This window comes from Scyliorhinus torazame, chromosome 9 (assembly GCF_047496885.1).
Source record: "Scyliorhinus torazame isolate Kashiwa2021f chromosome 9, sScyTor2.1, whole genome shotgun sequence".
NCBI classification, from domain to species: Eukaryota; Metazoa; Chordata; class Chondrichthyes; order Carcharhiniformes; family Scyliorhinidae; genus Scyliorhinus; species Scyliorhinus torazame.
In genome coordinates, this window is record NC_092715.1 from 268,722,444 (window position 1) to 268,866,622 (window position 144,179).

A 144,179-nucleotide genomic window follows, 5' to 3' on the forward strand; every position below is an offset into this window, starting at 1 on the left:
GGCCTGTAGCTGCCCCCCTCATCGCTGGGTGGTCGCTCCCGCACGTGACGGGGGTGTCGTCTCCCTGTTGCTCCAGGTCTCTCCATCTCCCGTGGTGTGCGAGGGGCATCCTGCGGGCGTCGCATGCTGGAGGGTCCGGGTCTCTCCGTCTCCCATGGTCTCCGAGGGGCATCCTGCGGGCGTCGCATGCTGGAGGGTGCGGGTCTCTCCGTCTCCCGTGGTGTGCGAGGGGCATCCTGCGGGCGTCGCATGCTGGAGGGTCCGGGTCTCTCCGTCTCCCGTGGTCTCCGAGGGGCATCCTGCGGGCGTCGCATGCTGGAGGGTGCGGGTCTCTCCGTCTCCCGTGGTCTCCGAAGGGCATCCTGCGGGCGTCGCATGCTGGAGGGTGCGGGTCACTCCGTCTCCCGTTGTCTCCGAGGGGCATCCTGCGGGCGGTGTGCATCTGCGGGGATGGGTGCCTGGACGTTTGGTCCTGCGATACACAATGAAGCATGCATGGTTAGACATCAGGCAGTAATCAGGTGATACGGGGAGGGGGATATAGGGGAGGGGGGATATGGGGACGGGCTGTTGGTGGCTCACTTGCTCGTGGGGCCCCGACCTCTGCATCAGCAACCTCCCGGTCCTCAGGTCCGCCAGCCAGTTCCAGGGCCCTTTCCTCGTGTACGGTCAGTGGCCTCTCATCAGCGGGCCCTCCTCCAGTCCTCACATGCTCCCTATTGTTGTGTGCGCGCTTCTCCTGTGGGGGGGGGGGTGGTGGCAGGGGTAAAAGGCAACAGTGTTAGGCAGGTATATGAATGCACGCCATCGGTTGCGCGTGCATTGCAGAGGTTAAGGTTAGGGCTGGATTCACTTGGGAATATGGGGGATATGGGGGAAGGGGGGATATGGGGGATATGGGGGAGGGGGGGATATGGGGGAGGGGGGATATGGGGGATATGGGGGAGGGGGGGATATGGGGGAGGGGGGATATGGGGGAGGGGGGATATGGGGATATGGGGGAGGGGGGAATATGGGGAGGGGGGATATGGGGGAGGGGGGATATGGGGGAGGGGGGGATATGGGGGATATGGGGGAGGGGGGGATATGGGGGAGGGGGGATATGGGGGATATGGGGGAGGGGGGATATGGGGGAGGGGGGATATGGGGGAGGGGGGATATGGGGAGGGGGGATATGGGGAGGGGGGATATGGGGGAGGGGGGGATATGGGGGAGGGGGGGATATGGGGGAGGGGGGGATATGGGGGAGGGGGGATATGGGGGATATGGGGGAGGGGGGGATATGGGGGAGGGGGGATATGGGGGATATGGAGGAGGGGGGGATATGGGGGAGGGGGGGATATGGGGGAGGGGGGATATGGGGGAGGGGGGGATATGGGGGAGGCTCACCCTGCCTGCTCTAACGAGGTCGTTCACCTTCTTGTGGCACTGGGTGCCTGTCCGTGGTGTTAGGGCCACAGCGGTGACGGCCTCTGCCACCTCCCTCCACAGACGCCGGCTGTGGCGTGGGGCAACTCTGCGGCCGTGCCCGGGATACAGGGCGTCCCTCCTCTGCTCCACCGCGTCCAGGAGCGCCTCCACATCGCGTGACTCGAACCTCGGGGCTGAGCGACGGCCAGCCATCAAGTCGGGTGTTGCGGTCGGCTGTTCCGGTTGGGTGGGGGGGAGCTGCGCGGCCTTATGAGCCATCACGCCGTGCAGCGCGTATGACGCTGCACAGCGTGAACCACTGCGCAAGCGCGGATCCCGTTACGTCGCTGCTAGCCCATTTCGGGCCGCAGACTATCGGCCCATTTTTATGACGTGACGCAAATGGGATTTGCGCCGTTTTTTGCGCCGATCGGCGGACTTTCCGCCGATAATGGAGAATTTCGCCCGTGAAGTTGGCTGAAGGAAGGACTCGAGCAGGGAATCTAAACTCCAGTGGGAAAACGGGAGCAGGCGGGGAGAGAGAGAGAGCTGAAGCAAGCATGAGTCTGGGATTGGAGGGTGGAAAGGGGGGTGTTTACCTGACTCACTGTCAGATACCACTGTCCCGGCAGCCACTGGGAGAAATCTCCCAATTTGTCAATAGCCCGTCCGCCAATGGGAGCCGGAGATTTGCCCCTGTCCCCAGTCCTGGTCTACAGCCCTGTGAAGGGGCTGATAATTCAAATACTTGACTGGGAATGCTGGAAGCTCAGGAAAACAAATATCCTGCTTCACTGCAGTTTGACCACCTTTTTCTCATTTTCTTCTTTATTTTTAAGTTCAGCAGACAGGTGCAATCAGTTTGTATTACATTTTACATGCTTTGCGAAAACTATTTCATTAAAACATTTACTTCGAGCTACAATAATCTAAATATATCTCAATCAACCAGCCTCACTAGCTTATTCCAGGATTCCAGGTGCATATTCCAGGATACCAACGTAAACATCAGGAAAACCCACCACTCACTTTGAGTTAGAATTAAATCAGTGCCATGGGAAAACTAACCTGAGAAGCAATTGAGCTAAAATTCACGTTGAAGGGATTGGTGCAAAACTCAAAAGTTTTTGTGAGGGCCACGACGGATCCAGCACGAGTTGAAGGATAGAAAGAAGTAACATTTATTTACAATAACATATATATACAACAGCAGCAGCAGCAACTCCCTTGCTGCTCACTCTCCTCTAGCCGGTTCCAAACTGGCCAGCTTTATTTATGCAGGGAATCTGCACATGATTTCTCCGCCCCCCCCCCCTCATTGGGGAAGCTCATACTCCCAAAGGATTGTGGGATTGCCATTAGTCCCCAACCAATGGTAAGCAGGCAGGTTATAACACTAGTGTTCCGAAACCCTGGACCAGGGCCTTCCGATCTCACTAATTCCTGAAGCCTTCTTTCAGAGCAGGGCATCCCCCACATCTTCTGTGGTACAGAGCCTTTCCCCCCTCCCTTCTCCCCTTCACCCTCCCCCCCCCCCCCCTCCATAAACTCACTCCAACCAACCCCCGGACCTCTTCCTGAGTGTGAATACTGGCAATCAGGCTACAGTTGTATAGAACCTTGGTAAGGCCGCACTTGGAATTTTGCGCACAGTTCTGGTTGCCACACTACCAGAAGGATGTGGAGGCTTTGGAGAGGGTGCAGAGGAGGTTTAACAGGATGTTGCCGGGTCTGGAGGGTGTTAGCTATGAGGAGAGGTTGAATAGACTCAGACTGTTTTCATTAGAATGACGGAGGTTGAGGGGTGACCTGATAGAGGTCTACAAGATTATGAGGGGAATGGATAGAGTGGATGGGCAGGCACTCTTTCCCAGGGTGGCGGGGTCAGTCACCAGGGGGCATGGGTTAAAGGTCCATGGGGCAAAGTTTAAAGGAGATGTGAAAGCAGGTTTTCTACGCAGAGGGTGGTGAGTGTCTGGAACGCGTTGCCAGGGGAGGTTGTGGAAGCAGATACATTAACAGCGTACAAAAGGCATCTGGACAAACACATGGATAGGACGGGTATAGAGGGATACAGCACAAGGAAGTGCTGAGGGTTTTGGCCAAAGGTGGTATCATGACCGGTACAGACTTGGACGATCGTAGGGCCTGTTCCTGTGCTGTATTGTTCTTTGTTCTTTGTTAACTCCTCCTTCAGGATTTAGAGAAGAGATCGGAAGGAGTAGGGCCCTGAGTCACTGAAAATATTGTTGAAGCACTGCAAAGACTTGGAGATCAGGTCAGGAGGATGAAAGTGGTCTTTGCAGGTGGGGGGTTGGGGTGGGGTGGGAAGGTGGACGGCTGACCAGGGAGGCTGGCACTTACCTTGGCTCCAGCACACTACTGCAAACTGGGTCCAATCCAACCATCAAACAGAAGGCAGCAACATGACGATTGACAATTCCGACAAGTCCAGTCACGAGGTACGGGGCAAGGTGCATTCTACTGGGCCAAGGTTTGCTGAAGTTTGGAGCTATAGCAATCATTTTCAAAGTCGCCTGTGTATTCTTAGTGTTTGCTCATGAGCAGCCTTGTAGCTGTACTTGGGCACTTTAAGAGAACGATAGCATGATGTCACTGGCCGTTTGCATGGGCAAGAGGGCAGCCTAACATCACTGTCGTGTTAACATCTTCTAAATGAAGCTCTACACATTGGTTATCTCCAAGGTCTGCAGATTTAATCCTGAATCCATCACATAAAACCTGGCGACAGGGTGGGCAAACAGCATTTGTAGGCACCCGGCCCCCCAAAAATGGACAAAAAGCGTTTGCACGCACCTGAAGAAATAATAAATAATTGGAATCGTCGCTACGTGAAAGCTGGCGATGGGGCAGCCAAACAACGGCTACAGACACCAGAGGAACCGAAATTCCGAAGGCAACAACCTGGACCCCACGTTCTGCACCCTCCCGCGACAACTCTATGTCAGTCGCTTTTTTTAGGTCGAGATCAGTTACACTTAAATAATCGTTCTTGGGTCGCCCCGTCTCTGATTCCGCAAACCAACCGATCTCGGAGCGGTTCTGATAACGCCGGCCTGAACTCGCAGAACTCGGCAAGTTTGCGCAACTAGCCCAGGAACTCCGTTAAAGGTTCGTCCTGGCATTGACAAGCCACGTGGAATCAAAAATGGGGAACAGTTAGCAACGGTTTCAGGTCGAAATGGTTACCCACCAGGGTAACGGGTTGCACAAACTGGCGGTTGCCCGGCGAGTTGAGAAAAGTTAAACTCTTGATAATGCTGTAATCTTCGCACCGCAAACCACGAGGTGGGCCACCGTCTGTCAACCTCGACTATGTTGCTGAGATTTTAAAAATATTTCATCCGTTCCATGTAGTGGGTCCAATCCCAGTCCCAGAGTCGAGCGCCTCAAGCTTTCCGATTGGCGGCATCTCTGCCACCTGAATGAAGGCCTCTCGAGGCCTAATCGAGGTGGGCCCAGTCTGGAGGAAATGGCGCCTCCTGCAGCTCCACTTAATCCTCATCGCCAGTGTAAAGTCTCATAAGCGATGCCTGTCGAGAAGTTCCGTTTTTTCTGGTTATTATACACTCTTCCTACTCCCCAAAGGGTCTCCCGCACCCGGCCTACACCCGGGCCGGGTATTTATATCCCAGCAGGCCTAGGAAAAGGGGGTTAGCTCCGCCCCCTCCCCATCTGGGTAAATCGTATTCAGGAGAGGCCACAGAAACTCAGAAGTTGCAGATCACGGCCTCCTGTCGGGTTATAACAGAAAGCTCTTTCAAAGAGCCAACATAGGCCCAATGGACCGAATGGCTTTCCTCTGAGCTGTGTGACTCTAAGATCTATATACTTAATTGATATCATCATGCTCAATGGCTACAGTACAAGATCCAACAAACGTTGTAGTTAAGTGGAGACAGGAAGACTCACCATCAACTCTGTCTGTCATGTATTCTCTGACGCAAGACAGAGTCAAAAACAATCAATGTATTAACATTAATATACGAACCATGAACCAGTTTGGATTTCTGAGCTTTGGATGTGCCTGTCCCTTTAACAAAATGGCCGCCCGGTCCTTGATGTCCGCCAGGGAATCAAAGCCAGATCCAAGTTTGTTTTCATTTTTTAATACAATCTCAGTATGGTTCGGGAATCCCTTTAATTATCCTGTGCCAAAAACGGTTCATTCTACATTTCCCGTCTGTACCTTGTGCCACTAAATGCTGCTCACTATTATTCCGAAAAGCTAAACGCAGTCAGAGACTTTCTGAAGTCAGTCAGAGTTGGGCCATTTGCAGCACAAAGCAGGCCGTTCGGCCCATCGTGCTGGTCCCTGCTGTTTGACAGAGCGTTCCAAATCACCCCACTCTCCTGCTCTTATAACCGGCAAATGTTTCTCTTATTGAGCATGTGGCCAATTCAGTTTGAACCACGTTGATGTGGCAAAATATATCCAGTCACATGTGCCACAATGTAAAGCAAGGCTGCACTGTGGGTCGGTTTAGCTCAGTTGGCTGGACAGCTGGTTCACGATGCAGAGCGAGGCCAACAGCGTGAGTTCAGTTCCCTGCACCGGCTGAGGTTAAACCTCGCCCCTCGGGTTAAATCACCACCAGTCAGCTCTCCCCCCTCAAAGGGGAAAAGAGCCTATGGTCATCTGGGACTATGGCAACTTTTCCTTTGTGATTCAGCCTGCGTCCTGGATTGGATTTGTTTATTGTCACGTGTACCGAGGTACAGTGAAAAGTATTTTTCTACGAGCAGCTCAACAGATCGTTAAGTACATGGGAAGAAAAGGGAATAAAAGAAAATACATAATAGGGCAACACAACATATACAATGTAACTACATAAGCACTGGGATTGGATGAAGCAGACAGGGTGTAGTGTTAATGTGGTCAGTCCATAAGAGGGTCATTTAGGAGTCTGGTGACAGTGGGGAAGAAGCTGTTTTTGAGTCTGTTCGTGCATGTTCTCAGACTTCTGTATCTCCTGCCCGATGGAAGAAGTTGGAAGAGTGTGTAAGCCGGGTGGTAGGGATCTTTGATTATACTGCCCGCTTTCCCCAGGCAGCGGGAGGTGTAGATGGAGTCAATGGATGGGAGGCAGGTTTGTGTGATGGACTGGGCTGTGTTCACGACTCTCTGAAGTTTCTTGCGGTCTTGGTCTGAGCAGTTGCCATACCAGGCTGTGATGCAGCCTGATAGGATGCTTTCTATGGTGCATCTGTAAAAGTTGGTAAGGGTTAATGTGGACATGCCGAATTTCCTTAGTTTCCTGAGGAAGTATAGGCGCTGTTGTGCTTTCTTGGTGGTAGCGTCGACGTGGGTGGATCAGGACAGATTTTTGAAGATGTGCATCCCGAGGAATTTGAAGCTGCTAACCATCTCCACCTCGGCCCCGTTGATGCTGACAGGGGTGTGTTCAGTACTTTGCTTCCTGAAGTCAATGACCAGCTCTTTAGTTTTGCTGGCATTGAGGGAGAGATTGTGGTCGCTACACCACTCCACTAGGTTCTCTATCTCCCTCCTGTATTCGGACTCATCGTTATTCGAGATCCGGCCCACGATGGTCGTATCGTCAGCGAACTTGTAGATGGAGGTGGAACCAAGTTTTGCCACGCAGTCGTGTGTGTACAGGGAGTAGAGTAGGGGGCTAAGTACGCAGCCTTGCGGGGCCCCGGTGTTGAGGACTATTGTGGAGGAGGTGTTGTTGTTCATTCTTACTGATTGTGGTCTGTTGGTCAGAAAATCGAGGATCCAGTTGCAGAGTGGGGAGCCAAGTCCTAGGTTTTGGAGCTTTGATATGAGCTTGGCTGGGATTATGGTGTTGAAGGCGGAGCTGTAGTCAATAAATAGGAGTCTAATGTAGGAGTCCTTGTTTTCGAGATGCTCTAGGGATGAGTGTAGGGCCAGGGAAATGGTGTCTGATGTGGACCGGTTGCAGCGGTATGCGAATTGCAGTGGATCAAGGCGTTCTGGAGTATGGAGGTGATGCGCTTCATGATCAACCTCTCGAAGCACTTCATTACGACTGAAGTCAGGGCCACTGGTCGGTAGTCATTGAGGCACGTTGCCTGGTTCTTCTTTGGTACCGGTATGATGGTGGTCTTCTTGAAGCAGTTGGGGACCTCAGAGTGGAGTAGGGACAGGTTAAAGATGTCCGCGAATACCTCTGCCAGCTGGTCCGCGCAGGCTCTGAGTGCACGACCAGGGATCCCGTCCGGGCCCGTCGCCTTCCGAGGGTTCACTTTCAGGAAGGCCAATCTGACGTCGGAAGCTGTGATGGTGGGTATGGGTGAATTATGGGCTGCTGGGGCACTCGACAGCGGATTGTTGCTTACCTGCTCGAACTGAGCATAGAATGCATTGAGTTCATCGGGGAGGGGTGCGCTGCTGCCAGAGATACTGCTCGGCTTCGCTTTGTAGCCCGTTATGTTGTTTAGTCCTTGTCACAACCGCCGAGAGTCTGTCTGTGACTCTAGCTTGGTTTGATATTCTCTCTTGGCATTCCGGATGGCTTTGCGGAGGTCGTACCTGGATTTCTTGTACAGGTCAGGGTCATCTGACTTGAACGCCTCAGATCTGTCCTTCAGTAGAGAGTCAATCTCGCGATTGAGCCATGGTTTCCGGTTGGGGAACGCACGTACTGCTTTCTTTGGCACGCAGTCGTCCACACATTTGCTGATGAAGTCTGTGACGGTGGTGGCATACTCATTTAAGTTGGTCGCTGAGTTCTTAAATATGGACCAGTCCACTGTCTCTAAGCAGTCAAGTAAGAGCTCTTCTGTCTCCTCGGACTAGCACTGCACAACCTTCTTAGCTGGATTCTCCCGCTTGAGTTTCTGCTTGTATGCCGGGAGAAGGAGCACCGTCTTATGGTCTGATTTCCCAAAGTGCGGTCGGGGGATGGAACGGTAGGCACCCTTGATTTTTGAGAGCAGTGGTCAAGAGTGTTGTCGCCCCTGGTGGGACAGGAGATGTGCTGGTGGAGTTTTGGCAGTACACTCTCGAGATTGGCCTCGTAGATGTTTATAACTGTGTACAGTTCGTCCAGCGCCTTCCTCACTTCTGCCTGGGGTGGGATGTAGATCGCTGTGGTAATGGCTGAAGTAAATTCACGTGGAAGATAATACGAGCGGCACTTCACGGTCAGGTATTCCAGGTCTGGGAGCAGTAGGTTGCCAGGGTCGCCACGACCAAGCACCAGCTTTCGACAACTGTGGAGAAATATGTTAAGTGCGGCACTCTGAGTCACACTCCAAAGTCTTGAGCACAAAAAATCCCGGTTGACAGTTCCAGTGCAGCACTGAGGGAGTGCCGCACTGTCAGAGGATCAGTACTGAGGGAGTGCCGCACTGTCAGAGGGTCAGTACTGAGGGAGTGCTACACTGTCAGAGGGTCAGTACTGAGGGAGTGCTGCACTGTCAGAGGATCAGTACTGAGGGAGTGCCGCACTGTCAGAGGGTCAGTACTGAGGGAGTGCTACACTGTCAGAGGGTCAGTACTGAGGGAGTGCTGCACTGTCAGAGGGTCAGTACTGAGAGAGTGCCGCACTGTCAGAGGGCCAGTACTGAGTGAGTGCTGCACTGTCAGAGGGTCAGTACTGACGGAGTACTGCACTGTCAGAGGGTCAGTACTGAGGGAGTACCGCACTGTCAGAGGGCCAGTACTGAGAGAGTGCCGCACTGTCAGAGGGCCAGTACTGAGGGAGTGCTGCACTGTCAGAGGGTCAGTACTGAGGGAGTGCTACACTGTCAGAGGGTCAGTACTGAGGAAGTGCTGCACTGTCAGAGGATCAGTACTGAGGGAGTGCTGCACTGTCAGAGGGCCAGTACTGAGGGAGTGCCGCACTGTCAGAGGGCCAGTACTGAGGGAGTGCTGCACTGTCAGAGGGTCAGTACTGAGGGAGTGCTACACTGTCAGAGGGTCAGTACTGAGGAAGTGCTGCACTGTCAGAGGGTCAGTACTGAGGGAGTGCTACACTGTCAGAGGGTCAGTACTGAGGGAGCGCTGCACTGTCAGAGGGTCAGTACTGAGGGAGTGCCGCACTGTCAGAGGGTCAGTACTGAGGGAGTGCCGCACTGTCAGAGAGTCAGTGCTGAGGGAGTGCTGCACTGTCAGAGGGTCAGTACTGAGGGAGTGCTACACTGTCAGAGGGTCAGTACTGAGGAAGTGCTGCACTGTCAGAGGGTCAGTACTGAGGGAGTGCTGCACTGTCAGAGGGTCAGTACTGAGGGAGTGCCGCACTGTCAGAGGGTCAGTACTGAGGGAGTGCCGCACTGTCAGAGTCAGTGCTGAGGGAGTGCTGCACTGTCAGAGGGTCAGTACTGAGGGAGTGATACACTGTCAGAGGGTCAGTACTGAGGGAGTGCTGCACTGTCAGAGGGTCAGTACTGAGCGAGTGCTGCACTGTCAGAGGGTCAGTGCTGAGGGAGTGCTACACTGTCAGAGAGTCAGTGCTGAGGGAGTGCTGCACTGTCAGAGGGTCAGTACTGAGGGAGTGCTACACTGTCAGAGGGTCAGTACTGAGGAAGTGCTGCACTGTCAGAGGGTCAGTACTGAGGGAGTGCTGCACTGTCAGAGGGTCAGTACTGAGGGAGTGCTTTCCTGTCAGAGGGTCAGTGCTGAGGGAGTGCTACACTGTCAGAGGGTCAGTGCTGAGGGAGTGCTGCACTGTCAGAGGGTCAGTACTGAGGAAGCGCTGCACTGTGAGAGGGTCAGTACTGAGGGAGTGCCGCACTGTCATTGGGTCAGTGCTGAGGGAGTGCTGCACTGTCAGAGAATCAGTACTGAGGGAGTGCTACACTGTCAGAGGGTCAGTACTGAGGGCGTGCCGCACTGTCAGAGGGTCAGTACTGAGGGAGTGCTGCACTGTCAGAGGGTCAGTGCTGAGGGAGTGCTGCACTGTCAGAGGGCCAGTACTGAGGGAATGTTGCACTGTCAGAGGGTCAGTACTGAGGGAGTGCTGCATTGTCAGAGGGTCAGTACTGAGTGAGCGCTGCACTGTCAGAGGGTCATTACTGAGGGAGTGCTGCATTGTCAGAGGGTCAGTACTGAGGGAGCGCTGCCCTGTCAGAGAGGGCCAGTACTGAGGGAGTGCCGCACTGTCAGAGGGCCAGTACTGAGGGAGTGCTGCACTGCCAGAGGGTCAGTACTGAGGGAGTGCTGCACTGTTAGAGGGTCAGTACTGAGGGATTGCTGCACTGTCAGAGGGCCAGTACTGAGGGAGTGTTGCATTGTCAGAGGGTCAGTACTGAGGGAGTGCTGCACTGCCAGAGGGTCAGTACTGAGGGAGTGCCGCAGTGTCAGAGGGTCAGTACTGAGGGAGTGCCACACTGTCAGAGGGTCAGTACTGAGGGAGTGCGGCACTGTCAGAGGGCCAGTACTGAGGGAGTGTCGCACTGTCAGAGGGTCAGTGCTGAGTGAGTGCTGCACTGTCAGAGGGTCAGTACTGATTAAGCGCTGCACTGTCAGAGGGTCATTACTGAGGGAGTGCTGCATTGTCAGAGGGTCAGTACTGAGGGAGCGCTGCCCTGTCAGAGAGGGCCAGTACTGAGGGAGTGCCGCACTGTCAGAGGGCCAGTACTGAGGGAGTGCTGCACTGCCAGAGGGTCAGTACTGAGGGAGTGCTGCACTGTCAGAGGGTCAGTACTGAGGGATTGCTGCACTGTCAGAGGGCCAGTACTGAGGGAGTGCTGCACTGTCAGAGCGTCAGTACTGAGGGAGTGCCGCACTGTCAGAGGGCCAGTACTGAGGGAGTGCTGCACTGCCAGAGGATCAGTACTGAGGGAGTGCTGCACTGTCAGAGGGTCAGTACTGAGGGATTGCTGCACTGTCAGAGGGTCAGTACTGAGGGAGTGCTGCACTGTCAGAGGGTCAGTACTGAGGGAGTGCTGCACTGTCAGAGGGTCAGTGCTGAGGGAGTGCTACACTGTCAGAGAGTCAGTGCTGAGGGAGTGCTGCACTGTCAGAGGGTCAGTACTGAGGGAGTGCTACACTGTCAGAGGGTCAGTACTGAGGAAATGCTGCACTGTCAGAGGGTCAGTACTGAGGGAGTGCTACACTGTCAGAGGGTCAGTACTGAGGGAGTGCTGCACTGTCAGAGGGTCAGTACTGAGGGAGTGCTTTACTGTCAGAGGGTCAGTGCTGAGGGAGTGCTACACTGTCAGAGGGTCAGTGCTGAGGGAGTGCTGCACTGTCAGAGGGTCAGTACTGAGGAAGCGCTGCACTGTGAGAGGGTCAGTACTGAGGGAGTGCCGCACTGTCATTGGGTCAGTGCTGAGGGAGTGCTGCACTGTCAGAGAATCAGTACTGAGGGAGTGCTACACTGTCAGAGGCTCAGTACTGAGGGCGTGCCGCACTGTCAGAGGGTCAGTACTGAGGGAGTGCTGCACTGTCAGAGGGTCAGTGCTGAGGGAGTGCTGCACTGTCAGAGGGCCAGTACTGAGGGAATGCTGCACTGTCAGAGGGTCAGTACTGAGGGAGTGCTGCATTGTCAGAGGGTCAGTACTGAGTGAGCGCTGCACTGTCAGAGGGTCATTACTGAGGGAGTGCTGCATTGTCAGAGGGTCAGTACTGAGGGAGCGCTGCCCTGTCAGAGAGGGCCAGTACTGAGGGAGTGCCGCACTGTCAGAGGGCCAGTACTGAGGGAGTGCTGCACTGCCAGAGGGTCAGTACTGAGGGAGTGCTGCACTGTTAGAGGGTCAATACTGAGGGATTGCTGCACTGTCAGAGGGCCAGTACTGAGGGAGTGCTGCACTGTCAGAGGGTCAGTACTGAGGGAGTGTTGCATTGTCAGAGGGTCAGTACTGAGGGAGTGCTGCACTGCCAGAGGGTCAGTACTGAGGGAGTGCCGCAGTGTCAGAGGGTCAGTACTGAGGGAGTGCCACACTGTCAGAGGGTCAGTACTGAGGGAGTGCGGCACTGTCAGAGGGCCAGTACTGAGGGAGTGTCGCACTGTCAGAGGGTCAGTGCTGAGTGAGTGCTGCACTGTCAGAGGGTCAGTACTGATTAAGCGCTGCACTGTCAGAGGGTCATTACTGAGGGAGTGCTGCATTGTCAGAGGGTCAGTACTGAGGGAGCGCTGCCCTGTCAGAGAGGGCCAGTACTGAGGGAGTGCCGCACTGTCAGAGGGCCAGTACTGAGGGAGTGCTGCACTGCCAGAGGGTCAGTACTGAGGGAGTGCTGCACTGTCAGAGGGTCAGTACTGAGGGATTGCTGCACTGTCAAAGGGCCAGTACTGAGGGAGTGCTGCACTGTCAGAGCGTCAGTACTGAGGGAGTGCCGCACTGTCAGAGGGCCAGTACTGAGGGAGTGCTGCACTGCCAGAGGATCAGTACTGAGGGAGTGCTGCACTGTCAGAGGGTCAGTACTGAGGGATTGCTGCACTGTCAGAGGGTCAGTACTGAGGGAGTGCTGCATTGTCAGAGGGTCAGTACTGAGGGAGTGCTGCACTGCCAGAATGTCAGTACTGAGGGAGTGTCGCACTGTCAGAGGGTCAGTGCTGAGTGAGTGCTGCACTGTCAGAGGGCCAGTACTGAGGGAGTGTCGCACTGTCAGAGGGTCAGTGCTGAGTGAGTGCTGCACTGTCAGAGGGCCAGTGCTGAGGGAGTGCTGCACCGACAGATGGTCAGTACTGAGGGAGTGCTGCACTGTCAGAGGGCCAGTACTGAGGGAGTGTCGCACTGTCAGAGGGTCAGTACAGAGCGAGTGCTGCACTGTCAGAGGGTCAGTACTGAGGGAGTGCTGCACTGTCAGAGGGCCAGTACTGAGGGAGTGCCGCACTGTCAGAGGGTCAGTACTGAGCCGGTGCTGCACTGTCAGAGGGTCAGTACTGAGGGAGTGCCGCACTGTCAGAGGGTCAGTACTGAGGGAGTGCCGCACTGTCAGAGAGTCAGTGCTGAGGGAGTGCTGCACTGTCAGAGGGTCAGTACTGAGGGAGTGCTACACTGTCAGAGGGTCAGTACTGAGGAAGTGCTGCACTGTCAGAGGGTCAGTACTGAGGGAGTGCTGCACTGTCAGAGGGTCAGTACTGAGGGAGTGCCGCACTGTCAGAGGGTCAGTACTGAGGGAGTGCCGCACTGTCAGAGTCAGTGCTGAGGGAGTGCTGCACTGTCAGAGGGTCAGTACTGAGGGAGTGATACACTGTCAGAGGGTCAGTACTGAGGGAGTGCTGCACTGTCAGAGGGTCAGTACTGAGGGAGTGCTGCACTGTCAGAGGGTCAGTGCTGAGGGAGTGCTACACTGTCAGAGAGTCAGTGCTGAGGGAGTGCTGCACTGTCAGAGGGTCAGTACTGAGGGAGTGCTACACTGTCAGAGGGTCAGTACTGAGGAAGTGCTGCACTGTCAGAGGGTCAGTACTGAGGGAGTGCTACACTGTCAGAGGGTCAGTACTGAGGGAGTGCTGCACTGTCAGAGGGTCAGTACTGAGGGAGTGCTTTACTGTCAGAGGGTCAGTGCTGAGGGAGTGCTACACTGTCAGAGGGTCAGTGCTGAGGGAGTGCTGCACTGTCAGAGGGTCAGTACTGAGGAAGCGCTGCACTGTGAGAGGGTCAGTACTGAGGGAGTGCCGCACTGTCATTGGGTCAGTGCTGAGGGAGTGCTGCACTGTCAGAGAATCAGTACTGAGGGAGTGCTACACTGTCAGAGGGTCAGTACTGAGGGCGTGCCGCACTGTCAGAGGGTCAGTACTGAGGGAGTGCTGCACTGTCAGAGGGTCAGTGCTGAGGGAGTGCTGCACTGTCAGAGGGCCAGTACTGAGGGAATGTTGCACTGTCAGAGGGTCAGTACTGAGGGAGTGCTGCATTGTCAGAGGGTCAGTACTGAGTGAGCGCTGCACTGTCAGAGGGTCATTACTGAGGGAGTGCTGCATTGTCAGAGGGTCAGTACTGAGGGAGCGCTGCCCTGTCAGAGAGGGCCAGTACTGAGGGAGTGCCGCACTGTCAGAGGGCCAGTACTGAGGGAGTGCTGCACTGCCAGAGGGTCAGTACTGAGGGAGTGCTGCACTGTTAGAGGGTCAGTACTGAGGGATTGCTGCACTGTCAGAGGGCCAGTACTGAGGGAGTGTTGCATTGTCAGAGGGTCAGTACTGAGGGAGTGCTGCACTGCCAGAGGGTCAGTACTGAGGGAGTGCCGCAGTGTCAGAGGGTCAGTACTGAGGGAGTGCCACACTGTCAGAGGGTCAGTACTGAGGGAGTGCGGCACTGTCAGAGGGCCAGTACTGAGGGAGTGTCGCACTGTCAGAGGGTCAGTGCTGAGTGAGTGCTGCACTGTCAGAGGTTCAGTACTGATTAAGCGCTGCACTGTCAGAGGGTCATTACTGAGGGAGTGCTGCATTGTCAGAGGGTCAGTACTGAGGGAGCGCTGCCCTGTCAGAGAGGGCCAGTACTGAGGGAGTGCCGCACTGTCAGAGGGCCAGTACTGAGGGAGTGCTGCACTGCCAGAGGGTCAGTACTGAGGGAGTGCTGCACTGTCAGAGGGTCAGTACTGAGGGATTGCTGCACTGTCAGAGGGCCAGTACTGAGGGAGTGCTGCACTGTCAGAGCGTCAGTACTGAGGGAGTGCCGCACTGTCAGAGGGCCAGTACTGAGGGAGTGCTGCACTGCCAGAGGATCAGTACTGAGGGAGTGCTGCACTGTCAGAGGGTCAGTACTGAGGGATTGCTGCACTGTCAGAGGGTCAGTACTGAGGGAGTGCTGCACTGTCAGAGGGTCAGTACTGAGGGAGTGCTGCACTGTCAGAGGGTCAGTGCTGAGGGAGTGCTACACTGTCAGAGAGTCAGTGCTGAGGGAGTGCTGCACTGTCAGAGGGTCAGTACTGAGGGAGTGCTACACTGTCAGAGGGTCAGTACTGAGGAAATGCTGCACTGTCAGAGGGTCAGTACTGAGGGAGTGCTACACTGTCAGAGGGTCAGTACTGAGGGAGTGCTGCACTGTCAGAGGGTCAGTACTGAGGGAGTGCTTTACTGTCAGAGGGTCAGTGCTGAGGGAGTGCTACACTGTCAGAGGGTCAGTGCTGAGGGAGTGCTGCACTGTCAGAGGGTCAGTACTGAGGAAGCGCTGCACTGTGAGAGGGTCAGTACTGAGGGAGTGCCGCACTGTCATTGGGTCAGTGCTGAGGGAGTGCTGCACTGTCAGAGAATCAGTACTGAGGGAGTGCTACACTGTCAGAGGGTCAGTACTGAGGGCGTGCCGCACTGTCAGAGGGTCAGTACTGAGGGAGTGCTGCACTGTCAGAGGGTCAGTGCTGAGGGAGTGCTGCACTGTCAGAGGGCCAGTACTGAGGGAATGCTGCACTGTCAGAGGGTCAGTACTGAGGGAGTGCTGCATTGTCAGAGGGTCAGTACTGAGTGAGCGCTGCACTGTCAGAGGGTCATTACTGAGGGAGTGCTGCATTGTCAGAGGGTCAGTACTGAGGGAGCGCTGCCCTGTCAGAGAGGGCCAGTACTGAGGGAGTGCCGCACTGTCAGAGGGCCAGTACTGAGGGAGTGCTGCACTGCCAGAGGGTCAGTACTGAGGGAGTGCTGCACTGTCAGAGGGTCAGTACTGAGGGATTGCTGCACTGTCAGAGGGCCAGTACTGAGGGAGTGCTGCACTGTCAGAGCGTCAGTACTGAGGGAGTGCCGCACTGTCAGAGGGCCAGTACTGAGGGAGTGCTGCACTGCCAGAGGATCAGTACTGAGGGAGTGCTGCACTGTCAGAGGGTCAGTACTGAGGGATTGCTGCACTGTCAGAGGGTCAGTACTGAGGGAGTGCTGCATTGTCAGAGGGTCAGTACTGAGGGAGTGCTGCACTGCCAGAATGTCAGTACTGAGGGAGTGTCGCACTGTCAGAGGGTCAGTGCTGAGTGAGTGCTGCACTGTCAGAGGGCCAGTACTGAGGGAGTGTCGCACTGTCAGAGGGTCAGTGCTGAGTGAGTGCTGCACTGTCAGAGGGCCAGTGCTGAGGGAGTGCTGCACCGACAGATGGTCAGTACTGAGGGAGTGCTGCACTGTCAGAGGGTCAGTGCTGAGGGAGTGCTGCACTGTCAGAGGGCCAGTACTGAGGGAATGCTGCACTGTCAGAGGGTCAGTACTGAGGGAGTGCTGCATTGTCAGAGGGTCAGTACTGAGTGAGCGCTGCACTGTCAGAGGGTCATTACTGAGGGAGTGCTGCATTGTCAGAGGGTCAGTACTGAGGGAGCGCTGCCCTGTCAGAGAGGGCCAGTACTGAGGGAGTGCCGCACTGTCAGAGGGCCAGTACTGAGGGAGTGCTGCACTGCCAGAGGGTCAGTACTGAGGGAGTGCTGCACTGTTAGAGGGTCAGTACTGAGGGATTGCTGCACTGTCAGAGGGCCAGTACTGAGGGAGTGCTGCACTGTCAGAGGGTCAGTACTGAGGGAGTGTTGCATTGTCAGAGGGTCAGTACTGAGGGAGTGCTGCACTGCCAGAGGGTCAGTACTGAGGGAGTGCCGCAGTGTCAGAGGGTCAGTACTGAGGGAGTGCCACACTGTCAGAGGGTCAGTACTGAGGGAGTGCGGCACTGTCAGAGGGCCAGTACTGAGGGAGTGTCGCACTGTCAGAGGGTCAGTGCTGAGTGAGTGCTGCACTGTCAGAGGGTCAGTACTGATTAAGCGCTGCACTGTCAGAGGGTCATTACTGAGGGAGTGCTGCATTGTCAGAGGGTCAGTACTGAGGGAGCGCTGCCCTGTCAGAGAGGGCCAGTACTGAGGGAGTGCCGCACTGTCAGAGGGCCAGTACTGAGGGAGTGCTGCACTGCCAGAGGGTCAGTACTGAGGGAGTGCTGCACTGTCAGAGGGTCAGTACTGAGGGATTGCTGCACTGTCAGAGGGCCAGTACTGAGGGAGTGCTGCACTGTCAGAGCGTCAGTACTGAGGGAGTGCCGCACTGTCAGAGGGCCAGTACTGAGGGAGTGCTGCACTGCCAGAGGATCAGTACTGAGGGAGTGCTGCACTGTCAGAGGGTCAGTACTGAGGGATTGCTGCACTGTCAGAGGGTCAGTACTGAGGGAGTGCTGCATTGTCAGAGGGTCAGTACTGAGGGAGTGCTGCACTGCCAGAATGTCAGTACTGAGGGAGTGTCGCACTGTCAGAGGGTCAGTGCTGAGTGAGTGCTGCACTGTCAGAGGGCCAGTACTGAGGGAGTGTCGCACTGTCAGAGGGTCAGTGCTGAGTGAGTGCTGCACTGTCAGAGGGCCAGTGCTGAGGGAGTGCTGCACCGACAGATGGTCAGTACTGAGGGAGTGCTGCACTGTCAGAGGGCCAGTACTGAGGGAGTGTCGCACTGTCAGAGGGTCAGTACAGAGCGAGTGCTGCACTGTCAGAGGGTCAGTACTGAGGGAGTGCTGCACTGTCAGAGGGCCAGTACTGAGGGAGTGCCGCACTGTCAGAGGGTCAGTACTGAGCGAGTGCTGCACTGTCAGAGGGTCTGTACTGAGGGAGTGCCACACTGTCAGTGGGTCAGTACTGAGCGAGTGCTGCACTGTCAGAGGGTCAGTACTGAGCGAGAGCTGCACTGTAAGTGGGTCAATACTGAGGGAGCGCTGCACTGTCAGAGGGTCGGTACTGAGGGAGTGCTGCACTGTCAGAGGGTCAGTACTGAGGGAGTGCTGCACTGTCAGAGGGTCAGTACTGAGGGAGTGCTGCACTGTCAGAGGGTCAGTACTGAGGGAGTGCTGCACTGTCAGAGGGTCAGTTCTGAGGGAGTGCTGCACTGTCAGAGGGTCAGTACTGAGGGAGTGCCGCACTGTCAGAGGGTCAGTACTGAGGGAGTGCTGCACTGTCAGAGGGTCAGTACTGAGGGAGTGCTGCACTGTCAGAGAGTCAGTACTGAGGGAGTGCCGCACTGTCAGAGGGTCGGTACTGAGGGAGTGCTGCACTGTCAGAGGGTCAGTACTGAGGGAGTGCTGCACTGTCAGAGGGTCAGTACTGAGGGAGTGCTGCACTGTCAGAGGGTCAGTACTGAGGGAGTGCTGCACTGTCAGAGGGTCTGTTCTGAGGGAGTGCTGCACTGTCAGAGGGTCAGTACTGAGGGAGTGCCGCACTGTCAGAGGGTCAGTACTGAGGGAGTGCCGCACTGTCAGAGGGTCAGTACTGAGGGAGTGCCGCACTGTCAGAGGGTCAGTACTGAGGGAGTGCTGCACTGTCAGAGGGTCAGTACTGAGGGAGCGCCGCACTGTCAGAGGGTCAGTACTGAGGGAGTGCCGCACTGTCAGAGGGTCAGTACTGAGGGAGTGCCGCACTGTCAGAGGGTCAGTACTGAGGGAGTGCTGCACTGTCAGAGGGTCAGTACTGAGGGAGTGCTGCACTGTCAGAGGGTCAGTACTGAGGGAGTGCTGCACTGTCAGAGGGTCAGTACTGAGGGAGTGCCGCACTGTCAGAGGGTCAGTACTGAGGGAGTGCTGCACTGTCAGAGGGTCAGTACTGAGGGAGTGCCGCACTGTCAGAGGGTCAGTACTGAGGGAGTGCCGCACTGTCAGAGGGTCAGTACTGAGGGAGTGCTGCACTGTCAGACGTGCCGCACCGTCAGAAGTGCCAACTCTGGGACGAGAAGTTAAATCACTCTGCCCTCCCAGGCGTGTGTAGATCCCACAGCTGTATTTTGAGGATGAGCAGGTTGATTAGAGTCAATAAGCAGAGCAAAATGCCCTTCGGCCTATCCTCTCTGCACCTGCCACCGAGCCGCGATCTATTCCAATCCCATTTTCCAGCATTTTGTCCGCAGCCCTGTCCCTGGTGTTCGAACCAATATGTATCCCTCAGCCATGATTTCAAAACAGTATCTGATCATGAACCCGTTGTTATTTGTGGGCGCTTGCTGTGAGCACATTGGCTGTTCTGTATCCTACATTACAACATTGACGACACTTAAAAAACACTTCCCTGACTGTGAAGTGCTTTGAGATGCGCTGTGGCCACAAAAGACGTGATAGAAATGCTTTCAGTCTGGTCGAGCCGAAAGCATTAACCGAAACAGAGAGCGAGGTCTCCCTGCCCGTGGGGCCGCCCGCCCGCGGGGCCTCCCGACACGGGGCTTCCCACCCGCGGGGCCTCCCGACACGGGGCCTCCCGACACGGAGCTTCCCGCCCGCGGGGCCTCCCGACACGGGGCCTCACGCCCGCGGGGCCACCTGTGATTGGGTTCTGGTGAATGACAATTCCTCTTCACACCTTGGGCGGGATTCTCCGTTGCTCGGCGCCGAAATCGCAATGGGTGATTGGGCGGAGAATCGATTCCGTCGCCGGACCCGGAGCCGCCGCCGGTTTTACGCAGAATTTTGATTCTCCACCCTCTCCGAAATGGGACGCACGCCGCGGGCAGTCGGAATCTCATCGGCCAGCCCACCCGCGGTGCTCCGCCCCTGATGGGCACGGGACACGTGTGGTGACGCAAATCGTGAACCCGGCGTGCCGGCGGCGGGCTGTGCCCAGCGCCGCCTCACTCGGCCGTGACCCGTGCCGGGGGGTAGGGGGGGTGCTTTTGCTGGGGCTGGGAGGTGGCCAGGGCATGGTCAAGGGGGGTGGGCTGTGGGGTCACGGTTGGCGGGTCGGGTCCGCGCACAGCCGGCACGATATTGTACGGCACGACCGCCGCAGATCATCACCGTGCGCATCCCGGGACCCGGCCATTCTCCTGATGTTTTCGGCGCGGGTGCGGGGAGTTTCACCCGGCGCCGGTGCCAGCCCCTCACCGACCCCGGAATCGGTGAGGGGTTCACGCCAATTATTTTCACGTAAACCTCCCGTGGATTCTCCGGCCGAGCCGGCACTTAGCCGCAGGAATGGAGAATCATGCCCAATGTCTCTGATTAACACTTTCAAATCAGTTTCTCACGAGCGAAAAACACCAATGAATAGAAATTTCTGATAATATTTAGGAATCCTAGCATAATGCATAATATTTATTCTGAAGTCTGTGCTTGAAGATGATCCATATTGGCTGGAATTCTCCAGCCGTTGGGATTCTCCCACGAAGCCCACCTGCGGAATTCCCAGCATCATGGGGGTCTTCAATGGGAATTTCCATTGACAAGCGGCGGGAAGAGGGAATCTGGCCGCTAGTGAATGGTGTGTCACCAGTGTCATGATATTCAGGTAAACATCATGGTGCAAACATACATACATACTGATGGACAGATCAACGGACCAATCAACACACACGCAACACCACAGCCAATCACAGACAAGAGCATACACACTGTAAAACGGGGGAACACGACACTTCTGAGTTGTACCATCCGCAACCGTGTTGGTTCGTCTGTGTAGCAGAGCACCCAACACAACAACCAAGAAACACATGGCTGGGATCCGGAGAATGTGGCCTCTGTTTTTTGCCAATCAACTGTTTCCACCTGAAGTGATGTTGAATTTGACAAAGGAGTTGGTTAAAGTCACGTTGGAATGTTGGAAGCAGCCTTGGCTCCCTGGGGTAGCAGAGGCAGTGAAAGCAACAATTCACTTGAATTATTATTGACGTGGAATGTTTCCATTTGTGGAATCACAGGATGGTTACAGCACAGAAAGAGGCCATTAACCCCACCGTGCCCATGCTACCTCTCTGAAAGAGCAACTCAGCCAGTCCCATGTCCCCCGCCTTCCCCCCCTGAGCCCTGCAATTATTCCTTTTTAAGATAATTGCCCAATTCTCTTTAAAAAGCCACAATTGAAGCTGCCTCCACCGTACCCTCAGGCAGTGCATTCCAGATCCTAACCACTCGCTGCGGGAAAAAAAAACCCTCTTCCTCATGCCACCGTTTGTGCTTTCACCATTCGCTGTCAATCTGCGCTGTCTGCTTCGCCACCCTCCCTCCAGCGCGAGCAGTTTCGCCCTCTCTACTCTGTCCGGTCCCCTCGCGGCTTTGAACACCTCGATCAAATCCCCTCTCGACCTTCTCCCCTGGGAGTAGGACAGCCTCACTCTCCTCAATCTACCCACGAAACCAGAGGGTCGCGTCCCTGGAACCGCTCTCGTGACAAAATGGGAACGTTTCGAATTTCCAGCAGACTGTACGAGAGCTTTTCACGATTCTGCAATGTTTTGGAGAGAGTAAATAATAAATCATTGCTTCTAATATTTGTGGAATCAGTACCAAGGGGGCCATAAAATCAGGATTTGAGCTGGACAAGGAATGGGGATAGTGATAGGATTTATTTTCAGACAGATGGTTATTAGAATTTGGAATGTTTTATCACATCCAGCGATTGAAGGAGAGACATATAAAAGAGAATTGGATATGTATTTGAACTGGAAAAGGAATATCGGGAAAGGGGGATTAGACAGAGTTGCAATTAAAGTTTAGCACCAGCGCAGGCAAATATACCGGATGAATTTATTCTGTGTCGTAAATTTTGACTATGTCCTGGGCTATTGCGAGTTTGGAGTTTCTGAGTTCACGACGGTGAAACATGTCCACAGGACCCATCGCTATGGTGACAGATAGACTGTGGCAACCTGTTTTTGCAATCAGCCTGTCTCCAGATCCACCACACAACGCCGCAATTCTCTTGAAAAGAACCAGCTTGCTGATGTGTTTAGCTAAACACAGAGCACTTCAATCTGCCAACAGAAAGCCTGGCCTTGTGTGCCCCACACTGGTTTGTGTTTCAGGGTTAAGGAGAGGGTCAAGGACCTATAATTCCCGTACAAATTTCCTTTAATCCGCCTGAATGCTACAGCAATAAATTCAATGTGTAAGGATTGTGCCTGCTGCACTGAGTCACTGTCCGTGTGGAGTTTGCACATTCTCCCCGTGTTAGCGTGCGGTTCGCCCCCACAACCCAAAGGCAGGCTAGGTGGATTGAACACGCTAAATTGCCCCTTAATTGGAAAAAATGAATTGGGGACTCTAAATTTTTTTTTTAAATTTGTGTTCTGTTTGTGCTAATTTACCATTAAAAGAAAGAGAGAAATAAAATCCTGCGTGTGTCTTTGTCCATGATGGGATTGGATTGGATTGGATTTGTTTATTGTCACGTGTACCGAGGTACAGTGAAAAGTATTTTCCTGCGAGCAGCTCAACAGATCATTAAGTACATGAGAAGAAAAGGGAATAAAAGAAAATACATAATAGGGCAACACAACATATACAATGTAACTACATAAGCACTGGCATCGGATGAAGCATACAGGGTGTAGTGTTAATGAGGTCAGTCCATAAGAGGGTCATTTAGGAATCTGGTAAAAGTGGGAAAGAAGCTGTTTTTGAGTCTGTTCATGCGTGTTCTCAGACTTCTGTATCTCCTGCCCGATGGAAGAAGTTGAGAGTGAGTGAGCTGGGTGGGAGGGATCTTTGATTATACTGCCCGCTTTCCCCAGGCAGCGGGAGGTGTAGATGGAGTCAATGGATGGGAGGCAGGTTCGTGTGATGGACTGGGCGGTGTTCACGACTCTCTGAAGTTTCTTGCGGTCCTGGGCCGAGCAGTTGCCATACCAGGCTGTGATGCAGCCTGATAGGATGCTTTCTATGGTGCATCTGTAAAAGTTGGTAAGAGTCAATGTGGACATGCTGAATTTCCTTAGTTTCCTGAGGAAGTATAGGCGCTGTTGTGCTTTCTTGGTAGTAGCGTCGACGTGGGTGGATCAGGACAGATTTTTGGAGATGTGCACCCCTAGGAATTTGAAACTGCTAACCATCTCCACCTCGGCCCCGTTGATGCTGACAGGGGTGTGTACAGTACTTTGCTTCCTGAAGTCACTTACCAGCTCTTTAGTTTTGCTGGCATTGAGGGAGAGATTGTTGTCACTACACCACTCCACTAGGTTCTCTATCTCCCTCCTGTATTTGGACTCATCGTTATTCGAGATCCGGCCCACGATGGTCGTATCGTCAGCAAACCTGTAGATGGAATTGGAAACAAGTTTTGCCACGCAGTCGTGTGTGTACAGGGAGTAGAGTAGGGGGCTAAGTACGCAGCCTTGCGGGGCGCCGGTGTTGAGGACTATTGTGGAGGAGGTGTTGTTCATTCTTACTGATTGTGGTCTGTTGGTCAGAAAATCGAGGATCCAGTTGCAAAGTGGGGAGCCAAGTCCTAGGTTTTGGAGCTTTGATATGAGCTTGGCTGGGATTATGGTGTTGAAGGCGGAGCTGTAGTCAATAAATAAGAGTCTAATGTAGGAGTCCTTGTTTTCGAGATGCTCTAGGGACGAGTGTAGGGCCAGGGAAATGGTGTCAGATGTGGACCGGTTGCAGCGGTATGCAGTGGATCAAGTCGTTCTGGGAGTATGGAGGTGATGCGCTTCATGATCAACCTCTCGAAGCACTTCATTACGACTGAAGTCAGGGCCACTGGTCGGTAGTCATTGTGGCACGTTGCCTGGTTCTTCTTTGGTACCGGTATGATGGTGGTCTTCTTGAAGCAGGTGGGGACCTCGGAGTGGAGTAGGGACAGGTTAAAGGTGTCCGTAAATACCTCTGCCAGCTGGTCCGCGCAGGCTCTGAGTGCACGACCAGGGATCCCGTCTGGGCCCGTCGTCTTCCGAGGGTTCACTTTCAGGAAGGCCAATCTGACTTCGGAAGCTGTGATGGTGGGTATGGGTGAATTATGGGCTGCTGGGGCACTCAACAGCAGATTGTTGCTTACCTGCTCGAACCGACCATAGAATGCATTGAGTTCATCGGGGAGGGGGCCGCCGCCGCCAGAGATACTGTTCGGCTTCGCTTTGTAGCCCGTTATGTTGTTTAGTCCTTGCCACAACCGCCGAGAGTCTGTCTGTGACTCTAGCTTGGTTTGATATTCTCTCTTGGCATTCCGGATGGCTTTGCGGAGGTCGTACCTGGATTTCTTGTGTAGGTCAGGGTCGTCTGCCTTGAACGCCTCAGACCTGTCCTTCAGTAGGGAGTCAATCTCGCGATTGAGCCATGGTTTCCGGTTGGGGAACGCACGTACTGCTTTCTTTGGCACGCAGTCGTCCACACATTTGCTGATGAAGTCTGTGACGGTGGTGGCATACTCATTTAAGTTGGTCGCTGAGTTCTTAAATATGGACCAGTCCACTGTCTCTGAGCAGTCACGTAAGAGCTCTTCTGTCTCCTCGGACCAGCACTGCACAACCTTCTTAGCTGGGATTATATTCATTGGAGTTTAGGAGGTTGAGGGGAGATCTAATAGAAACTTACAAGATAATGAATGGCTTAGATAGGGTGGATGTAGGGAAGTTGTTTCCATTAGCAGGGGAGACTAGGACCCGGGGGCACAGCCTTAGAATAAAAGGGAGTCACTTTAGAACAGAGATGAGGAGAAATTTCTTCAGCCAGAGAGTGGTGGGTCTGTGGAATTCATTGCCACAGAGGGCGGTGGAGGCCGGGACGTTGAGTGTCTTTAAGACAGAAGTTGATAAATTCTTGATTTCTCGAGGAATTAAGGGCTATGGAGAGAGAGCGGGTAAATGGAGTTGAAATCAGCCATGATTGAATGGTGGAGTGGACTCGATGGGCCGAATGGCCTTACTTCCGCTCCTATGTCTTATGGTCTTATGGTCTTATGGTCTTATGGATTCTCCCGCTTGAGTTTCTGCTTGTATGCCGGGAGAAGGAGCACCGTCTTATGGTCTGATTTCCCAAAGTGCGATCGGGGGATGGAATGGTAGGCACCCTTGATTTTTGAGTAGCAGTGGTCAAGAGTGTTGTCGCCCCTGGTGGGACAGGAGGTGTGCTGGTGGAATTTTGGCAGTACACTCTTGAGGTTGGCCTTGTTGAAGTCTCCGGCCACGATGAACAAGGCCTCCGGGTGTTCTGTTTCGTAGTTGTTTATTACTGTGTCCAGTTCGTCCAGCGCCTTCCTCACTACTGCCTGGGGTGGGATGTAGACCGCTGTGATCATAGCTGAAGTGAACTCACGTGGAAGATAATATGGGCGGCACTTCACGGTCAGGTATTCCAGGTCTGGGAGCAGTAGGTCGCCAGAGTCGTCACATCCAAGCACCAGGAGGAGTTGATGAGGAGGCAAACCCCTCCACCCTTCACTTTGCCTGATGATGCCGTGCGGTCCGCCCGGTGAATTGAGAAGCCTTCAGGTTGTATGGCACAGTCCGGTGAGGCGGGGGTGAGCCATGTCTCTGTGAAACACAGCACACAGCAGTCTCTTACTTCCCTCTGAGAGGTAAGTCTGGCGTTAAGTTCATCCAGCTTGTTTTCGATCGCGTGGACGTTTGCCAGGAGTATGCTGGGGAGAGGGGTCTTGAAACCGCGTTGCTTCAGTCTAACCTGCAGACCACCGCGTTTCCCTCGCTTCCTCGGTCGGCGGTTGCTGCTGGATGATCCTGGGATCCGATGGCAGATGTCAGCTCTTGTGGAAGGTAGGTGGTCGCGTCTGGCGGGGACCAGGGCGCTGGCGGGGACCAGGGCGCTGGCGGGGACCAGGGCGCTGTTTACGTATCTGGGGTCACGTCTGGCAGGGTCCCGGGCACTGGTTCAGGTAGAGGGGTTGCTAGGGGGGCATGTTTGTGGTCCAGATGGGTCCCGGCGTTCTGCGGGCGCGGGAATACCTTGCCGCGCGTTCGGATCCTTGCGCGGGGTCTCCGCCGTTTCGGGTGTCCTGGGTTGTGGGCAGGGGCATCCTGAGGCAGGTTGGGCTGGTTCCCGTGGTCTGTTCGTTCCCTGGGCTCTCCTGGAGTCGGATCTTGAAGTAGGCCCGGTCGGGCCTCCACGTCGATTTTTCTTTCTTCCATCACCAGGTAGGTCGGGTTGTTGGGCGGGCCTCTCCGGGTCGGGTCGCTGGGCGGGTCTCTGGGGGTCGCGTTGGGCCGGGTCTTGCCGTCTGGGGTCGGGTTGGGAGCTCCGGGGACTGGGCCGGGCGATCCGGGGGCTGGCGTCGGTAGTTAGGCCGGGTTGAAATTGGCAAAGTGCCAGCGGGGGTGGTAGACATGCGTCGTGCCCGCCGATGGCAATGGTGGCTTTTCCTGCCCTATTGGGTGGCACTTTGTGAAATGACTTGGCGGGCACTGGGTCCAAGTTGAATCGCTGGTGTCAGACACTGATTCACCCGGCACCACCTCTGCGTTTGAACGATTGCACAGAGCGAGCACGCTTCGGAGTTCGTGGGAAGTCCCAGCTCCCAGACCCGGGAAAACTCTGCACCATAATTAATAACCCCCTGCACCCCCCCCCTCCCACCCATACCCTGTAACCCCCACTCTCCCCCCATCCCCCCCACTCTCCCCATCCCCCCCACTCTCCCCATCCCCCCACTCTCCCCATCCCCCCCACTCTCCCCATCTCCATCACTCTCCCCATCCCCCCCACTCTCCCCCATCCCCCATCACTCTCCCCATGCCCCCCACTCTCCCCACCCCCCAACTCTCCCCATCCCCCCCACTCTCCCCATCCCCCCACTCTCCTCATCCCCCCACCCACCCCCTGTAATCCCCACTCTCCCCCCAGCCCCCTCACTCTACCCCATCCCGCCCACTCTCCCCATCCCGCCCACTCTCCCCATCCCCCCCCCACTCTCCCTATCCCCCCACTCTCCACATCCCCCCCACTCTCCCCATCTCCATCACTCTCCCCATCCCCCCCACTCTCCCCATACCCCATCACTCTCCCCATGCCCCCCACTCTCCCCATCCCCCCACTCTCCCCATCACCCCCACTCTCCCCATCCCCCCACTCTCCTCATCCCCCCCACTCTCCCCATCCCCCCCACTCTCCCCCATCGACCCCACTCTCCCCCAACCCCCATCACTCTCCCCATCCCCCCAACTCTCCCCATCCCCCTACTCTCCTCATCCCCTACCACTCTCCCCACCCCCCACTCTCCTCATCCCCCCCTACTCTCCCCATCTCCATCACTCTCCCCATCCCCCCCCACTCTCCCCACCTACCCCACTCTCCCCATCCCCCATCACTCTCCCCATCCTCCCCACTCTCCCCATCCCCCCACTCTCCCCATCCCCCCCACTCTCCCCATCCCCATCACACTCCCCATCCCCCACTCTCCCCCCCAGCCCCCTCACTCCCCCCCATCCCGCCCACTCTCCCCATCCCCCCACTCTCCCCCATCTACCCCACTCTCCCCATCCCCCCCACTTTCCCCATCCCCATCACTCTCCCCATCCCCCCACTCTCCCCCCAGCCCCCTCAATCTCCCCATCCCGCCCACTCTCCCCATCCCCATTACTCTCCCCATCCCCCCACTCTCCCCCCCGCCCCTCACTCTCCCCCATCCCGCCCACTCTCCCCATCCCCCCACTCTCCCCACCCCCCCCACTCTCCCCATCCCCCCCACTCTCCCCATCCCCCCACACTCCCCATCCCCATCACTCACCCAATCTCCCCACTCTCCCCCCAGCCCCTCACTCTCCCCCATCCCGCCCTCTCTCCCCATCCCCCCACTCTCCCCATCCCCCCACTCTCCCCATCTACCCCACTCTCCCCCATCACTCTCCCCATCCCCCCCACTCTCCCCATCCCCCCCCACTCTCCCCCATCTACCCCACTCTCCCCATCTCCATCACTCTGCCCATCCCCCCACTCTCCCCATCCCCCCACTCTCCCCATCCCCCCACTCTCCTCATCCCCCCACTCTCCCCCATCTACCCCACTCTCCCCATCCCCCCCACTCTCCCCATCCCCCCCACTCTCCCCCATCCCCCATCACTCTCCCCATGCCCCCCACAATCCCCAACCCCCCAGTCTCCCCACCCCCCCACTCTCCCCATCCCTCCGACTCTCCCCATCCCCATCACTCTCCCCACCCCCCCACTCTCCCCATCTCCCCACTCTCCTCATCCCCCCACTCTCCCCCATCTACCCCACTCTCCCCATCGCCCCCACTCTCCCCCATCCCCCCCACTCTCCCCCATCCCCCCCACTCACCCGAATCCCCCATCACACTCCCCAATGTCCCCACTCTCCCCATCCCCCCACTCTCCCCATCCCCCACTCTCCCCATCCCCCCACTCTCCTCATCTCCCCCCACTCTCCCCATCCCCCCACTCTCCTCATCCCCCCCCACTCTCCCCACCCCCCCTCTCTCCCCATCACTCTCGCCACCCCCCCCACTCTCCCCCATCTACCCCACTCTCCCCCCCCACTCTCCCCATCCCCCCACTCTCCCCATGCCCCCCACTCTCCCCATCCTCCCCACTCTCCCTCTATCCCCCCACTCTACCCCCCCACTCTCCCCACCACCCCCCCACTCTCCCCATCCTCCCCACTCTCCCTATCCTCCCCATTCTCCCTCTACCCCCCCTCTCCCCCCATCCCCCCACTCTCCCCATCCCCCCACTCTCCCCATGCCCCCCACTCTCCCCATCCTCCCCACTCTCCCTCTACCCCCCCTCTCCCGCCATCCCCCCCACTCTCCCCATCCCCCCTCCCCCCCCATCCCCCCCTGCTCTCCCCCTATCCCCCTGTCGTGTTGGGTGCTCTGCTACACAGACGAACCAACACGGTTGCGGATGGTACAACTCAGTTTTATTACTAACAATATTTACAATGGTAAACTGGTTACTGTGGTTCGTTCATTACCCTTTAACCTGTGGACCCAGCCCTAACACTATCTTGGAGAGGCACTCAGCACATGGTGAATGTCTGAGTGGCTTGCTGTGAGCTCTGTGCCCTGAGCTGTCTCCTGCTGGCATGAGCGGGAAGTGTTGTGTTCCCTGTTTTATAGTGTGTATGCTCTTGCCTGTGATTGGCTGTGATGTTGTGTGCGTGTTGATTGGTCCGTTGATCTGTCCATCAGTGTGTATGTATGTTTGCACCATGATGTTTACCTGAATATCATGACACCCCCACTCTCCCCATCCCCCCCACTCACCCCCTGTCTCCCCCTCCCACTCTCCCCCATGCCGCCCAGTCATCCCCATCCCCCCCACTCACCCCCAGTCCCCCCAGTCACCCCCAGTCCCCCCCACTCACCCCCTGTGCCCCCCACTCATCCCATGTCCCACCCACTCACCCCCAGTCCCCTCACTCACCTCCTGTCCCCCACTCACCCCCTGTCCCCCCACTCACCCCCAGTACCCCCACTCACCCCCTGTCCCCCCACTCACCCCCCAGTACCCCACTCACCCCCAGTCCCCCCACTCACCCCCTGTGCTCCCCACTCACCTCCTGTCCCACCCACTCACCCCCTGTCCCACCCACTCACCCCCAGTCCCCCCACTCAACCCGTCCCCCCCACTCACCCTTTTTACTCTATTTCTGTATATGCTTTCTGATACAACTGCTTTATCTCTGAATCTTTCTGTTGTAATTCTACCAACTTTCTTGAACTAAAGTTATCTGCTTCATCCACCACCTGCTCTTGTTCTTTATCAACTGATCAAAGATTATTTCTGATAACTGAACTACAGCCTCTTTATCTGCACTCCTCAAGTTCTCTTTCTCCTGTCTCGAACTGTGGCTTTGTGATCCTGTTACCTCACAATCAGGAAATACCCCTGGATATGCTTCCTGCAACATCTCAGTTGTCTGACATTCCAACGGCTTTTCAACAGCAGTAAGCATCACTCCCCCCTGTGATCCAGCTATATCATTACCCAGGATAAATTGTACACCTAAAAAACATAATGGGCTGGACTCTCCGATTCTGAGGCTAAGTGCGGAGGATCTGTGGCGTTTTACGTGGAAAATAATCAGCGACCAGTGAGGGGCTGGCAGCCGCACCACGTAAAACTCTCGGCCTCCACAAAATAAATGGGTGGAGAACGGCCAGGTCCGTGGCCGCAGCTGTCGCGCCGTAAAACATGGCGCCGGCCGAGGGTGGACTCCAACTGCCAGATAGTGCCCCCTTGGCCACCCCATTCACCACCCACTGGCCACCCCCCACCAGTCCCCCCCCCCAGCCCTTCCGGATTCCCCCCTGGCCTTCAACACGGCCCCCGCCTGACTGTGGCTGCGCTGGACACAGTCCACAGCCGCCACGCCGGGTTTCCACATGGCTGAGACCATAAAGGAACGGCGCCATCGGGAACTCGACCCATCGGGGAGGGCCTTCAGGCGACGCGCGGAGGCCGTCCCAACGACGTGTGGCAAGCGCCGCGATGTCGCCATTTTGGAGGGGGCGGAGCATAGGAAACCTGCGTCAAACAGGCGCCGCCCCCGACTTCAGCTTCAAAAGGCGATCGCCGATTACGAAATCGGGGACGGGGAATGGAGGATCCAGCCCGCGTTCTCTATTACTCCTACCATCATTTCACCATTTTTCATCGGACTTTCTGACCTTACCTTATATAGTGGCACACTACTGCTGTCACCACTAATTCCACATATGACCACCTTTTCTGGCAATACTCCTTCTGAACTGCATATCCCCTGATCTTGCACCATTAAAGATTGGCTTGCTCCTGTATCCCTTAAGGTATGAATCTCCTTACCTACTCCACCTTGTACACACGAGTAAACCTGACCCCCAGAAATAAAATCGTTAAAAAGATGAGCTGCGTGATTCTCCGTCGGCCGGATCCTCCGTTTTGCCAGCAGGGCATTCACGCCTTCGTGTTTCCCGATGACATGGGTGGCCACAATGGGGAAACTCCATTGGCTGGCTGCGGGAACACAGAATCCCACTGCCGGCGGGGGCGCGCCGCGTCGGAAAACGGGGCTGGGGAAACGGAAAATCCCGCCCCTGGTACCTGCTCATCCCCCAATCTCTGAACAGGCTGTACACTCTGTTGCACCTCTTCCATTGGAATCATGTTTTTTCCCCCACTTCAATAAACCCCACTGGCTTATCCTGTTTTACCGAGTCTGTCTTCCCAGTACTTTTCCCAAGCCACCAACATGGTGACTTCACATGTCCAACATTATTACCATGAAAACACTTGAGTTTCCTTATCTCTCTACCACTATCATAGCTTCCCTTTTTACTCTAAGGTAAACTCTCCTTAACATCACCAACAAGACCTCCTTTGCATTGACCACCTGTGCATTTCTCATGTCCCCAGTTTCTATCCTTCATAGATTGAAATTGATGTTGAAAAGCAGACTTTGCTTTGCGAACTAATTCAAAATCATCTGCCATTTCTGCTGCCAGTCTAGCAGTTTTAACTCTTTGCTCTTCCACATGACATCTCACTACTCAAAATGATTGTTTCCCTCAGAGTGTCATACGTTTGATCTATTTTTAAAGCTATTATCGAACTACCAAAATGATTTTGTTTAATTCTTTCAAATTCTATCTATGTCTACCTGCTTCTTTCCTTAGATTTCTAAACTTCTGTATATAGGCTCCTGGCAATAGTTCATATGCATTTAATATGGTTTTTCTCACCTCATCATAATCCCTAGATACCTCCTCTAATTGTGATGCAAGCACTTCACTCGCTCTACATACTAATGGTGTTTGAACCAGCACCACCCACATGATCTTTGGCCAATTCAATTGTTTAGCCACTTACAAAGCTTCCACACCTTTCTCATCAAACCTTGGCAGTGCTTGAATATATTTCAACATATTCCTACTGGGTGTTTGACTAGGAGGGATTTCTGCTTCCTCTAGACTTTCCTCAACTTCAGCCTTTAACTCCAACCTTTTCTGTTGATGTTCTTCTTGCAGTTCCAGCTTCCAAAGTTCAAATTCTCTCTCTTTCGCGTCTGCTTCACTCTTACTCTTTCCTTATCCTCTGCCATACCCACTCTTTCATTGTTTCATTTGTAATTGAATTCGAGCTAATTCTAATGATTCGGGCTGTGTCTCTGGCAACTTTAAATGCTGAACTATTGTTTGCCCTATCTTCATTTTTCTCACCCCTTCAGATAAAGTTAACTGCCAAACCCCAAAGTTTTGTTCTAGCCTCCTTTGTAAACCAGAGTGACCTCTTCCACACCCAGGAAAATGTTTTCAACTGGAACAGCCATTTCCGCTCACTTCCTATTTAAAGTGTACCGCCTGAAAAAGCATCCGTTCCACACACGCTCACTGAGCGGGATTCTCTGTCGGCGGGATCACGCCCGGGGATTTCTCAAAGAGGAGGGGGTAGCCATAATGGGAAACCCCATTGGCCGGTTGCTGGCAGGGGCGCACCGCACCAGGAAACGGGTGCAGCGGTACGGAGAATCCCGCCCACTGTCTTTAAATTCAGTACTCCCAAACGAAACAAGGAATTATACTTTTAAATCCCGGTAAAGAGCCCCCAAGTTTATTACGACCCCAGACCAGACCCCGACAGTGGCTAGGATACGGGACAGAAGCCCCAATATTTTGTTTTCATCTTGTAAGATTGCGGGGAAAGGGTTTCTGACTCCAGCAGTGATTTCACGCAAAATAGGGATATGGTCAATTAAAACAAACTTTATTACTGACACAGGATTAAAATATCTTCAACATAACACCAAAACAAAGCTTGCAATTACCCCTTAAACAATGTTAATCGATACAGTGACTCAATAACCCTTAACCACGATCTTTACTCCCACTCAAACAATAAAACCATCTCAGCTCTCAATCCACTTTTAAATACAGTTAGCACTCAGGAATAATTACTGTACAGAGCTGTGTGTGTCTGTGTGGATATGTGTGAGCGAGATCTGTGAGTGTGAGCGAGTGTGTGTGTGTGAGCAAATGTGTGTGAGCGAGTGTGTGTGTCTGTATGTGTGTGAGTGGGTGTGTGTGAGCAAGTGTGTGTGAGTGATTGTGTGTGTGAGCGAGATCTGTGTGTGTGAGCGCGTGTGTGTGAGCGAGTGTGTATGTGTGTGTGAGCGAGTGTGTGTGTGTGTGAGTAAGTGTATGTGAGCAAGTATATGTGTGTGTGATTGGGTGTGTGTGAGCAAGTGTGTGTGTGTGAGTGATTGTGTGTGTGCGTGGGAGCGAGTGGGTCTGTGTGTGTGAGCGAGTGTGTGTATGAGCAAGGGTGTGTGAGCGATGGTGTGTGTCTGTATGTGTGTGTGTGTGTGAGTGATTATGTGTGTGTGAGTGATTATGTGTGTGTGAGTGAGTGTGTGTGATCAAGTGTGTGTGTCTGTATGTGTGTGTGAGTGATTGTGTGTGAGTGAGTGAGTGTGTGTGAGTGAGTGTGTGTGTGTGTGTGTCTGTATGTGTGTGTGAGTGATTGTGTGTGAGTGATTGTGTTTGAGTGATTGTGTGTGAGTGAGTGAGTGTGTGTGAGTGAGTGTGTGTGTGTGTGTCTGTATGTGTGTGTGAGTGATTGTGTGTGAGTGATTGTGTTTGAGTGAGTGTGTCTGAGTGAGTGTGTGTGTGTGAGTGAGTGTGTGTGTGTGTCTGTATGTGTGTGTGAGTGATTGTGTGTGAGTGATTGTGTTTGAGTGAGTGAGTGAGTGTGTGTGTGTGTCTGTATGTGTGTGTGAGTGATTGTGTGTGAGTGATTGTGTTTGAGTGAGTGTGTGTGTGTGAGTGAGTGTGTGTGTGTGTGTCTGTATGTGTGTGTGAGTGATTGTGTGTGAGTGTGTGCGTCTTTATGTGTGAGTGATTATGTGTATGTGAGTGAGTGTGTGTGTGAGTAAGTGAGTGTGTGTGTGTGAGTGATTATGTGTGTGTGAGTGAGAGTGTGTGTGTGAGTGAATGTGTGTGAGTGAGTCTGTGTGTGTGAGTCTGTATCTGTGTGTGAGTGTGTGTGTGTGTGTGTAAGTGAGTGTGTCTGAGTGAGTGTGTGTGTGTCTGTATGTGTGTGTGAGTGAGAGTGTGTGTGAGCATGTGTGTGTGTCTGTATGTGTGTGTCTGTATGTGTGTGTGAGTGACTGTATGTGTGTGTGAGCGAGTGTGTGTGTGTCTGTATGTGTGTGTGAGTGTGTGTGTGAGTAATTGTGTGTGTGTGGGAGTGAGTGTGTGTGTCTGTACGTGTGTGGGAGTGATTGTGTGTGTGTGAGTGAGTGTGTGTGACTGAGTGAGTGTGTGTGTGTCTGTATGTGTGGGTGAGTGAGTGTGTGTGTGAGCATGTGTGTGTGTCTGTATGTGCGTGTGAGTGAGTGTGTGTGTCTGTATGTGTGTGTGTGTCTGTGAGTGTGTGTGTGTGTGTGTGTGAGTGTGTGTGTGTGAGTGATTGTGTGTGTGCGTGGGAGCGAGTGGGTCTGTGTGTGTGAGCGAGTGTGTGTATGAGCAAGGGTGTGTGAGCGATGGTGTGTGTCTGTATGTGTGTGTGTGTGTGAGTGATTATGTGTGTGTGAGTGATTATGTGAGTGTGTGTGATCAAGTGTGTGTGTCTGTATGTGTGTGTGAGTGATTGTGTGTGAGTGAGTGAGTGTGTGTGAGTGAGTGTGTGTGTGTGTGTCTGTATGTGTGTGTGAGTGATTGTGTGTGAGTGATTGTGTTTGAGTGAGTGTGTGTGTGTGAGTGAGTGTGTGTGTGTGTGTCTGTATGTGTGTGTGAGTGATTGTGTGTGAGTGTGTGTGTGAGTGAATGTGTGTGAGTGAGTGTGTGTGTGTGTGTCTGTATGTGTGTGTGAGTGATTGTGTGTGAGTGATTGTGTTTGAGTGAGTGTGTGTGAGTGAGTGTGTGTGTGTGTCTGTATGTGTGTGTGTGTGTGATTGTGTGAGCGTGAGCGAGTGAGTGTGTGTGAACGAGTGTGTGTGAGTGAGTATGTGTGTGAGCAAGTGTGTGCGTCTTTATGTGTGAGTGATTATGTGTATGTGAGTGAGTGTGTGTGTGAGTAAGTGAGTGTGTGTGTGTGAGTGATTATGTGTGTGTGAGTGAGAGTGTGTGTGAGTGAATGTGTGTGAGTGAGTCTGTGTGTGTGAGTCTGTATCTGTGTGTGAGTGTGTGTGTGTGTGTAAGTGAGTGTGTGTGTCTGTATGTGTGTGTGAGTGTGTGTGTGTGTGTGTGTGAGCGTGTGTGTGTGTCTGTATGTGTGTGTCTGTATGTGTGTGTGAGTGACTGTATGTGTGTGTGAGTGAGTGTGTGTGTGTCTGTATGTGTGTGTGAGTGTGTGTGTGAGTAATTGTGTGGGTGTGGGAGTGAGTGTGTGTGTCTGTACGTGTGTGTGAGTGATTGTGTGTGTGTGAGTGAGTGTGTGTGACTGAGTGAGTGTGTGTGTGTCTGTATGTGTGGGTGAGTGAGTGTGTGTGTGTGTGAGCGTGTGTGTGTGTCTGTATGTGTGTGTGAGTGAGTGTGTGTCTGTATGTGTGTGTGTCTGTGAGTGTGTGTGTGTGTGTGTGTGTGAGTGAGTGTGTGTGAGTGAGTGTGTGTGAGTGTGTGAGTGAGTGTGTGTGTGTGTGAGTGTGTGTGTGTGTGTGTGAGAGTGAGTGCGTGTGTGTCTGTATGTGTGTGTGATTGATTGTGTGTGTGTGAGTGAGTGTATGTGTGAGCAAGTGTGTGTGCCTGTGTCTGTGTGTGTGGCAGTGATTGTGAGTGTGTGTGTGTGTGTCAGTGATTGTGTGTGTCTGTATGTCTTTGTGTGAGTGAGAGTGAGTGTATGTGTGAGCAAGTGTGTGTGCCTGTATGTGTATGTGAGTGTGTGTGTCAGTGATTGTGAGTGTGTGTGTGTGAGTGATTGTGAGTGTGTGTGAGTGAGTGTGTGTGTGAGCAATACAATTCATACAGTGCAGAAGGGGGCTATTGGGCCCATCACATCAGCAGCATTCCTCTGAAAGAGCACCCTACCTGGGCCCAGTCCCCCACCCTATCCCCATACACCCACAATCCCACCTAACCTACACGTCCCTGGACACTTAGGGCAATTTAGCATGGCCAATTCACCTAACCACCTCGCCAATGCACATCTTTGGACTGTGGGAGGAAACCGGAGCACCCGGAGGAAACCCACGCAGACACGGGGAGAACGCGCAGACTCCGCACAGACAGGGACCCAGCGGGGAATCGAACCTGGGACCCTGGCGCTGTGAAGCAACAGTGCTAACCGCTGTGCCAGCGTGCCTCCCCTTGTGGCTGAGCAGATGGAGAGAAAGGGAGCGTTAAAAAGGCAGAAATAGAAAGATATAAAAAGCAAGTGAGAGCGATAAATACCTTCAACAAAAAGATTTGTCAGGATGTCTGTTTTATAAATTAAATGAGTGGATTCTGGTGACACAGAAATGCGAATGTGGTCAGCTGCAAAATCAACCCACAATTGTTTCAAAAGATTAAAATAGCTTTTGGATTGCAAACAATGCCACGCAGCCATGTACTTAGCCTTCACTGTGCCCACGGAATGTGGATATCAACCTTTGGAAACCTTTCCTTTTTGAAAGTATTGTAAACTGTGAAGAGTGACAAAAGGACATAGGCAGGTTGGTGGAGTGGGCAGAGAGGGGGCAGATGAAGTTCAATGTAGAAAATGTGTGGTGCATTTGGTAGGAAGAACATGGAGAGACAGAATGAAATAAGGGTAACATTCTTAAGTAGGGGCAGGAGCAGAGGGACACGGGTGTATCTGTGCAAAGATCATTGGTGAGAGAACAGATGGAGAGAGTAGTTAATAAAACAATCAGTCACTTCCGGTGGCGGCTATAGAACATAGTACGATACAACGCAGTACAGGCCCTTCGGCCCACGATGTTGCACCGACATGGGAAGTCAAAAAACAAAAGCCATCTAATCTAGCCATTATCATCCATATGCTTATCCAATAAACTTTTAAATGCCCTCAATGTTGGCGAGTTCACTACTGTTGCAGGCAGGGCATTCCATGGCCTCACCACTCTTTGCGTAAAGAACCTACCTCTGACTTCGGTCCTATATCTATTACCCCTCAGTTTAAGGCTATGTCCCCTCGTGCTAGCCATTTCCATCCGCGGGAGAAGGCTCTCACTGTCCACCCTATCTAACCCCCTGATCATTTTGTATGCCTCTATTAAGTCTCCTCTTAACCTTCTTCTCTCTAACGAAAACAACCTCAAGTCCATCAGCCTTTCCTCATAAGATTTTCGCTCCATACCAGGCAACATCCTGGTAAATCTCCTCTGCACCCGCTCCAAAGCCTCCACGTCCTTCCTATAATGCGGTGACCAGAACTGTACGCAATACTCCAAATGCGGCCGTACCAGAGTTTTGTACAGCTGCATCATGACCTCATGACTCCGGAACTCAATCCCTCTACCAATAAAGGCCAACACTCCATAGGCCTTCTTCACAACCCTATCAACCTGGGTGGCAACTTTCAGGGATCTATGTACATGGACACCTAGATCCCTCTGCTCATCCACACTTCCAAGAATTTTACCATTAGCCACATATTCCGCATTCCTGTTATTCCTTCCAAAGTGAATCACCTCACACTTCTCTGCATTAAACTCCATTTGCCACATCTCAGCCCAGCTCTGCAGCTTATCTATGTCCCTCTGTCAGCTGCAACATCCTTCCGCACTGTCGACAACACCACCAACTTTAGTGTCGTCTGCAAATTTACTCACCCACCCTTCTGCGCCTTCCTCTAGGTCATTTATTAAAATGACAAACAGCAACGGCCCCAGAACAGATCCTTGTGGTACGCCACTTGTAACTGAACTCCATTCTGAACATTTCCCATCAACCGCCACCCTCTGTCTTCTTTCAGCTAGCCAATTTCTGATCCACATCTCTAAATCACCCTCAATCCCCAGCCTCCGTATTTTCTGCAATAGCCTACCGTGGGGAACCTTATCAAATGCTTTACTGAAATCCATATAGACCACATCAACTGCTCTACCCTCGTCTACCTGTTCAGTCACCTTCTCAAAGAACTCGATAAGGTTTGTGAGGCATGACCTACCCTTCACAGAGCCATGCTGACTATCCCTAATCATATTATTCCTATCTAGATGATTAGAAATCTTGTCTCTTATAATTCCCTCCAAGACTTTACCCACAACAGACGTGAGGCTCACCGGTCTATAGTTGCCGGGGTTGTCTCTACTCCCCTTCTTGAACAAAGGGACCACATTTGCTATCCTCCAGTCCTCTGGCACTATTCCTGTAGCCAATGATGACATAAAAATCAAAGCCAAAGGCTCAGCAATCTCTTCCCTGGCTTCCCAGAGAATCCTAGGATAAATCCCATCAGGCCCCGGGGACTTATCTAGTTTCAGCTATGAAGGAGTAAGTCGCACATTTGGTGGCTCCCACTTCGATTGGACATTTGGACCTTTCCCCCGTTTTTCTACCGGACTTGAATTGTAAAACAGATGTTAGTGGCAATTGTTTACTAAATTCCCACTTCCGGGCATGGAGAGAAGGACTAGAAGTGTTCGTAAGGGCAGAAACAAAAAGACAGAGAAGGCTTGGGCTGTAGCTGCAACAGAAGGCAGCATGGCGGAGGTTCGGTCCTCGGGCTTGTCGACCCAGCAGTCTATGGAGCAGCGGATGCAAATCATTCAGGAAGGCTTTGCTACGCAGAAATGGGACTGCTTGGACCCGATAAACGAGTCGATTGAGCGGTTGGAGCATAGATTAGAAGCCCAGGATCGGGCGATCCAGAAGGTGGAGAAGGCACTGGCTGAGCTGGAGGAACATCAGACTGTGGTGGAGCTGGAGGTGGGGATGCTGAGAGACCAGCAGTAGAAGCTCCTGGAGAAGGTGGAGGACCTAGAAAATAGGCACCACGCTATAGGAAGGAGTGAACACATTGGAGGGAGTGTAGAAGAGGTTCACAGGAATGGTTCTAGGGATGAGAAACTTCAATTATGAGGAGAGATTGGAGAGGTTGGGACTGTTCTCCTTGCAGAGAAAAAGGCTGAGAGGAAATTTATTAGAATGTACAAAATCATGACGGGGCTGGGCAGAATCGATCAGGCGAGACTGTTCCTATTTTTAAAAGGATCGAGAACGAGAGGGGCGCAGATTTAAAGTGATTTGCAAAAGAAGCAAATGTGATGTGAGAAAAATCGTATTCACACGGTGCGTGCGTTGGGTTTGGAATGCACGGCCTGGAAGTGTGGTGGAGGCACGTTCAGTCGAGGCTATCGAGAGGACATGAGATAATTATTTGAGTAGAAACACTGTGCAGGGGTTCGGGGAAGAGATAGAGGAATGGCACAGAGCCACGATGCTCGCTTGGAGAGCAGGCACGATGGACCGAATGGCTTCCTCCTGCACCGTAACAATTCTGTGAGTTTTCTTCACTGTATTTAATATTTGAGGATCTTTAAAATTGTATCTCAGGAGTATGCATTCACATGTAACTCATCGAAAAAATATATATATCAATGCCACCAAATTTTATTTCTACTTTTCACTCCACGACCATCTGTCCTCTCAAACCGCCTGTGCAAATTCCAGTTGCATTTAAGATTTCCCACATTGGCCGTCTGGAGACATTATTATTGTCTTCCACCATACGGCCCATTCCTCACTTGTCACTATCTCAGGCATCCGCAGGGCCAGAGAAGACTTGTCATCCTATTTGATCCAAAGCTTAGATTTAAACCTCAATTTATATCTCTCATCAAGATCTCTTACTGCCTTTACTAATACAGCTCCATCACCGTCTCTTCTTATCTACAACTCAATGCCCATTTCTCCAATATACTGCAGTGTCTTCCATTCTCATTGCTTTGTAAACCCCAACTTATTTAGAGTTTGACCATCAACTGGCTGTACATCCCTAAGTATGATCATCCATCAACCCGTCCTCACTAATCTACATTGACTGTCTCTCAACGCATTGGAATTAAAATCCTTTTACAAGGTTCACAATAATGGTTCCAGGGATGAGAAACTTCAGTGATGAGGAGGGATTGGAGAGGTTGGGACTGTTCTCCTCGGAGAGAAGGTGGCTGAGAGGAGATTTGATAGAGATGTTCAAAATCATGAGGGGGCTGGGCAAGGTAGACGGGGAGAAACTATTCTCCCTCGGAAAAGGATCGAGAATGAGAGGGGCACAGATTTAAAGTGATTTACAAAAGAAGCAAATGTGATGTGAGAAAAGTCTTATTCACACGCTGATGCACGATCAATTGCACAAAGACGAGAGTTGAATACAACTGAGGCTTTATTACACGAAGATGTGTGGCCTCCTACAGCAGCTGGCGAAATGGCTGCTGTATGGGGAGCACACATATTTATACTCCGCCTACTGGGCGGAGCCAGCAGGCCGGGACTACCCCCATACCTGTAGTACAGGGCCTGACCGCACACCTCCTAATATATACAACAGTGGTGATTACCACATTCACCCCCTGTTAAAATTGAGTCCGGCGGGGGTGACGGAGATCTATATACAGAACAAGTTTTAATATACAGAGGCAAAAAGAATTTTGGAGTCCCGTACATGGTGCTTTAACAGTCCCGAACCAATTACAGGTTTAGCCAGTCCAGGGCCTTGATCTGACGTTGGGAGTGACGCAGTTGTGGCAGCGATTCCGATGCCGGTCTGGTCCTCGGTGACTCCGGGAGAATGCCAAAATCCTCCTCATCCTCGGGCGTGGGCAGGGGGAGGACTGATAGTCCCGGGGGGGGTTGCTGCTGGGTGCGCCGGGGGAGGGGAGGGTGGCGCCGGGCCGGAGGGGTGTGTGTGTGGGGAACCTGCTGGTGCCAGGTCCCTGAGGGAGACAGTATTCTGGCAGCCGTCGGGGTACACCACGTAGGCATACTGGGGGTTAGTGTGGAGTAACTGCGCCCTTTCAACCAACGGGTCCGTCTTGTGGAGTCGTACGTGCTTACGGAGGAGTACGGGTCCTGGAGCTGCGAGCCAAGTCGGGAGCGACACCCAGGATGTGGACTTCCTGGGGAAGGTGAAGAGAAGTTCATGGGGTGCGTCGTTAGTCGCGGTGCATAGGAGTGACCGAATGGAGTGCAGTGCGTCGGGGAGGACCTCCTGCCAGCGGGAGGCCGGGAGATTTCTGGACCGTAGGGCCAGCAGGACGGCCCTCCAGACCGTCCCGTTCTCTCTCTCCACCTGCCCGTTTCCCCGGGGGTTATAGCTGGTCGTCCTGCTGGAGGCGATACCCCTGTTGAGCAGGAACTGGCGCAGCTTATCACTCATGAATGAGGATCCCCTGTCACTGTGGATGTAGGCGGGGAAGCCGAACAGAGCGAAGATGGTGTTGAGGGCCTTGATGACGGTGGCAGATGTCATGTCGGGGCATGGGATGGCGAAGGGGAATCTGGAATATTCATCGACCACACTGAGAAAATACGTGTTACGGTCGGTGGAGGGGAGGGGCCCTTTGAAATCCACCCTGAGGCGTTCAAAGGGGCGGGAGGCCTTCACCAGGCGCGCGCGGTCCGACTGGTAGAAGTGCGTTTTGCACTCCGCACAGACCTGGCAGTCTCTGGTGATTTCCCAGACTTCCTCGACGGAATAGGGCAGATTGTGGGGCTTGATGAAGTGGTACAATCGTGTGACTCCCGGGTGATAAAGATTGTCGTGCAGAGTCCGGAGACGGTCCACCTGTGCGCTGGCACATGTACCTCGGGATAGGGCATCGGGGGCTCGTTGAGCTTGCCGGGGCGATACAAAATCTCGTAGTTTTAGGTGGAGATCTCGATCCTCCACCGTAAGATTTTATCGTTCTTGATCTTGCCCCGCTGTGTGTTGTTAAATATGAAGGTTACCGACTGTTGGTCAGTGAGGAGGGTGAACCTCCTGCCGGCCAGGTAATGCCTCCAATGCCGCACAGCTTCAACGATAGCCTGGGCCTCTTTTTCGACGGAGGAGTGCCGAATTTCAGAGGCATGGAGGGTTCGTGAAAAGAATGCCACGGGCCTGCCTGCCTGGTTGAGGGTGGCGGCCAGAGCGACGTCTGATGCGTCGCTCTCCACTTGAAAGGGTAACGTCTCGTCGACTGCGTGCATCACGGCCTTGGCGATGTCGGCCCTAATATGGTTGAAGGCCTGTTGAGCCTCGGCCGTCAGGGGGAAAAGGGTGGACTGGGTGAGTGAGCGGGCCTTGTCCGCATAGTTTGGGACTCACTGGGCATAGTGAGAAAAGAACCCCAGGCAGCGTTTGAGGGCCTTGGGGCAGTGGGGGAGGGGGAGCTCCATGAGGGGGCGCATGCGATCGGGATCGGGCCCCAGAACTCCGTTCTGGACCACGTAGCCGAGGGTGGCTAAGCAGTTCGTGCTGAATACGCATATCTCCTTGTTATAGGTGAGGTTCAGGAGAGTGGCGGTGCGGAAAAATTTGGCAAGGTTGGCATCATGGTCCTGCTGATCGTGGCCGCAGATGGTGACATTGTCTAGGTACGGGAAAGAGCAGCCCGCAGCCCGTACCGGTCAACCATTCGGTCCATCTCCCTTTGGAAGACCGAGACCCCGTTGGTGACGCCGAAGGGAACCCTAAGGAAATGGTAGAGGCGGCCGTCTGCCTCGAAGACAGCGTATGGGCGGTCCACCTTACGGATGGGGCGCTGGTGGTAGGCGGATTTCAGGCCCACTGTCGAGAAGACCCGGTACTGTGCAATCTGATTGACTATATCAGATATGCGTGGGAGGGGGTACGCATCGAGCTGCGTGTACCGATTGATGGTCTGGCTGTAGTCCACGACCATTCTGTGTTTCTCCCCAGTTTTCACCACTACCACTTGGGCTCTCCAGGGGCTGTTGCTGGCCTCGATGATGCCTTCCCGAAGCAGCCGCTGGACCTCGGGCCTGATGTAGGTCCTGTCCTGGGCGCTGACCGTCTGCTCCTGGTGGCGACGGGTTTGCAATCCGGGGTGAGGTTTGCGAATAGGCAAGGTGGGTCGACCTTTAGGGTCGCAAGGCCGCACACATTAAGAGGTGGTAGGGGCAGCATTTCAATGTTAGGCTCTGGAGGTTACACTGGAAGTCCAGGCCGAGTAGCAGGGCAGCTTGGGGAGGATGTAGAGGCGGAAGCCGCTGAATTCTACGCCCTGGATCATGGGCGTGGCTATACAGTACCCCCGGATCGCCACGGAGTGGGACCTGGAGGCCAGGGTGATTCTCTGATTGGCGGGGTGTACCGCGAGGGAGCAGCGCCTTACCGTATCGGGATGGATGAAGCTTTCGGTGCTCCCGGAGTCCAGCAGACAGGAGATCTCGTGCCCATTGATCTTCACGCTTGTCGAGGCGGTGGCTAGATTGTGCGGGTGAGACTGGTGAATCGTGACCGAGGCGAGTCACGGCTGGTCGTCGCTGGTGTCGGACGATGGGTACGATGGTGACGCCCATGTGCCGTGGGGGAGACAAGATGGCGGCGCTTGGATATCCTGAGGTGGACAAGATGGCAGCGCCCACGGGCCGCACGTGGTCCGAGGAGGGGAAGATGACAGTGCCCACTGTCCGTACGTGGGGGGGGGGTGTCAGGGGGATCGCGGCGACTGAGCGGGCCTGGCACACCGCGGCGAAGTGCCCCTTCTTGCCACAGGCCTTGCAAAGGGCGCTGCGGGCCGGGCAGCGTTGGCGGGGGTGTTTTTGCTGCCCACAGAAATAACATCTGGGGCTCCCGGGGTTGGCTGACTGGTGCGTGGCACAGGCGTAGGATTGGCTGAGTGGGGTCCCCGGTGGGACGGCCGTCTGTGGAGCCCACGATGCGTAGGAGGAGTGGGCCGCGCTGCCGGGGGTGTAGGCCTGGATATTGCGCGAGACGATTGTCATCGATAGCGCCAGCATTTTGGCTTCCGCGAGGTCGAGCGTGGCCCCTCTAAAACTCGCTGGCGGATGTGGTCTGACCCTATCCCCGTGACGCATGAGGAGGTTTGAATGTTCCGTGGCCGTGACGGTCTAACAGTCACAGTCTCTGACCAGGGGAATTAGAGCACACCAGAAATCCTCTACGGACTCACCAGGGAGCTGACTACGAGTAGAGAGTACGTGTCTGGCGAAGAGCGTGTTCGTCCGCTGGGCGTAGTTCCCTTTCAGTAGCGCCATGGCTTCATCATAGGTCGGCGTGTCCTGGATAAGCGGAAAGACGTTGGAGCTCAGCCGCGTGTAGAGGATCTGGATCGTCTGAGCTTCCGGAATTGGGTCTGGTGCAGACCTGATGTAAGATTAGAAACAAACTAGCCAATGTTCAAAGTCCTTTTTGGCGTTGCTTGATTGCGGATCTAGCTGCAGGCGATCCGGCTTGATGCGGAGGTCCATCTTCTGAAAATCTTAGTGTAATAAATTGCTGCACGATTAATTTCACAAAGACGAGAGTTGAATACAACTGAGGCTTTATTACACTCGGATGTGTGGCCTCCTACAGCAGCTGGCAGAATGGCTGCTGTATGGGGAGCACGCATATTTATACTCCACCTACTGGGCGGAGCCTGCAGGCAAGGACTACCCCCGTACTTGTAGTACGGGGCCTTACCACACATCTCCTAATATATACAACAGTGGTGATTACCACACACACGAGTGCTTTGGGTCTAGAATGCAAGGCCTGGAAGTGTGGTGGAGGCAGGTTCAATCGAGGCTATTGAGAGGGCATTAGATGATTATTTGAATAGAAATGATGTGCAGGGGAATGGGGAAAAGGTAGGGGAATGTCACTAAGTCATAATGCTCATTTGAAGAGACGGTGCAGAGACAATGGACCAAATGGCCTCCTTTTGAACCGTAACAATTCTGTAATTCTATCATTTTTCATTCTTCAAATAGTTCTGTGGGGCCCATGGCCCATTTCCGTAACCTTCTCCAGCCATTATACCGCTTGATTTACTTTTGGTTCTCTGATTTGTACGTCCTGCATTCTCTTTGTGCGATTATTGGTGACTGTGCCTTCAGTCAGCTCAGCTCTCCTCTCCCCAGCTGACAAAATCTGTCTGCCTCTATTGCCCGCTCCACCTGTCTGAACCTTTCCGAAACCGTTCAACCCAGCTTTCCGTCAGGGTTCCTGAGTCTCCCTCCCTGGCTCATGTCCGTTAAATTGTCTATTATTATGTTTTTTCATGCCTCTCTAAATTGCCTTGACCCAATCTCTGCTCTGGATGTGAGTAGTGGTCATTATTGGACACTACGTAAACATTGTTTAACACCGCCCAGTTAAAGCTCAGTCAACTCGCCCTTGTGAATGTTGGGCAGATTATCAAAGCTTCTGCTCACTGTATGGTGCAGGCAAGAGTAGGGAGGCCATGGCAACCAAGGGAGATTCAGACCACGAACATTTCAGGAGGAAAATTCCTCACAATCTAATTTCTGATCCGTGTTCTCAGCTTGTGAGGTTTCTTTGATTTTCTTTAGATAATTACAAATCGGTTGGGGGAATGGGTGAAAGGAGAAATAGATTTGGGGAGTATAAAAGCAATTTGATGAAAGTGATTAAAAACAGCTCTCACTCCAAGGGAAGGAAACAACATCAATACAGTGAAAATGATTGAAGTATACCTAGTCAGGCCACAGAGGAGATCATCGCAAAACTGAGGTTGATTCATGTGCAATATAGCAGCGTGATAGCACAGTGGTTAGCAAAGTTGCTTCATAGCGCCAGGGTCCCAGGTTCGATTCCCGGCTTGGAGCACTGTCTGTGCGGAGTCTGCACGTTCTCCCCCTGTCTGCATGGGTTTCCTCCGGATGCTCCGGTTTCCTCCCAAAAATCCCAAAAGACATGCAGTTGGGTGAATTGGACATTCTGAATTTTCCCGCTGTGTACCCCAACAGGCGCCGAAATGTGGCGACAAGGGGACTTCACAGTAACTTCATGGCCGTGTTCATGTAAGCCGACTTGTGACTAATAACGATTATTATTTTTAAAATGACTACTTATTTTAATTAATGTGCCTTTGATAACAGGCCCAAGCTTGGGCACGTTTGCAAAATAGTTCAAGATGGATCAATTGAGAAAAATAAAGGACGACTTGTACTATTGCTTCTCAATATCCAGCAACGTGGACTGATAACTGATTGATTATGGGGCTATCTACACCAGTGCTAAATGTGGTTACTGATCATCGCAAATTGTTCTGTGTTTGATCATGTGAGTGTGTTTGCTTTGATGCTGTGATTAGTTAAGCCTGGGTGTGGATTCAGAAAAGTAAACAGCAGTAGAAATACCTGGAGGCCTGAGCTGTAAGCAGATATTTTGTGACGGCAGAGATATTTTAAAAAATTTTGTTATGGCCCCTAAGAAGGCCACAGGGATGGTCGATAGATTCCCCCGTGGGGTTCGTGGAATTCCCTTGTTGAGCGGCAGAGGCGTGTCGGGAGTTTAAAGCCTGCAGCCCATCCCGGGACTGGCATTCCCGATGGTTCCCCCAGGCTGGCACACAAGCATTGTACTCCAGGGTTCCAGCTCTTTTCGTTATCCAAACAAACTAGAGTTTGCAAGAAGCCTGGCCTTTATTACACAGTGTAAATAAAGTTCTTACGCATATAGAAACTGATGGCACTTCTGTACTGATCTGAGATATAAAATATAAAACACCATCCCTTTGTGACTATCTTGAATTATTGAACTCTATAGCACAGGTAAGGTGTGTTCATAATGTGGGCAAACAGGTTAGGTACCAGCCTGTAAATCTTTCCAGCACACACCAATGGCAGGCAGTGAGAGTGGGAGAGATTCCTGATCAGCCATGTGACAGAAAGAACGTTGGGACCACAGTGATGATAACGATCCATGACTCCTGACCACAACATGCATGTAAAAAGTGTGTTGCCACAGCAACTCGGACTCCCTGAGAGAACTGTAGCCCTGCACCATCGTCATCACACCATATGTAGCGATTGCAATGAATAGCATAGGTTTAAGGGGAGGCTAGATAATGTTATGACACCCTGGGCGAGTGTGCCCAGTGGGTATGCATTCTTCAAGGCGGCCTTCAGGACGCACTACAACGTAGAATCGCCGAGCAGAAACTTATAGCCAAGTTCCACACACAGGAGTACGGTCTCTACCGGGACCTTGGATTCATGTCTCACTACATTAACCCCCTACCATCTGTCCTGGGCTTGCGAAATCCTGCCAACTGTCCTGGCTTGAGACAATTCACACCTCTTTAAGCTGTGATTATCCCTTTCTCCAGTCGCACCGTCTGGACCTTTAAAGACTTAATTACCTGCAAAGGCTCGCATTCAGAGTATCATCTTGCATCATTGGCTTTGTCTATGTGTGTGTTTGTGTAACCTACCCCTTCACTCACCTGATGAAGGAGTTACACTCTGAAAGCTAGTGATTCCAGAGAAGCCTGTTGAACTTTAACCTGGTGTTGTAAGACTTCTTACTGTGCTCACCCCAGTCCAACGCTGGCATCTCCACATCATCAAACGTTTACACTGCTATAGAATCTAGTTCACCCGGCAAAACCAGGAGATAAGCCCTTCAGTGAATTCATGAAAATCTTCGAGGAACATTTCTCTCCTGAACCATTACTGATTGCAGGAAAGTTCTGACTCCAGCGCAGTCGTCAGGAAGAAGGTGAAACCATTTTACAGTTTGCAGCTTCTTTAAGAATATTAGCTAGATATTGTGAATTTAGTGCAACACTTGATGATACTCTTCAAGACAGGCTAGTTTGTGGGTGAAGCAATTCAGAGGAAGCTGCTTACTGTCAGCAATGTAACTCTAAAAGTAGGTGGTATAACTCTAAAAGCTGCTGTAGAAGTTGACACAACTATGGAGCTTGCAACGAGAAAAGCTTCACAGATAGGCATTGGAGCGAAGATCCACAAATGATACTTCAAATAACAGGGTTGCAAAGGTACGGCCAGATCACTGTTATACACGGGTTGGACACTCAGTGGGGGAATGCTGGAGTAAATTGAATACATACAAGAACTGTGGCAAGAAAGGCCACATTGCCAAGGCCTGTTAGGCTCAGACAAACCTCTTCAACACCAAGATGATGCAAGAAAGCCAACACAAGTAAACAATTTTGTCGTGTCTGCAAATTATTAGTGAATGGAGCTCAAGATCACTCAAAAGGACAGTGAAACTGAGCAAGATCTAAAGCTAGGTGTCTGGTCAATGCCGGGTGAACAATAATGTTTCGGAATATATCCAAAACCTGAAGGTCATGAGATTAAAATGGAAGTGGATACGGGCGCAGCAGCATCACTAATACCTGAGAGAATTTATCATCAAAAGCTGAAGCATCTGCCTTTAAACCATAAAGTGTGATCCTAAGGACGTGCACCGAAGAGGCCGTACTGTTAAAAAGATGCATTGTGGTGACAGTAGAAGCAAATGGACGGACAGCGAAGTTGCCTCTTCGCATTCTCTGTGTAAACATTCCTGCTCTCTTTGGCAGAGCATGGTTGGCTAAGATTAGGCTCAACTGGGAAACAGTCAATCAATTAATAGATTCAGAGAGCTACTTACAACAACTTTTTAAGAAGTACGAGAAGGTGTTTGAAGATTCACTAGGCTCTTTGACTGGAGTTGAGCTACACCTAAAAATCAAGCCAGACAGCACAACAAAATGTCTCAAAGCCAGAACTGATATGCCATCAGGCCTAGGTTGAAGAAGAACTGGAAAGACTAGTAAGGACAGGAGTCATTGAACCTGTTTCTACAAGTGATTGGGCAACACCAATCGTTCCTGTATTAAAACGGGATGGCTCAGTGAGAACTTGTGGAAATTTCAAACTACTATTTACAGAATATTTTACGCAGATCATTCTTCACTGCCGTTGATTGAAGATTTGTTTGCCGGACTTTCTGGAGGGCGGAAATTAAATAAAATTGATCTTTCACAGACATATCTGCAGATGATTCTGAATGCCAAAATGCAGCCACTACTCACCAGCGTTACACACAAAGGTCTGTATCATTACAGAAGACTTTGTGTTGGAATAACATCTGTGTACGCTCTTTTTCATAGATCCATGGATCAAATTCTAAGTGGGTTGAATGGAGAGCAATGTTATTTAGATGACATACTCCTCACCGGTTCAAGTAAACAGGAACACTGAGAATTTGGAGGCTACCCTGAAGTGGTTACAATCAGCGGCAGTGGATAATGATCTGCGTACCATGCTCTGTTAATACAGCCTGAGAGATAAAAAGAGAAGATGTGACTTTCTCAAGTCATCCATGAATTGTCTTGGTCATATCATCGACAAAGCTGGTTTACACACAGAACTGAAGAAAATGTCAGCAATCTTAGAAGCACCAGGTCCTCAAAATGATTGATCAATTATTGTGGTAAATTCCTACTGAATTCAGCAACATGATTGAAGCCTTTACACACTTTTCCATGTGTCAGACTGGCATGGCAGTGGTCAGAAGAATGTGAGAAGGCAGACAACAAAGTGAAAGAAGCTTCACTGAAGTCAGAACTGTTTTGGTTCATTATAATCCCAAGATGAAGTTGCAACTTGCTTACGATGCATCATCCTATGGGGTTAGCGCAGTCGTCTCGCATGTGATGCCTCCAGGAGAGGAATAACCAATAGAATTTGCTTCACTCTTACGGGCACAGAAATGAATTACACTCAGCTGGAATAAGAAACGCTGAGCATCATTTTCGGGTAAGAAGGTTCCACTATGACCTTTACGAACGGCATTTTACTCTTTTGACGGATCATCGACCCTGGGTTACAATTTTTGCGTCATATGAAGGTATACCTTCTTTGGCAGCTCGTAGATTACAAAGACGGTCATTGATATTGTCGGCACACACTTATGATATCCGATATCACAAGTCATAGCAGCATGCAAATGCTGATCTTTATCACGACTGCCGTTACAAGTCAAGCATGGCCCTGAAGAACATTGAATCAATATTTTGTATTCCTCGCTCGTGGATGGTGCACCTGTGACTTCATCTCAAATTCAAGGATACACAAGAACCGATCCGGTGATGGGGAAGGTGGTGGGCCTGGTGCAAAAAAGAACGCCGTCAGACATTCATAGCAAAAATCCAAGGGCGGGATTCTCCAATCCCGCGGCAGAATGTCCACGGCATCGTAAATGCCGTCGCGTTTTACGACGGCGTGAATGGACCACTCCGACGTCTAATTCTGGCACCTACAGGGGGCCAGCATAGCGCTGGAGCGTTTCGCGCCGCACCCGCTGCAGATTCTGGCGTGAACTGGGCACCGCGGGATCCGTGCATGCGCAGTGGTGCCGGCGGCAACTTGGACATGCGCAGTGGCCTCCTTCAACGCGCCGGCCCCGAAGCAACATGGCGCAGGGCTACAGGGGCCGGCACGTAGGAAAGGGGGCCCCCAGCCACAGAGGCCGGCCCGCCGATCGGTGGGTCCCGATCGCGGGCCAGGCCACATCGGAGGCCCCCCTCCCCCGGAGTCGGAACGCCGCTCCCCCCCCTCCTTAGGCTCCTTTCCTACGGCCGGAGAATTGGCGGGCCGGCCACGTAAAGCGGCCCACGACCAGCGGCGCGCCAATGGCGGCGATTCTTCGCCGTGCGGAGAATCGTGTGCCGGCGCCGGGGAGGCGTGGCCCTCTTCGCGGGGATTCTCCGGCCCGGCGCGGGGCTGGGAGAATCCCGCCCCAAACCTACAGGCCCTGCACGAAGACTTAAGTTGGCAATGCAGAATGGAGTTCTATTATGGGGAAGCCGTGTGATTATTCCTCCGTACTTGCACAGTAGAGTCCTTGACCCACAGCATGAGGGACATCCTGGTGTGGTGGGAATGAAGGAATGGGAACAGGTATTTTTGGTGGCCGGGATTAGATGCTCAAATTGAAGGGAAAGTTGGGCAATGTCAATCTTGTGCAAAACTAAGGGGCGGGATTCCCCGAGCCCCTGGCGGATCAGAGAATCTCCGGGGGGTGTGGCGTGAATCCCGCCCCGCTGCCCCGACGCTGGCTGCCGAATTCTCTGGCGCCGGCGTTTTGCTGGTGGTGGGAATCGCGCCGCGCCAGTCGGCGGCCGCTGGGAGCGGCCTCCCCCGGCGATTCTCCGGCCCGCGATGGGCAGAGCGGCCGCCCGCTTTCGGCCGTCCCGCCAGCGTAAATCAAACCAGGTCCGTACCGGCGGGACCTTGCTCTATGGGCTACCTACAGAGTCCTCGGGGGTACGCGGGGGGGATCTGGCCCCGGGGAATGCCCCCATGGTGGCCTGGCCCGCGATCGGGGCCCACTGATCCGCGGGCGGACCTGTGCCGTGGGGGCACTTTCTCCCTCCGCACCGGCTGCTGCCAACCTCCGCCATGGCTGGTGCGGAGAAGAACCCCCCTGCGCATGCCCTGGGATGACACCAGCACACGCTGGCACTGCCACGCATGCGCCAACTCGTTCTGGCCGGCGGAGGCCCTTCGGCACCGGCTGGCGCGCCGCCAACCTCGCCGGTGCCGGCCTAGCCCCTGAAGGTGCGCAGGATTCTGCACCTGCCAGGCGGCCCTACGCCAGAGTGATTCACGCCACTCCTCGGCACCGGTGCGGCCCGCACCGCTGGGTAGGGGAGAATCCCGCCCAAGGAATACTCCACATTACATCCGTGGGAATGGCCAACTCAGCCGTGGCAGAGAATACACATAGATTCTGCAGGTCCACTGGAGGGTGACAATTCTCAGTGATTATGGATGCACACTCAAAATGGCCAGAGGTCGCGATAATGAAGTCAACGAGGACTCTTGTATAAATCTTATTTGTTGTCGTTGCACTAAAGAAGTAAAGAGGGAGGGGTGATATGTATCTGGGAATACATTCCTGCTGGTTCTACATCACGTGATGCGTAGTGGCATCAGCAGAATGTTTGCGCGGACTTTGGGCAGGTCACCATCTTGATTGCATGAGCAACGCCCTTAACAAACCTCTCATCGTGTTTTACGAGAATCCAGAGTGTTGGCACCTCTATAACTTTTCTGTTTGCAGCAACAAAGAAATATAACGGAAGGCACGCGGTGAGGATAACACAAAGAGTCTACAGAGGGATTATAGGCAGGTTAGGTGTGTGGGCAAAATCTTAGCAGTTGCAATATAACATCGGGAAATATGAAACCCTGCACTTTGGTAGGAAGAATAAAGGAGCTGAATATTATTTAAATGGAGAGAGACTGCAGAAAGCTGCAGCACAGAGGGATCTGGGGGTCCTCGTGCATAAATCACAAAATGCTAACATGCAATTTTGGTCCCCTTACCTAAGGAGAGATATTCTGACATCCAGGGCAGTCCAGAGAGGGTTCACTAGGTTGATCCTGGGTATGGAGGGATTTTCTTCTGAGGAGAGGTTAAGTTGGTTGGGCCTGTGCTCAGTGGAGTTTAGAAGAATGCGAGACGACCGTATTGAGACACATCGGATTCTCAGGGAGCTTGACAGAGTAGATGCTGAGAGGCTGTTCCCCTCGTGGGAGAATCTAGGACCAGGGGGTGTAATCTCAGAGTAAGGGGTTGCCCATTTAAGACAGAGATGAGGAGGAATTTCTTCTCTCAGAGGGTACTGAATCTGTGGAATTCTTCACTGCAGAGAGCTGTAGAGGCTGGGTCGTTAAGAATGTTCAAGGCTCCCAGGTTTGACCCCGGCCCCGGGTCACTGTCCGCGTGGAGTTTGCACATTCTCCCCGTGTCTGCGTGGGTCTCACCCCCACAACCCAAAGATGTGCAGGGTAGGTGGGTTGACCACGCTAAATTGCCCCTTAATTGGAAAAAAAAAATGAATTGGGTACTCTAAAATATATTTTGAAAATAAGGCTGTGATTTTTCATCAGTAAAGGAATCCAGAGTTATGGGGCTACGGCGGGAAAGTGGAGTTGAGGATTGTCACATCAGACCAGCCATGATCTCACTGAATGCCAGAGCAGACTCGACGGGCCGAATGGCCCCCTTCGTCTCCTACATCTTATGGTACTTGGTACAGGTGTGATATGAACACAAGATGTTGTTGTGATTTCACACATTGTGCGCAATATTGAAATATCTTGTACTGCGCGCAAGTCATGTCGTCTAATGTGCTGGCACCAAGCAGCTGGGCTGAATGGCCTATTTCTGTGCTGTAAATGTCAGGTATTTTCCATTGAAACCCTTTTATAGTTCTTTAACACAAATCAAACAGTGAGTAATGGCAGTGATGGCCTCTAAGATGAGATATCAGTGTGTTCCGCGCATGGATTTGTCTCAACTTTGCAAACTCCAAGCACCTTGTCCAGCCTCCTTTCTCTTGCTTTCAAACAGAGTGAACAATGAGATTTCTTACCCTGAGGTGAACGCTGGCAGAGATTGCAACCCATTGAAGGGAATAGTAACAGCGATACAATGATGCACACACAGGGAAATGTGAGGAATAACAACTGGGACTGGAAACAAGTGAGACTTTCATGTGTTTCAGCTAAGATGGTGAAAAAAAAGCACTTTCCGACTGGGCAGCGATGGAACGTAACACACTGTGTAGCCTTTGAACATCAGCAAACTCATCTGATGTGCCCTGTGTCTCAGACACAATCCTGTGCTCATCCTGCGCTGCTCACCTGTTAACCAATCTCAAAAACACTATTGCAATTGGAAAGCGATTGAGTAAAGGCGAATGAATTAGACAGAAATACACCTACTTAGAAAGCGGCTATGATTGACTAACCCTTTGATACAATGATATATTTCAACACAGTTTAGTTTAGAGTTACTAGAAGTCCAATCCTGTTAATGATGATAAACTTCCAGTGAGTTCCTGGAAAGTCATCTTCTCCCACTGTTTCGTAACCAGTGCTGACTCGGATCACCCGATTCCCATCTTAACTAGTTGTCAAACCAGCAAATGGGAAATGTGGTATTGCCGCATACTGCAGGCTATTTGTCCCATAGGGAGAGAGGCTTATCTACCTGCACAAAACAGAGTAATGCAGACTCCACTTTGCAAAAGACAAAGAAATGATTAAATGGCTTCAAAATATTTTGTTTGTACTACTGTTTTAAATTAAAATGCACCATACAAATGGGATAAATTCATTTCCTCTGATGTTAAATTGGAGGTTGAAAAAATCTCCCACATCCTGAGGCTAGTTCAAAAATAACTTGCAGGAAAAAAGTTGATTCAAATCAGATTGGGGAAGACTTAAGCTGTGTCCTACGGACCTTTTAAACAGCATTTTCTAATACGGAACATTAACCCTATGGGGACTGCTCATTGCTGCATCAAAATTACGTTACATTACAGGAACATGCATTAAAATCTCAGATGAAATTCGCCAAAGTTAAATTAAAATGTTGTCTTGGAGCAAGGATCTGAAGGAGCTGGCATTTTTTTTGCAAACATGGAAAGGATAATATCGGGCTCATACCTATTAATTGAAAAGCTGCCATCACTATTTGGAGGCCGCTTGTCAAAGCTTCAGAGGCTTGAGGAAGAATTATTCAAGATAAAGGTGAACTTGGAAGGGGAGGAATATTATAAATAATAATTCTATGAGCAGAAAGCTTTTTAAAAAGTAATTCTCAGCATGTGAGTGTCTGTGGGATGTGTTAGGATACCAGGTCACCCACCAACGTTTGTTCGGATACCGGACGTGTACCTCAAACAACTTTTCAACTTTTAAAACTGTGAGGAAAGGGTTCTTCACCTCAGGAGTGGTGACTCAGATCAATGGGTATCTTTTATGTTAAAATAAACTTTAATTGAAACAGAATTAACCATATTAACATCAAAGAGATAGCTTTGCAATTAACAGTTAAACAATTCTTAAATAAAAGGAAAAACTTGAAAGTGTTATCTATACCTGCCACTAATTCCAATTGAGCAACCCAATACAGTTCAAATGCCACTTATAAATAAAGTTAACAAAACAGTTTATTTGCTTGTCTGTACTTTGAAGAGAGAGACCCTTTTTAAGAGCAGATTTAGTACACTAACAGCAACCCAATACAGTTCAAATGCCACTTAAAAATAAAGATAACAAAACAAGTTGTTTGCTTATCTGTGCAGAACTTTGAAGAGAGAGACCCTTTTTAAGAGCAGATTTAATACTCTGACAGCATTTGGCAAAACTGCAAACCACAGCCATACCTGGCCTTTCACATTAATGGCATTGTCTGTATTTAACTAAGATGACCCATCACCTGCTTAGCTAGGACTAAATACAATCCCACATAAATTATCTAGGGAATCTCCAGCAATCAAAACAATATCCCATTAGCCATCTCTCTGTAAACGAATGAATGGTAAAAATTAATCATGACCTCACCTTTTATGACTCCTTAATTACAGCTGTATCAGACACACTACCTGCATGTATTTTAAATTGAGTTTTTACTCACATTACTGCCACAAATATGTGGGACAAAATTGGCCACCTCACGATGCCGCAAATGCCATCTGACAGAGAATCGGGCTTGAGGCCAGCACCAATTCGGGCATCATGCACTGGTCTCTTGCGAGTGGCGACAATGGGGTTTGCACCCGGCGCTGACGGTGACATGCAAAACTGGCATTTGCATGCTTTTAAATGTGATTAGCGGGTTTGACGCTCCACTAAGGTGGAAATCTCACGGGCGTGAATTACTACAAGTATTGACAAACATGGAATGGGCACCATGGCTATGGAGGGGGAGCGGGAAACAAAGAAAAACACCGAAAAACCATTGGAAACTGTCGGGCTTGCTGGGAAATGGCTGCCCGGGCTGGGGCAGTAGCGGGTAGTGATTGGTGCCGGGTCCGTGGACTTGGGATGTCCCCTCGGGATCGGGGTGGCCTGGCTCACCATTATGCCATTATGCAGTCCATACGGCCATTATAGTCTGTACCTCTTTGGTGCTACAGGCTGCTGGCTGCCCACACGGCTGAGTGCTGCCTTTGTCCATTAAATGATCAGAAGGCCTCCCAGGTTGCCCCTCTAGACACCCTCATTCCCCAGCTGCATTATCAAGGGCCATGCTCAATCAGGAGGCCACCAGGTGTTGGCACTCCTCAGAAGCGCTGCCCCATTGCAGAGGAAGCTGGGGATCAGCGGAGCTCACACCAACCAGAGGACACCTGCGCTGCAGCCTTTGGAACCCTCCCTGGTTCTCAGCCTCTCTCAGGGCAGAGACCGCACCAGTGACCCCCACCCCTCTGGACCACCAGCTGTCTCCTCCTGGTGAGGTTGGCAGCATTGACTGCCTCTGCCACCACCTCCCAGGCAGTGTTCAGGAGGGCAGGCTTGAGGCTGCGGCCCACGCTGGGGAAAAGGGTGTCCCTCCGCTCCTCACTGGAATGGAGCTGTGAGTCCACCTCGGACTCCTGATCTCAGGGGGCAGGTCTTCTCTGAGACATCTTGGTGGCTGCGGTGAGTGTGTGGTAAGTGGAGCGCTTAAAAAACAGCCCCAGCTGCAGGCTGTTTGCGGCTAACTCCAGCCCCAGCGGTTAGAACGCCCGTTCAGCTGGGAATTGCTCGAAATTCAAGCCAGCAGAGTGCTGTCCCATTAGTATGTCCTGAATTGCTCCCTGAATAGCGCAACAGGAACGTGAGCCACAAGCTATTCAGTCCTGGCATCAGCACTTGGGGCGCGATGAATCGCAGCCCGTCGTGGAGCGGCGTGGCCAATAAAATCCCCTCCCGGGATCGACTCAGCTCGAGAGAGCCAACACGATATCACGAGACGTTGCGGTGTAAATCCCGCCCATTGTGGGCAGGATCACCTTCAGACAAATCTGCATATTAGAGCGAAGCAGTTAGTCTTACTCTAATGTGCAGATTCCTGAGGTACCTGAGGCGTTGGGATCTATCCACTTCGCCTCGGAGACCTCAGCAAGCGCCGTTCAGCACAAACGGGGACCAAACAGAACGGCATTTGTGGGGGTCTCCCAGGGGATCGGAGGTCCCCAGGCACATGGCCTTTGGGCTGGGTGGTGCCCTTGGTGCATCAGGAGATTGGCTGCCCACTGAAGCTGCTCAATGTGATCTCCTCTTCCCATGGCACCATGATGGGTCAGGTCACCTCAACTGGGACAACATCAGAACCCTCTGAGATCCACAGTGGGGGTCAAACAGGTTTGGGTTCAGGCACGGACTCTCTTTGGCACCTTCTGCTTGCTGTTGTCATTTGCCTGCAGGTCACCGAGTGAGGGTGTTTACTTACATACCAGAACTTACAGAAAGCTCTTTAGTCTTGTTCTGTCTCAAAGGTGTGCAAGTTAGGTGAATTGGATATGCTAAATTGCCCCTTAGTGTCCAGGGATGTGCAGGTGAGGTGGGGTTTCATGGATCGGGCAGGGGAGTGGGCCTAGGTAGGGTGTTCTTTCAGAAGGTTGATGCAGACTTGATAGGCCGAATGGCCTCCTTCTGCACTGTTGTGATTCTATGGATTCTATGGAGATCCATGACAGAAAATGTGTAAAGTCCTCATCAGAGAGTTGCTCTACACTGGTGATGTCGCACTAACATTCCACACTGAGCAACACCTTCAACAGCAAAGGGACTGACTCTCACACACCTGTAGTCTGCTTTGATCATCAGCATCAGGAAGACAAATGTTTGTGGTCAAGGATGTTGCCATATTGCTATCTACCAGCATTGATAATGTGACGCTGGAGGTTGCTGATAGCTTCACATATCCAGGCTCCACAATCACCAACAATCTGTCACTTGATGTTGCAATCAACACACCCACATCACAAAAGCTGCAGAGTTTATGTCCAAGATAAGTAAGAGAGTTTGGAACAATTACAACCTGACTGAGAACACCAAACTGTGAGTTTACCAAGACTGTGTCCTCAGCGCTCCCCTCTATAATGGTAACACCTGGGCAATAAATGCTGGACAGGAGAAAAGTCTGGACAATAATTTCTACCTTTACTGTGTTGCTCTTTTATCTGAACCACAAGACGCGAGTACGTTCCAAGTACTGGACAAATGACCACACAACCAGTATATTAGCTCAATTATTGTTTATTATTAAACATAGGCTTGGTTCTATGTGTAATAATCTACACGCGGCTACACATTAAACTATACCTAACAACTGAAATGACCTTTTCTTAACTTCCAAGTGACCGGCTCTGTGCAGGTTAGACAAGGCCTTTATCTGGATCCTCCCGTGTGGCGGCTGGATGTCGTCAGGTTTGTCTCTGCTGCGGTTCGTCCTTCAGGTAGCGATCGCGCGTCCTTAAACTTGGCTGGTCGATGTGCTGCGATTGGTGAGGCAGAGGCAGGTCCCCCAAAAGAGGCAGAGTTCTTCTTATCCCCCTATCTTTCGCACTCTTTTGGGTGGTCCCAACTCGGGATCCAATGGATCGATAGTATTTTGATCACCCTAATCGATTCTGGCCATTTAGGGGCGGGTACCTCGATGGCTGGGCAGGTCCTTGCTGCTATTGTCCAAGGCACGTATGTACTCCCAACTAAGGTGAATAGGTGCCCCCGAGTCTGTTACTGCTGCTATGTTTCAATCTGAGTCCCATTGTCCTGGGGAAATCGGTGATTGCCCTTCAGCAGGTGTGATTTCAGTTAAGTCTGGTTTCCCTCTGCACAATACACAGGGGCTGTGTATCGTCTGTGTCCCAACCTGACCATAATTCCCGTTATCCTTTGCGGGCGGCCATTTTAGATGGCCACAACTTCCTGAGATATATCCTCAGTTCTCTTAGTAGGATGTGGTCACCAACTTAGAGGTCCTGGAGCATGCTAATTACATCAACATCCATTCATTACTCAGCCAATAATGTCTGCATTGCCTCAACCTGGTACATCAGATGGATTGATGTTCTGAAAAAGAGTGGTATTCACTTGAAGCATTGGCTCGATTCTCTCTCCACCGATGCTGACACAAACCTGCTGAGTAGTTCCAGCATTATCAGTTTTTATTTCAGCATTTTGCTTTTATTTGGTGGATGGACGACAGCGATATACCCCAAGGGGTGCTGTGTGGTGTACTGGCCATAGGTAGCCGGTCAAGAAGAGGACCCAGAGAAAACAGAGGCCAGCGAATCGTGCACCTCCCCTGCAGCAAATGCGGCAGGCACTGCCGTGCCAGAGTGGGACCCATTAAGGTGTTGTTAAAGCTGAGAACCAGGGCACGAACCACCATCTTACAAAATGGACGTTTGGCACACCGTGGTTAAAATGGCTGTAACAGGCAAGTTGGGACAAAAGATTGGGCAAGGAACATTTAGGAGGCTCCCTGCCCATTTTTATTGGGAGAAATGATAATGTTGCCTTGAAGAACAGACATTTGGGGGTGTTTAATCCCGTCAGTGAAGGAGTCTGTGGTCAGAAATCCACAACAGAAAAGACACTATTTAAAAAGCCTTGCCCAGCTGTCGCAATCTGTTTTTGAATTCTCCAAATTTCCTGCTGCCTCACGGCGCCGAGGTCCCAGGTTCGATCCCGGCTCTGGGTCACTGTCCGTGTGGAGTTTGCACATTCTCCCCGTGTCTGCGTGGGTTTCGCCCCCACAACCTAAAGATGTGCAGGGTAGGTGGATTGGCCGCGCTAAATTGCCCCTTAATTGGTACTCTAAATTTATAAAAAAGAACATTTTCCAAATATTATAAACTTTTATTTTTATCTTTATCTTTTTTTTATTGTCACACGTGGTCTCACATTAACACTGTAATGAAGTTACTGTGAAAAGCCCCTAGTCCCCACATGCCGGCGCCTGCTCGGGTACACAGAGGGAGAATTCAGAATTCCCAGCCGGTACAGGAATTGGACCCACTGAGCTAAAACAAGGAACTTCTCAGTTCACCTCGATCTCCACGTCTTGGTAGCTGCAGATCCTCCTGCATCACTGCGTAACTGACCCATGGCCGTGCGAGCCCGGTGTCGGGGTACACGGGGAAGGACGAAAGTGTTATAATTGCGGAGAATGGGAGGGAATAGCGATCACCTAATTTCCCTGACGAACAAAATGTTTTACCGTCACAAAGTGCGGACGTTATTTCAATGAGACGTAGCAGTCAGATTTCACAAAACAAACTCCTAAAAGCAGCAAATGTGCCGAAAACATCGAGGAAATCCTTCCAACGTCTCTTGCTTCATTTTACTGTCTCCCAGAGAAGCAACGGCTCTCCGTTTATGTTCTCCATTTGCTGTTGGTAGGAACAGGAGGAGGCCATTCAGCCCTTTGAGCTGATTCTGCCTTCCCATGAGATCATGCCTGATCTGTACATAGAACATACATTGCAGAAGGAGGCCATTCGGCCCATCGAGTCTGCACCGACCCACTTAAGCCCTCACTGCCACCCTATCCCTGTAACCCAACAACCCCTCCTAACCTTTTTGGTCACTAAGGGCAATTTATCATGGCCAATTCACCTAACCTGCACGTCTTTGGACTGTGGGAGGAAACCGGAGCACCCGGAGGAATCCCACGCAGGCACGGGGAGAACGTGCAGACTCCGCACAGACAGTGACCCAGCGGGGAATCGAACCTGGAACCCTGACGCTGTGAAGCCACAGTGCTATCCACTTGTGCTACCCTGCTGCCCCACTTTGACCCCTTCTGCTTGCCTTGGTTCCTAACCTTTACTCCCCTCTTGCCCAGCCAAAAGCTGTCAATCGCCATCTCATTTTCCCTTTGATGCCCCCCCCAACACCCCCCCCAACCCCCCCCAACACCCCCCCCAACACCCCCCTCCCCAAACCCCCCCCCCCCAACACCCCCCCCAACACCCCCCCCCAACACCCCCCCGCCCAACACCCCCCCCCCCCCAACACCCCCCCCCCCCCAACACCCCCCCCCCCCCCCCCCCCCCCCCACCCCACCACCACCACCTCCCCAGCCCCAAAGATTCTTTGCGGGGGAGAGGGAGATTTTCATGTTGATGATAGGGTTGGTATCACCAGTATTGTGGAAACGTGAGTGCATCCGGAGTGGTTGAGATCTCCCTCACAGCTCAAACACGAGTAACTAGCGTCACCATCTCACTGCCAAGCTAATGTGGCAGTGCATCCGGAGGAACGGGTGACACCATCTCTCCTGATTTCGTATGTCCCATTACAGCTGTCACCACATTACAGTTTTCCAAAACATGCAGCATTTCTGTGCGTTAACCCAATGGAAGTGTTCCTACTTCATGCCCTCAGCTGGGAGGACTGAGTCAGACACATTTTAATATTAAAGGGGGGGGTTTGGAGATGTTATTCTTGTCACTTTTGTGGAATTCTAACGTTGTTTTGAATGGTCGCTCTAATCTTGGCAGCGTTTCGAGGGCTTGTTGTATCTGAAAGGTCACCAATCAAGTGAAATTAAAGACAGACGGAAGGATATATCGGTAGTGAATGAGCTTCTCCTGCAGAACTGCTCACATCACAACACGGTAAAGCAGCTCTACTATTGCTGACTTGTGGGATATTGGGTTATTTCCTTTGTGTTTGCAATTATTTCACCCCCACCTTTTATCCTACCTGGGAACCTGGCATAAGTGTGTCAACCTCTGAGGTCTCTCACCTCTGAGTCACATCCTGGGTTCAAGTTGTACTTCAGAGCTTGAGTACAAAACTCAGAACTGGCTCTCCGCTGCAGGACTGAGGGAGTGCCGCCCCGTGAGAGGGGCTGTCTCTCAGATAGCATGTTAAACTGAGACCCCATCCACCTGTGTAAAAGATCCCGAGGCACGATTGTGAGGAGGGGTTAGAGGAGTTATCCCTAGTCTTGCGCCCATCGTTTCTCCCTCAGTTGACACCACATAAAACAGGCGATCTGGGTTTTATCAGGTCGCTGCTTGTGGGAGCTTGCTGTGCGCAAATTGGATGTTGCATTTCCTACGTTACAAAAGTGAATGTTATTGCCTGCTTGACTTATCAGGTGGTCATGTAGGGTGTTAATGCAAGTCATTCTTTTCTTTTTTTTCTTGCCTCAATCGCTAATTAATTTCTGGATGTTCACAGAAACACCACGGGAGGGATTCTCTCAGCCCAGGCCAGGCAGGAGAATCGCCGGCCGGGCGCGAGTCGCGCGATGCCGCCCCGACGCCGGTCCGCCAATTCTCCGGAGCGCACAGAATTGGAGCCATTGGCGCTGGTGCGTTCGGCACGGATCCGGTCGGGGCCGGCTCGACAGGGCCCCCTCGGCCATTCTCCGCCCGGGATGGGACAAGTGGCCGTGCATAAAATCCGGGACCCGCCGGCGCTGTCCACGTGTGCTCTTACCCGACGGGCCCTCGGCGTGCATGCATCCGGGGGCGGCCTGGTGGGGGGGGGGGGGGCAACCCTGGGGGGGCCCCTGCTGTGGCCTGGCTCATGATCGGGGCCTACCGATCGGCGGGCCGGCCTCTCAGGCTGGGAGCCTCTTTTGCTCCGCACTGGCCCTGTAGCCCTATGCCATGCTGCATCGGGACCAGTGCGGAGAAGGACGCCACTGCGCATGCGCGCATCGGCGCCGGTCCCACTGTGCATGCGCAGACCCGCGCCGCCCATCTGACTGGGTCGCTCCAGTGTCGTGCTGGCCCCCTGTAGAGGTCAGAATCGCTGCTCCTGAGGCCATGTTGACGCCGTGAAGAAACGCGACGGCGTTTACGACGGCGTCAACACTTAGCCTCAGGATCAGAGAATCCCGCCCCACATTTACTGCCCAGTCATTTCTCCTGCAAAAGTACCTCTGGGCTGAAACCACCGACAGAGATATGGGATACCAGCTGTGGCTCTGGGCTGAGAGCGTTGCAGGTTCAATACTAACTCCAAGACTTGCTGATTTGTAGTTCTGAGCGAGTGCTGCTATCTTTTGGATGAGATGCCAAACTAAAATCCTGTCTGCCCCCTCATCTCGATGTAAAATTAGCCATGGCACCATCTCATTGAAGATCAGGGCAGTTTTCTCAAGTCTCCTGGGGTCAATAGTTATCCTTCAATCGACATGACAAAAACATCCAGTCATCCGATTGCTCTTTGTGGAGTCTTGCTGTCTGCTAATTGGCTGTTCCATTTCCTAAGTTACAACACTGACAACAATTCAAAAGAATTTCATTGGCTGTGAAGCGCTGTGGAATGTCCTGTTGTGAAGGATGCAAATTAAATGCAATGTTCCAGTGAAGTCCAACGCAAACTGGAGGAACAGCACCTTGTCTTCCGATTCGGCATGTCACAGCCCCCTGGAATTATCACTGAGCTCAATTACGTCAGACTATGAACTCTGTACTCTGTTTCCATATGTTTTTCCCAACCCCTCTCCCCACAGGGCCAGTCGTTAACTATTTCTTACGTGTCATGTAAGAGAGCGCTGACCTTTGTTCTGTTATTAGCACATTCTGCTATCTAATCTTTGTGCCACTATCAGCACCATCTTTAGTCTTTAACACTCGCATTTGGCTTGTGTCCAGAAGATCTTTGTCAAATCTCTGCTAGCTCCCACCTATCCCTGACCTACTCTGCTCCACCTGCTCCACCCCCTCTTCAGCAGCATAAAGTACATCACATTATATCTCTCTTCAGTTCTGAAGATGAGCTATATGGACGGAAGCTTTAACTCTGCTTTTATCTCTACAGGTGAGACCACAAACACAAGGCGTTCCTGAACTGGCAGCTCCACCAAACCTCGAGTGAGTAGGTGGGTTCACGGGGATAGGGAAGGGGGGTGGGCCCACGGGGGGTGTCCACTAGAGGGTCAGTGCAGATTCGATGAGCCGGAAGTCCTCCTCCTGCACTGTAGGGATTCTATGGAAGGGTTTGACACTTTCACTGCAGTGTTCCTGTAACTTGTGAAATGTCTGTCTGCCAAAGGCTGTGCGCCAATGAGGGTGGAGTGCATCACAGTTCTTGGAATGAGGAATTTAAAACAAATACACTCGTTTTTTTTCATGGAGTATGCAATCTGGGGAGGGAAATTGTTTCACTGTCCAGTTCTGGTCACCCAGCAGGTGGGTGAATAAATATATGCAAATTGGGGGCCCATGATATCATTGGCAGTCCCGTTTATTGGCTAACCCATTCAGTAAAAATGTATGAGATTGAGCTTAGAAACTGACTGACGGGAGCAGATGTGAGACTTTCAAGGAACGCTTACCAGGAGGCTAAAGTTTGTAAAGTTACTTCAGTTTGTTCAATGCACAGTCTATAAGCTGCTAACTCTCATGCCTTGGCACCACTCACCCTTACTGAGTCCTCACTGCTTTTTGTGGATGCCAGGGGTTGAGTTGGAGGCAGAGGAGCCGAGAGGCAGTCCAGTCAGAAGCTGGGCTTGGGAGTGGGGAGCAGACAGGCTGGCCAGCGATTGGTTGATGCACTTGGTGACCCACCTTGATTTACTGGATCTGGAAAGCATTCCTCTGATTCAACACTCTCTGCCATTGTTCTCACTGTGAGAAAATGTACAGTGAAATCACTCAGCTCACCTCGAAATCAGTGACATATTAACAATGCAGAGCAAGCTAACCATAATGAGAACAGGCCATAACTCCAACTTCCGCATGTGTAAATGATGATGCAACCAGACCGTTATCTCGGGTGTCCTCCGAGAATTTATCCTTACCTTTCTCACCCACATGTTATTTTACTGGTATGGCTGAGGAAATAGTTATAGTTCAATGTCAAGGTTAACACCCTGTCCCTTGGCGATACCAGCCAAAGGCACAGCTGGATGGTCGATGTGGATCAGGTTAGTGCCAACAGCATAGGGTCCGATCGCCAATCTGGCTTGGGGTGGGTTTTGAGGACTTGCCTCCTTGCCCTACCTGTGGTGAAGATCATGGTGCTGTGAGTTGAACCTGCCTTTGAACGGAGAACTGAAGAAGATGGCTCAGTCTTGAAACGGTTCCTTCCCTGTACGGAGTTTGTGGGCATGAGGGTGAGGGGGCTGGTCAGGGTGGGGGGTTGCGGCTGTGGTGGGAACACACCTGCAATTGATGACCTCCGCAATCTCTCTCCAAACCTGGTGGGCAATGAGTTTGACAGTCGGCCTGGCTCTTCTAGGGAACGGGAGATCACTCTTCACCTCCTCCATAGGCAACTCCAGGGAGAGAGCCTGGGAGTCTACCCGCTTCGGAGATTCATCTTCCATCACCTCACAAAATGAAGCAAGTCACAAGGGAATGAAGCTTTGTTGAACCAGTTGCATTCCTGCAATTAGATGAGTTTTGAGCTGACCTACTAGAATTGGGCTGGCTTTTTAAAACTTCTATGGTAGGAATGTGAACATCACTGATTAGGCCAGCATTTATTGCCCATCCTTAATTGCCCTTCGAAGTGTGGTGGAGAGTGACCCTCTCGAACTGCAGATCATGCAGTGGGGAGGCAGATCCATCACATTATAATCAGGCCGACACGTTAAAATTGGGACCTCTATCTCAGTATTACATTGGGCAGAGGAAATAGGAACAGGAGTAGACCACTTGGTCCCTCGAACCTGCTGCAAAAGAAAGGAAATCTCTTGTGTGAAAATAGGAAAGTGGGATGACGTGGAACCTTGCCTGGTGTCATAATATCCACCCAATTTGGTCTGGCTGGGAGAGATGTCACATATTTCTCACCAAACACCCCTGTGATCTTACTGAAGCTGAAATCAGAGATTCCTCTGGAGTGAGCCTTACATTTACTTTGCTCATGTCCTATATTCATTCTCTGATAATCAGAGAGAGGAATCCTTAACACTACCACCATGCAAGTAGCCAAAAGGAGGGCTGGAGAGTGGGTGTGTTTTGCGATTCTACTGCCATGCAGTGATGTAGTTTCGTAGATTTCATGTCACATTCATATTTATCAATGTGACAGTATGTGGGGTTCGCACTCCCTTTGAGAAGTATATTTTTAGCCAGCACAAACCCTTTGGACCATGCCCAAAGCTCCAAACTCCTGGACCTCTCTCTCTGTGACCGTGCTTTGGACATTTGCATTTTGCATTGAACAAATGAGCCTGAAACATAACCTAAAGTTGTTGCTGCCAATGAAATCAGCCTTGCGGGCATTCTTCTTCAAGAATAGGCAATCAAAAATACAATGTAGTAACACATAGGCAAGTATATGTGAGTATATGACATCAATTATTCACCGAGGGCTCAATTTACAGTAAACAAGTTGTCATACTTTGCTGCTTCATTGTTAGTGATTATCCACAGAACAAACTCCTTCAAAATTTCCAACAATAGCAGATGGAATATGATCAAGAAAGATACACAAGGGTTGACGCCTAACAAAGTGTGGGTCTTATTGCGCCTCCACACAAGACCAATTTAGACTTGCAGTGTTATCCACAGGCTATGTAGGAAGTTATTTCAGTTCTTCTGTAACACAGAATATTAACAAAGTACAGACTCATAGGAAAAGATATTACACAACCACAAATTGTGGGAAAATAATTTTTCACCACTGCATATTTTACTCACTGACTAATATGAAGCGTACATGACAAAAGCAATATGTTGACGGGTTGTCATGATGGAAACAAAAACACGGGCAGGTTTACAATACTGAGAAGTTTGTTCTCCCCGCTCAGTAATCCCACTCTCTCCCCCAACCTCTTCCCCGGAATCTCTCGCCATCACCTGAGCATTTCTCCTGTTTTTCAGGGCACCATGGAGGACATCATTGGCCACATTCCCTGCTGAAGAGTTCTTGTGTGGTGTGGTGTGGCAGAGGGTTCTTTGCCTGAACAGTTTCCATAATTGAGCTGATTTTCACACAAGCTTTTCGGTAAGAAATGTGAGTTAAAAAGCGAACCCAATACGCACAGAGGCAGGCCTGAGAGAAGAGCTTGAGTAGACGAGGGGTGAATCCTCCACTGGTGGGAATGTACATTCCACCGGCAGTGTACCTTCGCCCGTGGTTTCCCCAGCAGTGTGGTTTGGGCCGAAATGAGGGCCTGGATTCTCTGATTTTGAGCAGCCTCTAACTGCCGATACGGCCCTGAAAATTGACGGGTCCGTGGCCATGCATGCGCGGAGCGGCGGCCGCTCTCGAACCCGGCCCGCGAAATAGTGCCCCCCTCGGCCGGCTCGTGTGCCCTGGACTGCCCCACCACAGTGCCCCCAGCCCTGGATAATGCCCCCCCGCTGCCCGCAGATCGTCCCCCCCCGTCCCCCCCCGACTGTGGCAGCGCTGGGCTGAGTCCGCAGCTGCCACGTCGAGTTCCCGACGGGTGAGATCACACGTGACCGACGCCGTCGGGAACTCGGATGGTCGGGGGCGGAGCATCGGGGGGGGAGCGGGGGGGGGGTGGGGGGGGGGGGAGCGGGGGGGGTGGGGGGGGGGGGCCTCAGGCAACGTTCTGAGGCAGTCAATACACGGTGTGGCGTACTCTCCGATTTCATCGGAAACTTGGATTCTCCAGCCGGTCGACGAACTCAATTTCGCCATCGGCGACCAGAGAATCCAAAATCGTTGGCCGCCGGCGGAACAGGAAGTTCCACTGCCGGCGACGGCGAAGGGAGGCGGGGAATTCATCCCTAGGTCTATCAGTTTACAAAACCTTGAGGTAATCTCATTGAAACCCTGAAGGGCTTTGACAGGGTAAATGCTGAGAAAATGTTTCCACTGGCTGGAGAGTCTGAGATGTGGGGTCACAGTCCCAGGATAAGGGATCAGTCACTTAGCATTGAGATGAGGAGAACTCTCTTCATTCGAGAGGACTGTGAATCTTTGGAATTGGCCACCCCCGGGAACTGAGCGCGCTCAGACATTTGAGTATGTTCACTGAGGCTGCTGGACCTTTGGAGCGATGAGAAACGCGGGTGGACAATGTTAAGGGCAACATGCCACAGAAGAGTTACAGATCAGTGAGGTGGCTCAGCAAGTTCTGATGCACCCATCAATCCACACGAGACGGAGAGTTGAAGTGAACAGTGGTTTTAATCAACTAGAACTGTGCCTGCCTGCGACTGCTCTGTACTGAGTGCCGCCTACAGGCTGCAGATCTATATACCTCCCCCAAGGGGGCGGAGCCACAGGCGGAGCCCACAAGGGCATCAACATAATACAATACAATGTAATGCAATTACAATGGTGAACGGTAGCAGTAATACATTCACCATCAGTTCAAAACCGACAACAGTAGAGTGACATAACTCAACCCCACCGACACTGCTGGTCTAACAGGTGGGAATTTAGTCACAGCTGTGGTAGCTTGAATTAAAGGCCTTTATTAACAAATTCAAACATGGGCAGATAATTATGTCAAACATAATTTATCCCTTGTGTGTGATGTGGCGGAATCCAAATCCAGGCAGATTCATCTTTTGTCCAAAGGTGTCATGTTTGAGTTAATGTCTGTGGATAAATGGGGTGGATATTTACCAAGTTAAATTATATAAATAAAAAACAAATCCTGGTTTTGCCAGCGATTTACAAAGGAACAATGTTATAATATTATCACCAGCACTGAAGCGATGTAAAGCAGCTGACGTGACCTATTTTCACTCCGACACACCACTTTCGGTGTTAACTGTATATTGAGTTTACTACTAGAAGCAAACGCATTTCAATAAAGTCAAGGATGCATGTCCAATCAAAGCAGGTTTGTGGGGCACCAATCTGCAATTACAGCTGGAGCTTTTGTAGAAAACTGGAATTTAATCAGAGAGTTACAAAATTCTGTGATCAGCTAAACCCCCCACGGCATCGCCCCTCCCCTCGTGCCGCCACCCCCCCCCGCCCCCCCCCACCTCCCCCCGTGCCCCCCCCCCAGCCCTCCACTCCGATAACATCTGACCATGCAGAAAAATCCTAGACAGAACAGATAGCCTGGTAGGTCAGTCAAACTCTTGACTGTTCCCATACACTTTACACTTTGCTTTGGAAGCAAAAACAGGAAAGGTAGATTACTACCTGAATGGTTGTAAATTGGGAGAGGGGCGTGCGCAGCGGGAGCTGGGTGTTCTTGTGTGCTGGTCGCTGAAGGTAAGCATGCAGGTGCAGCAGGCGGTAAAGAAAGCTAATGGTATGTTGGCCTTCATTGCGAGAGGTTTCGAGTCCAGCAGCAGTGTTGTTGAAATTCTACGGGGCTTGGTGAGGTCACAGCTGGAATATTGTGTGCAGTTTTGTCTCCTTTTCTGAGGAAGGACACAGCTTTTTATCTTTGTGAATGAAATCACTGATTATATCATCCCCTCTTTGGTAACTTAATTGAATGGGGAGACAATGTAGGCCTGGATTCTCCCCTGAATTGCCTCCTGTTTTGGGGTGGATTTGAAGCGGATGGTGGGTAAACTCAATGGAACGCATTGTAAAGGTCTTAATCCACAGCTAAAAAAAACTGCACCTGAACCCTCTTTCCAAAAATAATATCAATTTCCATCCAGGTCTGAGGCAAACCTTTACCATGGCAGCGAACGAAATGTGGCTAATCTCTCTGCTTTAATCTGCTAAAACTCACTTAATACTCACCCCAAATATTCAGCATCACCCCATCAGTGGCAATAAGCAGCTGCAAGGGTCCCAGAGGCGGATGTCACAGCGAGGGGGTCATTTGTGCTACTTTGTGAAAGTTGGGATTCCTTTCCCAGCAGATCACAGGAAATGTTACAGCACAGACCAGGGCGTTCGACCCAGACAATGTTTGTCTTTCACACAAGCCTCCTCCTAACCCATTTCATTTCACCTGTGGTAGTCAAGGTGGAGGCCAGAAAGGGGGATCAAAAATGATTTATTTTCAACCCTTGGCATGGCCCAAACTCTGCCAGTTTGCACAATTGAACCAGAAATCCAGTAACAGACTTCCCCGTGTTATATGGGTATCTTTACATAATGACTGATGGCTGGGGGCCGTCTGGGATGGCCACACACCGATTACAAAATCGGCACTTTGCAAAGAATGCAGGGAAAATTGGACAATACCGAAAAAGCAAGCAGGTGTAAGGTCTGTCTGTTGATTAGAGCTGTAGCTCTCAGACAAGACCTTCTCAGACAGCCTGCAGTGAAAGAGCGCAAGGAGAGCGGCGGGGACTCAGTGAAAGAGCGCGATGAGAGCGGCGGAGACTCAGTGAAAGAGCGCAAGGAGAGCGGGGGGGACACAGTGAAAGAGCGGGAGGAGAGCGGCGGAGACTCAGTGAAAGAGCGTGAGGAGAGCGGCGGGGACACAGGATAAAAGAGCGCGAGGAGAGCGGCGGGGACACAGTGAAAGAGCACGAGGAGAGCAGCGGGGACTCAGTGAAATAACGCGAGGAGAGCGGCGGAGACTCAGTGAAAGAGCACGAGGAGAGCGGCGGGGACACAGTGAAAGAGCGCGAGGAGAGTGGCGGGGACACAGTGAAAGAGCGCGAGGAGAGTGGCGGAGACTCAGTGAAAGAGCGCAAGGAGAGCGGCGGGGACATGGTGAGAGAGCGCGAGGAAAGCGGCGGAGAGTCATTGAAAGAGCGAGAGGAGAGCGGCAGGGACTCAGTGAAAGAGCGCAAGGAGAGCGGCGGAGACTCAGTGAAAGAGCGCGAGGAGAGCGGCGGAGACTCAGTGAAAGAGCGCGAGGAGAGTGGCGGAGACACAGTGAAAGAACGCGAGGAGAGTGGCGGAGACTCAGTGAAAGAGCGCGAGGAGAGCGACGGTGACACAGTGAAAGAGCGCGAGGAGAGCGGCGGGGACTCAGTGAAAGAGAGCGAGGAGAGCGGCGGAGACTCAGTGAAAGAGCGCGAGGAGAGCGGCGATGACTCAGTGGAAGAGCGCGAGGAGAGCGGCGGAGACTCAGTGAAAGAGCGTGAGGGGAGCGGTGGAGACTGAGTGAAAGAGCGCGAGGAGAGCGACGGGGACTCAGTGAAAGAGCGCACGGAGAGTGGAGTGGACACAGTGAAAGAGCGCGAGGAGAGTGGAGGGGACACAGTGAAAGAGCGTGAGCAGAGCGGCGCGGACACAGTGAAAGAGCGCGAGGAGAGCGGTGGAGACTCAGTGAAAGAGCGCGAGGAGAGCGACGGGGACTCAGTGAAAGAGCGCGAGGAGAGTGGAGGGGACACAGTGAAAGAGCGCGAGGAGAGCGGCGGAGACTCAGTGAAAGAGCGTGAGGAGAGCGGCGGAGACTCAGTGAAAGAGCGCGAGGAGAGTGGAGGGGACACAGTGAAAGAGCGTGAGTAGAGCGGCGTGGACACAGTGAAAGAGCGCGAGAAGAGCGGTGGAGACTCAGTGAAAGTGCGCGAGGAGAGCGGCGGGGACTCAGTGAAAGAGCGCGAGGAGAGTGGCGGTACTCAGTGAAAGAGAGCGAGGAGAGCGGCGGAGACACAGTGAAAGAGCGCGAGGAGAGCGGCGATGACTCAGTGGAAGAGCGCGAGGAGAGCGGCGGAAACTCAGTGAAAGAGCGTGAGGAGAGCGGTGGAGACTCAGTGAAAGAGCGCGAGGAGAGCGACGGGGACTCAGTGAAAGAGCGCGAGGAGAGTGGAGGGGACTCAGTGAAAGAGCGCGAGGAGAGCGGCGGAGACTCAGTGAAAGAGCGCGAGGAGAGCGGCGGAGACTCAGTGAAAGAGCGCGAGGAGAGTGGAGGGGACACAGTGAAAGAGCGTGAGGAGAGCGGCGCGGACACAGTGAAAGAGCGCGAGGAGAGCGGTGGAGACTCAGTGAAAGAGCGCGAGGAGAGCGACGGGGACTCAGTGAAAGAGCGTGAGGAGAGTGGAGGGGACACAGTGAAAGAGCGCGAGGAGAGCGGCGGAGACACAGTGAAAGAGCGCGAGGAGAGCGGTGGAGACTCAGTGAAAGAGCGCGAGGACAGTGGAGGGGACACAGTGAAAGAGCGTGAGGAGAGCGCCGCGGACACAGTGAAAGAGCGCGAGAAGAGCGGTGGAGACTCAGTGAAAGAGCGCGAGGAGAGCGGCAGGGACTCAGTGAAAGTGCGCGAGGAGAGCGGCGGGGACTCAGTGAAAGAGCGCGAGGAGAGTGGCGGTACTCAGTGAAAGAGAGCGAGGAGAGCGGCGGAGACACAGTGAAAGAGCGCGAGGAGAGCGGCGATGACTCAGTGGAAGAGCGCGAGGAGAGCGGCGGAAACTCAGTGAAAGAGCGTGAGGAGAGCGGTGGAGACTCAGTGAAAGAGCGCGAGGAGAGCGACGGGGACTCAGTGAAAGAGCGCGAGGAGAGTGGAGGGGACTCAGTGAAAGAGCGCGAGGAGAGCGGCGGAGACTCAGTGAAAGAGTGCGAGGAGAGCGGCGGAGACTCAGTGAAAGAGCGCGAGGAGAGTGGAGGGGACACAGTGAAAGAGCGTGAGGAGAGCGGCGCGGACACAGTGAAAGAGCGCGAGGAGAGCGGTGGAGACTCAGTGAAAGAGCGCGAGGAGAGCGACGGGGACTCAGTGAAAGAGCGTGAGGAGAGTGGAGGGGACACAGTGAAAGAGCGCGAGGAGAGCGGCGGAGACACAGTGAAAGAGCGCGAGGAGAGCGGTGGAGACTCAGTGAAAGAGCGCGAGGACAGTGGAGGGGACACAGTGAAAGAGCGTGAGGAGAGCGCCGCGGACACAGTGAAAGAGCGCGAGAAGAGCGGTGGAGACTCAGTGAAAGAGCGTGAGGAGAGCGGTGGAGACTCAGTGAAAGAGCGCGAGGAGAGCGACGGGGACTCAGTGAAAGAGCGCGAGGAGAGTGGAGGGGACTCAGTGAAAGAGCGCGAGGAGAGCGGCGGAGACTCAGTGAAAGAGCGCGAGGAGAGCGGCGGAGACTCAGTGAAAGAGCGCGAGGAGAGTGGAGGGGACACAGTGAAAGAGCGTGAGGAGAGCGGCGCGGACACAGTGAAAGAGCGCGAGGAGAGCGGTGGAGACTCAGTGAAAGAGCGCGAGGAGAGCGACGGGGACTCAGTGAAAGAGCGTGAGGAGAGTGGAGGGGACACAGTGAAAGAGCGCGAGGAGAGCGGCGGAGACACAGTGAAAGAGCGCGAGGAGAGCGGTGGAGACTCAGTGAAAGAGCGCGAGGACAGTGGAGGGGACACAGTGAAAGAGCGTGAGGAGAGCGCCGCGGACACAGTGAAAGAGCGCGAGAAGAGCGGTGGAGACTCAGTGAAAGAGCGCGAGGAGAGCGGCAGGGACTCAGTGAAAGTGCGCGAGGAGAGCGGCGGGGACTCAGTGAAAGAGCGCGAGGAGAGTGGCGGTACTCAGTGAAAGAGAGCGAGGAGAGCGGCGGAGACACAGTGAAAGAGCGCGAGGAGAGCGGCGATGACTCAGTGGAAGAGCGCGAGGAGAGCGGCGGAAACTCAGTGAAAGAGCGTGAGGAGAGCGGTGGAGACTCAGTGAAAGAGCGCGAGGAGAGCGACGGGGACTCAGTGAAAGAGCGCGAGGAGAGTGGAGGGGACTCAGTGAAAGAGCGCGAGGAGAGCGGCGGAGACTCAGTGAAAGAGTGCGAGGAGAGCGGCGGAGACTCAGTGAAAGAGCGCGAGGAGAGTGGAGGGGACACAGTGAAAGAGCGTGAGGAGAGCGGCGCGGACACAGTGAAAGAGCGCGAGGAGAGCGGTGGAGACTCAGTGAAAGAGCGCGAGGAGAGCGACGGGGACTCAGTGAAAGAGCGTGAGGAGAGTGGAGGGGACACAGTGAAAGAGCGCGAGGAGAGCGGCGGAGACACAGTGAAAGAGCGCGAGGAGAGCGGTGGAGACTCAGTGAAAGAGCGCGAGGACAGTGGAGGGGACACAGTGAAAGAGCGTGAGGAGAGCGCCGCGGACACAGTGAAAGAGCGCGAGAAGAGCGGTGGAGACTCAGTGAAAGAGCGCGAGGAGAGCGGCAGGGACTCAGTGAAAGAGCGCGAGGAGAGTGGTGGTACTCAGTGAAAGAGCGCAAGGAGAGCGGCGGAGAGTAAGTGAAAGAGCGCGAGGAGAGCGGAGGAGACACAGTGAAAGAGCGCGAGGAGAGCGGCGGAGACTCAGTGAAAGAGCGCAAGGAGAGCGGCAGAGACTCAGTAAAAGAGCGCGAGGAGAGCGACGGGGACACAGTGAAAGAGCGCGAGGAGAGCGGTGGAGACTCAGTGAAAGAGCGCGAGGAGAGCGACGGGGACTCAGTGAAAGAGCGCGAGGAGAGTGGAGGGGACACAGTGAAAGAGCGCGAGGAGAGCGGCGGAGACTCAGTGAAAGAGCGCGAGGAGAGCGGCGGAGACTCAGTGAAAGAGCGCGAGGAGAGTGGAGGGGACACAGTGAAAGAGCGTGAGGAGAGCGGCGCGGACACAGTGAAAGAGCGCGAGAAGAGCGGTGGAGACTCAGTGAAAGTGCGCGAGGAGAGCGGCGGGGACTCAGTGAAAGAGCGCGAGGAGAGTGGCGGTACTCAGTGAAAGAGAGCGAGGAGAGCGGCGGAGACTCAATGAAAGAGCGCGAGGAGAGCGGCGATGACTCAGTGGAAGAGCGCGAGGAGAGCGGCGGAAACTCAGTGAAAGAGCGTGAGGAGAGCGGTGGAGACTCAGTGAAAGAGCGCGAGGAGAGCGACGGGGACTCAGTGAAAGAGCGCGAGGAGAGTGGAGGGGACTCAGTGAAAGAGCGCGAGGAGAGTGGCGGAGACTCAGTGAAAGAGCGCGAGGAGAGCGGCGGAGACTCAGTGAAAGAGCGCGAGGAGAGTGGAGGGGACACAGTGAAAGAGCGTGAGGAGAGCGGCGCGGACACAGTGAAAGAGCGCGAGGAGAGCGGTGGAGACTCAGTGAAAGAGCGCGAGGAGAGCGACGGGGACTCAGTGAAAGAGCGTGAGGAGAGTGGAGGGGACTCAGTGAAAGAGCGCGAGGAGAGCGGCGGAGACTCAGTGAAAGAGCGCGAGGAGAGCGGCAGAGACTCAGTGAAAGAGCGCGAGGAGAGTGGAGGGGACACAGTGAAAGAGCGTGAGGAGAGCGGCGTGGATACAGTGAAAGAGCGCGAGAAGAGCGGTGGAGACTCAGTGAAAGAGCGCGAGGAGAGCGGCGGGGACTCAGTGAAAGAGCGCGAGGCGAGTGGCGGTACTCAGTGAAAGAGCGCAAGGAGAGCGGCGGAGAGTAAGTGAAAGAGCGCGAGGAGAGCGGAGGGGACACAGTGAAAGAGCGCGAGGAGAGCGGCGGGGACACAGTGAAAGAGCGTGAGGAGAGCGGCGGAGACTCAGTGAAAGAGCGCGAGGAGAGCGGCAGAGACTCAGTAAAAGAGCGCGAGGAGAGCGACGGGGACTCAGTGAAAGAGCGCAAGGAGAGTGGCGGGTACTCAGTGAAAGAGCTCGAGGAGACCGGCGTGGACACAGTGAAAGAGCGCGAGGAGAGCGGCGGAGACTCAGTGAAAGAGCGCGAGGAGAGCGGCGGAGACTCAGTGAAAGAGCACGAGGAGAGCGGCGGAGACACAGTGAAAGAGCGCGAGGAGAGCGGCGGGGACACAGTGAAAGAGCGCGAGGAGAGCGGCAGAGAGTCAGTGAAAGAGCGCGAGGAGAGTGGAGGGGACACAGTGAAAGAGCGCGAGGAGAGCGGCGGGGACACAGTGAAAGAGCGCGAGGAGAGCGGCGGAGACTCAGTGAAAGAGCGCGAGGAGAGCGGCAGGGACTCAGTGAAAGAGCGCGAGGAGAGTGGCGGTACTCAGTGAAAGAGCGCAAGGAGAGCGGCGGAGAGTAATTGAAAGAGCGCGAGGAGAGCGGAGGAGACACAGTGAAAGAGCACGAGGAGAGCGGCGGAGACTCAGTGAAAGAGCGCGAGGAGAGCGGCAGAGACTCAGTAAAAGAGCGCGAGGAGAGCGACGGGGACACAGTGAAAGAGCGCGAGGAGAGCGGTGGAGACTCAGTGAAAGAGCGCGAGGAGAGCGACGGGGACTCAGTGAAAGAGCGCGAGGAGAGTGGAGGGGACACAGTGAAAGAGCGCGAGGAGAGCGGCGGAGACTCAGTGAAAGAGCGCGAGGAGAGCGGCGGAGACTCAGTGAAAGAGCGCGAGGAGAGTGGAGGGGACACAGTGAAAGAGCGTGAGGAGAGCGGCGCGGACACAGTGAAAGAGCGCGAGAAGAGCGGTGGAGACTCAGTGAAAGTGCGCGAGGAGAGCGGCGGGGACTCAGTGATAGAGCGCGAGGAGAGTGGCGGTACTCAGTGAAAGAGAGCGAGGAGAGCGGCGGAGACTCAATGAAAGAGCGCGAGGAGAGCGGCGATGACTCAGTGGAAGAGCGCGAGGAGAGCGGCGGAAACTCAGTGAAAGAGCGTGAGGAGAGCGGTGGAGACTCAGTGAAAGAGCGCGAGGAGAGCGACGGGGACTCAGTGAAAGAGCGCGAGGAGAGTGGAGGGGACTCAGTGAAAGAGCGCGAGGAGAGCGGCGGAGACTCAGTGAAAGAGCGCGAGGAGAGCGGCGGAGACTCAGTGAAAGAGCGCGAGGAGAGTGGAGGGGACACAGTGAAAGAGCGTGAGGAGAGCGGCGCGGACACAGTGAAAGAGCGCGAGGAGAGCGGTGGAGACTCAGTGAAAGAGCGCGAGGAGAGCGACGGGAACTCAGTGAAAGAGCGTGAGGAGAGTGGAGGGGACTCAGTGAAAGAGCGCGAGGAGAGCGGCGGAGACTCAGTGAAAGAGCGCGAGGAGAGCGGCAGAGACTCAGTGAAAGAGCGCAAGGAGAGTGGAGGGGACACAGTGAAAGAGCGTGAGGAGAGCGGCGCAGATACAGTGAAAGAGCGCGAGAAGAGCGGCGGGGACTCAGTGAAAGAGCGCGAGGAGAGTGGCGGTACTCAGTGAAAGAGCGGGAGGAGAGCGGCGGAGAGTAAGTGAAAGAGCGCGAGGAGAGCGGAGCGGACACAGTGAAAGAGCGCGAGGAGAGCGGCGGGGACACAGTGAAAGAGCGTGAGGAGAGCGGCGGAGACTCAGTGAAAGAGCGCGAGGAGAGCGGCAGAGACTCAGTAAAAGAGCGCGAGGAGAGCGACGGGGACTCAGTGAAAGAGCGCAAGGAGAGTGGCGGGTACTCAGTGAAAGAGCTCGAGGAGACCGGCGTGGACACAGTGAAAGAGCGCGAGGAGAGCGGCGGAGACTCAGTGAAAGAGCGCGAGGAGAGCGGCGGAGACTCAGTGAAAGAGCACGAGGAGAGCGGCGGAGACACAGTGAAAGAGCGCGAGGAGAGCGGCGGGGACACAGTGAAAGAGCGCGAGGAGAGCGGCAGAGAGTCAGTGAAAGAGCGCGAGGAGAGTGGAGGGGACACAGTGAAAGAGCGCGAGGAGAGCGGCGGGGACACAGTGAAAGAGCGCGAGGAGAGCGGCGGAGACTCAGTGAAAGAGCGCGAGGAAAGCGACGGGGACTCAGTGAAAGAGCGCGAGGAGAGCGGCGGGGACTCAGTGAAAGAGCGCGAGGAGAGCGGCGAGGACTCAGTGAAAGAGCGCGAGGAGAGCGGCGGGGACACAGTGAAAGAGCGCGAGGAGACCGGCGGGGACACAGTGAAAGAGCGCGAGGAGAGCGGCGGGGACTCAGTGAAAGAGCGCGAGGAGAGCGGCGGAGACTCAGTGAAAGAGCGCGAGGAGGGCGGCGGGGACTCAGTGAAAGAGCGCAAGGAGAGCGGGGGGGGGACACAGTGAAAGAGCGCGAGGAGAGCGGCGGAGACTCAGTGAAAGAGCGCGAGGAGGGCGGCGGGGACTCAGTGAAAGAGCGCGAGGAGAGCGGCGGGGACAGAGTGAAAGAGCGCGAGGAGAGCGGCGGAGACTCAGTGGAGGAGAGCGGCGGAGACACAGTGAAAGAGCGCGAGGAGAGCGGCGGGGACACGGGATAAAAGAGCGCGAGCAGAGCGGCGGAGACTCAGTGAAAGAGCGTGAGGAGAGTGGCGGTACTCAGTGAAAGAGAGCGAGGAGAGCGGCGGAGACTCAGTGAAAGAGCGCGAGGAGAGCGGCAGAGACACAGTGAAAGAGCGCGAGGAGAGCGGCGGAGACTCAGTGAAAGAGCGCGAGGAGAGCGGCAGAGACACAGTGAAAGAGCGCGAGGAGAGCGGCGGACACTCAGTGAAAGAGCGCGAGGAGAGCGGCGGAGACTCAGTGAAAGAGCGCGAGGAGAGCGGCTGGGACACGGAATAAAAGAGCGCGAGCAGAGCGGCGGAGACTCAGTGAAAGAGCGCGAGGAGAGCGGCGGAGACACAGTGAAAGAGCGCGAGGAGAGTGGCGGGGAATCAGTGAAACGAGCGAGGAGAGCGGCAGGGACACAGGATAAAAGAACGCAAGGAGAGGGGCGGGGTCACAGCTGCCGGAGAAGCGGCCTTCAGATTTTCGCCGGGAGCAGTGGCCAGTGTTCTGTCGGGAAGATAAGATTTCCTCTTTAACTCTTCGTGTGTTGGTAAGTATTGTGATTGCTAAGTAAAATCTTCATTCCTTTCACTTATTCATTATTTGATATTATATTTGTAATCAGTTAAGGTAAAGTGTAAAAGTGGCAGGAGATCCCAGACCCGTGTTATGCTTCTCGTGCTCAATGTGGGAGTTCAGGGACGCGGCCGGAACCCCTGACTCCTTCATGTGCGGGAAGTGTGCCCAGCTGCAGGCCGCATGATGGCTCTGGACCTGCGGATGGACTCACTTTGGAGCATCCACGATGCTGAGGAGGTCGTGGATAGCACGTTCAGTGAGTTGGTCACACCGCAGATTAGGGTTGGTGAGGGAGACAGGGAATGGGTGACCAAAAGGCAGAGAAAGAGCAGGAAGGCAGTGCAGGTGTACCCTGCTGTCATCTCCCTCCAAAACAGGTATACCGTTTTGGATACTGTTAGGGGAGATGACTCACCAGGGGAAGGCAGTAGTAGCCAGGCTCATGGCACCGTGGCTGGCTCTGCTGCACAGAAGGGCGGGAAAAAGTCTGGCAGGGCTATAGTCATAGGGGATTCAATCGTAAGGGGAGTAGACAGGCGTTTCTGTGGTCGAAAATGAGACTCCCGAATGGTATGTTGCCTCCCTGGTGCATGGGTCAGGGATGTCTCAGATCGGCTGCAGGACATACTGAAGGGGGAGGGTGAATAGCCAGTTGTCGTGGTGCATATAGGCACCAACGATATAGGTAAAAAACGGGATGAGGCCCTACAATCAGAATTTAGGGAGTTAGGAGATAAGTTAAAAAGTACGACCTCAAAGGTTGCTACCAGTGCCACGAGACAGTCAGAGTAGAAATTCAAGAATAGTCAGAATGAGAGATGGTGCAGGACGGAGGAGGTTCAGATTTTTGGGACATTGGAACCGGTTCTGGGGACGGTGGGACCATTACAAATCGGTTGGTCTACACCTGGGCAGGACTGGAACCAATGCCCTAGGGGGTGCTTTTGCTAACACTGTTGGGGAGGTTTTAAACTAATGTGGCAGGGAGATGGGAACCAGATTAGGAAGTTAGAAGTCAGTAAAGAGGCAGCAACTAAAGCCAGTAAGGTATTAGATAATAAACTCAATGTGACCAAGGGGAAGAGTAGACAGGGAAGAGATGATGAATGCAAAGGGACAGGTGGTCTGAGGTGCATTTGTTTCAATGCGAGAAGTGTAGCAGGAAAGGCAGATGAACTTAGGGCTTGGATTAGTACCTGGGAATATGATGTTATTGGTATTACTGAGACGTGGTTGAGGGAAGGGCAAGACTGGTAACTAAATATCCCAGGGTATAGATGCTTCAGGAGGGATAGAGAGGGAGGTAAAAGGGGTGGAGGAGTTGGATTACTGGTCAGAGATGATATCACAGCTGTGATTAAGGAGGGCACGATGGAGGATTCGAGCACTGAGGCAATATTGGTAGAGCTAAGAAATAGGAAGGGTGCAGTAACATTGTTGGGTCTTTACTACAGGCCTCCCAAAAGCGAGCATGAAGTAGAGGTACAAATATGTAGACAGATTATAGAAAAATGTAGGAGCAATAGGGTGGTCGTGATGGGAGATTTTAACTTCCCCAACATTGAATGGGACTCATGTAATGTTGGAGGCGTAGATGGAGCAGAATTTGTAAGGAGCATCCAGGAGAGGTTTTTAGAGCAGTATGTAAATAGTCCATCTCGGGAAGGGGCCATACTGGACCTGGTATTGGGGAATGATCCCGGCCAGGTAGTTGAAGTTTCAGTCGGTGATTACTTTGGGAATAGCAATTACAATTCCGTACGTTTTAGAATACTCTTGGACAAAGACGAGAGTGGTCCTAAAGGAAGAGTGCTAAATTGGGAAAAGGCCAAGTATAACAAAATTCGGCAGGAGCTGGGGAATGTGGGTTGGGAGCAGCTGTTTAAAGGTAAATCCACATTTGAAATGTGGGAGTCTTTTAAGGAAAGGTTGATTAGAGTGCAGGACAGACATGTCCCTGTGAAAATGAGGGATAGAAATGGCAAGATTAGGGAACCGTGGATGACGGGTGGAATTGTGACACTAGCTCAGATGAAAAAGGAAGCATACATAAGATCTAGGCAACTTAAAACTGATGAAGCTTTGGAGGAATATCGGGAAAGTAGGACAAATCTCAAACGCGCAATAAAGAGGGCTAAAAGGGGTCATGAAATATCTTTGGCTAACAGGGTTGAGGAAAATCCCAAAGCCTTTTATTCGTATATAAGGAGCAAGAGGGTAACTAGAGAAAAGATTGGCCCACTCAAAAACAAAAGAGGGAATTTATGCGTGGAGTCAGAGGAAATGGGTGAGATTCTTAATGAGTACTTTGCATCGGTATTCACCAAGGAGAGGGACATGACGGATGTTGAGGCTAGGGATGGATGTTTAAATACTCTAGGTCAAGTTGGCATAAGGAAGGGGGAAGTTTTGGGCATTCTAAAAGGCATTAAGGTGGATTAGTCCCCAGGTCCGGATGGGATCTATCCCAGGTTACTGAGGGAAGCGAGGGACAAAATAGCTGGGGCCTTAACAGATATCTTTGCAGCATCTTTGAGCATGGGTGAGGTCCTGGAGGACTGGAGAATTGCTAATGTTGTCCATTTGTTTAAGAAGGGTCGCAGGGATAATCCAGGGAATTATAGACCTGTGAGCTTGACGTCAGTGGTAGGCAAACTGTTGGAGAAGATACTGAGGGATAGGATCTATTCACATTTGGAAGAAAATAGACTTATCAGTGATAGGCAGCATGGTTTTGTGCAGGGAAGGTCATGTCTTACAAACCTAATAGAATTCTTTGAGGAAGTGACAAAGTTAATTGATAAGGGAATGGCTGTAGATGTCATATACATGGACTTCAATAAGGCGTTTGATAAAGTTTCCCATGGCAGGTTGATGGAGAAAGCGAAGTTGTATGGGGTTCAGGGTGTACTAGCTAGATGAAGCTGGATAAAGAACTGGCTGGGCAACAGGAGACAGAGAGTAGTGGTGGAAGGGAGTGTCTCAAAATGGAGAAAGGTGAGTAGTGGTGTTCCACAGGGATCCGTGCTCGGACCACTGTTGTTTGTGATATACATAAATGATCTGGACGAAGGTATAGGTGGTCTGATTAGCAAGTTTTCAGATGATACTAAGATTGGTGGAGTTACAGATAGCGAGGAGGACTGTCAGAGAATACAGCAAAATATAGATAGATTGGAGAGTTGGGCAGAGAAATGGCAGATGGAGTTCAATCCAGGCAAATGCGAGGTGATGCATTTTGGAAGATCTAATTCAAGAGCGGACTATACGGTCAATGGAAGAGTCCTGGGGAAAATTGATGTACAGGGGGATCTGGGAGTTCAGATCCATTGTACCCTGAAGGTGGCAACGCAGGTCGATAGAGTGGTCAAGAAGGCATACAGCATGCTTGCCTTCATCAGACGGGGTATTGAGTACAAGAGTCAGCAGGTCATGTTACAGAGAAGAAGGTTAAGAGGTGACTTAAATGAGGCATACAAGATGATCAGTGGATTAGATAGGGTGGACAGTGAGAGCCTTTTTCCTCGGATGGTGATGTCTAGCACGAGGGGACATAACTTTAAATTGAGGGGAGAAATATATAGGACAGATGTCAGAGGTAGGTTCTTTACTCAGAGAGTAGTAAGGGCGTGGAATGCCCTGCCTGCAACAGTAGTGGACTCACCAACACTAAGGGCATTTAAATGGTCATTGGATAAACATATGGACGATAAGGGAATGGTGTAGATGGGCTTTAGAGTGGTTTCACAGGTTTGCACAATATTGAGGGCTGAAGGGCCTGTACTGCGCTGTAATGTTCTATAGGTGCAAACTTTATCCTAATGTGAAGGAAGGTGGCTGTACTCCAAATGGCTAACAGTGCTGACTGCAGTTCCGCTTTATCCTCGTCGCCAATATGGTCATCAAGGAAGAGTCCAGAAAGGAGAATTTGTTTTCAAACCTTGTTTTAGGAAATATATACAAGCGACGGTCCAGGTCCCAGCCGGGAATATTCTGGAACTCCGGCTCCTACCAGGGTGGGGTTTTATCCTATGGAATTAACGAGTCTGCCCCTCAGCAGGGGAGCGTGCACTCCTCGGGCTCATGGAGACATTAATCGGGTCGCCCCCGTGGGTCTCATGGGGGCTATAACATCACCTTAGCAACATATCCATTGATTCTTTTCCCGCCTCATGTGTCCGTCTATTTGCCCCTTACCTTGATCTATAATATTCTCCCAACCACTCCCTGTAGTAGCGAGTTCCACATTCTCACCACCCTCTAGGTGAAGAAGGTTCTCCTGAATTTACCAGTGTTTTTTTCAGAGGTAGAGGCAGGTGTTGTGTGGCTACCTTTAACCATTTCGCCTCCATGGACAGCTTTGCACTCCAAGCATGGGTTTCCCAATAGGAATACATGTAGTTTGATGTCACAAAGAAGATAAATGCATAGACTCATTCCATTTTCATGTTGGGGGGTAAGTCTAACCTGGAACAGTGGGCGGGATTCTCCCGTACCTCAGCCGCATGTTTCTGTTTCTCGCAGGTGTGACGGTCGCTGGCGGTGTGATTTTAACTCCCCGCTGATCGACAATGTGATTTCCCATTGAAATCCACCCCCTCCACCACGGTGGCGGGGCTGCGCTGCGGCGGGAACACTGAGGTTCTGGTCACCACACCATTGGGAGGACGTGATCGCACTGGAGAGGGTGCAGAGGGGATTCACCAGGATGTTGCCGAGTCTGGAAAGTTTCAGCTATGAGGAGAGAGTGGATAGGCTGGGCTCGTTTACCCTGGAGCATAGGAGCTTGAGGGGGGATCTGAATAGAGGTGTACAAAATTTTGAGAGCCATAGATAGTAAGAATAATTTCCCCATGACAGAGATGTCTAAGACCAGAGGGCACAGATTTAAGGTGAGGGATAAGTGGTTTCGAGAGTACCTGAGGAGATGTTTTTTTCACCCAGAGGGTGGTGGGAATATGGAACGTGTTGCCTGGGTGGCACGGTAGCACAGTGGTTAGCACTGTTGTTTCACAGTGTCAGGGACCCAGGTTCGATTCCCGGCTTGGGTCACTGTCTGTGCGGATTCTGCACATCCTCCCCGTGTGTGCGTGGGTTTCCTCCGGGTGCTCCGGTTTCCTCCCACAGTCCAAGGATGTGCAGGTTAGTTGGATTGGCCATGTTAAATTGCCCCTTAGTATCCAAAAAGAATTAGGTGGGGTTACTGGGTTACAAGGATAGGGTGGAGGTGTGGGCTTAAGGAGTGCTCTTTCCAAGGGCCGGTGCAGACTCCATTGGCTGAATGGCCCCAATCTGCGCTGTAAATTCTCTGGCCTATGACCAAGTGCTGGGAAATGGGATTAGTATAGATTGATGGTGGGCCGAAGGGCCTCTCTCCGTGCTGTATGCCTCTATGACTCTCTCAGGACAAACATGAAAAAACTATCAGAATTATCTGGGGTTAAGAAGTTATAATAAAATGTTCTATTTTTAACATGAGGCTGAATTAGTGGTACTTTATACAATTTCAGTAGAAGTTACCAGATGGCAATGATCATTTCTATATTTTTATATATTCAGAAACACCGCAAATTGGAATCTCCGCACTTACCAAATATGCTCAAGCAAGCGGTTCCATGTGTCATGGAATTTATTTACTCCGCGTATTTAAAGGAAGTCTTTCATTTAAAGCCTGTCCACAGAATTTGCAGTTCATTAACTTATTGTCTGTAAACTCCTGACAAAAGGGAAAAGACAGAACCCACGAGAATGAGAGCAAGTTAAAGGTGGAGGAGACAGGAATGTGGAGCAGAACAATTGCACCAGGAAAGGGACAGCAGAATAAAGAAAATGGACATTTTTGCATTCCCACCATTCGCAGGGAAGGCACTTTTCCACAAGGGGAGAATCATTAGTCAGATTAAGGTACAAAATTTGTTCTACCTTCGAGCCAACAAAAGAAATCAGTTAAAAGTTGCATCTACCTTAATAAAGTGCGTTTGAATGTTTGCACCCGATTTTAACTCGTTCAAAATCCGCCCAATGAAATTGCTAAAATCAGACCCATGTTTGCACTTATGCTGTTGTACAGACAGAAACTGAAATGGAATTTTGTTAAGATGCCTGTAAAAATATACAAGTAAAAGGGTAATAGTTTTGCTGGGTCATCATCGTGATGATGGTCGTTTAAGGTCAGAAGAGTTTGTGTTGAATTTCGTAACGATAATGGCTGGATGTAGAAATGGAAACACCAACAGAATAACTCAATTACCAACCACGGCGAAAGGAGGGAAATTACCTTTGAGATTCCAGGAGGAATGATTGAACATGAAAGGGTAACATTCAACATTCCTGTCGTCTTCATTGGGAAAACATTGGAAAAGTCAGTGTGTAATTGCCCAATAAAAAATACATCTTTATTCAATCCAGACCTTTCGGTCTATATTTTCCTTTTTAAACAACAGAATACTTAACAAAACTGCTACAGTACATGGAGTCAAACCTTGAGATTTCTGAGCATGCCATTTTGTTAATGGCAGAGAAAGCTAGCAGCTAATCACCCCACCCCACATAATGATCCTTTAATGCCCCTCAAGCAGCGAAGATGTCATGTTGCCAGTGTAAAACTCTCAATTTTTACTCACTCCAGCAGCTGTGGCAACTGCACTCTTTGAAATAGCTGGATTCCAAGGTTGAGAAGGTGGATTAACCTCTGAGACTGTTTATGTTGTGGCAGTCTCAATTATGGGGAAATAAGAGCAGATTTTGGGTCCAGTGAGCGAATCTAGAAGCAATGTGTCAATGTCGCACTTTTAAAGTGATGGAAGGCAATGTCTGCTCTTGTCGCACTTGATTGATAATCAGTCCTATTGAAGCCGGTACAGCACAGAGGCAAATAAATGAAGATCCACTTTACAATGCAGGCTGTTAGAGCAACAATGTAGTATTGCAGGAACGCTCGCACCCTTGGACACTACCCTAAAGGTGGTTTGGGCAGTGTGACAAGTTCATCACAGATATTCACTGTTACCTTCTTCACAAGGAGGACTCGTATTTGCTCCAGTCGACCATTGAAAACCTGGCACCGTTATTGCCATTTGCACTGGAAACCTATTTTATACAGGGCATGGGCACAGGATGAATTCCTCTCATGAATGCACTTCTGCTTTGACTTTTCAAATCGGAGTCACAATCATTACTGGCAGTTTCAACACACTTAGAGAGTAGGAAACCACGATGGGGGACTCTGAGCGTTCCAGATCTCCACCTAATCCTGGTCAGTAACAAAAGAGCGACATTCCAGATTTGGGGAATAGGGGGCGAGATTCTCCACTCCCGCGCCAGTTGGGAGAATCGCCTGGGCCGCTCCGACGCCCTCCCGCGATTCTCCCAAGCGGCGGGAACGGCCCGGTCGAGTTCCGCGGGCCGCAGGCTGGAGAATCGCCGGAGACACCCAAAATGGCGATTCTCCAGCACCCCCGCTATTCTCAGGGCCGAGCGGCCAGGCCAAAACGACGGGTTCCCCCCGGCGCTGTCCACACCTGGTCGCTGCCGTCGGGAACAGCGCTCGAACGCTGGGGGGGGCGGCCTGCGGGGGGGGGCGAGGGTTGATCCTGCACCGGGGGGTACCTCAAATGTGGGGTGGCCCGCGATCGGTGCCCACCGATCGTCGGGCCGTCCTCTCTGAAGGAGGACCTCCTTCCTGCCACGGCCCCGCAAGATCCGTCCGCCATTTTCTTGCGGGGCGGACTTAGAGAGGACGGCAACCACGCATGCGCGGGTGACGCTAGTTATGCGGCGCCGGCCGTGTCATCTATGTGGCGCCGCCTTTACGCGGCGACAAGGCCTGGCGCGTGTAGATGACGCGGCCCCGATCCTAGCCCATTGTCAGGGCCTGAATCGTTCGGGATCGGGGCCGTATCGCGCCGTCGTGGACCTCGACGGCGTTCACGATGGCGTGGGCATTTCGGCGCGGGAGTGGAGAATCCCGCCCAGGGTTATTGGATTCACCTCTGATATTGGCTAGGTTGTGAAGAACGAAGAAGTGTGGCTTTTCATCCAAGAAAGAAGATATCTGAATGGTGCGCTCAGAGAGGTGTAAAGGATAAGAAATGGTATGGAAAAGGTGCATCCAAACATGACTTCAAATCAAATCCTTGGGAAAAAGCAATTTGGGTTCAGGCTGGTGAAAGTCAAGTTTAGGCCTAATGTGGGAATCCTCTTGCTCAAGCAAAGATTGGTGAATATCTGGAACAGAGATCCTGGTGGGACAGTTAGTCTAGACACTAGAGCTGGCTTGGTATCATCTGTGGCTCAGTGAGTAGCGCACGGGACTCAAGTCCCACTCCAGGCACTTGAACATGTCTCCCAGGCTGCAGTTCCAGTGTAATATTGAGCGAGTGCTGCACTGTTGCATTTGATTTTGATTTGATTTGATTTATTGTCACATGTACTGAAGTACAGTGAAATGTATTTTTCTGCAGCTATGGGAATGTACACAGTAAACAAAAATGTACATAGTAAACAAAAAAGAATAATCGACAGAGTACATTGACAAATGGTACATCGACAGAACAGTGATTGGTTACAGTGCGGAACAAGGGGCCAAACAAAGCAAATACTTGAGCAAGAGCAGCATAGGGCGTCGTGAATAGTGTTCTTACAGGGAACAGATCAGCCCGAGGGGGAGTCGTTGAGGGGTCTGGTAGCTGTGGGGAAGAAGCTGGCCCTATGTCTGGATGTGCGGGTCTTCAGACTTTTGTACCTTCTGCCTGATGGAAGGGTCTGGAAGAAGGCAATGCTTGGGTGGGAGGGGTCTCTGATAATGCTGTCTGCCTTCCTGAGGCAGCCAGAGGTGAATACAGAATCAATGTGGGGGTGGCAAGCTTGTGTGATGTGTCGGGCTGAGTTCACCAGTCTGCAGTTTCTTGCGATCTTGGGCCGAGCAGTCGCCGTACCAGGCTGTGATGCAGCCGGATAGGATGCTCTCTATGGCATATTCGTCGAAGTTTGTGAGAGTCGATGCAGCCATGCCGAAAGATGGAGATGACATCTTTCAAGATGACAAATTAAACTGAGGCCCTCTCTCCCCTCTCAGGTGGACATCAGAGATTGACGACTATTTTGGTGTCCTGGTCAATATTTATCCTTCAAAAACCATGCTAAAAGCCAATTATTTGATCATTACCTCTTTGCTACTGTGGGAGTTTTCAGTGTGCAAATTGGCTGCCATATTTCCTATGACAGAAGAAGGAGAACATTTCAAAAGTACCTAATGAATGTAAAACACTTTGGGATATCATAAGATTGAGGAAGGAGCTATGGGAGTGCAAGTCTTTCCTCATTAAAATCATTGAATTGACAGCCGGATGTTGTCATGGTGATGGGGTGTATTTTTTATTCTAAGTGGTTGAGCTAGAATGTGCCGCCCAACTTTGCCTCAGCTGTTTCTCCGCAGTGACCTTGTAACCTCATAGATGCCAAATGCTCCGATAGACATCCGGGTCTCCCAACAGCAATAAGTAGTTCCAGGGGCAGTTCCGTATGTCGGTCCCATTCCTGACTATTACCCAGTCGCACACAACACTCTGATAAAGGTCATGGGCACAGCCTTGGCACACCCACTCCATCAGGAAACGTGTGCACATCAGCAGCGGGCAAGCTGACAGGTTGTGGCCATTTTGACACGACTCCAGCACAATGAGTCACCACCTTCACGAAAGGCAACTAAAGGAAACGCTGAAGTTCATTCAGGGAATCCTGTAAATCTTACAGAAAATGCAGAGAAAGGACAGGGAAAATTATGGGGAAAACACCAGACAACCTCATCTTTCTCAAAAACAACCCCAAAACAAAGATTTGCTTTGACCAAGGATAAGTCAGTTTACAGTTTCATGGAACATTTTTTATTAGTTACTAACTCAGAATCTATTCTTAGTCCAAGTGTACTCCCTTGTAATCATCTTTTACGTCCCTTCCTCCAGGTTTTAGTTCTATGCTTTGTCCACGTTTTAAACTATTTGTGTTATGGGCAATTATGGTAATGTGACAATGGCCTGTTCCCTGATCTCTCCGGCATGACAGCCTATATCTGGCTCATGGATATGTACAAGGGCCAGTCACGTAAATGACCCTTCTGATTTTTTTAAACCTTGCTCCCGCTCTGTGGGAAGGTATTTCATGTCCACTCAGTGTGTCTGCCCATTATCCTGATAAGGATCGGAAGCTGGGGGAATGAACTCTTGCACATGACGCAGTGCCCTTGTCCACTCCCTATTGGAATGACCATTGACAAAAATAAATGCACTGCTGGAAGTTTGTCCACTTAACACTGCTTTTGGCCTACAGTATTTCTTCGAAGAAGCGAAACCTCAACATTGTATGGTGAGGGATTGACTCCTACACACATTCCATTCACAGTCCTATCTGCACAACTTGTAACTGCTCTTTCCTGCCAGGTAGAGCAGGAAGGCAGTGTTCTACTGCCAGGTCTATCCATTGCTGTCAGGTCAAACCATTCCTTGATGAACTTCGGGAACACAGAGTACCTGGTGTTGTTGGCTTGCTGTCCAACAACGATGGTGGTTTAACCCAAGCATACATCAACTTGCTCAATTTCTCTTCTCTAAATAGCCGCTTTTGGATGGTTTCCCTGGTTCCTTGCCAATTATTGAGTTACAATCTTCGCACAAAAGCATTGCTGATTAACATAGCTGCTGAGAGTTGACAACTTGTTCAAGTGTAATTTCAGAAAAAGTGTCATTATTACATGAACAATGTACAAGACACATGAGCCAGTGAGAAAAGTAAATCGTTTCCTCAGCATTTAATACATTTATTAAATGAATTTCCGCTGACCTTGCCAAACCAGAGAAACTCAGAAGCTGAATTCAATATAAAGAGAGATTAGTGCGGTTCTGCTCACTTCAATACAAAGTTAAATGGACAGCAAACTTATTTTTGCTCGGAGTGCTTTATGTGGCAATGTAGCAATAAGGGCGAACAATGCTTGAGTATATTGTGCAAGTTTGTACACCACAAATACTCAACTGGTGTCCCTGAAACACTGACATGAAACACTGAGTCCAGCTATTTGCTTTCATTTGTAGAAATGGCTACGGTTAAAAATTAGATATTTTTTCATGTGAAAGAACACGGGAAGTTCACCATGGAGGCAGAGCTGACCCTGGATTGACACTGCCTTCATCACACTCCTGCCCCATCCCCAAACTCACAAATCTCTACAACTACTAATGTGTGTCAATGTGACTTTGGCTTGTCATTTGCACTGCATTATTTTCAGATAGATACTTTCGGGGCAGTTGAGTGTAGTGTTTCTTGCTGACGTGATTTGCTTTTAGTTCCGTCACAGAATTTTGTCTTGCAGGAAGACTCAATGGTTCATGAAGAAAAATAAATTAGCAAGTGTTGCATTATGATTTTTTAATTTAAATATTTTAATGTCAATGTTCTAATGGATTAAAAGCAGTGCATGCAAAGAAAGATGGGCATTTATATAGCACCTTGCATGACCTCCGGATGTCGCAAAGTACTTCTCAGCTAATTAAGTACATTTTAAGTCATAATCATCTTTATTATTGTCACAAGTAGGCTTACATTAACACTGCAATGAAGTTACTGTGAAAATCCCCTCGTCGCCACATTCCAGCGCCTGTTCGGGTACACAGAGGGCGAATTCAGAATGTCCAATTCACCCAATGAGCACGTCTTTCGGGACTTGTGGGAGGAAACCGGAGCACCCGGAGGAAACCTGCGCAGACACGGGGAGAAGGTGCAGACTCCGCACAGGCAGTGGCCCAAGCGGGAATCGAACCCAGGACCCTGGAGCTGTGAAGCGACAGTGCTAACCACTGTGCTACCGTGACCATTGCAATGTAGGAAATGTGGTAGCCAATGTAGATCCCACAAACAGAATAATGATGATGCCCAGACAAATCAAGGGATATGAGAGCAGGCAGGAGAATGGAATTGAATCCTAAGATCAGCCTGGAATGGTGCAGCAGCCTCGGTGGGCTGAATGGTCTTCTCCTGCTTCTTATGTTCAAATTGTGACCAAGGTGGGGTCTAGTTGTTTGTTTGGAGTAAGTATTGCCCAGGACCCCAGAGAGAGCTTCTTTAAAATAATACATGGAATATTTTAGGTTAGGGCAGATAGAGCCTCAGTTTAGTGTCTCATCTGAAAGTTGACACCTTGGACAATGTAGCACTCTCTCCTTACTGGACTGGGAGTGTCAGTCTGTATTTGAGCTTGAACCCATGACCTTCTAAGTCAGAGGCAAGAGCATGATTAGCTGAATGGGCAGTTCAAGAGTATTGCAGCCATGGCAATGCTACTCGCTAGTGCATCGTTCAAAGGAGAAAGAGTGGAGCTACATTAATATAATCTAAATTGTAAAGCCAAACAGATTGCTCCAGTGACCAACACTCTGGAAGTGGTGGAGAGGTGGCTGTGGTTCTGGACAAGTAATCTCACCACAGTTAAACTGAATTCAATAAAGCTGATAATCTGTGGTTCACACTATAAGATATAGCCATTAATCCTGCTTCATTATGGTAAAAAAAACACAGCCGTGCTTATCTTGATCGTCTGAATGTCATTCCAATTCACATGAGGCAGGATTTCAGGGGGTCAAGGATTGCCATCCTGTTGCCTAAACAGTCACGGTGAAATCTACCCCCACTCAGGTTGCCCTGCCGGGCTGCCACTTAACGCCCTGCGGAGGGTCACATGGCTCAAGGTAAACTTCTGCCACCATCTGGGGAGGATGTCTGCCACGGAGAGCCGCTGGGCAACCTGATTGTCTGGGAGCTCTCTGAGTGGTCTGGGGTGGTGTCCATTGCTGGAACTGCATCGCATTCCTGGTGAAAAAGAGGGAGGAAGCACCCGGAAGGCAGGTACGTTCGAGGGGCTCTCGGTGGGATCTGCGGAGGAGGCACCGAAAGGCATTGGAAAGAAGGCAAAAGTGCACGTCCAAAAGAGGCCTGTGAAGAAGGCAGCCCCCACTCCCACCTGTTGTACTTTCCTCCCATCATTGACCTCCTCCAATCAGATGAAAATGTGCGACCTGGTGGAAAGTGCACCTTGAGTGGCCATTGATTAGTCATTTAAGGGTCTCAGCTGGGGTGAGGGTGGGGAGGGGGTGGGGTGGAGGGTGTATTCATTGCAATACACGAGGTACAATTGCGGGCGACAGGTTAGATGCGCCATTCGGCGGGATTCTCCGTTCCTGAGACTAAGTGTTGACGCCGGGGCAGGATTCGTGGAGTTCCACGACAGCGAAACCGGCGCCACACCTGGACCGATTCAGCGATTGTTGAGGGGCAGCACCGGCGCCACGGGGAACACAATCCATTCCAATGGGAAACGGTGCCGGATTCGCCGGGTCCGTCATTGACACTCGGGAGGCTGACAAGCTGCAGCCGCACACACACATTACACTCCCCACACACACTCATCCCAGCCGCACACACACATTACACTACCCACACACACTCATCCCAGCCGCTCACACACATTACACTCCCCACACACACTCATCCCAGCCGCACACACACATTACACTACTCACACACACTCATCCCAGCCGCTCACACACATTACACTCCCCACACACACTCATCCCAGCCGCACACACACATTACACTCCCCACACACACTCATCCCAGCCGCACACACACATTACACTACCCACACACACTCATCCCAGCCGCTCACACACATTACACTCCCCACACACACTCATCCCAGCCGCTCACACACATTACACTCCCCACACACACTCATCCCAGCCGCACACACACATTACACTCCCCACACACACTCACCCCAGCCGCACACACACATTACACTCCCCACACACACTCATCCCAGCCGCACACACACATTACACTCCCCACACACACTCATCCCAGCCGCACACACACATTACACTCCCCACACACACTCATCCCAGCCGCACACACACATTACACTCCCCACACACACTCATCCCAGCCGCACACACACATTACACTCCCCACACATACTCATCCCAGCCGCTCACACACATTACACTCCCCACACACACTCATCCCAGCCGCTCACACACATTACACTCCCCACACACACTCATCCCAGCCGCACACACACATTACACTCCCCACACACACTCACCCCAGCCGCACACACACATTACACTCCCCACACACACTCATCCCAGCCGCACACACACATTACACGCCCCACACACACTCATCCCAGCCGCACACACACATTACACTCCCCACACACACTCATCCCAGCCGCACACACACATTACACTCCCCACACACACTCATCCCAGCCGCACACACACATTACACTCCCCACACACACTCATCCCAGCCGCGCACACATATTACACTCCCCACACACACTCATCCCAGTCGATTTCGGCGGCGTGAGAACAGCTGGTGAGTCAGTTTCAGCGGGAGCATTGCGGAAGGAGGTTGCTGGGAGGTAAGTCAACCTTTAAAAGCACTTGTCTTTGCAGGGGCAGGCCAGTCGATTTCGGCGGGAGTGGAGCTGGCTGGTTAGTCAATTTCAGCAGGAGCTGAGAATTTTTCTTTTTTTTAAAAATTAGTTTTTTAGGCGGGAACAGGAAGTCGACCCGCGGACGTCTGGGAAGACCCTCACCAATAAATTCTGGTGGAGAGGAAACCCGAGACACTACACGTGTAGTGTCTCCCACCCGCCCTCCTCCTCTAACCTAATAATAAAACCCATTGGTCTGAGGTAAGTACCATATTTTATTATATTATTATTATTTTTTATAAAAATTTAATTTAGTTGTTAGCCAGATCTTGGTAGAAAGTTAGAGGAATGGCAGGGAAGGGAGTGCAATGTTCCTCCTGCAGGATGTTTGAGCTGAGGGATGCAGTTAGTGTCCCTGCTGATTTTACCTGCAGGAAGTGCTGCCATCTCCAGCTCCTCCAAGACCGAGTTAGGGAACTGGAGCTGGAGTTGGAAGAACTTCGGATCATTCGGGAGGCAGAAGGGGTCATAGATAGCAGCTTCAGGGAATTAGTTACACCAAAGATTGGAGATAGGTGGGTAACTGTAAGAGGGACTGGGAAAAAACAGTCAGTGCAGGGATCCCCTGCGGTCGTTCCCCTGAGAAACAAGTATACCACTTTGGATACTTGTGGGGGGGCGGGACTTACCAGGGGTAAGCCATGGGGTACGGGCCTCTGGAACGGAGTCTGTCCCTGTTGCTCAGAAGGGAAGGGGGGAGAGGAGCAGAGCATTAGTAATTGGGGACTCTATAGTCAGGGGCACAGATAGGAGATTTTGTGGGAGCGTGAGAGACTCACGTTTGGTATGTTGCCTCCCAGGTGCAAGGGTACGTGATGTCTCGGATCGTGTTTTCCAGGTCCTTAGGGGGGAGGGGGAGCAGCCCCAAGTCATGGTCCACATTGGCACCAACGACATAGGTAGGAAAGGGGACAAGGATGTCAGGCAGGCTTTCAGGGAGCTAGGATGGAAGCTCAGAACTAGAACAAACAGAGTTGTTATCTCTGGGTTGTTGCCCGTGCCACGTGATAGTGAGATGAGGAATAGGGAGAGAGAGCATTTAAACACGTGGCTACAGGGATGGTGCAGGCGGGAGGGATTCAGATTTTTGGATAACTGGGGCTCTTTCTGGGGAAGGTGGGACCTCTACAGACAGGATGGTCTACATCTGAACCTGAGGGGCACAAATATCCTGGGGGGGAGATTTGTTAGTGCTCTTTGAGGGGATTTAAACTAATGCAGCAGGGGCATGGGAACCTGGGTTGTAGTTTTAGGGTAAGGGAGAATGAGAGTATAGAGGTCAGGAGCACAGATTTGACGTCGCAGGAGGGGGCCAGTGTTCAGGTAGGTGGTTTGAAGTGTGTCTACTTCAATGCCAGGAGTATACGAAATAAGGTAGGGGAACTGGCAGCGTGGGTTGGTACCTGGGAGTTCGATGTTGTGGCCATATCGGAGACATGGATAGAGCAGGGACAGGAATGGATGTTGCAGGTTCCGGGGTTTAGGTGTTTTAGTAAGCTCAGAGAAGGAGGCAAAAGAGGGGGAGGTGTGGCGCTGCTAGTCAAGAGCAGTATTACGGTGGCGGAGAGGATGCTAGATGGGGACTCTTCTTCCGAGGTAGTATGGGCTGAAGTTAGAAACAGGAAAGGAGAGGTCACCCTGTTGGGAGTTTTTTATAGGCCTCCTAATAGTTCTAGGGATGTAGAGGAAAGGATGGCGAAGGTGATTCTGGATATGAGCGAAAGTAACAGGGTAGTTATTATGGGAGACTTTAACTTTCCAAATATTGACTGGAAAAGATATAGTTCGAGTACAATAGATGGGTCGTTTTTTGTACAGTGTGTGCAGGAAGGTTTCCTGAAACAATATGTTGACAGGCCAACAAGAGGCGAGGCCACGTTGGATTTGGTTTTGGGTAATGAACCAGGCCAGGTGTTGGATTTGGAGTTAGGAGAGCACTTTGGGGACAGTGACCACAATTCGGTGACGTTTACGTTAATGATGGAAAGGGATAAGTATACACCGCAGGGCAAGAGTTATAGCTGGGGGAAGGGCAATTATGATGCCATTAGATGTGACTTGGGGGGGATAAGGTGGAGAAGTAGGCTGCAAGTGTTGGGCACACTGGATAAGTGGGGCTTGTTCAAGGATCAGCTACTGCGTGTTCTTGATAAGCATGTACCGGTCAGACAGGGAGGAAGGCGTCGAGCGAGGGAACCGTGGTTTACCAAGAAAGTGGAATCTCTTGTTAAGAGGAAGAAGGAGGCCTATGTGAAGATGAAGTGTGAAGTTTCGGTTGGGGCGATGGATAGTTGCAAGGTAGCGAGGAAGGATCTAAAGAGAGAGCTAAGACGAGCAAGGAGGGGACATGAGAAGTATTTGGCAGGAAGGATCAAGGAAAACCCAAAAGCTTTCTATAGGTATGTCAGGAATAAGCGAATGACTAGGGAAAGAGTAGGACCAGTCAAGGACAGGGATGGGAAGTTGTGTGTGGAGTCTGAAGAGATAGGCGAGATACTAAATGAATATTTTTCGTCAGTATTCACTCAGGAAAAAGATAATGTTGTGGAGGAGAATGCTGAGCCCCAGGCTAATAGAATAGATGGCATTGAGGTACGTAGGGAAGAGGTGTTGGCAATTCTGGACAGGCTAAAAATAGATAAGTCCCCGGGACCTGATGGGATTTATCCTAGGATTCTATGGGAGGCCAGGGAAGAGATTGCTGGACCTTTGGCTTTGATTTTTATGTCATCATTGGCTACAGGAATAGTGCCAGAGGACTGGAGGACAGCAAATGTGGTCCCTTTGTTCAAAAAGGGGAGCAGAGACAACCCCGGCAACTATAGACCGGTGAGCCTCTCGTCTGTAGTGGGTAAAGTCTTGGAGGGGATTATAAGAGACAAGATTTATAATCATCTAGATAGGAATAATATGATCAGGGATAGTCAGCATGGCTTTGTGAAGGGTAGGTCATGCCTCACAAACCTTATTGAGTTCTTTGAGAAGGTGACTGAACAGGTAGACGAGGGTAGAGCAGTTGATGTGGTGTATATGGATTTCAGCAAAGCGTTTGATAAGGTTCCCCACGGTAGGCTATTGCAAAAAATACGGAGGCTGGGGATTGAGGGTGATTTAGAGATGTGGATCAGAAATTGGCTAGCTGAAAGAAGACAGAGGGTGGTGGTTGATGGGAAATGTTCAGAATGGAGTACAGTCACAAGTGGAGTACCACAAGGATCTGTTCTGGGGCCGTTGCTGTTTGTCATTTTTATCAATGACCTGGAGGAAGGCGCAGAAGGGTGGGTGAGTAAATTTGCAGATGATACTAAAGTCGGTGGTGTTGTCGATAGTGTGGAAGGATGTAGCAGGTTACAGAGGGATATAGATAAGCTGCAGAGCTGGGCTGAGAGGTGGCAAATGGAGTTTAATGTAGAGAAGTGTGAGGTGATTCACTTTGGAAGGAATAACAGGAATGCGGAATATTTGGCTTATGGTAAAGTTCTTGAAAGTGTGGATGAGCAGAGGGATCTAGGTGTCCATGTACATAGATCCCTGAAAGTTGCCACCCAGGTTGATAGGGTTGTGACGAAGGCCTATGGAGTGTTGGCCTTTATTGGTAGAGGGATTGAGTTCCGGAGTCGGGAGGTCATGTTGCAGCTGTACAGAACTCTGGTACGGCCGCATTTGGAGTATTGCGTACAGTTCTGGTCACCGCATTATAGGAAGGACGTGGAGGCTTTGGAGCGGGTGCAGAGGAGATTTACCAGGATGTTGCCTGGTATGGAGGGAAAATCTTATGAGGAAAGGCTCTTGGACTTGAGGTTGTTTTCGTTGGAGAGAAGAAGGTTAAGAGGAGACTTAATAGAGGCATACAAAATGATCAGGGGGTTGGATAGGGTGGACAGTGAGAGCCTTCTCCCGCGGATGGATATGGCTGGCACGAGGGGACATAACTTTAAACTGAGGGGTAATAGATATAGGACAGAGGTCAGAGGTAGGTTCTTTACGCAAAGAGTAGTGAGGCCGTGGAATGCCCTACCTGCTACAGTAGTGAACTCGCCAACATTGAGGGCATTTAAAAGTTTATTGGATAAACATATGGATGATAATGGCATAGTGTAGGTTAGATGGCTTTTGTTTCGGTGCAACATCGTGGGCCGAAGGGCCTGTACTGCGCTGTATTGTTCTATGTTCTATGTTCTATTACACTCCCCGCGCACACCATCCCAGCCGCACATACACATTACACTCCCCACACACACTCATCCCAGCCGCACACACATTACACTCCCCACACACACTCATCCCAGCCGCACACACACATTACACTCCCCACACACACTCATCCCAGCCGCACACACACATTACACTCCCCTCACACACTCATCCCAGCCACACACACACATTACACTCCACACACACACTCATCCCAGTCGCACACACACATTACACTCCCCACACACACTCATCCCAGCCGCACACACACATTACACTACCCACACACACTCATCCCAGCCGCACACACACATTACACTCCCCACACACACTCATCCCAGCCTCACACACACATTACACTCCCCACGCACACTCACCCCAGCCGCACACACACATTACACTCCCCACACACACTCATCCCAGCCGCACACACACATTACACTCCACACACACACTCATCCCAGCCGCACACACACATTACACTCCCCACACACACTCATCCCAGCCGCACACACACATTACACTCCCCACACACACTTATCCCAGCCGCACACACACATTACACTCCCCACTCACACTCATCCCAGCCGCACACACACATTACACTCCACACACACTCATCCCAGCCGCACACACACATTACACTCCCCACACACACTCATCCCAGCCTCACACACACATTACACTCCCCACGCACACTCACCCCAGCCGCACACACACATTACACTCCCCACACACACTCATCCCAGCCGCACATACACATTACACTCCCCACACACACTCATCCCAGCCGCACATACACATTACACTCCCCGCGCACACTCATCCCAGCCGCACACACACATTACATTCCCCACACACACTCATCCCAGCCGCACATACACATTACACTCCCCACACACACTCATCCGAGCCGCACACACATTACACTCCCCGCGCACACCATCCCAGCCGCACATACACATTACACTCCCCACACACACTCATCCCAGCCGCACACACACATTACACTCCCCACACACACTCATCCCAGCCGCACACACACATTACACTCCCCACACACACTCATCCCAGCCGCGCACACACATTACACTCCCCACACACACTCATCCCAGCCGCGCACACACATTACACTCCCCACACACACTCATCCCAGCCGCACACACACATTACACTCCCCACACACACTCATCCCAGCCGCGCACACACATTACACTCCCCGCACACACCATCCCAGCCGCACATACACATTACACTCCCCACACACACTCCTCCCAGCCGCACATACACATTACACACCCCACACACACTCATCCCAGCCGCACACACACATTACACTCCCCACACACACTCATCCCAGCCGCACACACACATTACACTCCCCACACACACTCATCCCAGCCGCGCACATACATTACACTCCCCAGACACACTCATCCCAGCCGCACACACACATTACACTCCCCACACACACTCAACCCAGCCGCACACACACACTACACTCCCCGCGCACACCATCCCAGCCGCACATACACATTACACTCCCCACACACACTCATCCCAGCCGCACACACACATTACACTCCCCACACACACTCATCCCAGCCGCACACACACATTACACTCCCCACACACACTCATCCCAGTCACACACACACATTACACTCCCCACACACACTCATCCCAGCCGCCCACACACATTACACCCCCCACACACACTCATCCCAGCCGCACACACATTACACTCCCCACACACACTCATCCCAGCCGTACACACATATTACACTCCCCACACACACTCATCCCAGCCGCACACACACATTACACTCCCCACACACACTCATCCCAGCCGCACACACACATTACACTCCCAGCGCACACTCATCCCAGCCGCACACACACATTACACTCCCCACCACACTCATCCCAGCCGCACACACACATTACACTCCCCACACACACTCATCCCAGCCGCGCACACACATTACATTCCCCACACACACTCATCCCAGCCGCACATACACATTACACTCCCCACACACACTCATCCCAGCCGCACATACACATTACACTCCCCGCGCACACTCATCCCAGCCGCACACACATTACACTCCCCGCGCACTCCATCCCAGTCACACATACACATTACACTCCCCGCGCACACCATCCCAGCCGCACATACACAATTACATTTCCCACACACACTCATCCCAGCCGCACACACACATTACACTCCCCACACACACTCATCCCAGCCGCACATACACATTACACTCCCCACACACACTCATCCCAGCCGCACACACACATTACACTCGCCACACACACTCATTCCAGCCGCACACACACATTACACTCCCCACACACACTCATCCCAGCCAGACACACACATTACACTCCCCACACACACTCATCCCAGCCGCACACACACATTACACTCCCCACACACACTCATCCCAGCCGCACATACACATTACACTCCCCGCGCACACTCATCCCAGCCGCACACACATTACACTCCCCGCGCACTCCATCCCAGTCACACATACACATTACACTCCCCGCGCACACCATCCCAGCCGCACATACACAATTACATTTCCCACACACACTCATCCCAGCCGCACACACACATTACACTCCCCACACACACTCATCCCAGCCGCACATACACATTACACTCCCCACACACACTCATCCCAGCCGCACACACACATTACACTCCCCACACACACTCATTCCAGCCGCACACACACATTACACTCCCCACACACACTCATCCCAGCCAGACACACACATTACACTCCCCACACACACTCATCCCAGCCGCACACACACATTACACTCCCCACACACACTCATCCCAGCCGCACACACACATTACACTCCCCACACACACTCATCCCAGCCACACACACACATTACACTCCCCACACACACTCATCCCAGCTGCACATACACATTACACTCCCCACACACACTCATCCCAGCCGCACACACACATTACACTCCCCACACACACTCATCCCAGCCACACACACACATTACACTCCCCACACACACTCATCCCAGCCGCACACACACATTACACTCCCCACACACACTCATCCCAGCCGCACACACACATTACACTCCCCACACACACTCATCCCAGCCACACACACACATTACACTCCCCACACACACTCATCCCAGCCACACACACACATTACACTCCCCACACACACTCATCCCAGCCACACACACACATTACACTCCCCACACACACTCATCCCAGCCACACACACACATTACACTCCCCGCGCACACCATCCCAGCCAACAAGATGTTACTGGATGCGCTGGTATGCACCCATACAGCTGATGGGTCGGCTGGGGCCAGAGGGAACCTAGGGAAGTGCCCGTTTGGGACACAATGCGACCCGTGGCCCCAAGTTCACAGTGGGCTGCCAACGGCATGTGCAGCTGCATGGCTGCTGCAATGGTGTTCCGTGCCCGTCCACCCCAACCCCACAGCCCACCTCCTGGCCAATCGCCCCCCCGCTAGTCCCCCCCCCACCTCTGGCAGAAGCTCCCCCCGGTTACGGCACAACTGTCTGCAAACTGTGACAATGTTGGACACTATCCCTATCCCCTCTCTCTCCCTCAGCAGCCACCACGCCGGTTTCATGATTTTTAAAAGCACAAGTGATCCTCGCTGTCGGGAATTTGGCTCATCGGAGGCGGAGGATCCCGGAGGCCCCGGAGAATACCGGCTCGGGCCCGCTAATGATATGCCAACAGCATTTACTGTACATGCGGAGTGGAGCGCACTGAGGACGCTGACGAGGCGCCGGAGAATTGCGATTTGACATCAAACCGGCGCGCTGCCGTGATTTCTACGTCGGGAACCGATTCTCCGCCCAATCGCATGTCCCGATTCCGACTTCGGCCGACGGAGAATCCCGCCCATTATCATTCCCAGTCGAAGAGAATCAGCCGTTCCCCGACATCAATAGTCCAGCAAACTGCTGGAGTTCAAGTTTACAAAGTTGGTGGAGCAACAGCTCCAGTTATTTTCTGTGAAAATAAACAGAAAATGTTGCTGCAAGACTCCTGCTGCTTATTAATTTTGTTTTGCAACTGGAGCCTGCTTTCTGACAGCAAGTCAGGCGGGATGTGATGCAGAAGTTAGACAAACAGGAGTTTGATTAAAGAAGCCTCCAGTAAATAAATAATGCCGATATGCTTACAAAACACAATTAAGGGTTAGTTACTCGGTAATGTTACTAATGAACATCATGGGAAGAATTTATTCATCTTGATGCACTAAATACGGACAAATATCTATCACCCACCTGACCTCTGGAAGTGCCCAATGTAGCTGCCTGGACATAAATCGCTGGCTTTGAAAGCAGACCAAGGCAGGCCAGCAGCACGGTTCAATTCCCGTACCAGCCCGAACAGGCGCCGGAATGTGGCGACGAGGGGCTTTTTCACAGTAACTTCATTTGAAGCCTACTTGTGACAATAAGCGATTTTCATTTCATTTTCATTTCATGAGAGGGATATCAGAAAACTGTACCAACAATATTCCGGAGGTACTGACAAAAGGATGGCAGCTAACGTACTGATCACCCAAACCTTTATAAACTAGCAGGAACAGCACGACTGGGTGGCGTTCATTTCTTGAGAAGATTGAGAGGTGACCTGTTCGAGGCCTTTATAATTAGGAAAGGGTTTGGTGGGGCAGGCGCAAGAGGAGATGCTTCTATTCGAGGATAAGAGCAGAACCAGAGGGCCATGAATATAAGATAGTCACAAATACATCCAATCAGGAATTCAGGAGAAGCCTCCCAAGTGGTGAGTGTGTGGAATTTGCCATCACAGGGCGCTGTGAATAGTATAGATTATTTACCAAAAAGCCAGGTAAGCAAATGAGGGAGAAAGGGACTGAAATAATATGTTGATGAAGTGAGACGTTTAAGTGAAATGAAATGAAATGAAAATCGCTTATTGTCACAAGTAGGCTTCAAATGAAGTTACTGTGAAAAGCCCCTAGTCGCCACATTCCGGCGCCTGTTCGGGGAGGCTGTTACAGGAATCGAACCGTGCTGCTGGCCTGCCCTGGTCTGCTTTCAAAGCCAGCGATTTAGCCCTGTGCTAAACAGCCCCAAGTAGAGTGGGAGGTGGAGCATAGGGCGACACAGGGGCACAGTGGTTAGCACTGTTGCTGCACAGTGCCAGGGATCCGGGGTTGATTCCCGGCTTGGGTCACTGTCTGGGCGGAGTCTGCACGTTCTCCCCGTGTCTGCGTGGGTCTCCTTCGAGGGCTCCGGTTTCCTCCCAGTCCACAGATGTGCCGGTTAGGTGGATTGGACATGATCAATGCGTGGAGTAGGGCGGGAGAGTGGGCCTAGGTGGGATGCTCTTTCAGAGGGTTGGTGCCAACTCGATGGGCTGAATGGCCTCCTTCTGCACTGTCGGCCAAATGGTCTATTCCTGAGCTCGACTGTAAATTCTATGTAATTCTATATAAATAATGCAGTTAAGAAACTCTCAGCTGTTACGTTGGTCATTTTGTAATAAAATAAATGACCAAAATTCGAGGTCTCAATGCTGGCTTTCTCCTTTTTTAATGAGATGCAAGAACACAGATATTTTTACGACTGAAATTGCTGCAGTGTTTAACAAGTTATTTTATGGGCAACTTCCAGTCTTTTCAGCCCTGCTGCCTTTCAGAAACCCCTCTGGAGCTCAATTCATTCTTAAAATTGTATTTTATTTATTGGGTGACTTTTGGCCTGGTGTTTAAACAGCCCCTTTGCTGTAGGTAATTGAGCTTCTAATATCCGTAAGGTTTGTTTTGTGTTGAAAGACAGCAGCGTTTCCTCGCTGCTTTCACATTGGAAGGTCTTTATTGGGCTGACTGTCAGGGGGCAGCTGACAGAGATTGTCTCAAAGCAGAGGTCACATGACTAGGGTAAGCAGCACTGTTGCATTTCAAACGCAGACAGCTCCCTTTACAAAATGAACAAAACATCCAAACATCGCCTTTCCCCCAACAAGCTGAGAAACATATTTACATGCATTAACAACCATTCATTCTGAAGTCTCTGCCCCTGCATTGTACACCAAAGGAGGGATTCTGTGTACCATCTCATGTCGGGCGCCAATCCCATTCCGATGTTCCAGTCCCACGTTGATGGCGGCATCGAGGTTTGTGCCCCGCACTAGCGGGAGGTTGCAAATGGGTCATTTCATCCTGGATGGACACCAAATTCTCCACACCTCCGTGATGCTCCAGTCTTTGTGATTGGTCTAAGTATTTGCGGTGAACCTCAAGGTGGGCCAAGGGGGTAAGGATTTAAGGTAGGTGCCCCCAAAGTTCATGGACCTCCTGTCCCCATAGTGCAAATCCTCACCCCCAGTCCCCATCAGACTCTCCCATCAAACCCCCCATGAGAGACCCCCCCCCATCAGAGTCTCCCACCAGACACCCCCCACCAGAGATCCTTACCAGAGATGCTCATCAGACCCCCCCCCCACCCCCCCACCAGGCGCACCCATCAGACACTTACCAGGCCTCCACTAGAACCTCAATATTAGAGACCCCTCCATATCAAAGGCCCCCAATTGGAGGGTACTTTCACTTCCCCTTTTCCTAAGCAGAAAGTAATTAACTGCTTTTGATGTGATCAGGAGCTGTCTATCATAGTTAGCGGGCAGCACGGTAGCATAGTGGTTAGCACTGTTGCTTCACAGCGCCAGGGTTCCAGGTTCAATTCCCGGCTTGAGTCACTGTCTGTGCGGAGTCTGCATGTTCTCCCTGTGTTTGCGTGGGTTCTTCCGGGTGCTCCGGTTTCCTCCCAAAAGTCCCAAAAGATGTGCTTGTTAGGTGAATTGGACAGACTGAATTCTCCCTCTGTGTACCCGAACAGGCGCTGGAGTGTGGCGACTGGGGGCTTTTCACAGTAACTTCATGCAGTGTTAATGTAAGCCTACTTGTGACAATAAATATTATAATATTATAATACTATATTATTAACTTTGAGGTTACATTCAAAGCAGATACATGAGATGTATTCAAGCATGAAGGGAAATGAAAATAAACAATCCAGACTGGCTGTCGGGAGGTTATTACTCCATCAATTGCAGCCTACTAAAAGACTTTTCTTTTTCTGGCAGATCAAAAAATCTGAGGGGGTTTAAAGTCTTGTGATGTGGTTTTGGCTTCCGATGAAGTCACAGCTGCTGGTTTCTACACCTCTGCCTGAGGCAGCAGGTGTAAGGGACAGGTGAGTGAAAAAGTAGTGATTTTTAACTGTTTCTGCCTGGACCGCTCTTTGGCTTCCAAGCTGGGGTGACTGATGGGGAGGGGGGTCTCTGATGGGGAGGGGGTCTCTAAGATGGGGGTTCTCTGATGTGGAATCTGATGGGGGTCTCTGCTATGGGGAGGTTCCTGATGGGTGGCTCTCTGGTTTGGGGGTCTCTAATATGGGGTCTCTGGAGGGGTCACTATGAAGGGAGACTATGGTGGAGCCCTCTGGTGGGGGGTGGCTTGATGGGGGGTTCTGATGGAGGGCCTGATGTGGGTGGTGAGGTGCCTGATGGGGATTCTTTGATGGGGTCTGATGGGGATCTCTGGGGGGTCTCTGATGGGGGGGTCTTTGGTGGAGGTCTCTGGTGGGGGTCTTTAATGATGGGGGTCTCTGGTGGGGTCTCTGATGGGGGGGTCTCTAATATGGGGGTTCTCTGATGTGGGGTCACTGGTGGAGCTCTCTATGAAGGGGGACTATGATTGGGTGTCTGGTATGGGAGGTCTCTGATGGGTGGTTCTCTGGTATGGGGTCTCTAATATGGGGAACTGTTGGGGGTGGTCTAATGGGCGGTCTGGTGGGGGGGGGGGGTCTGACAGAGGTCTGTGATGGGGTCTCTGTTATGGAGGGTCACTGATTGAGGGGTCTCTGGTGGGGGTTTCTGGTGGGGATTTTTTCTGCGGGGGGGGGTCTGATGGGAAAGGGTCTGATGAAGGGCCTGATGTGGGTCTCTGATGGGGGTCTCTGGTATAATAGAAATTTATATGTCACGGGAATCGCTTCTGGGCACGGCTCCTTGGGCCGGCATAGACCAGGAATGATTCAGCTACGCTGGGAGGAGATAATCTCCCAAACAGGGAATACTGCCCCTAATCATTAAACTATTCAGGCCTCTTAATGAAACACGTGTGTGTGTTGTCATTAGCTGTTTGTTTGGGCGTTGTTCCTTGTCCAGGGAGTGTTATTCCTGTAACACATGTTTCTGTGGTAACTGTTGTTCCATTGCGGTTGTTGGGGTCTTGTGTGCCTCTGGGATTGATGCTGGTTCTGTGCTCAGTACAGCTGCTGGGATGCCTTCCATCTGACCATGAAGGAGCGGTTTCGCTTGTCATCTGGATATGGCTGCGATAGCACCAGCATATTTGGTTCTTCGCTTCCATTTCGTGCAATCAGGGAAACAATCTTCCCAAGCACACTCTAAGTCTCTATGTGGGCAGACTCCTGTTGAGAAGATTGATGGTTTATGCACTCACTGGCTCCCTCCCCAGCGCTCAGCTCTGGCAATAGTTTGGCAGTCCTGTCAAAATGAAATTTGGTTTTTCTGCCATTTCATTTTGATTTTTCACGAAAGCCTGTTACTATAGGTCTGGTTTCAGTAGCTTTTTTCCGATTGGATGGATAATTTTGGTGTAGCGTGACACCAGTCTTTGGACTGACTGGACTACTTGCGATGCCTGTTCCCCGCTGCTAAGATCGGGAATCCCTCGGACGGCACGGTGGCGCGGTGGTTAGCACTGCTGCCTCACGGCGTTGAGGACCCGCGTTCGATCCCTGCTCTGGGTCACGGTCCGTGTGGAGTTTGCACATTCTCCCCGTGTCTGCGTGGGTCTCACCCCCGCAATCCAAAGATGCGTAGGGTAGGTGGATTGGCCACGCTAAATTGCCCCTTAATTGGAAAGAACATAATTGGACACTTTAAATTTATTTGAAAAAAAAAGATCGGAATCTGAATCAGGCGGAGAATTTTCCCGAGAACAAAGACTTGTTAAAAAGCTCTGGTTAGAGAAACAGCTGCCACCCTGACTTCATGGGCGGGATTCTCCAATAATGGGGCTGTGTCTCCAGGCCGGCGTGAAAAGCGGAGCCAACCACTCCGGTGTCAACGCTCCCCGATAATGGGGAATGCTCCCCTTCTTTGGGGGCTAGGTTAGCACCTAAGTGCGCCCCGCAGCTCCAGCCGGCACGGAACTGCCCGCACAAGCTCACGCATGTACGGAACGGTCGGCCTATTTCCGCGCATGCGCAGAATGGCCGGCGTATTTCCATGCATGCGCAGGGATTCCCTTCTCCGCGACGGCCCCCGGGTAATATGGCGGAGCCCTCCAGGGGAGTAAAATAGGCCCCCACGGAACCAGCCTGCCCACCTATCGGTCGGCCCCGATCGCACGCCAGGCCACCGTGGGTCCCCCACCTCAGGGTCGGATCCCCCCGCACCCCCCTCCAGGACGGCCCCCGCAGACGTACCTTCCAGGTCCCGCTGTGTGGAACCTGAGTAACCCACGCCAGCGGGCCTTGGCCGAACTCGACGGCCACTCGGCCCACCGGGGCCCGGAGAACTGTCAGAGGGGCCGCCGTCAACGGCCCCCGACCGGCGCGCCATGGACCCCCCCCCCGGACGCTCAAGAATGGGGAAGCCGGCGTCGGGGCGCGATTCTCGCGTCCCCCCGGGATTCTCCGACCCGGCCAATGGATCCCTGCAGAGCTATAAAGATAACCAATCTGATTCTCTGCTTTGAAGTTCCAGTGAGCTGTCAATCACGGTGCTTTAAGCTGGCAATGGAGTGTGAATTTCAATGTGAACAATCCAGTTCAAAGCATTGACTCCTAATCATGTACACTGCCTTCAATGCTTTAAAAGGCAATGAAATTGGTTGTGTGAAAACCACTTCAAAGGTGTCCACCACTTTAAAGGCATAACTTTCACCTTCATCTCACAGACCTTTAAACTTGGCATACTGATGGGCATTTTAAAGGGTTTTGAAGTACAGATCAATTTCACTTCATTATGAGAAAATTTTATTTCTTACATGCTGACTGTTTAAAGCATTTAGGGGGCAGATGAGAACATTTTCACTTTATTATAGGAAAACTTTAACTTTTACATACAGAGTGACTGTTTAATGGTTTTTACAAAAGCTGAAGGTGGGGAGAGTGGAAAAAGGGACTCTTTCCCAGGGAAGATCCCCAACCTGAGGCCCTCCAGCCGAGCAAAAGCCCCCCTGCCCTCCACCACCTGTGAAGCCCCCCCCCCCCTCCTCCTCGGCACCCTGGCAGCAAATGTTGGAATGATACTTACCACCTCGCCACCCTCCCCCCGCGCCCCCCCCCGGACTGCAGGGTGCCAGCTCAGCACTGCCAAGGGGCAGGGTCTGAAGGGAGGTATCTGGGGTGGAGTGGGGAGCTGGATGGCGGGGGGGGGGATATGGGGAACTGAAGGGAGTTCTGAGGGGGGGGGGCATTGCCAGCGGTTAAAGAGGGGTGGTGCCCTGCCTGTGATCAGGGGAAGGGGAGAGGGGGGGTTGCTGTAGCAGCTAATGGATATCAGCGCGTCCTTTAAAAAGGGTGCCCCAACTTCAGAGGTGCAGAGCCTGTCCGAGAAATTAGAGCTTGTGCTACTCAGTTGCACCACAGATCCCGGCGTATCCCAGATACATAGCAAACAAACCAGAGAGAAGACGAGGAGAATTAACCTTTCACCTGGCGATTGTTGTGATGTGTTATATACCCTGATGGAATAAGTTGCAATTTCTGCAAGGAAATTTGGTACATATTTGAGAATTTGCAGGACAATAGAGAAAGCACGGAGGGAGTGGTAATAATTGGATCATTTTCAAAGACCTTCTTAGGCACAATGTACTCAATGGTTTCATTCTGCTCTGCATGATTCAATGGCTAATTGAGCTACAAACTTAAAATTTTCAGTTGATAGTTTTTGGGAGGTTTCAATGGAAAAGTTAATTTTTGAGCCATTCCACCTTTTTTTTGAATTACCTTTAATTTGCAGTTTCCATCCACGATAATGAGTAGTGGGAAAAGTACAGCCACAGTCATTAAGATCCCATTAACTCAACTGGAAAATAGCCCAGTTTTCTCATGACATTCGTGCACAGCTTCAAACATTGGCAGCTTTTGGCTCAATGTAAAAGTTGGCCGGACAAGTGGATTAGCTATCTCGGTACGACAGCCTGCAATAAATCAGCATTTTCGGGTCCATCACTGCTGCCACCATGTTGTATGTTGGCCAGTCGAGCTGAGCTGTTGGTGTGTCTTTTGAAAAATTACAATCAATGCGGCCACTACCTTAGTAGCTACTCCTTGTACGATCCTATGTTGCAAACCATCAGAGTAAAGGGACTTACTGCCTTTAGCCCCAATACTTTGTCTAATACTCCTTGTCTAGGAAGGATGATGGTATTTCATCCCTCCCCCATATTCTTTAGTATGCATGGGATATAAAGTTCTTGGAGAAGATGCAAGGGTGACATCTGAGTGTAAATCAATTGTATTTCCCGCCTGCTAGTAGAGTTCGGCAATTCACCTACACACGGTGAATTAATAAATAAAACGGAAATGCTCAAGGCTCACTTCTAGGGCGTCATTCTCCGCCGGCGGGAGTCTCCGTTTTGCCGGCGCCCGGGGGTTTCCCGACGGCGTGGGGCTGCCCCACAATGGGAAACCCCATTGACCGGCCGGTGTTACGGAGACTCCCGCCGGCCGGTCGGGGCAGAAATGTGGCGGGGCGGGTAGGAGAATTTCGCCCCTAGTGTTTCGGTTATTCCTGGTGTGCCTCTGCCCAGCGACCACCATTGGTTGGGTTAGCAATGGCGAGTGAGCTGAGAGTTCTATTGAATAGTCTTGCTTGTGCGCTCTGCCCAAAGGCAGGTCCTTGGCCCATTGTCTGCTGACATTTCACCCTGAGCTACTTCCTTGGCACTTCACTATGGTCTTCCACTCTCAGGGACAGGGCAAGGAGGCAACTCTCAGGTTCATTTCTCCCAGAATGGGATTTGAAGCTACGCTACTGGTGTTATTTTGAACCAGGTGCTAGCCACCCAGCCAACAAAGCTAACTAGCACCCCCCCCCCCCCCCCCCCCCTCTGCACAGTCCCAAGCAGATTTACCAAACCAAACTGCAACAGTCCTTTTGATCAGAAGTACCTCCACACTCTGTCCCCGGAATTGAACAATTTCTTCCTTGTCATTATTAGACAAATTGGCAAGCTTCGATTTCTTCTTTGTCTACAGTGGGCAGTTCCTTCCCCGGGTTTCATAGATTTAGTAGAATTTACAGTGCAAAAGGAGCCCATTCGGTCCATCAAGTCTGCACGGCCCTTGGAAAGGGCACCCTACCGAAGCACACACCTCCACCCTATCCCCATAACCCAGCAACCCCACCTAACCTTTCTGGACACTAAGGGCAATTTATCATGGCCAATCCACCTAACCCGCACATCTTTGGACTGTGGGAGGAAACTGGAGCACCCGGAGGAAACCCACGCACACACGGGGAGAACGGGCAGACTCCGCACAGACAGTGAACCAAGCCGGGAATCGAACCTGTGACCCTGGAGCTGTGAAGCAACAGTGCTAACCACTGCGCTACCGTGCTCTCCATGGGTTAATCCCTCCACTTGCTGTTTGTCCAGCGCAACATTGCGGAAAACCAGGGGCGAAATTCTCCCCCAACGGCGCGATGTCCGCCGACTGGCGCCAAAAACGGCGCCAATCAGACGGGCATCGCGCCGGCCCAAAGGTGCGGAATGCTCCGCATCTTTGGGGGCCGAGCCCCAACATTGAGGGGCTAGGCCGACGCCGGAGGGATTTCCGCCCCGCCAGCTGGCGGAAATGGCGTTTGTTGCCCCGCCAGCTGGCGCGGAAATGCGGCGCATGCGCGGGAGCGTCAGCGGCCGTCGACAGTTTCCCGCGCATGCGCAGTGGGGAGAGTCTCTTCCGCCTCCGCCATGGTGGAGGCCGTGGCGGAGGCGGAAGGGAAAGAGTGCCCCCACGGCACAGGCCCGCCCGTGGATCGGTGGGCCCCGATCGCGGGCCAGGCCACCGTGGGGGCAGCCCCCGGGGCCAGATCGCCCCGCGCCCCCCCCAGGACCCCGGAGCCCGCCCACACCACCTGGTCCCGCCGGTAAATACCAGCTTTGATTTACGCCGGCGGGACAGGCAATTTCTGGGCGGGACTTCGGCCCATCCGGGCCGGAGAATTGAGCGGGGGGGCCCGCCAACCGGCGCGGCCCGATTCCCGCCCCCGCCCAATCTCCGGTACCGGAGACTTCGGCGGGGGCGGGGGCGGAATTCACGGTGGCCAACGGCCATTCTCCGACCCGGTGGGGAGTCGGAGAATGACGCCCCAGATGTCTCATCATGGCAGCCAATTCCAAACCCATAGACAGTTGTTGCCCTCCTGTTTGTGCATCATTCTGCATTGTGTATAATTTACTGTCGGGAAGCAGAGCCTAGATGCTTCACTCATCCCTCTTCCCAACCTCCTTCATAGCATCCCATCTGCTTATCTGTCCATTCCATTCTCAAAGGATCGACCTGCATCATTTGTATTGAGAAAAATGAACTGCAAGCGAAGCAACATGGGCAGCGAAGAAGCACTCTGTGGTGTCCGAATCAGTCGACAATATTCAGGAAAGAGAAATCAGTGAGTACTTTACATGGAAATAATCATTGGTTAGGACGCCAGATATACTTTTCAAATCATAGCACAGTGATTATAATTTCATAAATAGATGACACACAGACCAACTGATTTTCAGGTCAGATGGTGTTAGCCGGTGAGGGATTGTTGGGCAATGATTCAATTTTTGTTTCAACTTCTGTCCTGATATCTGTATTTTCATTTTAAATTCCCATGTCCGCAGTTATAATGGAAACTGCCTTGATGAATCGCATTGTGCTGCACTCCCACTCCTTGTGCTGTTTCATTGAAAGGATGGGTGTAATTAACGGCCTGATATGTTTTATATACATTAGAGTGTGGAACAGTTAAGGATCCTTCAATCTATCAAGCCCATTTTTTAATTTATCACTAAATGACTGTTGTGGTGTTAAACATGTCAGTTCCAGGTGCAGTTTTGAGGTCAAACAAGATCAGAGAAGATAAGGAGCAATTCGGAAGGAAGGTAGGGTGGCTGGAGGAGGGGGGGATGAAGAGGTAGAGGAAGGAGGGAGAATGGGCGGAGAAGAGGGGAGGCTGAGGATGAAGGGAGAGATGGGGAAGGACAAATAAGAGAGCTTGGTGTAGGAGAGAGGATAGAAAGGCGTGCAGAAAAGAGGAGGAATGAGAAGCCGGAGTGAGAGGAGAAAATAAAGGAGGGGGTGGATAATGAGAAGAATGGAAAAAGTTAGAAAAGTAGGATCTAGGAGAGGGAAGTCAGAGAGCAGTAGAGAAAAGAAGAGGGGCAGGAGAGGGTAAGAGGGTGAATTGGAGAACAGGGTACCTGATTTGAATTGCTATCTCATGTTATTGAGAAACTGTCTACAGGAGGGTGTCATCACATCACCAGGATACAGAGGAGGAAATCAAAGCCTGGAGAATGGACGGAATGAGGCTTTCGATTAAGATAGATTACAGCGTGAATAAAAAGGTAAACATGTTTGATCACCTCTGGCTGTTTTACTGGTTGCCCACTATGGGCGGATCAACGATCAGAGGCCAGTGGAAAGGGGAAGCAAGAGAAAAGACCATTGGGATAGAATGGAATGATTTTATCAGGGAAGACGGTCATCCTGCAAACTGAAAGCCTCCATGAAATAAAAAAACAATAAATTTTAGAATTGCAACTCATAAAAAGGCTGTGAACGTTGATTAAAAACATACGTGGAGAGAAGGCTGAGGCACCGACATTTCCAATGAAGGACTTTGGCATTGTTCACAGACTGGCCACAGAATCCCTGCAGTCCCCAGGCCACAGCTAGAGTATTGTGTGTAAATCCGGAATCTACATTACAGGGGGAGGGGGGGGGGGGGGGGGGGGGGGGTGATAGCCACTGGAAAGGGTGCAGAGGAGATTTACCAGCATGTTGCCTGGGCTGGAGAGTTTTAGCTATGACGAAAGATTGGATAGAGGGGTTGTTTTCCTTGGAGCAGAGGAGACTGAGGGGGGACATGATTATCATAGAATTTACAGTGCAGAAGGAGGCCATTCGGCCCATCGAGTCTGCACCGGCACTTGAAATGAAATGAAAATCGCTTCTTGTCATGAGTAGGCTTCAATGAAGTTACTGTGAAAAGCCCCTAGTCACTACATTCCGGCACCTGTTCGGGGAGGCTGGTACGGGAATCGAACCGTGCTGCTGGCCTGCCTTGGTCTGCTTTAAAAGCCAGCGATTTAGCCCAGTGTGCTAAACCAGCCCCTAGAGCACCCTGCCCAAGCCCACACCACCCTACCCCCATAACCCAGTAACCCCACTCAACCAACGCTAAGGGCAATTTTGGACACTAAGGGCAATTTAGCGCGGCCAATCCACCTAAGACAAAGTGAAAACATAGAGGAAAGAAGGAGTGGGAGAGGGAAAGAGATGGAGGGAATTGAGAGAGAGCGGGAGGAGAGGGGGAGGAGATGGCGAGCTGGGAGTATTGGAGGAGTTGGGAAGGTGAGGAAGAGGAGAGGAAAAGAGACGGATGGAGGAAAAGGATAGGAGGGAAGGGACAGCGCGGGGGTGACATTGAGATGGGAGAGAAGTGAAGGAGAGGGAGAGGGGAACATTAGGGGAGGAGAGCAGAAAGATTGAAGGGGGGTTAGAGGGAGAGGGCGGGGTATTTATATCATGGGTGTGTGACCTACAAGGCCAGTGTCACAGTTGAGCTGAAACCAAAAGATCTATTGAAATATCTTATCACATTTGGTAACTTCTGCAAACTGTCAGGGGAGTGTCCCTTGAAGAAAGGTTTTTGTCTTATCACATGGCCTCAGTGATGTCATTGTGTTGGTGGAGGTGGGCTGTGGCTCTGGGAGTTTTTACTTTCGCTTTGAGATCGACTGGTTTTGAACTGCACAGGTTGAAAGAAGTGTTTCTCTATCTTCATTTTAAAAGCTATTTCCAGACTACTTCGTAACTTAAAAGAGATAATTGCTCTCTGGAAGGAATTCAAACCTGCTGTTTGAAAAGGGGAACAGAGTATCAATAACAATTGTTATACCAGTGAGAAAACAATGTGCTGGGCCTTTGAAAAGGGGTTCTGGTTTTACTTGGATTTTGTTATTGAATTGGAACAGTTAAGGGGGAATTCATTCAGGGTTATACATATATTACTGGAGCTGTGTGGAGGTCTTTATGTTTGTAGTTGATAAAAATTCTTGCTGTGTGTGTTTATACAAATATTAATTCAATTCTTAGAATAAAGCTTGTTTTTTTGATTAAAAGCACCTAAGAAGTCTGTTGACTAACCTCTGAAAGGCAGGTTCTTGTGCTCATCGTAACCAAATACAACAATCAGTTACAGGTCAGGTGAACTCCATAATATACTTTGGAGTTTTTTAAACCCCAGCCCATATCTTTTCCATAGCTTTTCCAAGATGGCAATGGAGCGAGGCGACTCCCTGTGAGCTCTCCCCAACACATCCACTTTTTACTTACCTTATACTCGTTCTAATCTTTTAAAAATTAATTCTAAAACTAACATTATTACCAACCTCTCTCTTTTATCTTCTCTTGCAGGCTTGAGCATCCTCCGAGGCCCTTGGAGACCTTTTGACCCGACCCGACCTGACCTCCGCGACCTGGAAGAAGATCGGGCCCAAACCGGAAATGAAGCCCCGACCTCAATTTGGAGCCGACCCGGACCTCGGAGCTCCGAACCCTGCCTAACTACCGACACAAGCCCCCGGATCGCCCGGCCCAGTCCCCGGAGCTCCTGACCCGCCCCCCGACGGCAAGACCCAGCCCAACACGACCCCGAGAGACCCGCCCAGTGACCCGACCAGGAGAGGCCTGCCCAACAACCCGACCTACCTGGTGATGGAAGAAAGAAAAATCCACATGGAGGCCCGACCGGGCCTACTTCAAGATCCGACCCCAGGAGCACCCAGGGAGGGAACAGACCACGGGAACCAGCCCAACCTGCCTCAGGAAGCCCCTGCCCATGACCCAGGATCCCAGAAATGGCGGAGACCCCGCGCAAGGACCCGAACGCGCTGCAAGGTATTACCGCGCCCGCAGAACGCCGTGACCCATCCGGATCGCAAACATGCCCCCCTAGCAATCCCTCTACCTCAACCAGAGCCCGGGACCCTGCCAGACGTGACCCCGGAAACGTAACCAGCGCCCTGGTCCTCACCAGCGCCCTGGACCCCGCCAGATCATCCAGCAGTAACCGCCGACCGAGGAAGCGAGGGAAACGCGGTGATCTGCAGGTTAGACTGAAGCAATGCGGTTTCAAGACCCCTCTCCCCAGCATACTCCTGGCAAACATCCAAGCGATCGAAAACAAGCTGGATGAACTTAACGCCAGACTTACCTCTCAGAGGGAAGTAAGAGACTGCTGTGTGCTCTGTTTCACAGAGACATGGCTCACCACCGCCTCATCGGACTGTGCCATACAACCTGAAGGCTTCTCAATTCACCGGACGGACCGCACGGCAACATCAGGCAAAGCGAAGGGTGGAGGGGTTTGCCTCCTCATCAACTCCTCCTGGTGCCTGGATGTGGTGACCCTGGTGACCTACTGCTCCCCAGACCTGGAATACCTGACCGTGAAGTGCCGCCCATATTATCTTCCACGTGAGTTCACTTCAGCCATTACCACAGCGGTCTACATCCCACCCCAGGCAGTAGTGAGAAAGGCGCTGGACGAACTGTACACAGTAATAAACAACTACGAGACAGAAAACACGGAGGCCTTGTTCATCATGGCCGGAGACTTCAACAAGGCCAACCTCAAGAGTGTACTGCCAAAATTCCACCAGCACATCTCCTGTCCCACCAGGGGCGACAACACTCTTGACCACTGCTACTCAAAAATCAAGGCCGCCTACCGTTCCATCCCCCGACCGCACTTTGGGAAATCAGACCATAAGACGGTGCTCCTTCTCCCGGCATACAAGCAGAAACTCAAGCGGGAGAATCCAGCGAAGAAGGTTGTGCAGTGCTGGTCCGAGGAGACAGAAGAGCTCTTACGTGACTGCTTAGAGACAGTGGACTGGTCCATATTTAAGAACTCAGCGACCAACTTAAATGAGTATGCCACCACCGTCACAGACTTCATCAGCAAATGTGTGGACGACTGCGTGCCAAAGAAAGCAGTACGTGCGTTCCCCAACCGGAAACCATGGCTCAATCGCGAGATTGACTCCCTACTGAAGGATAGAGCTGAGGCGTTCAAGGCAGACGACCCTGACCTATACAAGAAATCCAAGTACAACCTCCGCAAAGCCATCCGGAATGCCAAGAGAGAATATCAAACCAAGCTAGAGTCACAGACAGACTCTCGGCGGTTGTGGCAAGGACTAAACAACATAATGGGCTACAAAGCGAAGCCGAGCAGTATCTCTGGCAGCAGTGCACCCCTCCCCGATGAACTCAATGCATCCTGTGCTCGGTTCGAGCAGGTAACCAGCAATCTGCTGTCGAGTGCCCCAGCAGCCCATAATTCATCCATACCCACCATCACAGTTTCCGAAGTCAGATCGGCCTTCCTGAAAGTGAACCCCCGGAAGGCAACGGGCCCGGACGGGATCTCTGGTCGTGCACTCAGAGCCTGCGCGGACCAGCTGGCAGAGGTATTCGCGGACATCTTTAACCTGTCCCTACTCCACTTCGAGGTCCCCATCTGCTTCAAGAAGACCACCATCATACCGATGCCAAAGAAGAACCAGGCAACGTGCCTCAATGACTACCGTCCGGTGGCCCTGACTTCAGTCGTAATGAAGTGCTTCGAGAGGTTGATCATGAAGCACATCACCTCCATACTCCCAGATCGCCTTGATCCACTGCAATTCGCATACCGTTGCAACCAGTCCACATCAGACACCATTTCCCTGGCCCTACACTCATCCCTAGAGCATCTCGAAAACAAGGACTCCAACATCAGACTCCTATTTATTGACTACAGCTCCGCCTTCAACACCATAATCCCAGCCAAGCTCATATCAAAGCTCCAAAACCTAGGACTTGGCTCCCCACTCTGCAACTGGATCCTCGATTTTCTGACCAACAGACCACAATCAGTAAGAATGAACAACAACATCTCCTCCACAATAGTCCTCAACACCGGGACCCCGCAAGGCTCGTACTTAGCCCCCTACTCTACTCCCTGTACACATACGACTGCATGGCAAAACTTGGTTCCAACTCCATCTCCAAGTTTGCTGACGATACGACCATAGTGGGCCGGATCTCGAATAACGACGAGTCAGAATACAGGAGGGAGCGAGAGAACCTAGTGGAGTGGTGTAGCGACAACAATCTCTCCCTCAATGCCAGCAAAACTAAAGAGCTGGTCATTGACTTCAGGAAGCAAAGTACTGTACACATCCCTGTCAGCATCTAGGTGGAGATGGTCAGCAATTTCAAATTCCTAGGGGTGCACATCTCCAAAAATCTGTCCTGGTCCACCCACGTCGACGCTACCACCAAGAAAGCACAACAGCGCCTATACTTCCTCAGGAAACTAAGGAAATTCGGCATGTCCACATTAACCCTTACCAACCTTTACAGATGCACCATAGAAAGCATCCTATCGGGCTGCATCACAGCCTGGTATGGCAACTGCTCGGCCAAGGACCGCAAGAAACTTCAGAGAGTCGTGAACACCGCCCAGTCCATCACACGAACCTGCCTCCCATCCATTGACTCCATCTACACCTCCCGCTGCCTGGGGAAAGCGGGCAGTATAATCAAAGACCCCTCCCACCCGGCTTACTTACTCTTCCAACTTCTTCCATCGGGCAGGAGATACAGAAGTCTGAGAACACGCACGAACAGACTCAAAAACAGCTTCTTTCCCGCTGTCACCAGACTCCTAAATGACCCTCTTATGGACTGACCTCATTAACACTACACCCTGTATGCTTCATCCGATGCCAGTGCTTATGTAGTTACATTGTATATGTTGTGTTGCCCTATTATGTATTTTCTTTTATTCCCTTTTCTTCCCATGTACTTAATGATCTGTTGAGCTGCTCGCAGAAAAATACTTTTCACTGTACCTCGGTACACGTAACAATAAACAAATCCAACCCGATCCAATCAAAACTGATAGTCCCATAATGTTACCAACACTTACACTTTAACAAAACCGTTTTCAAAATTTGTCAGCACTGGATGGCAAAATTGATAATCCCGTTGAGAAGTTTGATTTCTGCTGGGTGAGAGAGAATATTTACTCATCAGCTGCAAAAGTGATTTCTTTCTGAATTCACCGCTGCCTTGAATTAAGAGCCAGAAAAATCTGTTTGGGCCAATCTTAGTTGAAAGAAAAATCATCTTCTGGATATCAATTTGAAAGTGAGGGAATTCACTTGGGCTGGTGTTTGCTTTAAAGTAACCTGAATCCACGATGCTCCCCGTCCCTGTGGTAAACCATATCGTCCTCGCATGGACTTTAACTAAACACCCTCTCGATTTAAACAAAAACTCATTTAGTAAAGAAATGTAATGTAAATGCCGCAGAGACTTTTTTCAATTTAGAGAAATAGATCAGAACTTAGAGTGACCTTTCCGGATAAATGAAGTGCTTGGAGATCAGTCCACGCTTGGCGCTTTTCCTTTGGTTTGCTGAATGTATATTGGCGGCCTGCCCTTGTTATTAGTGACCTGTGAATATTATGTAGACAATCTTTATTAATATAATAAGCAGTTGTGATTTGCTCTCCATGAGCTTAAAAGTTGACACAATGTTCACAAGCTCATAATTAAAAACAAGTTTATTGTAAGATAAACATTCTCTGTTTACTCTGCACGGAGAAACATCATAATGACTATTTTTCCTAATATTTTTTTCATGTCAATCCCGTGAAACTAATCAAGAAAATATTTGTTGGATGTATTACAAAGTCTTATGAATGAAGATATATGGATGTGCAGCACTGCATGGTTAGATGGTGGAGTGAATTATTGCTCTTTTTCAGCACATTGTCTCATAAAAAGGATTTATTATTAATGTTTTGTTAAAAGGTTGGTGCAACCATATCAGTGAGTTACTAGGAAGGCTCCATATCCTGTTCTTTCCTTGCCCAATGTCCACACCGTAGACCTCCCTGAATCGTTGAATGGTTTAATATTCGCTTTCCTAGTCCCGGGTTTCTGTGGGCAATCGTCACAACCATCCAGCCTAACTGCCAGATCAGATTGTGGATTTACCTTGTCTATATTACTCAATCCCACAGCTAGGCCAGCAGGGGAGCAGAGCAGGGGAGGTTGGCAACGTCCCCGAGCATCTGTTCAATATCTTGTGCTGCACAGTTCAGAATATCGGAACCGGGCACAGTCGAGGAAGATTAGAGGGGAGATTTGGCAAGTACAAGTTCCCAGCATGGAATTGTGTCCATTTAGAAACTGTAAATGGAAAATTGCAGGCGCAGCTCTCACGGGTTTTATACAGTGTGGGCAAATCATGGACAGCGCATCTGCAATTTTCCCCGTCCTGACGGGAATGTTTTTTTCCAGGGACGGCACAGTGGTTAGCACTGCTGCCTCACAGCGCCAGGATCCCAGGTTCGATTCCGGCTTGGGTCACTGTCTGTGCGGAGTCTGCACATCCTCCCCGTGTGTGCGTGGGTTTCCTCCGGGTGCTCCGGTTTCCTCCCACAGTCCAAAGATGTGCAGGTTAGGTGGATTGGCCACGCTAAATTGCCAATAGTGTCCCAAGGTTAGGTGAAGTTTCTGGGTTACGGGGACAGGGGTTGGTTTAGCACAGTGGGCTAAACAGCTGGCTTGTAATGCAGAACAAGGCAGCAGCGCGGGTTCAATTCCCGTACCAGCCTCCCCGAACAGGCGCCGGAATGTGGTGACTAGGGGCTTTTCACAGTAACTTCATTGAAGCCTACTTGTGACAATAAGTTATTATTATTAGGGTGGAGTTATGGGCTTAAGTAGGATGCTCGTTCAAGGGCCGGTGAAGACTCAATGGGCCGAATAGCCTCCTTCTGCACTGTAAATTCTAAGCATTCATGAAACATTCCCGAGGCACTTATCGTACTTTTCCCTAACAATATTGTTTGGTAAAGGTGGATCACTGGATGGGAGTAAATTCCTTTAAGGGTTATGGTGTTGGCTGCTGTTACAGGTGATGACGTTAACCATCACCTGGGCGCTGGACCAGTACCTGACTGACTCAGAGTGTGGACCTTATAGAAGCTTTTTATGGAAAGCTCTTGGTCAGCCTGAAAGCCTGGACTGGTTTTGAATGCCTGAGCGGATAGGAGTGGAATTTTATTCCGCTTACTAGTCCTGGATCTTTCTGTTTTCTTCATCTCTCTCAGGAAATGACAAAGTTGTGGAGTGAGTGAGGTGTGCCGAGTGGCAACGCTCCCGGCATCATCAGGTGTGAGGCAGGCAAGGTCATTCAGCTGACCTTTCCGTTCCAGTCAATTTTGTATCTTTGTGAAGCCTATGAAATGATCAGACTACTATAAAAAAAAGCCCAGTGCCCCCATTTTCTAATTCATCCTGGGTGACCATTTTTACAATGTATTGACTACACTGGCCGGCACTCCAAGCGAAGAAATGTTCGTGTTTCTTCGAGAAACAAAACTGATCCTTGATTAGTTTATGGTTGAGAAAATGTCTTACAGACACTGCAACCCAGTGGAAAGTCGGGCGCACGAGCCGTGTCTCATCCAGTAAAACAATAATTATAACAAGTGACGTGGTGTACTCACACAATGTGATTGATGTCTTGCTTTATCACAGTCGCGTGAAATGATACCATTGAAAATGAAGTTATTCCTTCACAGGTTTATTGCGATGAGTTTTTGGTAAATTATAAAAGCCATCCATTTTTTTCTCGATTTCAGGGTATCAGAAACATTCCTTTTATTGATCAACCCCAGCTGCTCCAAGAAGGTGATTGTGGGACATTCTTATTCGATAGAGATTGTTTTCACAACGAACCACCTGGAGATGGAATTCAATTTCAAAACATCCCGCGCACAATTATGATCTCACAATATCTCACTTAATGTTTCTTCATTTGTGGGATATGGTGTCACTGGCAAGGCCAGCATTTATTACCCATCACTAATTCGCCTTGTATTTCGCTGCCTTGTTAGATCCTGTCAGACGGCAGGTAAGAGACAAAAGCATTGCCCTGGGTCTAGAGTCACACACAGGCCAGGCTGGGTAAGGATGGCAGATTTCCTTCTTAAAGGGCATTACAGAACCAGGGTCGGGGTTCACCAACCCCCCGCTGGGTGGGAGTATCGCCAGGGGTCGGCGTGAATCCCGCCCCCACCGTCCTCCTAATTCTACCGCCCCCCCAAAAACCGGCCTGGCGTGAGTCGTGCCGCCCGCCTCGGAGAATAGCGGGTTCCGGCGCGACTCAGTGGGCGCCGGGGCTGCCCGAAATCTCCGGCCCGCGATGGGCCGAAGTCCCGCCCGTCTGTTGCCGGTCCCGTCGACGTAAATTAGAGTAGGTCCCTTACCGGTGGGACCTGGCAGCGCGGGCGGGCTCCGGGGTACGGGGGGATCTGGCCCCCGGAGGTGCCCCCACGGCGGCCTGGCCCATGATCGGGGCCCACCGATCCGCGGGCGGGCCTGTGCCGTGGGGGCACTCTATTGTTCCGCACCGGAGGCCGTGGTCCTCCGCCATTCCCGGTGTGGAGGCGAATCCCTCTGCGCATGCACGGGGATGATGCCAGCACGTGCTGGCGCTCCCGCGCATGTGCCGACTCGCGCCGGCCAGCGGAGGCCCTTCGGCGCGGCGCCAAGCCCCTTTCCTGCTGGCAGACGGGGCGCCAACCACTCCGGGTCGGGCCTAGCCCCCTTGGTTCATGCCACTATGTCCCGCCGGGACCCCCCGCCCTGCCAGTTGGGGTGAATCCCACCCCAGATGTCTTGTCAGAGCAATGCAGTCGTTACATTACCGATGCTAGCTTTTTACTTAATTCCGTAATTATTCAATTGAATTTAAACTTTTCAGCTTCCCTGCTGGGATTTGAACTCGTATTGCTGGAATCAATTGGTTGATGTCTCTGGGTTTCCAATCCACTACTCGTATCTGGTGAGCTAATGTATTACTACCATTCTGATTCTGTCATATCCAAGGTAACTTCATTATTCTCTCAGAAAGCTGAAAGTCCATTTGCAGTTGATATAACTGGACGGTAGAATGACCAACAATGTAACAACAGTTCCATTAATGATGCTGGCCTTGGCCTCTTGAACAGATTTGTTATTTTCCACGGCAGGCCTTGCCATATCCTTTGTGTACGTTGACATGTAGCAAGCTCGTCTCTGGAAAGCTACTGAAACGTTCCTCAATTTCAATCTCGGGCTTTGCTGGGAAACAGATTGTATCAGATTTCCATAAAGTACTTATAGAATGTCGAGCTTCATTATTGGGGAGACTCTTTGCTCCCCTTCCTATCCTTAGGATTTCCAATCTCCTTAGACACCTTGACCATGTCAATGTTGGAAACACTAAAGTCACAAAGCAAAAGTTTCCATTCTATAGACTAAGTCCGGTGGCACACGGGAAAACTGGCGCGCTTCCCGCTGGGCTGTGCGTGGGTGAACACACACGATCTTTCGCTTTTCAGCTCAGTAATTATGCATCAGTGAGGAGCTTGGTGAATTTTGTGTGAGGACAGACAGGAGCTTGCACACCCCGCCATCATCTAATGGGAGTCAAAGGCCCTGGTGCCACATTTAAAGGTCGCCCCTACACACTATTGCTCATTGAAGGCCAGGAGCTCCACATTACTCCTACAGACTCTTGTGTCCGGAACCCGTATTGGAGATGCTTGCAGGTGTGAGCAACTCCATCCCAGGACATAGGAGGGCAGCTCCGGCATTAGTTTTCGCTTACCCCTTGATGGAAGCAGAAAGCAGATCCACCCATCATCAGCCAAATGCGTGACGTTGCAGTGGCCCATGTTTACCAGCCTCGTGACCTTCTAGATGTCCCACTGCCTCTTGCTGCTCCAGTCTTTGTCCCCACTCGTCTTGTGCCAACCAGCGATGGGAACTCATTCCCCTCAACTGGGTGAGAGATATTACCAGGGCTGGGTTGCCTGCAGCCTGCACCAGACACCTCAGGAGCAAATAGAAATGATACATTAAGTGAATGTGACCTTTACAAGTTTCCCTCCATCTCAAAGCCAGCAGGCAAGTGCTAATCCCTTCACTGGTTTCTATTTAGGCATGGCACCCCCACCCAACCCCTTCCAGGTAAAGGCCACCGGATTATCCGATTTTGAGGGTATGTCCAGAGAGGGGCTAGCAGCCGCGCCACATAAAATGCACGGCCTTCCCGATATTAACGCCTGGAGCATTGCCGGGCCCATGGCCGCGCTTGCGCATGGTGACGACCTGCAGCGGTCACACCGTACAACATGGCGCCGACCGCGCGTGGACCCGACCTGCCAGATAGTGCCCCCCTCGCCACCCCGGGCCACCCCCCCCCTCGCCACCCCGGGCCACCCCCCCTCGCCACCCCGGGCCACCCCCCCCGCCTTCACCACCCCGGCCCCCCCACAGTCCCCCCAGCCCGAGCCGATAAATGTGTCAATCATTCAGACCCTTTAAAATATCCATTGCACAAACTGAAAACACTTTAAAATCTCTTCATCCTACATATATAAACATTGTGCAATTAAAATAATAGCTCATGGAGTAATAGCTGTCAATCAAGTAATGTTTTCCCTTGGGTGGAGCTGTTTCAACAGAGTAATGGATGTCTGGGCTTGCAGCCAAGAAATGATACAGTAAACGTAGAGCCTTGTGAGGAAATCCAAAAGAAGGGATCATAAATAATGCTTATGAATAAATTCAACAGAGAACGCAGAGAATCCTCTTTACCCAGAGAGTGGTGAGAATGTGGAACTTACTCCCACAAAAGGTGCTTGAGAGGAGCGGCACGAAAGCATTGAAGTGGAAGCCGGATAATAGTAAGAGGGAGAAAGGAATAGAAGGATATGTTGAGAAGGTGAAATTAAATCAGGTGGGAGGAGATTCATGGGAAGCATGAAGATATTGAGTGGGTGGAGCCATTAGCCGAGTAATGAGCTGTAAATTCTATATAATTCGCGATAGACCAGCTGGAAATAAAGTCCAAAATAAGCTCAATAACATAGCCAACCCCTTTCAAGAAAGTAAGCCCTTTGAAAGTTGGGTAAAGGAAAACAGAACCTTGACTCTTGCTGGGAAAAAAGAGGTGACTGTTTTCCTGTGCCACAGCTTGGGCAAGCTGACTATAAGATTCTGCTGTTTACTGTGCAGATTGTGTGATTTTTGTAGGGAGAATAGTAATTGTGGTTTGTGGTGGTGTGATGGTATGGCACGCATTTTCTGTGGCTTCCAGCAAGGACCTTAACTTGGTCCTAAGTGAAGGAGCATTTCGGATGGATGCCAAAGTTTTTAACCTTTTGAAGGTTTTCAGCTGTAATTTCAGTTGAATTGCAGCCTCCTGGTTCAAAGCCATCCTAAAATAACCAAGTGATCACCACAATATTCTCGCAAAAAATAGAACAGGGACAGTGGCTGCTCTAGTGCAACTGTCAAACTTCGCACAGGATGAGGCCATTCAGCTGAGTGCAGAGGTCTTTCTTTTTCCACATTACCCACCAGGACTGATCCCACTATGTTGTGTTAGGAATTTTCTTTCTCAATTACTCTTTCTCCCAATCAAAATGCAACAGCTCCCACTGGGGCTTGATCCCTCGGGCACTGGGATTTACCGGGCAGCCCGACGCGTGTTTCGTGGTGGCGGGAGGTAGCACCCCATTGGCCGGTGGAGGGATCTGCTGGTCCCGTCGTTGTCAAGGGGGTCTCCCATTGCACACACCCCTCGCCGCCAGGAAACCCACAGCAGGGGGCGCGATACCAGCGGGACTGGGCAATCTAGCCAGCACAGACACTGGAAAATCTCATCCTGGATCCTGATAGCTCGCCCTAAAGCCTATTACCAGCGGCATGCCTGACGGTGAGTTTTAGCAGGTTATTGTGACAATAAGATCACAACCAGGGTGGCACGGTGTCACAGTGGTTAGCACTGCTGCCTCACGGCGCCGAGGACCTGGGTTCAATCCTGGCCCCGGGTCACTGTCCGTGTGGAGTTTGCACATTCTCCCCGTGTCTGCGTGGGTCTCACCCCCACAACCCAAAGGAGTGTGACCCGGAGCCGGGATCGAACCCGGGTCCTCAGCCACGTGAGGCAGCAGTGCTAACCACTGCGCCACCGTGCCGCCCCCGAAACCGCAGAAACCAGTTGAGGCCACAACAGTTTATGGTTTCAAGGAGAAATTAGATATCGCTCTTGGGGCTAAAGGGATCAAGGGATATGGGGGGAAGGCAGAACCCCAGGTTACTGAGTTGGATGATCAGCAATGATGAGGAAAGATTGGAGAGACTGGGATTGTTTCCTGTGGAATGGAAGAGGCGAAGGGGAGATTTAATTGTACAATGTTGAGCATCCTGGACCGACTGAATAGGAGGAACCTAACTCCATAAACAAAAGGGTCAGAGTGCAGAGATTTAATATCATTGGCAGAGGATTAATTAGAAAAGAGTTGAGGAGATTTTTTTTTCACCGAGATGGAGATGTGGTCTGGAACTTGCTGTTAAAAGGGTAGTCGCAGCAGAAACCTCCGCCGCATTTGAAAAACACTTGGATACCTCATAACCCGAAGATCTACAGACCGGGAGCTGGAAGGCAGGGTTAGATGGGATAGGCTTTCCTCAACCAGCGCAGCAGCAATGGGCTGAATGGCCTCCTTGTGGGCTGCAATGTTTTCTATGTTTCTATGCAGGTTGCTATAATATGCTTGCGGTGTAGATGTTTGTGTTTGGGTGAGGGGGTGATCTTTATAACTTCTGTCCAAAGGAAGTTAACAGGTTTTTCTTTGCTCTGTAATTTCACTGTCTCTTCACTCACTTGTGATTTCTGAGGTTCTACACCTCAATTCCTGGGGCCAATCCTTAACCACCCAGTTTACGACAGCAAGTCCTCTCATACACTGAGCCTTTGACACACTCCAACAGCATGGACGCACCCCTACCAGCTTGTAACTCCAACCAAATGAACCCTTATTTATATATTAAGATAAAGTCTTTAAAACGCAATAACATTAAGAACCATAGAGAGCATGACAATGGTTTAACGTGAGACCTCTTTAGCTGGATGGGACTGTTGATGTGTTTTGATAGCGGGCTGTTACTGTAAGTGACCTTGTATAAAACCAGAAGCCAAGGAAGTCAAATGTTGTTTTTCTTTTGACAACTGTTTAGGTTGGATTGGAAAACCGTATTGGTGAGCTGGGTTCATGACCTCTTCACTGCCATTTCTTACACTGGTGCACGATTCTAACTCTGTTTTTTTTTTGTGGGTTTTTACACGGGTCTGTCGCCACTTTTCAGGAGCTGGATTTAGCAGAGTAAAGACTTGGAGCTGGCTCACACAAACCACTCTTCTGGAGTCTAACCTAAACACGCAGAAGCTGGATTCTTGGGGCCATTGGTTGCATGTACGGTGATCTTGTCAGTCCACTGTTGCTGGACGGAGCTGGGGGCAAGACAAAGTATTTTGCCTGATGCGACTCTGATCGGGGCATGGAAAGATGTTGTGGTTCTGATACATACAGTCCAGGAAGGTTACGGGTCCAGCCCCTGAGTATGTGGAATCTGCCAGTGAGCTGGTGGAGGTGTTAATGTCCACGGGCTAGGCAGGTGGAATTAAATCAGTCGAAAGTCACACTCTCCGTACTGCACCAGAGTGGACATTGGATAAGAAAACATTGCCCAAAATTGACCTGGCTGGGAGCACCACAAATGAAACGGGCAATTGGTGATGTCTGCCCAGCGTGGGTCAGTCCCTTACAGAGAGGTGAGGAGAATGTCTGTAACTGAAACAGATGAGACATTTATAGAACGATAGAATGGTTACAGCACCGAAAAAGGCCATTTGGCCCCAGGGGAGGCAGTGGTGCTGGACTAATAATCCAGAGATCCAGAGTCATGCTCCCCGTACCTGGGTTCAAATCCCACCCTGGCAGATGGTGAAATTTGAATCCAATAAAAATAAATCTGGAATTACAAGTCCAATAATGACTGTGAAACCATTATTGTAAAGACCCCGGCCCTCGGTCACTAATGTCCTTCAGGGAAGGAAATCTGCCGTCCTCGCCTGCATGACTCCGTATCCACAGCAATTGCTCTTTAATAAAATAAATGCTGGCCCAGACAGCGACAACCACACGATCGAATAAAATAATGAGCATGCTAGCTCTCTGTAAGATTTACTCACCTAATCCAACCTTTTCCCTGGAGCCCTGCGAATGTTTTTTTATTTTTATTGCCCCCATCCCTAATTGCCCAAACAGTGGTCATTTCAGAGTCACCCACATTGTTTTAGGCCTGGAGTCACGTGTAGGCCAGACCGGGTAAGGACGGCAGATTTCCTTCCCTGAAGGGGTACCAGTGAACCAGGTGGGGTTTTCCCAACAATCGACAATGGTTTCATTGATCGTCATTAGGCTTTTAATTCCAGATTTTCTTTTGTTAGGAATTCTGGTGCTTTTGGGGTTTGAACCCTGGACCCTGGAGGATTTCCCTGGGACTCTGGATTACTAGCCCAATGACAATGCCACTGCCTCCCTTACTCTTGAGATAATGATCCACTTCTCTTTTGAAAGCCACAATCAGTCAGCGGAGTGCTGTTACTCGAAGTAAATCAGGATTCTAGTGAGGGCTGTATGTCTAAATCTGAAACACAAAAGGATAAATTAATCAATTGGTACAGTTGTCAGCGGCAAAGGTCGATCTTGTAGGAAGTGAGGCTTCATTTTCATGAGTGATTTCATTGACCCGGTGATAGTGAATGATCTATCAGAGGAACCCAGAGATGGGTTAACCAATACATCAATATTGAAAGCCCATAATGCTGCCCAATTCTGAACAATCTCTCTATTACCAATTTTTATACGTTCGTGGGAATGAAACATAAACTTGGTGGCGGTGTGATACAGCTAGAGTTGCTGTGGCTTACCTGAATTTTTACCTGCAGATTGTAGAGCTATAAATAGAGAGGCTTCAATTTCTTTCCATCGCGTGACTGACCAGGACTTTCTGTCACAATTACCAGCTGCCATTAGCACTGGAAAGATTTGCAGATGGATAATCATCCTGTTTGGCCACATGCTGAATGCACCTTCCTTGGTCACCGAGTCCTGGAGTGGGACTGGAACCCAGATGTCGTGTTATGTACTCTGGGATAACACAGGCTGCAACTGGATGCAGCTTTAACCAAAAGATACTCCAGACCTTGAAGTTTGTTCAATCTGATTTATGAACCAGTAGCACAGTTAGCACAGATCTCTATGAGTTTGACTCTCTGCTAACCTAAGTGTGGTTGCTCTGTCTGACTGAACCAGACTAGCTCTTAGCCACGTGCTGGAGGTGTGATGCTGTACATACACCCTGACTCACTCTGTAGATGTTCATCAGTGGAAAGTGGTGGAGTGTGAGTGCCTCGTGTCTTTTATAGTGAGACACCTCCCCTGAGTGTCCTGCCTGCTCATTGGTCAGGTCCTGTTCTCTGTGTCCATTAGCTGCCTGACTGTGCCTGTCTGCATATCAATCCACCAGATACCCTGGCACAGCGGAAGGGATACTGCCCACTGCAGAGGCCCACTTAAACTTCATCTTGTCACCAAAGTACCTCTTTATTTTTGAAAAAAAAACCAGTTTTTTAAAAAAACTTTCAACTGACTGGGAACTTGGTATTTTAAAACGGTGAGACAGCAAAACCGCTTTAAAATTTGAGACCGCCTTCCAGGGTGAAGGTGAGAAAAGCAAAGATAAACTGAAGGAAGTGTGAAGAGACATTTCAAAGGAAACTTACAGATATCCAAACCCACGCTATAGCCAAGGAAGAGATTAAAAATGCAAAGTGATGAGTTTTAATCAAAGATAAAGACAATGGGCGGAATAGTCTGTTATTCGCTGTTAAGATCAGGGGCTGGATTCTCCGTCCCTCCGCACCACATTTCTACCTCACCCCGCCGGCGGGATTCTCCGTTACACCGGCCGGTCAATGGGGTTTCGCATTGTGGGGCAGCCCCGCGCCGTCGGGAAACCCCCCGGACGCCGGCAAAACGGAGCATCCCGCCGGCGGAGATTCCAGCCCCGGGAATCTCGATCGGGCGGAGAATCCCGCGTCAGCCCAAAAACCGGATCAACGCCAGGTGGCAGATGCACCCCTGGTCTCGGGTCTCGCCCCGTCGGCCATAGCAGCCTTCCCACCCCGCGTACGGCAGGAACATGCAAACATCTCTTATACATTCTTTATGCAATTAACAACTGTAAGTCCGAATCTCCCCTCCCCCCCCCCCCCCCTCCCAGCCGCCAGTCAGGACGGTATGATTTGGTACAAGTATTTACACACAGGATCGTGGCCCAATGGCCTTTGACGGGGAGAAAAAAGGTGAGCATATTTTTCACGAGTGACTAAAGTGTGGAGTTGGGGTGTCCCTCAGATTCGGGGTGCTGTGGCTGCACCTCCCATTACTGTTGTAAAAAGACAGCAACTCACCGTGAGGTGAGTTTGGAGACTTGGGCGGAGAGATGCCAGATGGAGTTTAATCCGGACAACTGTGAGGTGATGCATTTTAGAAGGTCTAATACAGGTAGGGAATATACAGTGAATGGTAGAACCCTCAAGAGTATTGAAAGTCAAAGAGATCTTGGTGTACAGGTCCACAGGTCACTGAAAGGGGCAACACAGGTGGAGAAGGTAGTCAAGAAGGCAAAAAGCCCCCACCACGACACACAAACAAAACGTCCCAGCCCGTGACTATTGGGACCTGCCGTTCTGGGTGTGCGAGCCACATTTGAAGGTCGTGCTAACGAGCCCCAGCGGGTCGGGCCGTTGCCTGCCCAGCCCAGGAACTCGTATTCTATGAAGCCCACGAGGAGATCAATCAGCGATCCCCCGTGGTCCTGGTGAGGGTTATCACATTCCTCCCCAGCAAGTCCGAGCCATCCCCCTCACTCCCACGGTGATGAGGCTTCTTTCGTCGCTTGGCACAAGGCCTCGAGCCGGATCGGGGTGTGTGGAGTGGACTGAGGTTCGTTGCATCCTTGTTGGGCGCTGAAGAGTCACAGGCGGAGGCTCGTCTTCGCAGGGTCAGTCTCCTCAGTCTCCATTTCGGATCCGAATCTTCATTGTCGTGGGGTGGGGGGGATGGGTGGGGGGGGGGGAGGGGGGGGACCTGGGATGCCCCATAGACTGAGTCTCCTTGCCGGAGGTAGTCGCAACGAGTGTGAAGGACATCGCCTCTGCTGAAATTGCCTCCGCTGGAGTGGGTTCCCCATTCTCAGGTGGTCCAGGTGTTTTTTTCACGGCCTTCCCTTGGACTTTGTAAGAAACCAGATCAATCTTTTCCAGCACGGCTCCTGCGATCCATTGGGAACCATCTCCAAAGTTCCGCACTTAGTCGGCATCTCCTGTCCCGAAAGTCCTTTCGGGTCTTCTTGCATCAGAGTTCCTTTTTCGGGTCTTCTTCTTTGACTCCACCTTCCTCCCCAAGTTGGGAAACAGCAGGCTGAACCAGGCACGCAGTCGTCATCCATGGACAATTCCATTGGTGCGACCCCCGTCCTTGTGTGTGGTCCGATAATCAATGAGGAATCCGGCCAATATCGTTTCCATGGTGCCAGCCAGCTGTTTCTTCATCCTGGTTTTGGATGTTTGAACTGCCCGTTTGACAAGACCATTAGACGATCGATGGTATGGTCATGAATGACTGACATTATCCACTGGTTATGGGGATACGAGAACAAACAAATTAGCAAGAAAAAGCAATAGACCTGAGGATTGGGAGCAGTTTAAAATTCAGCAAAGGCGGACCAAAGGATTGGTTAAGAAGGGGAAAATACAATTTGAAAGTAAACTAACTGGGAACATAAAAACTGACTGTGAAAGTTTCTATAGGTATGTAAAGAGAAAAAGATCAATAAAAACTAATGTAGACCCCTTACAGCGAGAAACTGGGGAATTCATAACAGAGAACAAAGAAATGGCAGAGGAACTAAATTCGTACTTTGCTCCTGTCGTCACAAAGGAAGACATGAATAGTGTACCGGAAGCTCTGAGAAGCACAGGTTTCAATGAGGAGCTGAAGGAAATTAGTATTAGCAAAGAAATGTTTTTGGGGAAATTAATGGGATTGAAGGCAGATAAATCTCCAGGGCCCGATAATCTTCATCCCAGAGTACTTGAGGAAGTGGCCCTAGAAATAGTGGATCCATTGGTGGTCATTTTCCAAAATTCTTTGGACTCTGGAACAGTAGAGGGGCTGGTTTAGCACACTGGGCTAAATCGCTGGCTTTGAAAGCAGACTAAGGCAGGCCAGCAGCACGGTTCAATTCCCGTACCAGCCTCCCTGAACAAGCGCCGGAATGTGGCGACTAGGGGCTTTTCACAGTAACTTCATTTGAAGCCTACTTGTGACAATACGCGATTTGCATTTTCATTTCATTTCATTTCCTACAGATTGGGGGGTAGCGAATGTGACCTCACTATTCAAAAACGGAGGTAGAGAGAAAATAGGGAACTATGGACCAGTGAGCCTAATGTTGGTAGTAGGGAAGTTGCTGGAGTCCATTATCAAGGATTTCATAGCACAGCATTTGGGAAGCAGTGGTGTAATCAGACAAAGTCAACATGGATTTATGAAAGGAAAATCATGCTTGACAAATCTACTAAAATTCTTTGAAGATGTAACTAGTAGAGTTGACCAGGGAAACCTGGTGGATGTGGTATATTTAGACTTTCAGAGGCTTTCGACAAGGTCTCACGTAGCAGATTAATATGTAAAGTTAAAGCGCATGGGAAAGGCAGTGTCTTAAGATGGTTAGCGAACAGGAAGCAAAGGGTTGGAATAAAAGTTTTTTTTTCTGATTGGCAGGCAGTGACTAGTGGGGTACCGCAGGGATCTGTGCTGGGACCCCAACTGTACACATTATATATAAGATTTGGATGAGAGAACTAAATGTATTATCTCCAAATTTGCAGATGAGACAAAGTTGGGTGGGAGGGTGAGCTGTGAGGAGGATACAGAGATGCTTCAGCGGGATTTGGACAGGCTGAGTGAGTGGGCACATGCACGGCAGATACAGTATAATTTGGATAAATGTGAGGTTATCCGCTTCGGTTGCAAAAATAGGAAGGCAGATTATTTTTTGAATGGGTGTAAATTGAGAGAGGCGGATACTCAGCGAGACCTTGGTGTCCTCGTGCATCAGTCGCTGAAAGTAAGCGGCAGGTACAGCAGGCAGTAAAGAAGGCAAATGGTATGTTGGCCTTCATAGCGAGAGGATTAGAGTACAGGAATAGGGATGTTTTACTGCAATTGTTAAGAGCATTGGTGAGGCCACACCTGGAGTATTGTGAGCAGTTTTGGTGTCCTTCTCTGAGGAAGGATGTTCTTGCTGTGGAGGAAGCGCAGCGAAGGTTTACCAGGCTGATTCCTGGGATTGCAGGACTGTCATCTGAGGAGAGACTAAATCGGATAGGATTATATTCATTGGAGTTTCGAAGAGTGAGAGGGGATCTCATAGATACTTATAAAGTTCTTACAGAATTAGACAGGGTAGATTCAGAAAGAATATTCCCGATGGTGGGGGAGTCCAGAACTAAGGGTCATAGTTTTAGGATAAGGGCTAAACCTTTTAGGACTGTGGTGAGGAGAAATTTCTTCACCCAGAGAGCGGGGAATCTGTGGAATTCGCTACCACCGAACGTAGTTGAGGCCAAGGCGATTGGACTCCTGGTGCAGAGCACTCTGCGAGCTGCACTGGTTGTATTATCCTGTAGCTCTGTAACCTCTCGGGTTCGGTCTCCACGTTGGTAAGTAAAGTGTCTGGGACTTGCTCTGCCTGAAATATTTGGTAGGGAGTTGGGATCCACATAAATCTTTGTCCTTGCTCCATTCCTTCTACCAAGGCCTTCTTGGAACCTTGGGGTATTTGCCAATGACCTCATTCATTCCACCCATTCTTAGTTTATAAGTTTGTAGTCAGTCCAGACGGATCCCCTGGAGCCAATCCATGCCCAAGAGGCTGGGTTCCTGGTCCTTGTACAACTATGAGCGGGAGTCAGGCCGTGTGCTGCCCATAGGTAACCGGGGTCATAGTGGTCCCCATAATCTTCAAAGATTCCCCTGTGTATGTGGTCAACTCGGCCCTAGTGTCTCACAGGAAATGCCGTTATGTCTGTTCCCCCGAGGGTGGAGATGGCAGCTTCCGTATCCATCACTATTTCTAGGGAATGGCAATGGACCAAGTGTGCTATCTTTAACGAGGCAGCCATAGGGGTGATGATGCACTTTAGCTGCATTACCTCCTCTTCTATGGGCTAATAGACTTGCAAGGCCCGGGCTTGAGGTGACTTTGGCTTCCAGCCCGGGCGACAAGCATACTGCTGATTCTGGCAGCCTTTTCTGGGCCGTGTCCTTTGGCCACACTTACAGCAGCCTTGAGGTTGACACTTGTAGTCTCCGGGGTGGGTTCCTTGGGACTTCTGGGGTTATCTGGCCATCTGTTGAAAGGTCAGAATGTTCTAGCTGAATGTTGAGTTGGTGGTGGGCGAGGCAGGTGGGATTCTTCGCTGAGAACGTTGGCTTTTCTGCATGAGGGTCCTCCCCCAGCCCAGCCTGAGATCGCGACTGTCCATCATCCCTTGGAGTTTGTGGGCCTCTTTCTCCAAGGATAGTGCTAATTCTACAGCTCTTTTGAGGCCAAAGATGGGTTCTGCCAACAATTATTTTTGTATCATGATACTATTGATCCCGCACACTAGCCGGTCGCGTAGCATCTCAGTCAGGGATGGGCCAAACTCGCAATATTCGGCCAGCTTCCTTAACCTAGCCAGGAATTCTGTTCCCCAGGGGTCCTCCCAGCCATACTGAATCAGTAACGCTGGAGGATTATGGATGGCTTTGGGTCATAATGGTTATTTAATAGATCACAAGCTCATTGAATGTTTTAGTGTCGGGGCTGCAGGTTAAATGAAACTGTTAATAATCCTGAACGGTGGGGCCCCGCATGCTGTCAAAAGGATTACTTTATGTCCCCCTTCTAGACCCTTGGCGTGGAAGAAGTAGCGCATATGTTCGCCATGCTGGGGCAAGGCCTCCAGGTCCACATCATAAGACTCGAGCTTGTCAAACAAGGGCATTCCCGGGTTTCCTGATTGCTTCGTTTCTTACGGAAGTTGTTGCCAGGGAATTTCGAAAAGGCTGCTCCGAATCCCGTACTTGATCCTCGTCGCCAATGTAACAATTCCAGGCGGCGCGGGGCGAAATGTCAAACTGGTTTAGTTTAAACTGAATATAAAGCCGCTACTGCGACTGACAAAACAAACGTCCCCACTCAGGAATATCGGGAACTGCCGGCCGGATCTGGGAGCTACATTTCTGTCTCAAGAAAACCTGGCTTGTTTGGCTTCTTATCGAAAAGTAAAGACATTTGGATTGGAAAAGGCAGCGATGGGGAAAATAAATTAAAAAGCTTTAGTTGCGACCAACAGAGTGGACAGAATAAAGCAAAGAAGGTCTGTCCCTCCTCACCCAGTCGTGAGGAAAGGTTACAATGCTGTCATGTTGCAATGACTGTGTGTGGCTGAACGTTGCAGAGAGTTGCTGTACACGAACAAAGCAGCCTGGCTGACTTCATTCCCAGGTACAGATGATTCCGAATTGGGCCAGGTTTGATTTTTCAGGACAGTTTCCAAGTTGAAGTCATTGTGACTTCGGAGGACACCCACTGGCTGCTCTCTGTAAGTGCCCTGCCTGGTTTCTGAGGACTTGTGCAGAGTAAAAGTAAAATTGAATTATTCCCTGGCTGCGTGTGGAAGGAAGCTGAAGTCCTGTTGCAGGGGTGTGGAAACACAGAGAGCGCCGGGTTGGAATCACAATGACAAATTCACTTGATTGTGCGGCGTCCTCAGAACGGGCTCAGTGTGGCTACACTCACTTCACAGCGAAGACCATTGAGGCTGCATCCTGCATCCTGTGAGAGGGGGCAGCAGTATTGAAAGTGCTGGATTTCCAGCTGGTCTGTTTCTGAGTGTCAGTGATACAGACAGACAGGCAGACCCGCCTGCACTGGTTTGATGATGGGTGGGAGCAGAGATTCCAGCAGGAGACAAACATTCAGAAACCCACAGGCTTGAAATCAGGTAGTCATTCTCCCAATGGCGTGTTAATGGCAGGGTGGGCGGGGGGCTCTCCCCACTGGCTGGTGGTGTGAATCCCCTCTGTATTAATTTGCATCTCAGAAATTCTCATTAAAACAGCTGCCTGCCGTTATCCGGTCAGGCTGTCCAATCCTGTATCACCCCAGTGAGAAGTTGCTAATCAGTCTGAAACCTGATGCTGAATGCCATGCACAAATCAATCCGTAGTCCTCAGGGGACTTTGAGGTGAGCGCAACGCTGCCGTCCTGCCACGGTGCTGTGTGCCACTCCCGATGCCCTGTTCACCTCTCTGCCGGGACAGCCCGGCTCCTGCCTCCATCTCCACGCCGAGCTGGTCGTCTTGGGCAGCACTGTGCTGCTGGACACATCGATCCTCCTGTGTCGCCCTCTCGGAGCAGTACTGCACCTGGGGTTGGGGTGTACAGGGATCTCGTTCCCCCCCCTGGTGCCACACAACAGGGTCTCTCTGGACAGGACTGTGCAGTGGGACTCACACAGCCACCACAACAAAGGTCCCGGGGTGGAGTGCGAGGTGAGACAGGGGGGTCGGAGGGGGTGGCAACCTGCTAAAGACAAGGGGGCAATATAGTAGGAGGTCTGTGTCGGGGAGAGGGGGGGGGGGCGCTGGTAGAAGTCATAGAATAGAATTTACAGTGCAGAAGGAGGCCATTTGGCCCATCGAGTCTGCACCGGCTCTTAGGAAAGAGCACCCCACCCAAGGTCAACTCCTACACCCTATCCCCATTACCCAGTAACCCCACCCAACACTAAGGGCAATTTTGGACACTAAGGGCAATTTAGCATGGCCAATCCACCTGACCTGCACATTTTTGGACTGTGGGAGGAAACCGGAGCACCCGGAGGAAACCCACGCACACAAGGGGAGGATGTTCAAACTCCGCACAGACAGTGACCCAAGCCGGAATCGAACCTGGGACCCTGGAGCTGTGAAGCAATTGTGCTATCCACAATGCTACCGTGCTGCCGGGCATGGTAGCTGAGGGGCTCGGGGTGTGTGGGGGTGGAATCGAGGAAAAGCTTCGTCTTGAGGCTGTTAGCCTTTTGCCTCTGGTTCGCTGACATCCTGCGCGGTCTGATGGAGAGAGGTGGGCTGGAGAGAGCGATACGAGTGTCCTGGACCGGTGTTTAAATATGGCGATGGGACCTTCCAACCGAGCAGCTGAGGGCAGGTGGACAAATCAGCTGCCAGCCCGCCAGGTGACTCAGAGCGGGACTCACCTGTGCTTAATTAATGAGATTCCAAACGCAGAATCTGGTGCGGGATCCCGACGTTCCGACCAGAGGGAAAGGCCTGGGAGCAGCCCGCCACTGCACAGTCTCTAAATGGGAGAATGCCGCCCCCTGTATCTCTGATACACAGTCCAAGAATTCAAACTGCAGAAAACTTCAATAATATAAAATCCTAATCCTTCAGGTGATGGAACTCTGAAATAAAATTTATAAAAGTTCTGGTAATACTGAGCAGCTGTGGGATTATCTATGGAGAGAGAAACCGAGTTAATGTTTCGGGTCTGTGAGTTCTGGGGTCGTCAAGTTGAAATCTTAACTGTGTTTAGGATGCTGTACGACCTGCTGAGTATTTACTGCAGGCTGAGTATTTACTGCAGGTAGCTCTGACTTGGGGAACAATCTAACTGAACTTTGCACCATTTATTTTTAGTGTCGAGGAACCCGCGTACAGAGGTAACCCTCATGTTATCTTCAACAGGATGCTGCTATTATGTAAAGCATTTGACAAACATTTTGAATGTGCTCACAAGGCTTTGCAACTGTTCATTAGCTTTATCAAAGTGACATTGTCAGCAATTTGCGTGGCCGCATTCTTCAAAGCGACACTTTGCATGTTTGTAAGCAAATGAACAGGTTTGTCCATTTTCATACAGGTGCCAGAGGCACTGAAGTTAGAATATTGATGTTCGCCTTGGAGGTTTGCACACTGTCGCTAGGCTGAAGATGCCACTCAGGTACACCCTGGTGCCATTTATTCAGAGGGATTGATTTACGATTCTGCAACAATACAATTTAGTGGGTTCGGATTGAACCTGTGAAATTGCATCTGGATCATTTCCTACAAATGAATCATTGATGGGCAGCCGCAACGTAAGAGAACAATCACTCACTCCTTTACACCACTTGAACCGAGTCTAATCCAAGACTTTGACAAATCTGACATAATGTTTAAATACTCAAGCATTTCACTGAACCAAGTTATATTCCGATTTGCCAATGCTGCATATTGCTGGCCAAGCACAATTAACTTTATTGTCTTTTATTAAGAATACAAGCTCCAGACATAAATCCTTTCCTGCTGGAAACTCATGTCGGGATTACAGGGAAAGAAACCAGAGGGACCCCTAAACCTCGTACTTAATCAATTTAAGGGCAAACGTCTTGATATGAATCGAGCAACGTCAATAACATACAGTTATAAGTGACTTTAATTTAATGAAATGTTCCACCGGAGGACGATGAAGCAAAATTTGACAATGAGCCACTAAAGGAGATATGGGGACAGCTGATCAAACACTTGGGGCAGGATTTTCCGGCCCCCCCGGCCCTGTCAAAGATACTCCCCTCCCCCCGCTCCTCCCCCCCATCCCCACCTCCCAACCCGACCCCTACCGGCGGCTCCCCCATCAGCAGGGCAGCCGAGCCATTTAAACATACGTAGACTTCAGCAGAACCAGGAGATCCCGCTGGCCAATGGCTTTGCTGCATCTGCTGCGGGGAGATCCGCCGTGAAGAGGAGGGGGGTTGGAAAATCCCAATTGTTACATATTGTGGCCAATTCTGGCGTCGTCAAGAGACTCCAGACTTTGTTCGGTGCGAGAAGGTGATAAAGGGTAACTTGGTACAGGAGGTTTTGCTGCACGAGGCTGCTTGGGGCAACAGCTCCCGTCCTTGCATGCTAACTACACAGCTACTAGATATATTCTACCCAGGAAAAGATTCCATCCTCTGGGGTGATCGCTCGGTCTCGGTTCCCATTGGTCCCTCCAGTCAGATGACCCTTTTCAACTGTACTGTCTTAAAGAGACAGCCACCGCAATCATTACATTCTTTCCCCTTTAAGTTTTTTAAATAAAATCTTTAAAATCGGTTTACTCAAACCCAAATTCTAAATAAACATTATACACACATGTTAGACATTTTGTAAATCAATGTATCGATTGTTCAATGATGAAATCTTGAGGCTTGCATTTAACATAACACTTCTACTAGGCCGCGTCAACTATGCACAGTTCCAAATAGGGGGCTGGATTCTCCGTTATTGGGACTATGTCCCCACGCCAGCATCAGAACTGTGGACTTTCACACCAGAATAACTGGCATGAAAGGGCCACGTATTTCTAGCCCTGCAGGGGACTAGCAGGGACCTGGCGTAAGTCTAGCAGCTTTTGCTGCAGATAGGGGCCCCGCCCTACCGGGGCCCCGCCCAGCTCCAAGGCGGAGTCGGACCGTGGAGCTGGACCCTGAAAAAAAACCCCGATCGGCCGCGCACCCAACCCTCAACGCCCGCACAAACATTGCCAGGCCGAGTATAAGGCCCCCCCTGCCCTCCAATTGGCCCGCCCCCGACCAGGGCGGCCATGGACTGAGTCCGCAGCCGCCACACTAGTTTCCCTACTGGCAGGACCACGTTAGATCCACGCCGTCGGGACTTCGGCCGGTCGGGGGCGGAGAATGGCGGAGTGGCAATGACCCCAGGGCGGTGCTGTGCGGCGCGGCGTACTCTCCAGGTGCGCCGCCTTTCGGGGCCCGCAGAATCTGGGAACCGGCACCGGTCCCGATTCCGTGCAGGGAAATGGATTCTGCGACCCGGCTCCAACCGCGATTTCAGCGCCGGGGTGCGGAGAATCCAGCAGAGAATCCAGCGGAGAATCCAGCCCATGGTCTGGTATCGGATATTTCCACATCGGCTGCTCCTTTCCGAGTTCTGTTCTAGACTCTGCGCTGATCAAGGACGACATATTTTACTCTGCGGATGGTGTCACTCTCCAATCCTCCATTGATCCTTTTCTCTGTTAAACACCTTACTCCACAGTGCATGCAGGTACCATCAGCACAACACAGTCTTATGTCTTGACAGCTCATTCACAGACTCGGTCTGTCACATGTGAAGGAACGATCGTGGTTCTCTGTTTCTGGTGCTTAGGCCATGTGACAATGTTCCTTCTCCTTCCAGCATCTTTTCCATCGACCATGTTATATTAGTTCTTGTGCTTTTCTATTAGTCTGACCATTTCAGCAATCTTGTTCTGCGTGCAATCTCAGTTTCCTTCTCTGCCTGAATTGTTGTTTGTCCGGCTCTCTCGGCACAACTTCCTTCAACTGGACGGCTTCATTTTCCAATCTCTTCCTTCCGTCTTCTGCATCAGCCAATCTTCTGCTTGGACCTGGGCAGGTCTTTATTTAACACATCCATTTTCTCCTCCGCCTGTGCTTTGCACTCAGCCTCCAGTAGTTGCAGTTTAGTCTGAGCCAGTTCCAGCTCCAACTCCTTTATCTAGATATTCATCTGAAAACCTGCGATGAACTGACAGCTTTAACTGGCCCATCTTTGTTAAAAAGGTTCTCTGCAACGATCACCGTCTTCAACCTGTTTCTGAATTTGTTCCTACTCAGCTTTATGTCCCAGCTGTTGCCTTCCCGATCTCTCACTCAGGCCAGAGCTGATCTGTTTGTTTGCGACGATGAAACTGTTATTCTTACTTTCTGATTCTCATTCTCAGAATGCGCAGGTTTTACTCTTAGTCCATTTGTCTCGTGTAAACGCTGCTCCGTCAGCGTTACAACCTTGATTTCCAGCTCTTGGCAAGACATCTCCAGTCGACTGACATTTTACGCCAGTTTAACTCTGTTACTGAGCACATCGGAGTTCCTCCTCAAACCACTGGAGTTTTTGGGCGGGACTCTCCGCTTGCCGATGGCGATTTTGTAATCGGTGATCGGGCGGAGAATCCCTTTTACGCCGCGGGCAGCGCCTGTTTTTGGATGCTCCGCCCCCTCCAAAACGGCATCATCGGGGAATAGGCCGCACATCGTTGGGACGGCCCTCTCCTGATGCTCCGCCCCCGACGGGGCGCGTTCACGATGGCGTGGGGCACGTGTGCTCTCCTTTTTTGTCAATCCCGCGTGGTGACGTTTATTCGTGTCCAGTACCGCCACAGTCGGGAGGAGGGGGGGGGAGCCGTGCCGCTGGCCTGGGGGACTTTGGCGAGGGCTGGGGGGACTGGTGGGGGTGGTCCAGGAGTGGCGAGGGGTGGTCCAGGGGGGCACTATCTGGCAGATCGGGTCCGCGCGTGGCCGGTGCCATGTTGTACGGTCATCGCCGTGCGCATGCACGGCCACGGAACCGTTTTTGACGCTGGAGCCGGGAGTTCTACTCAGTGCCACTGCTGGCCCCTCACTGGTCCTGGAATCAGTGAGGGTTTGGTGACACTTTTGCCATCGTAAAACGCCACAGTTCCCACGCCGCGACGGCACTTAGCCGCAGAATCGGAGAATCCAGCTCCTTGTTTCTGTCAGAATAACTTTCTCTTGTTGAACAGAATCACAGTCACAGCCCATCGTCTGCTCTGGCAAGTTTATTCGTTTCTGAGTTTCTTCCAAGGTGAATCCATTATTCCCTTCGAACAACATTTGATAACGATCTCTCCATTCTCGTGCTTTACATATTTTCAGAGAACTGACACATTCCTTTTGTGATTGAGTCAAACTCTTGTTCCACATTCAACATGTCTTCCTCCTTCTTGTTATATTTATTGGACGATTCTCCTGAATTGCTAACTTGTCCCAACAGTTGTGTTCTGCCTTTGAGGTTGTCCATCACTAAGTCCTCCTCAGCATCCTCAAACCGGACAATTTCTGCCTCTCCGCAGAATGCCAATTTCTCCGGTTCCTTTATGTTTTCCACATGACTGGCAGTTTGATCATTCAATTGGATCTCTGGATAATTCCCAATAATGGCTCTGCTAAATGATAACACTGCTCTGGTTTCTGCTTCAACAGGACGGTGACTCTTGGTGCAGGATGTCCTGCATGAGAGCGATGGATTAATTCTTTGATGCATTTCATTCTGAGACTAGTAGATCTCTCACCATCACAAAACTGATAGCATCCATTACGTAGAATTTCCTCGGCTCTTCCCGAGTTCCAGGCTATGACCTCTGTTGCTGAGTTCTGCTTGTGCTTTTGTTGCTCGTTTTAGCCTTAGTTTAATTGCTCTTGTTCTATCACCTTTGCTCTTGAGTCGCCAGGTATCTTTCTGATACCGCCACGTGGTTCAAGTCCGAGTAATGATCAATAATCCAACACACCGCTTAGTAAGAGTTAAATCAACGCACATTTATTCTATACAGCAATCAATACTTATACATTAATTCTACTTCTAAGCTACTTCCTACAACTAACAGGCCAATACTTAACTTTGGAAATGGCCCACCAGGTCAGGGAAATGAATGGCCTTTTGTATGGGTTCTGAGCCTGTGGGATTCAAAGCTGGTACAGGTCGATAGTCAGGAGTGCCTATCTCGTAGCGAGCGTTGGAGTAAGACTTACTGTTTCTTGAGTCTGTTGTAGAGGGTCAGCAGAAGGGTCTCGAAGTGTGCGGAGAGGAGAAGAAGGGTCGATTTGAACTTGGCCCCTATTCTTATAGTCCCCAGGGGCTTCCCGCCTCTCGGGGCGGACCTTGACCCTGGTTCCAAGTGATTGGAATTGGTCCCAATCACTTGGTTCGATATTCTCCAATGCTGGAGCGATTCCTTGATCGATGGGCGGTTTCGAGGTGGTCATTCACCTCTCTTTGTGTAAGCTCCTGCTGGCGCCGAAAAGTCTGGATTGGCTTTGTGTGTCTAATTTGTAGCATATTGTTCCCGGGGATTGCTAATTAGTATTCAGATGGCTGGTGTGTTGTTGTGTTGATGGCTGCAGGTATCGATTCTGTCTGGCCTCCCCAGAGGCGAATACACAGTTTTGCCTGCAGCTGCCTGTTTGAGTCCTGTTGGCTGATTTTCCCATCAGCCTCTTCCGTCCGCCATTTTAAATCGGGGTTTGGCCATTCTAATCGGGAGTTAGCCATTTTACATGGCTACACTTTATAGCGTCATAGAATCAGAGTCATAGAACCCCTGCAGTGCAGAAGGAGGCCATTCGGCCAATCTGCTCTGCACCGACCCTGTAAAAGAGCACCCTACCGAGGCCCACTCCCTCGCCCTCTCCCCATAACCTTGCATAAACTTTGGACATTAATGGGCAATTTAACACGGCCAGTCCACCTAACCTGCCCATCTTTGGACTGTGGGAGGAAACCGGGGCACCCGGAAGAAACCCACGCAGACACGGGGAGAACGTGCAGACTCCGCACAGACAGTGACCCCAGGCCGGAATTGAACCCGGGTCCCTGGCGCTGTGAGGCAGCAGTGCTAACCGCTGTGCCACCATGCCGCCTTCTCTCAAGTCTTTTGATCTTTTATTCACATCTCCATGCCCGAACGACACAGTCTTCACCACTTGCTGGTGAATGTTGTAATGTTTCTTACTGACCCTCATAGATTTTCCAGCTACTTCCACCTTTTTCATGGTACTTATTTTTTTTCTTATCTTTGCTATCACTGAGCTGCTTCGCATTTAGACTCAAGATCACAAACTTTTAACTGATTTTCTATTGGCTGCAGTCCTCGGTGACGTTGATCCATAAACATAAGAACTAGGAGCAGGAGTAGGCCATCTGGCCCCTCGAGCCTGCTCCGCCATTCAATGAGATCATGGCTGATCTTTGTGGACTCCGCTCCACTCTCAGGCCCGAACACCATATCCCCGAATCCCTTTATTCTTTAGAAAGGTATCTATCTTTTTCTTAAAAACGTTTAAAGAAGGAGCCTCATCTGCTTCACTGGGCAAGGAATTCCAGAGATTCACAACCCTTTGGGTGAAGAAGTTCCTCCTAAACTCGGTCCTAAATCTACTTCCCCTTATTTTGAGGCTATGCCGCCTAGTTCTGCTTTCACCCGCCAGTGGAAACAACCTGCCCGCATCTATCCTATCTATTCCCTTCATAATTTTATATGTTTCAATAAGGTCCCCCCCGCATCCTTCTAAACTCCAATGAGTACAGTCCCAGTCTACTCAACCTCTCGTCATAATGTAATCCCCTCAACTCTGGGATCAACCGAGTGAATCTCCTCTGCACTCCCTCCAATGCCAATATATCCTTTCTCAGGTAAGGAGACCAAAACTGAACACAATACTCCAGATGTGGCCTCACCAACACCCTATACAATTGCAGCATAACCTCCCCAGTCTTGAACTCCATTCCTCTAGCAATGAAAGACAAAACTCGATTAGCCTTCTTAATCACCTGTTGCACCTGCACACCAACTTTTTGCGACTCGTGCACCAGCACACCCAGGTCCCTCTGCACAGCAGCATGTTTTAACATCTTACCGTTTAAATAATAATCCATTCTGCTGTTATTCCTCCCAAAACAGCAGTCCTCGGTGACGTTGATCCAACTCTTACATCTGCTTCCGCTGTAGCTTGTCTTACTGTCTGACTGATTACAGCTTTATCGTTTGCTTGTAATTTATTGCTCAAACTTCTCATTACAATTCAAAGGGATGGGCGCAACTGAGTCACTTGCATTCAGCTCTTTGTTCCGCCATTTACGGTCTTTGGGTGCCCTCGCTCTGTGGCCCAGTGGTGACCCCTTCCAGAGAGTCTTTCACTGCCTACTCTGAATCTGGCATTGTCTCGTCCTTTCGGGATTATTACCTCCTCTGAGCTCCCACATTGTCACTTCTTTGAGGTCTTCATTGCCTCCTTTTATGTCTTACCTCACTTGCGGACCCCATTTTTAGAATTTCCCTCTATCTGGGGTCTTTGCTGATTTTCCGGTCCCTTATCCTTTGCTCCATCTTGTGGTTGTTGCATTCAATGTTGTACAACTTTAAATGCATTACCGCTTTAAGGCTGTCACAGCAGTTGTCTCTCTCTCTGTGCTTTTCCCGCGCTTTTGGGTTTTGGCGGGAAACGGCAGCTCCTTCTTTGTGGACCCTTTTTTAACATAGAACATAGAACATAGAAAATACAGCACAGAACAGGCCCTTCGGCCCACGATGTTGTGCCGAACCTTTGTCCTAGATTAATCATAGATTATCATAGAACTTACAGTGCAGAAGGAGGCCATTCGGTCCTTTGAGTCTGCACCGGCTCTTGGAAAGAGCACCCTACCCAAACTCAACACCTCCACCCAACACCAAGGGCAATTTTGGATATTAGGGCAATTTATCTTTGGCCAATCCACCTAACCCGCACATCTTTGGACTGTGGGAGGTTTAACTTCGCTTTTTTTTTCTGGTGGAAGATTTCTCATTGTTTTCTACAGTTTTCCCACTTTTCCTGTCTGGCTGGAAAGTCCGTTTTTCATCTCCTTGTTCCAATATGGATCTTTTCACCAATTTAAATGTGGCTCCCTCTTCCGGGGAGGTCACGGGAAATCGCATAGTCCTGATCCCGGGGCCTCCCTTGGGGTTATAACAGCGGGTAACGGACTTCTCTTCTCCTCAAAACTCCAGAACCTCACTGCCTGCAGTCCCTCAATGCAGGGGTCTCTCTCCCCGGACCCCCTGCAGCTTCTGTCCAGGGCGGGAAACCTGCAGTTGCTCCCTGAGGATTTTCTTCCCCTTATTCTCTGTTTAGCCTCTGAACCTATTTAGCTGTGGAAAACCTCTACCTTCCATTTCCTCATTGTAAACCTGGACCACTGCTCCCTTCCAGCTGGGTACATCTTCTTTTACTCCAAACACTCCTGTCCTTTTTTTTAAAGTCTCTTTTTAGGTCACGTTTTATTTCCCTTGCTCCTGGATATTTTCCACATCTTTCCAAACCTCTTGAATGGCCGGCCGAGTTCATTACTTCGTCTGCCCCTCAGGGTCTGGCACTGCCTCGC